At 37.9% G+C, this 133733-nt stretch overlaps 4 protein-coding genes across 4 annotated transcripts in view; 2 read left to right on the plus strand and 2 right to left on the minus strand.

Annotated features, from left to right (window-relative positions):
- The window catches only part of SLC9C2 (solute carrier family 9 member C2 (putative)), an 82392-nt gene extending 30736 nt beyond the window's left edge, over positions 1–51656 (minus strand). Inside the window, exons 1-16 of the mRNA XM_077756016.1 lie at positions 51364–51656; positions 49158–49258; positions 47064–47192; positions 42789–42954; positions 35097–35213; positions 33414–33575; positions 28657–28756; positions 26035–26178; positions 23357–23525; positions 15681–15762; positions 11646–11812; positions 10925–11035; positions 4101–4198; positions 2630–2749; positions 1280–1478; positions 369–557 (exon numbers count right to left, since the gene is read on the minus strand). Of these exons, the coding sequence (XP_077612142.1) occupies positions 369–557; positions 1280–1478; positions 2630–2749; positions 4101–4198; positions 10925–11035; positions 11646–11812; positions 15681–15762; positions 23357–23525; positions 26035–26178; positions 28657–28756; positions 33414–33575; positions 35097–35213; positions 42789–42954; positions 47064–47192; positions 49158–49258; positions 51364–51490 (2181 nt within the window). The 5' untranslated portion in view covers positions 51491–51656. The remainder of the gene's footprint in view (positions 1–368; positions 558–1279; positions 1479–2629; positions 2750–4100; positions 4199–10924; positions 11036–11645; positions 11813–15680; positions 15763–23356; positions 23526–26034; positions 26179–28656; positions 28757–33413; positions 33576–35096; positions 35214–42788; positions 42955–47063; positions 47193–49157; positions 49259–51363) is intronic.
- A 3638-nt stretch (positions 51657–55294) lies between these two features.
- On the minus strand, positions 55295–109173 carry ANKRD45 (ankyrin repeat domain 45). Its single transcript, XM_077756017.1, has 6 exons — positions 109107–109173; positions 102775–103144; positions 91361–91528; positions 64804–64898; positions 62558–62696; positions 55295–59558 (listed from the first exon to the last, which is right to left on the minus strand). Exons 2-6 carry the CDS (start codon positions 103127–103129, stop codon positions 59527–59529), a joined length of 789 nt encoding a protein of 262 aa, XP_077612143.1. The 5' UTR covers positions 103130–103144; positions 109107–109173; the 3' UTR covers positions 55295–59526.
- On the plus strand, positions 77152–78866 carry TEX50 (testis expressed 50). The gene is made up of 2 exons (XM_077756019.1): positions 77152–77584; positions 78556–78866. Exons 1-2 carry the CDS (start codon positions 77261–77263, stop codon positions 78766–78768), a joined length of 537 nt encoding a protein of 178 aa, XP_077612145.1. The 5' UTR covers positions 77152–77260; the 3' UTR covers positions 78769–78866.
- Positions 109174–131676: 22503 nt separating the features above from the next.
- LOC144224915 (THAP domain-containing protein 5-like) lies at positions 131677–133727 on the plus strand. Its single transcript, XM_077755997.1, is given in 4 exon segments — positions 131677–131915; positions 131918–131955; positions 132772–133123; positions 133126–133727. Coding segments are annotated over 4 exon segments (1182 nt in total). The 5' UTR covers positions 131677–131683; the 3' UTR covers positions 133686–133727.
- Positions 133728–133733: the final 6 nt, after the last annotated feature.

Raw genomic sequence — 133733 nt, forward strand, 5'->3', positions numbered from 1 at the left:
AGGCTGGGCAGGGAAAGCCTTCTCTGTGAGGGAAAAGAGTGAACCAAGCAGACACCTGTAGAGACAGCATTCCAGATAAAGAGAGCTCCTTCTCTGTATCCTTCAAAATAATGAGATTTCTTAACACATTTAACAAACTGTATAAAAAAACAACCCCAGGGGCACCTGGGTGGCTCAGACAGTTAAGCATCTGACTTTGGCTCAGGTCATGATCTCACAGTTTCTCAGAGCCTGGAGCCTGCTTCAGATTCTGTGCCTCCTTCTCTCTCTGCCCCTCCCCAACTCATGCTCTGTTTCTCTGTCTCAGTAATAAATAAACATAAAAATTTTTTTTTAGAAACCCAATATTTAGAAGTGTGACATTTTACCTTGGTGAGGGGAATAAACCTAATTATTCTTAAATATCCTATTACTACTGTAATCTGAATAAGAACAAAGTTGTCTGGTCTCAGTTTGACAAAGTATATACAAAAGATATCAATGATTCCAAGAAGCACGATAACAAAGTCCAAAGAATTCCAATATTGATGAAAATATTTCCTTTTCAAAAGTATTATCTATTTAGAAAACAAATAGAACGTATGTTATTTCGTAGCACCTATACAGTGATGTATACTGTGATAGATTTTTAAAATTAACAGTTAAATCCTTAGCTACAAATGAGTTACATTCGAAAAAGTTGAGTTTTAAGTTACTCACTTGGAATTTCAAAAGATTATTTTAAATCTCCAACATCAGGAATTATAATTTGATTCAAAATACATATAATTTATAATGAAGTTGAAATGTCAAAACCAAGCAATTAAAAAATAGCAGTAAACAGAGTCATTGCAATATTATTAACAATAAAGTATGAAAACCGTGATGCTGACAAAAGAGCTTGGAAGCATTTATCCTAACAAGTGGTTCTCCTCTTACAACAAGGACCTAGTAAACCAAGGTGGGTTTATCCCCTTATTTATTTTTCACATCATTACAGAGAGTACTTGACAGAAACAACTATTTGTATTTTCCATCTTGATATTTGTTTCTCTTGCAAATCCTTAGAATTCTCTCCACTTTTATGATACTTATCTTACCTGCTTCCAAGATCATGACTATTGTACTGATTTCCTTATTAAACTCAGAAAATTCAAAAAGATTACAAAAATTCCATGATCCTATCAACTATTACAGCAAATGGCTTCTAGTATCAAGTTATTTCAATATTTTAACAAAAACAGATTCAAAATATCTGAATTATTCTTCTTATTGGATACATTTCTATTTTCAACAGTACCTTCAGTGCTGATCGAACTATGTATAAAAATACAAAATAGTAGTTTACTAACATAAGTCCGGACACATTTAACTCTCTTGCCATTGGCCATAGATGCACTATCATGGGATAAATGTATATTAATGTTATAACATGGCCTGCATATTCAAATTCTTCTGAAAATACAATGTGATATACAAAAAGCAGAAATTTATTATTTCTGAAAAAAAGAGATAAAATACAATGTTAGATCACTTTAAAAATATAACAGTTAAGATCTGAAGTTCAACATTTGTTATCACAAATTATTGACATTAATTTGAAGAAGAGTATACAAGCATAAAATAAATAAGCAAAAACCTAAAGCATACTTTCTATACACAATAATCATAATAGAAAAAGATAAAAATATAGCTCTTACTAATCTATATCGGAATGGGGCGAATTTTTTTTAAATCAAAGCTAATAGTACATAGGAAACAAGGCAAAGATGCAGACATCAAAAGCAAGACACAAATTTAGAGAAAAACATCAGCATCATTTAAAATTAAGAACAGGAAAAAATATTCTATCCAATAATTACCATGCTGTATTTTTTTTTTTTTTTACTTTTTCAATCCATCCTAAGTAGAGCCTAACAAAAATAGGTTATCTGGATATATGCAAGACCCTAGGGTTTTAATTTCTTGTATTTCTCTTTAAACTTAATAAATGGAAAAAAAACCTTTTTTAATTATTAGAATTTGTTATGAAATGTATGTCAATGCCTACTTGAAATTTAGAAGCATTAATGTTTCAGGCATTTCTCATTTTGACATCTTTTGTTAGTAGAAAAGCCTGTCTTCCTGCTCTAAAAAGTATGTAACTTCACAACTTATAAAGGGAAGAGTTTATACAAGTTCAGTGAAATCTGTATCTTGTGATATTTTGGGAAATTGGTTATAGGTATTATTAAGACCATGTTGTGTTTTTCTAGTCATGGACATCAACCCCACAGCTCAGATGAAATTGAGAGAAAGTTATAGGCCATGCGTTTGTTCTTTCCCTCCTCTGCCCAGAATACCAGAAGGAACTGAAAGGAGTCCGGTTTGTAATATGACCTTAAGATATGGCAGTTAACCCTTAGAGAGTCCAAATATGACCATTCTTTTCTTCTTCTTCCTACCCACTCTGTAAACAGAAGTATCAGCAAAGTTGCCACAACAGAGTAAGGAAAGAGAAGCAAGTACTCTGCTCCATTACCACTCAATCAGTAAGAGTTGACCATATTAGTTGATTTTTCTTAATAAGGAAAATCAATGTAACCGATGCTGACAATGTATAAAAGGTCATATTTTGAAGTATATTGCTATTAAGGTTTATAATACTTACTCATATAGAATAATAAGTGCCTTATCTTTATGATATTCCAAGAAAGTTAACATGTTTTTAAACTTTATAAGCCAACTTCTAGCTCTTGCATAAGTTGAAACATCATAAATACTCATGAATCTAACAAAGAAAAATATACATATATGTTATAATAAAAGTCAAGTGCTAGGTGTACCTGGGTAGCTCAGTTGATTGAGAACCCAACTCTTGATTTTGGCTCAGGTCATGATCTCATGGTTTGTAAGTTCTAGCACTGCGTGGGGCTCTGGGCTGACAGTGTGGAGCCTGTTGGGATTCTCTCTCTCCCCCTCTCTCTTGCCCTCCCCTGCTCGTGCTTTTCCTCTCTCTCAAAATAAAGAAATAAACTTAAAAAAAATTTTTTAATTTGAGCCTCTGTATCCATCCACCTAGCCACTCATGGCCATGGTGCAGGAAACTCCTCCTGCCTCTGTTCCTGGAATCATTCTTGACTTGAGGTAGAACATAATTAAAGCTTCTCCAGACTAGTTCTTTGGGATCTAGAATCAGGACATGACAAAGGATCCCCTTTGTCATGCCTTGCCTAGCTCAGGCCTCCCCAAGGCCCTGAAGGCCCTACTCTTTCAAAACTTTAGGAACTTGAGATCTCCCAGATAGATTACCAGACTGCTGAAATGTTGGCTTTCCCCCAGACAGAAGTTCTTATCATTGTTGCCCTCACCAGCTTTGTCTTAGATCATCCATTAGCTAAGTTTTGCCAGAACTCTGACCATATATTGACACATCTCTCAGACACTTGAGTTTTTCCCATCAGATTTAACTGCATCTCTCAGCACCATCAGTGGGGTCAGTTCCTTCAAGGCCTCATCCACCTGAGGGAGCAGCCTATTGACAGTGTCCAGGCTTCCCTCCCTATCCTATCCAGTAACTTAGTAAATATGATGGAAAGGTGAGATAATTATAAATAGTATCTGAAACTACCTAAGTTCCTTTTATGACTCCCCTAGTCTCTTTTCTAATTACATTGTAGTCAGATCTTCCTCCTGAATCTCCTAATGTCACGAATCTCCTAATGTCACCAAAGTTATGAAACTTCAGGGTGGGGAAAATTAAACAAGTAAAATAAGTGGACGGATAGATAGATGGATGGACAGATAGACAGGTGAGGTAAATAGGTTGATCAATCTGGACATTTAACTCTCGGTTTTTAAAAATTTATTTTCCAGGGTACCTGGGTGGTTCAGTCGGTTAAGTGTCCAACTTCGGCTCAGGTCATGGTTCGTGGGTTCGAGCCCTGTGTCAGCTCTGTGCTGACAGCCAGCTCAGAGCCTGGAGCCTGTTTTGGATTCTCTGTCTCCCTCTCTCTCTGACCTTCCCCTGCTCACTCTCTCTCTCTCTCTCTCTCAGAAATAAATTTTAAAAAAACATTAAAAAATTTATTTTCCATATACCAATTTGATTTTGGAAATAACAATTTAAGAAGTATACTTACTTTCCTTGGATGGGGCAATAGCTTTTCGTTGCACCGATTAATATCCGGGCTGCCTCTACACTGAGGGTTCCATCGTTACACTGTTTTTCAAAGCTTCTCTAAATATTTAATTTTAAATAAGTATTACAAAGGACCAAAACATAAATGTAATACACTCTACTTGACCTTTACATAGCCCTCACTATTATTATTAAATTCATCATAGAAAAGTATACTTTTACCAAAAAACTCCTGCAGCAGGAAATAAATTCCATTCAATTCAAATAGTTACTGAATATTCTTTTTTTTTTTTTTTGCAAAGTACTATCCTGGGTGTAAGAAAAGATACAAAGTTTCCTAGCTTCAGAAACTCAAAATCTACACAACTGAAAGAGTTTTCCTCAGTTATATAAATAGTGTCATACTGTCATCTTTCTGTAGCAGGACAGTGAAAGTATTAATTCAAAGGTTAACTAATCATCTCAACCTCTTAAGGAACTACCAAGAGAGAAAAGTAAATTGTGTTCCTTTTTCCACTTTTTTGCCAGGTTTATTGCGATATAATTGACATACAATACTGTGTAGGTTTAAGGTGTACAATGTGTACAAGGTGTACAATGTAATGATTTGATATATGCATACATATTGCAAAAAATGTATGTGCCATAATAAGATTAGATAACATATCCATCCCTCAGATAATTACAACTTGTGTGTGTGTGACTGTGCATGATGTCAGATCCACTCTCTCAGCAACTTTCAAGTATGTAATACGGATTTGTATAGTCACCACACTGTATATTAGAGCCCCAGAACTTATTCATCTTATAACTGAAAGTCTGTACACTTGAATATCTCCTTCATTTCCCCCACCTCCTAGCCCTGGAAACCACCACTTCACTCTGTTTCTGAGTTTGGATTTTTTTTTTTAGATTCACATACGAGTAAAATCATAAAGTATTTGTCTTTCTCTGTCTGTCTTATTTTACATAGCATAATGTCCTCAAGGTCCATTCAGGTATTCACAAATGGCAGGATTTCTTTCTGTTTTATGGTTGAATAATATTCCATTATATACAAATAAACATTTATCTATAGATAATAGATAGATAAACATTTTCTTTATTTATCCATCTGTGGACACTTAGGCTGTTTCCATGTCTTGGCTATTGTAAATAATACTGAAAGAAACATGGGAGTCCAGAGAGCTCTTTGAGATCCTATTATCATTTCCTTCTGACATATACCCAGAGTGAGGTTGCTGGGATATATGGGAGTTATGAATAGCTAAAATCAAAAGTACAGTGAGGTTGCTTATCTTAAAAAAAAAAACAAACCCTCTTAGTTTCATTGATTTTTCTATTGTCTTTCTAGTCTCCATTTCATTTATTTCTGCTTAAGTTTCTTCTACTAACTTTATTAAAATGGGCCCAAGAACAAATTCTTCTTTTTCCTAATTTCTTGATGTGTAAAGTTAGGTTATTTGAGATCTTTCTTTTTCCTTAATGTAGGCTATCACTATAAATTTCCCTCTTAAAACTGCTTTTGCTGTACCCTATAAGTTTTGATATATTGTGTTTTCATCTTCATTTGTCTCAAGATATTTTCTGATTTCCCTTTTGATTTCTTCTTTGACCCCACTGTTTTTTTAGGAGTGTGTGGTCTAATTTCCATGTTTTTGTGAAGTTTTCCATTTTCTTCCTGTTACTGATTTCTAGTTTTATACAATTTATGCTATTTTATACCATTTAGTTCTAGTTTTATATCATCTTTATAATGATATAAAGAAAAGATACTTGATATAATTTCAATCTTCTTAGATTTGGTAAGCCTTGCTTTGTGACCCAACATATGATCTATCCTGGAGAAATTTCCCAAACAAATTTGAGGATGGAAACTTTTTTTTTTATATGCAGTCCCTGTTAACATTCTGTGGAGCAAAGCAAATGGTTTTTGGAACTCACTTAGGAAAATGCTGTAGGACCTGAGGAACCATTGCAGGGTTTAAGCAGGAAGGTGGTATAGTCCTGTTTGTCTTTTAGATAAGTCACTATGATTTGGCCGTGGAAATATTGGGGGCAGAGAGACCAGTTGAAGCTTATTATTCAGGCAATAAGTTATAATTTCCTAAATTAATAAACACAAGAATGGAAAGAGGCATAGTTGACAGATATTTAGAAGGTAAGATTGATAGAGCTTGGAGAGACAGAGAGAAAGAGGACTGACCTGAGTGATCACATCAGGTAATGAGCCCATTCACTGAGACTAGGAATATAAGACCCAGTTTGAGATGAGTTCAATGTGGACTTAGGTGCCAGCGATATGTCTAAGAAATGTCTAGCCACAGGTGAATTTAGGAGTCTAAAGAGATGGTAGTGAGAGTTTTGGAAAGAAGAATATAGATTTGAGGAGCATCCTTGGATAGTATTAAAGCTATGAGCATAACTAAGAACAAAGAAGGAGAGATTATAAGGTAAGAATGATGGACAGAGTTGTTCTGAGGAAAACATTAAAGAGATAAAAAGAAAGAGAGGAGCTCATGAAAGAGACCAAAAAGGAAAATCAAAAACAGGGAGGAATGCCAGAGGGCATTCTCAGGAAAGCCATTAAAAGACAACATGGAGTGGGCTACTACGTGGGATTGTTGGCTTAAACAAGTAAATGTGGTAGGTCATTATAACAACAGCCCCAATGTATCCATGGCTTCCTGTGTCCATGCCCCTTTGCAACTGACACTACTGCTTCTCCTAAGAGATGGAGTCCACTTCTTCACTCATTGACTCTGGCTAGCTTTGTGATTTGCTTTAACTAACAGAATGGGAGTAAAAATGATGTTATTCAAATTCCAGAACATGGGATTTAGAGACCTTGCTGTTTCTTCTCTCACCTTGTTGGGACCCAGAAACTACCATGCTGGTGAAGAAGCCCAGTCCACTCTACTGCAAGATAGAAGGCCATATGGAAGACACCCAAAGTGCTCTGAAAGAAAACCAGCATCAACTGCTAAATCTGTGATGAGACCATTCACAACCCCAATGAACTATGAGATTACCACAGACACATGAGTGCTCCCAGCCAAGACCAATGACAGAATCATCCAGACTTCCAATCCAGAGAACTGTGAGAAATAATAAATCATTGTTTTAAGCCAGTAAATTTGGGGGTGTTTTGATATACCTCAAAGGCGAGCCAAAACAGAAATCAGTACCAATTATTCAAAGCCTCCATAACAAAGGGCTAAAACATGTGACATTAGCTTTGGGACTTAGGGGTGAGTAGAGTGACAGACAAGTGCAAAAACTGGTATTGGAGGTGGGAGGGACGTAGCTGTGCTACAAAGAGTCACCACAATTGGCTATACTGTCATCTGAGGCCACTTAGAAGGTGGAAAATGTGCTCAATTAACTTATGAATCTGGCTGCTAAGAATATTTCTAGGTTTCTAATATTCTAGAAATATTAAAACTGTCAACTTTTTAAATTTTTAAATTTTTTTTATTATTTGAGAGAGAGAGAAAGAGTGAGTGGAGGAGAGAGACCAAGGAAGAGAGAAAGAATCTTAAGCTGGCTGGACACTCAGTGCAGAGCCTGATGCAGGGCTCGATCCCACAACACTGGGATCATGACCTGAGCCAAAATCAAGAGTCAGACATTCAACACACTGAGACACTTAGGCACCCCTAAAACTATCAACTTTTAAAGCTACTTATGATAAAGTATGGGAAGAGCAAGAGAAACCAAAGAGAAGAAATTAACAAAAAGACTCCCTGATTTACCAGGTTGAAAACTAAACTTATTACTCATCTGCAGTCTCTCCAGCTGGCAAAAGATCTAAAATAAAGATCAAATCTAGTGTGCTGACAGTAAAATGTAGCCTCAAGTTCAAGATCAAATCAAGGGTGTGCCAAAGACTCTTTTGTTAAGACCACTGAAAGACTAAAGCTGGTTCTCAGTCTATCCTCTCAAGCAGACTAAAGGCTTTCTCTGACTCTTATGATATATGGCCTATCTGAAAAGGAATTGCAAAGTGGAGTGGACTATAATCAGACTGATTGAAAATACACAAGTTTTTAAGGAGATTGTACCAGGTTGGATAAAAGAGACAGAAACTATTCCAAACGAATAGAAGCCTCCCAAGTTTCTACTGACAGAAATCAGGCTGAGAAGCCCAGTCAGCTACAAACATAGATTATTTCCTATGGAAATGTAAAGGATGAGGTGCACTGGTTCATATGCCCAGTGGGATTTCAGAATTTCCATGGACCAGTGATTAATCAGTACTTCCTGTTCTTCCCCTTCTTGATCAGAAGTGTCTGTTGATCAGCACTAAATGGTGGGGAGTGGGAGGGGACAAATAATGTGTTTCTTAGTTCCTAGGTCTCCAGATCAAGAGGAATCGTTCCTAGAGCAAATGCAGATCATGAGACACAGTCTATTACCATAATAAGATGAAGCTTGGTGTGGAGGGTGCAGGGGGGGGTGGGTCTTAGAAAAGAATGAGTGCATTTTGTTTGTAGGAGGTATATAAATATTTGTGGCCAGTGAGCACATTGTGGTACATTAAATATGGTTATACCCTAAAAAATTTTTTTCCTTTTCTTCTCTTTTTCTTTTTCTTATAATTATATGAGAAGATGGATGTTAGCTAAACCTATTGTGATAATCTTTTCAGAATATATGTAAATCAAACCATCACAACTCTATGCATTAAACTTATACAGCAATGTATGTCAATTATTACTCAATAAAACTGGATGGGGGAAACATCCAAGAAAAAACAGATAAAAATATGGTCACAATTCTTTGCATCTCCTGCCATTGAGAGGTTGAGTCTATGGCCCCAACTCTTTTAAATTAACATTTATTTACAAGTCTGGTAATAGGGTACTAACTCTGGCTGTATGCCTCAGTTTACTTTTATGTAGCCTCTTAATTCTTCAGCTCACATGATAATCTCAGGGTGGTATTCAAAGTAGAAAGTGGAAGCTGTAAATCTTCTCAAAGCCTAGGCTCCAGAACATTCCCAAAGTCACTTCTAACACATTGGTCAAAACAGGTCACAAGAATGCCCAAATTCAATGAGGTGGGGGAGTTGGGGGAGGGATATAGGCACCACCTCTTCATAGGAGGCTCTATAAAAAAATTATGACCATACTCTACTGGTCTGGGTAAGAAACTTTCAAACTCTGGAAATATTTTAAATTAAGTTTAGAAATGTTTAAAAGAAGGAAAATATAGTATTAATATTTTTGTATTAAGAAGTATGGGGGCGCCTGGGTGGCTCAGTCTGTTAAGTGTCCGACTTCGGCTCAGGTCATGATCTCACTGTTCATGGGTTCTAGCCCCACGCTGGGCTCTGTGCTGACAGCTAGCTCAGAGCCTGGAGACTGCTTTGGATTCTGTGTCTCCCTCTCTCTCTGATCCTCCCCTGCTCATGCTATCTCTCTCTCTCTCAGAAGTAATTTTTTTTAAAAAAAGAAGTATGTTCTTCAACAGATAAAAATAAGAGAAGAAGGAATTTATAGATTAAAAGATACTCAAAGGACTTATCCATTAATTACAATGCGGAAACTGTATTGGAATTCAATTTAAAAATATAAACTGTGAAAATACTCATTGATCAGATTAATGAGACAGTTGAAAATTTGACCATTGACTCAATGTTTGATGTTATTATTAATTTCTAGGTACAATATTAATATTTTACTATATTTTTTAAAAGACTTTAAAATTTAGAGATACTTACCAAAATATATACGGATAAAATAATATGATATCTGGGATTTGTTTCCAAGTGATACGAAAGGTAGGGTAGAGAATGAGGTTGTAGATGGGGCAAGGTTGGTCATGTTGGTTTTTATGGTTGGGTCATGGGTACATAGGGATTCATTACAGTATTATATCTACTTCTGTATATGTTAGAAGTTCCTCATAATAATAAGTTTTAAAATAAAAAAGATAGGCTTGGCTTAATAAATATATGAGCATGTTTTTGTGTCCTTGTTTGTAATAGAAATAAAATGTGTCCAATTGGAATGTAACCTCAACTTAAGATGTGCAAGTTGATAAGTTGATTTTACCTAGTAGTCTTCCTTATTTTTAATATAAATAATATATACCATAATAATACATACATTTAAAAATAGAATCTTCTTTATATTAAACCATTTAAAACTTAAATCTTAAATACTTTAAGAGAATTTTTGGCTCATTAGATATATTTTAATTTACTAAATTTATGAGTTAAATAACCACTTAAGAGAATGTTATATAAAAGACACTCAAGTACATTAAATTTATAAGAGCAGTATCAAATATTTGAAGATATTTAGTTAAATAGGTATGTAAATAGCACCAAACATTATTCGAAATCCCCTCAAAAGCGAACTGCCAAAAATTACAAGACATAGAACAGAATAACAAAATTTGTGACTTGAACTTAAAGCCTAGGACATTTATTGTTATTTTTAACTTCCGTAAATCAAACAAATTTTAACAACTAATATGCTATCAAAACTGAAAAAAATAGGGGCACCTGGGTGGCTGTCAGTTAAGCATCCAACTTCGGCTCAGGTCCTGATCTCACAGTTTGTAAGTTCAAACCCCGTGTCGGGTTCTGTGCTGACAGCTCAGAGCCTGGAGCCTGCTTTGGATGCTGTGTCTCCCTCTCTCTCTGCCCCTCCCCCACTCACACTCCGTCTATATCTCTCAAAAATGAATAAATGTTAAAAAAAATTTTTAACTGAAAAAATATTTTTTTCTAGTCACCTGAAAGCCCTAAGTAAGAATTGAAAGCATTGCAAGAATTAAAATAAACATAAAGTGGATTATGTGAACTGTACCAACCATTTGTATTATAGCCACATGCAGTCTGGCTTCTTCTATTAAAACTTCTTCTGTTGGGGATTCCTCCTTTTTGTTATCATGTGAAACATGGGAGAACTGAACAGTATCAGACTAAGTTTAAAAACATAAAGAGATAAAGTTAAAAATAAGCTAAAATAAGCAGCTAAAATAAGCACTTCACTCAGCAAAGATTCCGATAACTCAAATCAGAACTGCTAAAATGGAGGGCTATGTATCACAGGGTATACTCTCCCCATGAGAAATGTTGCTTTTAATTGTGGTAAAGTAATTATGCATTCGGGGAGATTTACAAGTCAGATTCTCCCCCAAACCTGTCTTTGCTTGACTGCTCTCTGAAGCAACCTGTGCTTTCTGCTTTTTATAGTAATTGAGGACAGATGGCTCAGCTCCTCAAGCGGTCAGAAACATCAGCTTTAGCAGAGGCCGTACACAGTTTGCCAGGCAGCCAGTGTGTAAAAACACCTGTTCTCCCGTATTGGCAAATAAAGCTAAATTACCAAGACCTTCTTTTTAGAGAGAATTCAAAGAAGTTTTTCACCCAGATATAAAAGCTAGTAAATATACACCCCTCTCCACAGTTTTCTGATATTTTATTAGCAGAATCAAGTTTTTTTTTTATAATAAACTAAATCAAGAGAGGAAGACCCAGGAGAGAAAGGAGGACTTTTTTTTTTTCTTTTTTGGCCAGGTATCAACTCACAGGAATGATGTATTCAATCTTTGTTTTCTCTTCTACTAAGGTCCAATTAACATTTGTCAACATTTTTTCTGTTTTAAATAGTGTTATTGTGTTCTGTATTATCTCCTGAATGTGCTTGATGGCATTTTGCATGGCCATTTGCCTTGGGAGGGAAATAGCACACAAACCTGTGAGGAAGAAAAGCAAGGATCTTAATATAAGACAGCAAAGACTCCAAGAGGCAAAACCCTGCAAGATGTAGTGAAATCTTGCCGGCGTGGTCAATCACCTGGACAGTCAAACCAGAGTGTGCTTAAATAAAGCAAGGACCACATTTGGTCCAAAATTTTCCAGAAAATTACTCAACTCTCTGTTTCTCCTGGCTGTATAACTCCACTTTGACTCAATTGCTAAGAAATGCTCTATCCGTTCCCTCTCATTCCCTTTAGCTAGAGACGTGACTTGCTACTTCAGGGCACCCAACCAGTGTTTCTCAAAGTATAGAAAACTACTTTTGTCTTCTACAGGTGGGAAGGCTGCCTATTAAACTGTGCAAATTCCCAGGCTCCAACCCACACCTAGAGAATCAGATTGGAAATTGCATTTTAACAAGTTCTCTAGCTGATTCTTTTATAAAATTTAAAAAATTTAAAATATAGAGGTCACTACAACAGAGATCCCTCAAATTTAATACAGCTGTTTCCTGGCCAGAAAATCCACATGTCTCAAAACTTGTAGCCATTTGTATTTTCTTGAGGTATGAAATTGAAGGTACAGCTATGAGGCCCACTCACCAAAAAGAAGCATTTAATTCATAAATTCATAAAAAGAATTCATAAAAATTCATAAAAAGAATTCATTTAATGAATGAGCTTTGCCTGCCCACTTGGAATTCCATTTCAGTAAAACTGTTCTTTTTTTATAAGCACATATGAAATGTTCCATAAAGAATTAAAATGAGTCCTAAATGTTTAGTTAACTTTACTGCATTCTTTATGGGACACTGTATGTACTGACAGTATTTGAAATTTCTGGTATCCCAAAGGTCTGGAGGCATATCCCTCTTGATTCACTATGGCCCAGAGCAAAGATGCATTTGTCCGTAGGCTGAAGTTAGAAGTTGTCAGTTTTGGATTCAAAACTCTATGGCTGAGACCATACAGGAAGAATTTTTTTTTTTTTCATTTGCCTAATTACATTCCTATGATGGAGCAACAACTACTTTCCGGTTGCTCTGGGGAAACGTGAGTATATGTGGACCACTTGGTGGCACTAATACTTTTGAATGAATTCTCTGTGTGTGTTTAAGATGATCTGTGTTTAAAATGTGTTTAAGAGTGTGAGGAGGGAACCTGCTGAAGCCTTTGACTAGACAAAAGTAGTTGGTTTGAAACTCTTACTGATAAAACTCAATTCTGTCAAGCGTTAACTGTGTGCCTCACAGTACTTCTAGAAAGGATGAGCATAGATATTACAAGGAGAAAGTATTTACCATATACTTTTGTTTTATAATGAAAATTCTGAAGCTTAACTACTACAATAAACATTTTTGTGAGGCACCTGGGAGAGTCTTTAAGTTGGTTAAGAATCTGACTCTTGATTTCAGCTCAGGTCATGATCTCATGGTTGTGAGATCGAGCCCTGCATTGGGCTCTGCACTGAGACAGAAGCCTGCTTAAGATTCTCTCTCTCCCTTTCTCTCCTACCCCACTTGCATGCATGTATGCTCGCGCTCTCTCTCTCTATCTTTCTCTCTCTCTCAAAATAAATAAATATTTTTAAATTGTAAGGGAAGAAAAAGAGGAGAAAAAAATATTACCATGACAGTAAAACCCCTTGTTAATCTTGCCTTTGAGTATCAGAGTAGGAGGAATCACAAGAAAAGAAGTATGGGAGAAATCCAGATGTGATATCCTAAGCAAAGAAAATGCAGTGGGTCTGGATCCCTGAGAGTCAAAAGAAATTGGCGAGAAGGGAGGTGTGAGAAAGCCTTCAAAGATCAAATTAACCTCAGTCATGCTCCATCATAGGCTTTTGCTGACGAAGCATATATCTCCACTGAGAACAAGAACAAATCCATAACTAGGGGGAAAGAAGAGCTACCAAAAATCTGCCCCATTTACTAGCCCAGTTCACACATTGGAGCCCTTGGCTTTGAGGGGGGCTGCACAGGAAGTTCTGCTATAGTGCTGGTGGGGCGCTGTTTTAGGAATGGCAAGACTGTGCTTAAGACACAAGCTAAGAGGTAAAGTCTCTCATGGGCACAATAGGGTAAATTCACCAGGCTATTGCCCTGTTTAGAAGAATTCTCCTTCAATATCGTCCTTCCATTGACCTCTCATTAGTTCCAAGCTCATTAGTTCCATAGCTTTCCAAGATACCTTCCAATGACTAGCTTTGTTTATCAAGGAAATTGGTATTTAGAGGTGATTACTCTGAATAATGATCACAATTATTTCAGACATAGAAAGAAATCATCCTCTTTATTAATGAATTAATTGATTTTCTGCTTGATCCACATGCTCTTGTGAGTGCAGTGTATCTCCAGTAAGTCTGATCAATTTTAGATACCCTGAAAGGATCATCCTTTGCACTCACTTAGCTGAGGACCAGGCCATGGGATACTAAGTGATACTAAGGCCCTATTTGAAGACTTTGTGTAATCCCATCCAGCCTTCTCCTTCCCTACTTGACTGTACTGCCACCAACCATCTTATCCTAGATTTCTCTATTGACTATGTGTCTGTCTATTTGTGATTTTATCAAATTTATGCACTTTATTATCAATGGCCTCAAATGTCTTCTGGAAATAGGCAACTGTAGCAGAGCCTGCTGATTATCCCCCAATATCCATTTGCTTTTCTTTTTTTTACAACCTTAAAACCTTCTTTTTTTTTTCTTTACATTTATCAGGCCATGCATTCATAGGGAATGGGTTCCAGCAGCTCAGGCTCCTTTCCACTAGTTCTCAGAAAGTGTGCTTCTTTGGGTGGGACAAGCTGGCTCTTCAGTTGACCCCAACTGGATTTCTTCTTCTTTCAATCATTTTCTTATACACTCTTCAAGAAGCTATCTCGGCTCTTTAAGTGCTTAATATGTTCAATACATACATTAATTCTCTTGGCAAGAATCTTGCCCTTAACTTGTTTGTTTATAACAATGCCAACAGTATGCTGGGTAACATTGTAGACTCTTCCAGTTTTTCGACGGTAACACTTGTGGGGCATTCCTTTTCGAACAGTTTCCATTCCTTATATCTACAACATCACCTTTCTTGTAGATTTGCAAAGGAACAACTCCATTTTCTAAAAGGCCTAGAGAACATAGAGAGGGTGCCTCTCTGCTTTTCCTTTGTGTTGGTCATTTTGACGAATTGCTGGAAGATGTTGGTTCCAGCCAAAGGACTCCCAATATCCATTTCCCCCTTCTTCCTTTACCATAGAATCTCAAGTCTTGGCTGAGCACATGGCCAGCCACAGCTCCACCATTATCCCTACAATATCCCAGGTAGGGATAATATTTTATAGCTTCTCTTAACCATGTGTGACCACATGACCAAATTATGGTCAATGGGATGTGAGTGGTGATGATATATACAATTTCTGGATTGTACCCTTAAAAGGAAGCTGCTGACCTTCCCTTTTCACCCATCTCCCCATTTTCTCTCTCTAGTTGGTTGGATTGAATATATAGTGGTTATGAGTCAGCTTCTACCCTGCAGACAAGGGCAACATTCCAGGGAGAGGAGGAACAACAAAATAGAAGGATGCTGATCTCTGGACAACCTTGGGAAGCAGAATCATCCCAGTGTCTTAGACAATTTGATAGAGAGGAAAAGAAAGTCCTCTATCTTGTTTAAGCCACTGTGAATGTGGTTTCTGTTACTCTGGCTAAACCAATATTCCAATTAATACAGCATCTATAAATAATCGAATGGGAATGAATGATTTCATAATCAATTCCTTGAGCTCCTTAAGAAAGGTCCCCATGATTCTCAACAATAATCTATTTGCATTATTCTCTCCAGTTAATTAATGAAAGATAAATATACCTTACCTAATGTCCTGGCTGAACGAGTCATCATGTATGAATTTATTCCCATAGTCATTAGTGATATTACCTGTACATACAATATAAACTAAAAAACAAAATACATAAGTAGTTAGAGTGAGAGAGAGAGAGCGAGAGAGAGAGAGAGAGAGAGAAAGAAAGAAAGAAAGAAAGAAAGAAAGAAAGAAAAAGTTCTCCAAAGGGAATCATTGTTCAATTAACCACCAGCAAAATTCTATCTTAATCCACATTTTTAAATCCTGCTTTGGATAGATAATTTGGATAGATAATAGAAATTAAGGCGGAAGGGTTGTTTTGTGGACACTGCTTGAATATAATATACTGGAGCAGAAATTAGTTTTCAATGTGAATGAGAAAACATTTTGTAATTTCTGGAAGGGATAAGAACACTGATCAAAGAGTCTCCACTGTTGCTGCTTTCAGCAGCAGCCATGCAAAGCCAGGAGGATGGTAGGCATCACAGGCACCACTATGGAGCCTGCAGGGTTGGGGAGAAACCCCAGCAATAGCAGGCAGTAGTGACCACAGTGAGGATGGGAAAGTGTGTCTGCCACCAGCATTTACTATGGCTGCTCAGGAGGCTCGGGGCCGGCAGGAACTGTCATGGGGTCTGGAGAGACACCTCACAGGAGCCGAAACACAACCACATTTTCAGGTCTTGGCTCTGCCATTTTAATTAGCCATGTAATTTGGGGTCCATTGACTTAATCACTCTGAGATTCAGTGTCCTTCACTAGAAAATGGAGTCAACAACAGTATGTCCTCTGGAGAGTGTTTCCCAAACTTGACTGATAACACTAAGCACTGAAAGTGCTTCTAAAAGATATCAACTTCCAGGTTTCTTCCCTGCAGATTCTGATTGTATAGGTCTGGGGTGGCACGTAAGGGATTCATGTAACATCGAGTGGATTTGAGAAACACTATAAGCAATACTCAAATGCTAGTTAGCATTTTGTTGACTTGGTTTTAGCCTAATTCCTTGCACAAAAGAAAATTGAAGGAGCTCATGTTGCTGATGATACTTTTCCTTTGGGGCACGAAAGGACCCAAGGTCTGCAAAATTACAGGTTTGTTTGAACTCCAAATTAATTACCAGATGATGGCCATAGATATAAAGTACAAATCCTCAGGAAAGATGGTGAGGAATATAGTAGTCCATTTTGAAAAAGCACTTCTGGGAGTTAGAACACCTGAGTTCTTTCCCTAACATTCTATTTTATTTGTTTTGATTTCTCTACATGCAAGATGAGGAGGGTGATAACTGATCCTTCAAAGAAGATATTTTTAAAATATTGTACTTCTGGAACAGGAGAAAAATGACAAAGAAGAGAAAATCCTGAGCTGGAAATTAGCCAATATCAAGAAACTCCGTATATTTACCTGAAGATTCAAGTTCCTTAGGAGGTGGACAGGTATTCTTAATTCACATTATTCAAGTGTATTTTTCCCTCCCAGAAGCAGGGTTGGAATTCATCTGACTGGGAGGTGGTGGGGGTATCCTGGGGATTGCTAGCAACTTCTAGTAACTTCTCCAGCTAACTCACACAGTACTATTACAAATAACAAGGGGCCCTAACACTCTCAGCAGATGTACTGGGGTCTTTGGATCTTTCCTGGAGTCTCACTACCATAGATACTACCACCACCATATTGTCCAGAAATCTATCCTCAACTGGAAATTGAGGTTCCACAAATCTGGAGAACTTGCCCAAGGTCACCCAGCCTGCGACTGGGGGGTGAGGGTGGGGGCAGGATTCAATCTCAAGTTCATCTGACTTCCACACCTTTAAACCATTACTTGACTATTGGTTCCTTTCATACTATCAACATAAATAAACTTTCCTCTGAAATTTCCTTTCTTCTTAAAAGAATGCATTTTTCAAATCTAATTTTAATTTTTAAAAATTTTTAAAAATATTTATTTTTTGAGCAAATCAGAGAACTCTAGATGCTGGCGAGGATGTGGAGAAATGGGCACCCTCCTACACTGTTGNGAGTGGTGAGATCATGACCTGAGCCGAAGTCAGATGTTTAACTGACTGAGCCACCCAGGCTCCCCATCAAATCTAATTTTTAAAGTGGTTAACTTTAGGGGTGCCTGGGTGGCTCAGTTGGTTAAGTGTCCAACTTCAGCTCAGGTCATGATCTCATGGTTCGTGGGTTCAGGCCCCACATCAGGCTCTGTGCTGACAGCTCAGAGCCTGGAGCTTGCTTCAGATTCTGTGTCTCCTCTCTCTCTGCCCCTCTCCCAATGATGCTCTGTCTCTGTCCCAAAAATAAAATAAAACATTTTTTAAAATTGTTTTAATGGTTAACTTTAGGAGAAGGGAGAGTTGATGGTGGAGGAGAAGGAGGACCCCAGGCTTGTCTCATCCCATGAACATACTAGATAACTATCAAATCATTGTAAGACTCCAGAAATCAACCTGAAGACTGACAGAACAAACTCTACAACTAAAGCTCTGGAGAGAAGAAGCCATATCGAGGAAGGTAGGAAGTATGGAGATGTGGTTTGGGGGAGAAATGGATCACAAGTGCTATGAAGAGGAGGGAGCCCTGATCACAGAGAAAGGAGAGGGAGAGAGAGAGAATGGAGCACACGGGGGAATGCACAGGAGAACACTTCCCCAAAGTCATTGGGTGGGAAAACATGAGGGGCTAGTTTTTGTGAGTTCTTACAATGAGTGGGGCTTGAAGAATGGACTTTGAAAGATCAATGACTGAGATAGAGCCCTGAGGGTGTTGCCCTACTCCCAGAAAAAAGGCAGGTAAACTAACTGGGGCAGATGATGTGGAAACAGTGATCTGAAAAATGCTTGGAGTAGGCAGTGGGGAGATTATTCACTCCTCTCAGAGTGCTTCCCTGAGAGGCAGATACCGTGGAGATGCCTCTCTGAGGACAAAGGAGCTGGTTGGAGCCATTTCCCTTCCCTGTCCCTCATCTTAAACACAAAGCCACCTGCAGAAAGCAAAGTAGCACCCACAGGGCTGCCTACCTGTTTACCCCAAGTCCCACACCTATGCATTCTGGTAGGACTGCCCTTCTTGATCAAGCTTGCCTCAGTACCAGCTTAGTCAGCCCCTTCCCCAGAAGACCAGCAGAAACCCCTGCCCACACCATGTCTCCTAATCAGAGAGTTCTACAGGGCTTCGGTTCTAGTGGAAGTAGTATCAGGTCTTACTTAACAAGCAGACCAGAGCACATCTAGTTAAAACTCACCACACTCTGATCAAGGACCAAAGAGTGCCCAGTGCAGGCAAGGAGAGCCTCTGCAGACAGCTGGCCTGAAGGACCGAGCAGCCAAAACACAACAGCAGAGCTCATGAACATACACCAGAGATACTCCCTGAAGCAACAGGCCCTGGACACTATATGACTTCTTCTTCATAAAGCCACTACTCTCAGGAGCAGGAAACTGGCTTTTCTAACACAGAGAAGGCAGAAACTTAAAACAGATATAAGTAACATGCCTGATTGAAAATTTAAAGCAATAATCACAATACTCAAGGGGGCTTGAGAAAAGAATGGAAGACTTCAGGGAGACCCTTACCACAGAGATAAAAGAGTTAAAAAAGAAACTGTCAGAAATGAAAAACATAATAACTGAGATTGGAAACAGGCTTGATGCAATGAACACAAAGCTGGAAGAAGCAGAGAAATGAGTAAGTGATAAAGAAGACAAAATAATGGGAAATAAGGAAGCTGAACAGAAGAGAGAAAAATTTATGGAACGTGAAAATAGACTTAGGGAACTCAGTGACTCCATCAAATGTAATAATAGTCGTATTATAGGAGTCCCAGAAGAAGGGAGAAGGGGGGACAGAAAATAATACCTGAAAACTTCCCTAATCTGGGGAAGGAAACAAACATCCAGACCCAGTAGGCACAGAAAACTCATCAAAATCAACAAAAGCAGGACAACATCAAGTTACATTGCAATTAAATTTGTAAACTATATTGATAAAGACAAAAGAAGACAAAAGAAGTCCTTAACTTACAAGGAAAGACCCATGAAGCTAGCTACAGATTTCTCAACAGACACATGACAGGCCAGAAGGGAGTTACATCATAAACTCAAGCACTGAATGGGAAAAATCTTTAGCCAAGAATACTCTATGCAGGAAAGCTATCATTCAGAAAAGAAAAACAGATAAAGAGTTTCCTAGACAAAAAAAACTAAAGGCGTTCATGACCAGCCCTGCAAGAAACATTAAAGGGGATTCTTTGAGTAAAAAGGAAAGACCCAAAGTGACAAAGACAAGAAAGGATCAGAGAAAATCTCCAGAAACAATGACAAAACATGTAATAAAATGGCACTAAATACATATCTATCAATAATTACTCTGAATATAAATGGAGTAAATGCTCCAATCAAAAGACACAATAGTGTCTGGGTGACTCAGTCAGTTAAGCATCAGACTCTTGGTTGTGGCTCAGGACATAATCTTGCAGTCATGAATTTGAACCCCACATCAGACTCTGTAAGCTGGGCATGGAGCCTGCTTGGAATCTCTCTCTCCCTCTCTCACTGCCTCTCCCCTACTCATGCTCTCTGTCTCTTTCAAAATAAATAAACATTAAAAAACAAACAAACACAGTGTGTCAGAATGAATAAAAAAGACAAGATCCATCTATATACTGCCTATAAAAGACTCATTTTAGACCTAAAGAACACCTGCAGATTGAAAGTGAGGAGATGGAGAAACACTTATCATGCAAATGGGTGTCAAAAGAAAGCCAGAGTAGCAATACTTATATTGGAAAAACTAAACTTTAAAATGAAGACTGTAAGGAGGGATGGGCATGGAGGAGGACACTTGTGGGGATGAGCACTGAGTGTTATGTGGAAACTAATTTGACAATAAACTATTTGTAAAAAAATAAAATAAAATAAAATAAAATGAAGACTGTAACAAGAGATGAAAAGGGCACTATATCATAATAAAGGGGACAATTCAACAAGAAGACAATTGTACATATTTATGTACCCAACATGAAAGCACTCAAATATGTAAAATAATAATAAATATAAAGTAACTAATTGATAATAATGCAATAATAGTAGGGGACTTTAACAACCCCATTACAGATCATCTAAATAGAAAATCAACAAGGAAACAAGGGTTTTGGATGATACACTGGACCAGATGGACTTAACAGGTACATTCAGAACATTCCTTCCTAAAGCAGCAAAATACATATTCTTTTCAAGTGCATATGAGACATTTTCCAGAATAGCTCACATACCAGGTGACAAATCAGGCCTAACAAGTACAAAAAGATTGAGATCATACCATGCATATTCTCTGACCACAATGCTATAAAACTTGAAGTCAACCACTAGAAAAAAATGGAAAGAACATAAATACACAAAGGTTAAACAATATGCAACTAAGCAATGAATGAGTTATCCAGGAAATAAAAGAATAAATTTTAAAAACACAATTTCATTTCAAATGAAAATGAAACACAATGGTGCAAAACCTTTGGGATGGAGCACTGTTACTTAACATAGTACTGGAAGTCCTGCCCACAGCAATCAAACATAAAAAAATAAAAGGCATCCAATCATCAAGGAAGAAGTCAAACTTTCACTATTTGCAGATGACATAATACTGTATATAGAAAACCCAAAAGGCTACACCAAAAATATTGCTAGAACTGATACATGAATTCAGTAAAGATGCAGGCTAAAAAAAAAAATCAATGTACATAAATCTGTTGCATTTCTATTCACCAATAACGAAGCAGCAGAAAGACAAATTAAGGAATCGATCCCATTTACAATTGTACCAAAAACCATAAGTTACCCATGAATAAACCTAGCCAAAGAGGTGAAAGACCTGTACCCTGAAAACCGTAAAACACTGATGTAAGAAATTGAAAAGGACACAAAGAAATGGATATAAAATCCATGTTTATAGATCATAAGAACCAATACTGTTAAAACATCTATACTACCTAAAGCCATCTACACATTTAATGCGATCCCTAGCAAAATACCACCAGCATTTTTCCACAGAGCTACAACAAGTAATTCTTAAATTTTTATGGAACCACAAAAGACCCTTAATAGCCAAAGCAGCACTGAAAAAGAAAAGCAAAGCTGTAGGCATCACAATTCAGATTTCAAGTTATATTACAAAGCTGTAGTGACCAAACACTGTGGTACTGGCAGAAAAATAGATACATAGATCAATGGAATAGAATAGAAAACCCAGACGTGAACCCACAACTGTATGATCAATTAATCTTTGACAAGGCAGGAAAGAATATTCAATGGGAAAAAGACAGTCTCTTCAACAAATGATGTTGGGAAAACTGGACAGCAACATGCAAAAGAATGAAACTGGACCACTTTCTTACTCCATACACAAACATAAATTCAAAATGAGTTAAATACCTAAATGTGAAAAATGAAAATGATAAAATCCTAGAGAGAACACAGGCAGTAAACTCTTTGACATCAGGCTTGGGAACTTATTTCTAGATGTGTCTCCTAACACAAGGGAAACAAAAGCAAAAATAAACTATTGGGACTTCATCAAAATAAAAAAAAAAACAAAAAACTTCTGCACAGTAAAGGAAAAAATCAGGCAAACTATAGAATGAGAGATGATATTTGCAAATGATATATCTGATAAAGGGTTAGTATCCAAAATGTATAAGAACTTATAAAATGCAACACCTAAAAAACAAATAATTCAATTAACAAATGGGCAGAAGACACGAATAGACACTTTTCCAAAGAAAACCTACTGATGGCCATCAGACACATGAAAAGATGCTCAACACCACTCATCATCAGGGAAATACAAATCAGAACTACAATTAGATATCACCTCACACCTGTCAGAATGGCTAAAATCACCAACCCAAGAAACAACAGGTGTTGGAGAGGCTGTGGAGAAAAGGGAACCCTCTTGCATTCTTGGTGGGAATATATACAGGTTCCTCAAAATATTAAAAATAGAACTACCCTATGATCCAACAATTGTACTACTGGATATTTACCCAAAGAATACAAAAATACTAATTCAAACTATATATGTACCCTGATATTTTTAGCAGCATTATGTACACTAGTCAAACTACGGAAATTGCCCAAATATCCACTGACTGATGAATGGATAAAGAAAATGTGGTGTATATATATATATGTATATACAATAGAATATTATTCATCCATTAAAAAAAAAGAAATCTTGCCTTTTGCAAGGATGTGGATGGAGCTAGAGAGTATTATCTTAAACAAAATAAGCCAGTCAGAGAAAGACAAATACTATATGAGTACACTTGTATGTGGAATTTAAGAAAAAAAAAAAAAAACAAGCATGGAGAAAAGGAGAGACAGCGAGGAAAACCAAGAAACAGACTCTTACCTATAGAGAACAACTGATGTTACCAAAAAGGGGAGGGGGGATAGGTGAAATAGGTGATGAGGATTAAGGAGAGCACTTGTGATGAGCCCCAGGAATTGTATGGAAGTACTGAATCACTAAATTGTAGATCTGAAACTAATATTACATAGTTTGTTAACTAACTGGAATTTAAATTAAAAAAAAATTTAATGGTTAACTTTATTATTGGGTACTGTGACAAGTGCTACAAAATAAACAAAATGAATAAATATAAATAATTATGAGATGATTTTTCCTACCATTTGTGGTGATTCCATTTTTTGACTAGCCAGATTATGAATGTCAGGTGCCAAGAGTAAACTAAAAACTCCTTTAATTCCAGACCATGCTATAACAATTCCCCATCTCCAGTTATAGTCATAATTTGCTTGCATCAGAAGAGGGCTCACTAACACAATAGTAAGTAACCTGTGGAGAAAAAAAAATTTTTTTTAAATCACACCTTATGTATTAATGTTATTTGTGGTGGACACTACTAAAAACTAAATTTCATAGAAATTTTTTTCAGGAAAGAGAAAATAATTCAGTTTATTGATGTCATTCAACTTTTCTGGGAAGAAACAAATCTACTGTCTAAATTTTGCATAGGATACTCAAATCTCAAAAAACAGTGCTAGAAATTTTACATAAATATAAGAAACTATCATTAATACTTGGGCACTTTTTTGGATTTGGGTAGTATATTTCTGAGAGAAGTTTCTTCAAATAACATTGACAAGTTCATCTATTCCCTGGAAGACCATGACTAGATTAGAAATGAGGCCAAGAGGATACGCAGATGATGGCCAAAAAGTAAAATTATTGTAGGCAAATTAATAAACTTAGCTTAATCAAATTTCTCTTGAGCTTCCATGAGAATCATAAACACCACATAAATAATTTCAATCTGTGCCTATTTCTCTACATATCATTTTTCTTTTTCTTTTCTTTTTTTTTCAGAATAGTTGAATAACAATAGTTGACCGACTATTAACATAGTGATCCAACAACTCTATTCTTATGCTATGCTTACCATAAGTGTCTACAGATCATTTTTCTATAAGACTCTGTACCAAAAATTTAGAATCTGTCTTTAGGAGATCTGCACCAAAAGAATATCAGTACTATCCCTCAAATGAGATTTCAGCAGAAATAAAAGTGACATGTTCTTAGACTCAAAAAATATATTGTGTATCAGTTACTCAGAGGGGAATTTCATAAGACAGTTTAGAGGATGCCTATCACTGAGAAACAGAAAATCTGCAATTACCATCTATAATGTACGTAATGAATTTGGGCTAACTCCTCTACCTTGCATTTAAACCTTTTGCAAAGCAATTCTTACCAAACTTTTCAGCCCTACTAAATGATTTTTCTCTGAAATACCCTCTAGTCCTGCCAAAATGGAACAACTCATTCCGTTGCCTGATAACCAAAACCAGAAAAAGAGTGTCGCAAGGGCTCTGGAGTCGATCTATCAGGGTTAAAATTTAGGCTTCTTTCTCTAACCATGTAAAATTAAACAAGGTCTTTAACCTCTCTAAGCCTCAATTTTGTCACTTGTAAAGTAGAGACAATAAATAATAATAATTGTATTTGCCTCAGAGGATTATTCTGAAGATTCAATTACATGGGGCAACATTCATAGGGCTTACATGGGGCATTCATTCATAGAATGATGTTTTGAATGTGGTCAGCACTCAATACTTGTTAACAATAATTATGTCCAGGCCTTAGTTTGGCACATTCTCTAAAATGTTTTTCTCAACAAGTCTTTTCTGGAAAGCCCACCCATACTTTGAGGGCCCCTTGGATTGACTCCTTCCATTAAAGCCCCTCCTCTAGGGAGGCGGAACCATAAGTTCCCACAAGATCTCTGGTACTATAGCCATTTGACTTTGGGCAAGGTACTTGGCCTTTGTTGGCCAGTTTCTTCATCTATAAAATTCTCATTTCCTAGTGTTGTTATGAAATGAAATGAGATGCCATATGTGTAGCTGAGTCGAACAATGTACAAAAAACCAGTTATCTTTCTTCATGTTCTATGACCAGACTCAACTTGCACATGAGCCTCCAAGTTAGAAACATAAATTGCATAAACATCCTTCTGTGTGAGAGTGGCATGAGAAAGAAACATAAATTGCATACACATCCTTCTGTGTGAGAGTGGCATGCGGTGACCTGAGAGTCAGCAAAAGCAAGGTCCCTTGAGAACATCTTATAAAGTAAGCTCATTGGCCAGGCCTATCCTAAGTGGAAATGACAATGTTTTCAGAGACACTGTCATGAATTCTTATTGAAGACACAACTGCCAAGACAAGTGGCAAATGGCATTTGAGAGAAAACGTGCTCATGGGGATTGAGTTTAAACCCCAATCCTGCCCTTCAAGTTGGGTAACTCTAGGCAAGCTTTTAACCTCCCTGGGCTTCATCTGTGAAACGACACAGTAACACCTACTTCATAGGGTTCTATGAGTATTAATGGCATAATGTACATGGTAAGGGCTTAATAAATGGCTTTATCATAGCTATAGATGATAATAAATGAGGATGAAAGTCAACAAAAATGTTAGGAGTCATTAATCAGGTCCAGTGTTGCTCCACCATTAACAAAAATGTTGAAACGGTTTCCTGGATCTCATCTCCAGAGATGCAATTCAGTGCATTGAGATGACCCATGAATTTGCATCTCTATCAAATTCATGAGTTGTGCTGATGCCACTGTTCTTGCCCCTTCTCTTTTTCCAGATGAAACTTGGAAGAGTAAACAGACTTCCCCTAACTGCATAGCAAGCTATTGTCAAGACCTTGACAACAACACAGGTTTTCTGACTCCACATCCAGAGAGCTCTTGTTGCCCTCACCTGCTGCCTCCCAATTCTGATTCTGGGCTTAAGAACCTAAGTCCAATAAGCAAACTTTAAAATATAATTCTTACCTTACAAAATTCACTGTTGCAAATAAGATGAACATGAAAACGATAGTGTGAAATCCCCAAAAGTTGTTTTTTCCACATCCAATTACAATGCCAAAGAAAGTATATATTAAATGTTGGTATACAGTTGAAAACATTATTAGGAATCTAGGATAAATGGAAAATCAATCACATTTTAAGCCATGTGTTTTTTAGATAGTCATCTTTTCACATAAAAGCATGTATCACATGTCTATCATTCTTGTCTTGGCAGAGGTCCTTGCCTCCATCATTGTTACAGTCAATATTTAAGAGTATATTGTTGGAATTAAAATACCCCAGCTCCATATTCTCCAATTCCCTCGTCACACTAAATGCCCATGGACTGCCTCTCATAGGAGAATTGTAAGAGCAAGGGAGAAAATTACGGATCTCCACCCGCTCTGTTGGTGATGTGGCAGTTTTCCTGAGATTAGCCAGCATCATATCAGACTGTTGGGGCTGCCACAGCTAACCCCAGAACCACCTTGTTAACCTTGACTTTTTGATAGCTGACTGGATCACCTCAGTGCCCTCTGCAGGATTTCTCCATTCATGATTTTCCTGAAAGTCTCTTACCTTGAAAGTCTCTCCTGTCTGCTTTCTCATCCACTGAATTCCTAAAAATCTTGTAAGGTTAACTCTAATCCCATGTTCCTCATCCTAAGCACTCTCTTTGGAAGTGGTCCTCCTTTGAATTCCTACAGTGCCAATCAATCCTCTATATCACCATCGTTCAGAAGCAGACAAGTGACTTAGAATCACCCATATTGCTTTCCAAATAGCCACACATCTAGCCCCACTCCCAAAGAATCTTACTGAGTAGACCAGAACACAGCGGTTAAGGCACAGGGCTGTTCTGGTTCCATGCAGTAACATGTCTGCACCCAAGCCAGGTCTGACCTCTACAGGCAGATCTCAAGTTCCACTTGCTCTTGGGCCTTCCTCCATTGGGACTTTCCAATCTGGCAAACTAGGCAAGTGTGTCTGTTCCACAAACCAGTCTCCCTAGAGGTGGGTCTCAAGATCTACACTTGGAAAGAAGCATTAGGAAGCCTCATTTTGGCTGCAGATGGAAGCCATGTCCTCTGACACTGCATTTCCCCGAGTAGGCAGATGGTTGGACACTCTATCTGACTCCCAGCTCTTGATTCATTAGATTCAGAGCTCAGAGAAAAGAAGGGTATGTGGGGGACCTCTAACCCCAAAGCTTAGTTTTCTGAAATTCAGAAATGATGCAATAACTGAGGAGAATACTTTTTCAAGTGTCTCCATAACATATTAGAATCCCAATAAATATATAAAATTCTGCACACGTATAAGCTTCTTACAGCAACATGCCCACCACCTAACAACAAGTGCCTCCTGAGAAAAGACTTACTTACAAAGCCTCAAACCAAAGATACAGTAAACATTACAGGCCACAGTAAACATTAAGAAAGGACTGGTTTAATAGGTTCAAGAATAAACAATTAAATGAATAATAATGAGTGATTTATAATGACACTGACACAGCATGACTGAGTTCAGGAAAATGTCCAAATTCAGACAAAAAGTATATGTTCTGTGAATTATTGATTCCTAAGCTTCTGGATTCTAAAAACCAGTGAAGTGTCATTCACATCGACACAANAAAAAAAAGTACCATCTTCTATCACTGGGATTTCATAAAAGGAACATTTTAAACACAAAAAAGTAGACAGGCCATAATTTTGGAACAATAGATAGTCCTCTATGTTTAAAAAAAGAAAAAGAAGAATAATCTGGAGACCCTGGGTTGCTCAGTCAGTTAACTGTCTGACTTTGGCTCAGGTCATGATCTCATGGGTTTGTGCATTTTGAGTCCCACATCAGGCTCTGTGCTGACAGCCCAGAGCCTGGAGCCTGCTTCAGATTCTGTCTCCCTCTCTCTCTGCCACTCCCCTGCTCATGCTCTCTCTTTCTCTCTCTCTCTCAAAAGTAAACATTAAAAATTTTAAATTAAAATAAATAATCTTCATGGGAAAACTCAGAATTATGGCTTATTTTTCTTATTTTAAACATTTGCTTTCATTCTATCCACACTAGGCTATGACTTGGTATGAAATAACTCTAAAACAATCCTGTAATTTAGCACAGTCTCTCAGAGAGAGACTAATTCATTTATCTGAGAAGACAGCAAATGGCTTTTCCCTTTGTCCAGAGATATTCATGTGACACCTTGCATTACCAAATGTAAAAGGCAAGGAAGAGTTTTACAAGTGTTGTATCTTTCTGCTACTTTTCTTTCCCAGCTCTTCCCATAGTAGGACACTGTCTTTCATGTACTTTATGGGGGAAACAGAGGAACGAAGTATATTTTAAACTTTCCACAATCCAAAGTAAATTTTTATCAAAGAGTTATCTTCTGAGCTATGGATAAGTTATTCATAAAAGAATATCAATTGACATCAACAATTGTTGGTACTTTAAGTTCTTTCAAATATAACTGGTAATAATAAAACTAAAAATAAAATGATAGAAAAATGCTATGAAGTGTGTCTAAGAAGGCAGAACCACTTAAGCACTATACTTCTGTGATATCTATACCAGTATATATGTATACCAAGTATACAATAGGAGACTTACTTAGTAACTGTTAACTCCATCTTTGGTTTAAAGCTTAAGGAATCTAAATTCAGTCCTACGGTGACTAATGCAATCATTCCTGACATTCCCAAAAATTCCACTGGAGAGAAGAAAATGAATAAAATTAGTTGCATTCAAATCTGCACACTGAGGCACTTTAGCTTGAGAAGAATTGGTGAGAAACTGAAGAGTCGTGTTTTTTGGAAAGTTGCTTCAAGGGATTGGGCTAATCCTGTAGATCAGGGGTCAGCAAAATTTTTGTAAAGGATCACATAGTAAATATTTAGTTTCTGTGGGCCACACAGTCCCTGTTGCAACTACTCAATTCAGCTGTTGTAGTGCAGAAGCTGCCATACATAATATGTAAACAAATATGCCTGATAAATAATAGACAGAGAAATCCGAAGCACTTTGGAGCAAGGCCGACCTGATTTGCTCTGAGAATGTGACCTCTTTTTCCTTTGTTAGCATCCCTGCATCTATAAAATGGGTTTAAAAGAATAATGCCTCATAGGCATTATTGCTTTGAGGGTGCCTGACACCCTTTTAAATAAAAGATAACAACAACAAATATATGATAGTCACTATTATTATTCCACTGTTTTTATACATCCACTTTACTGCTTAGTAAATTAATACTGTTTATTTGAAGAGTATTTTATTATTCCTTTGGTTTACCTAATAACTTCAGTCCACTTTAGATTTCTTTTTTAAATTATTTTTAACATTTATTTATTTTTGAGAGAGACAGACAGAGAGAGAGAACAAGCAGGGGAGGGGCAGAGAGAGAGGGAGACGCAGAATCTGAAGCAGGCTCCAGGCTGTGAGTTGTCAGCACAGAGCCTGACGCAGGGCTCAAACCCACAAACCATAAGATCATGACCTGAGCCAAAGTCAGAGGCTCTACCAACTGAGCCACCCAGGTGCCCCTAGATTTCTTTTTACCTTCTTATCTAGCTGATATAATATGAATAACAAATGACAGTAAAACCGGTAGTGCTCGGAAGTGTGACAAAAGGGAAACTGTCTCTCAAAATCTTGGTTCCTCTTCCCTGTAATTAGTATTACTGGATTTTGTTTTATTTTATTTTTAAATGTTTATTTATTTATTTTGAGAGTGAGAGAGAGAACCTGAGCAGGGGAGGGGCACAGAGAGGGAGAGAGGGAGAATCCCAAGCAAGCTCTGTGCTGACAGCCCACGAGGGGCTAAATCCCATGAACTGTGAGATCATGACTTGAGCCAAAACCAAGAGTCGGATGCTTCACCAACTGAGGCAGCCAGGTACTCCGGTATTACTGGATTTTAAAGCTCATATTTCTCAGTAATAGACAGTAGAGACAACATCTGCTATAAGGAAACCAGTGAATGATGTTATTTAAAACTGATGTCATCTTATTTCATATAATCCCAATGATTTAGGATTACATGGTATGAAGGCATACATTAATATACGTATGTGTGCTTATATGTATTTTTTTTAAGGCTGAGGACACATACCAAAATGTATCCATGGTCTAATTTATAACAGGTTTATTGGTGATATTTTTGTCTTTTTTGACTTTTCATAATTTTTCCAAAACTCTACAATAAACATGCATTACTTTTATAATGAGATGACATTTTTACAAAATTACAAATGCTATTATATTCAATAGTATTTTAAATGTTCTGAAGGGGGGCAAAAGTCATGGACCATGTAATAAAGGAAGTAATTTTAATCAGCATGAACCCTGGTAGTTATAGTTTTTCTGACTCAATGCAAAAAAACCATCACAGAGAATAGATGTTATGGACAAGCCCCTCTCTCTGGTTTAGAAAAAGTGAAGCTTCCCCTAAAAGAGGAATCAAAGGGATTTTTCTCCCTTAAGCACCAGGATTCAAGATTGGATGTTTTCTAACTAAAATATATTCAAGTGATGATGGAAAGCCTTTGACATCTATAATCTAGACCAATGACAATAGCAAAGAGACACTGGAGAGTATCAGCACCGGCAAGAAGGAGATGCATTGGTTGTAGAGAGTTTTAAAACAACCAAATTAACTAAATGTTCAGTCTGCTTTTGTTATCTCCATTCCCCATAAATTCTGAATAACATCACTTGATATAATATTCCTCAGGCTTAGATTAAGCCCCTCTCTTGGTATACCTCTGGCTTATACTTTTATAAAACCTACCATGTTTCATGAAGTATACACTGACTCTTAAAGTGCCTTTTGTATCCTAAATTCAAACTTTCTTCCATGGACTGATATATGAATATTTCCAACCTGTCAACCAACAATGTTCCAGAAGCATGTGTCTTTTGTGAGGCAATGTCTGGGCCATTTGTTTTGTTTTGTTTTGTTTTGTTTCTTGGAAAAGAATGGATGTTTTTATACAAGTGATTTTTCAAGGTCCAGGTTTTATGCACTGAATATAATAGAGACAAAAATGGAAATTACTGTATGTGCTCAAAGAGGGTGACACTCTAACCTCAATCAGATGCTTCCTGGACTTAAGCCAGTTGACTGAGTGCTCATTAGTAAAGGGGGAAACAAAGAAAATTAGATAACGTGACAGAAATGTAACATTGGAGAATGTGTGAATTAGAATTTTATCTGTGTTTAGCAATGGAATTTCTGGCAATGGAACTTCTCGTGATACTATGTCTATCACTGATTTTTGCTGTCAGGAAATTATTAAATATAAAAGTAAAGGACTGCCCAAAGTGGTTTTTTAATCCCCGAAGCAGAGGAAAGTGCAATGGAAGAGGGAGAAGTTTTTGTTTCCTGCCACTGCTATAGCAAGAGTACCACAAACTATCTTAAACAGCATGAATTTATTGCCTCACCATTCTGGAGGCTAGAGGTCCAACATCAAGGCTCCTTCAGCAGTAGTTTCTTCAGAGACTGAAAGGGACAATCCAGTCCAGGCCTACCAAGCATGGACCAGAAGCACCTCCATCTTTTAGAAGGAAAGTGGAAGGGAACCAATGTTTGTTAGCTGCCTTAACTTGAGTCCAGTGGTGAGCCAGTAAATGTTTACAAGCAGCTCTCTGGAACTTAAACAAGTTTAAAAAGTCCCTGATAGACAGTGTCTGCCAATTTCCATGATGTAAATACTAGCAATATGACTAATGTCAACATGACGTCACCTGAACAGACTTGTGAAAGAGATGTGTACCATCAGCCCTTGCAAGTGGTAAGAGCTATCTCCAGCTTTTCAGCATGAGCAAGTCACATAATGTGGGTTATCTCATTAGTGCCGGCAGTACCCCTAGAAAATAGGTGTTTCTACATTATTTTTATAGATGAGGAAACAAACTAAAGCTTAGAGGTTAAGTAATATTCCAAGGTCAACAAGCTAATAAATTGTGAAGGTGGGGGTTGAATTCAAGTCTGCCTAACTCCAAAACTCTTCAAGGACTAGTATCAGTTTATTCAACCAACATGTGTTAAATTACTTTCAGGCATATAGGAAGCACTGGGCTTGGCTGGGAGAACACAGAAAAGATGATATATAAAAAGACAAAAAAGAGCCTTCACATCAAGGAACTTGTGATCTGGTGGAAGATGGAAATACTAATTTTTAAATTTTTTTCTCCAGATATTTAAGGTATCCATAAAAGTTTCACAGGGAGAAAAAAAAAAAAAAAAGAAATTAGAAATCTGAAGGAAATGACTCTCCTGAATTTTTACTTATTCAGGGAGATAAGCAAGTCCTAGGTGGCAATATACCTAGAGAGAAAGCAGCACTTTTAGGTAACTGGAGATGCCAAGAGTAATTAAGCTCTTGATACCTGAGGTCTTTCACAAGTGGAAGTTGCCCCACCAGGCAGGGTGAGAGCAGAATCAGGATTTGACGGTCTTGATGCAGTTGCTATGGCTCTTGGGGACTGGTTAGCTCAATCAGGCCAGTAAAACACTTGAATTGCCAATCTCACTGGATTAAACTAGCAAATGATTATTGCAGCACAGGTCTACCAGTGCTGGGCACTTTGACTCCTGTGATTATTCCACTCTCCTGCTTCTCTTCCAGATAGACATATACCTACCTGACTTCTCCCTCTACTCTCCTGCCTCCCAGCCTCTGGTGAGGGCCACCATCCTACAGCCCCCTCAGTTTGGAGCCCATGGAATGAAAGACAGTTGAGCTGAAAAGACCTTTGGATCATCTCTCCTGGCTCTCATTTTAGAGATGGGCTGCTAAGGGTCAGAGCAGGAATCAGCTCAGTGCTGATTCCCCTTCCAGGGGATGGCCAGTGACTAAATGTAAGGTCAAAGGGTGGAATTCAAAAAGAACAAGAGAGGAGTGCCTGGATGGCTCAGGCAGTTAAGTGTCTGACTCTTGATTTTGGCTCAGGACATGATCTGGTGGTTGGTGGGTTCGAGCCCTTTGTTGGGCTCTGTGCTGACCGTGAGTGCAGAACCTGCTTGGGATTCTCTCTCTCTCCTCTCTCTCTATGCACCTCTCTCGCTCACTCTCTCTCTAAAAATAAATAATAAACATTTTTTTATCATTAAAAAAGAGCAAGAGAGTAATTACATAAAGAAAGAATTCAAAGGGAAGGGACATGGGGTTGAAATTAAGGAGATGTTAAGAGAGACCAGGAAAGAGCTAGAAGTAGCAGAAGAATAACATAACAAGATGCACAGAGGGGCTACAACAGGGGAGGAAGCAGTTAGGAAGAGGCAACTGATTCAAGATCAATGAAAAACAAAAGTACATAAAATTCGCTTTGTGGACAGCATTTCTTTGTATTTGTCTCTGCCTTACCAATGTAGAAGGTCATGTACACCATTGAAATGCAAAGAATGACACTAGTTAGTGTATTGCTAAAGAGGTCAGTCAATATAAGCTGAATGATTCTTGCACATGAATATCCACATATTATGCTTCCAAAGATGTCCAATAAGAGGCTCATGATTACATGTAACTCTAGAAAAAGAAAATAAGATAGAACAGAAACTGAATTATAACTTTGGTTTCTTTCATTGATGGCATTTGGGTCTGTGTGCTTTGGTTTGCTTTTGAGATTTTGAATGGGGACCTTGTCCTTCAACAAGTGGGAGTTTCATGAAAGCCTGGCAAAACAGACAGTCTGGGGACATATTTCCCTAATGGTCTGTAGTTTGAAGTTTGTTTATCCAGGGACAGAAGACTCAAATGTCCTCAGCCTGTGACAAACTGGAGAGTGAATGAATGTCTGACTAAAAGACATCCAAATTCAAATTTTTTTTAGAAACTATGTTAGAGCCAAGAAAATCACATCCTGGGCCCCACCAGCCTGAAGTCCATTTGTGACCCCAGCCCAAAGGCATTTGGGAAATGGAGAAGAGAAATTTTCCATAGTCACCAGAACTGGGGGCAACAGTGGCAGTTAGTGAGCAGGTGTCTGGCAATGCCAAGGTCAGTCCTAAATAACAAAGGCTGTCCGACCCCAAATGCTCCCCACCGAGAAGCACTGCAAACCCCTCTTTATTAGCAATATTTCTTTCTCCTTTTAGCACCTCTCTCCTCCTAAAACTATCACATAAACAGGTCAGGAGGGAACCTTTTCCCTTTTCATAGTATGATTCCCTCCCTTCCTTTTAAACTAGCACCACATCTGAAAAACTAGCAAAGGAACATCCTCCTTATCCTAGTGACTTTGAACCACGTGAATCTGTTATCACTTCTAGGACCTGACTGTCCAGTATTGCCTGAAACATTCTGCCTTCACCCTCAGGCTCAAATCCAGGATCAAGACAATTATATTTTTTTTTTTTTTTTTTTTTTTTCTTAAGTAGGCCCCACACCCAATGTGGGACTTGAACTCATGACCTTGAGATCAAGAGTCAGATGCTCTACCCACTATGCCACCCAGGTGCCCCTAATCAATTCTTAATATCCACTCATTGAGGTCCAAATTAATCCAAGAAAGAAGTTACTTTGAGCCAGATGATTTGTGTGTGGTGGGGAGAGAAATTAAATCATTTTGTTACCATATTTTCCCCTTTACTGTCCAAGAAAACATATATATGGTAATATATTGAATTGGTCAATATAAATAAAATATATTTGGTCAATATAAATAAAATATATTTACAAGTAAAATATAGAGAATGCAGTAAAGTTAAGACATCTTGAATGTATTTTAATTTTGGTGTGAATTGAAATGCATCATAGAAGAATGATTTTAGAGAACATGCAGAGGAGGGGCACCTGGGGGGCTCAGTCGATTAAACGTCCAACTCTTGATTTTCAGCTCAGATCATGATCTCACTGTCTGTGAGATCAAGCCCCATGATGGGCTCTGTGCTGACAATGTGGAGCCTGCTTCAGATTCTCTCTCTCTCCTTCTCTCTCTGCCCCTCTCTCTCATGTACGCTTACCCTGTTGCTCAGATAACTAAATAAACACTTTTTAATAATGCACTCACATCCTAGAAAATATTTATAGGAAAATAAATGCTCCTACCTCTAAATATGGAAATGTGGAGTGGGTTGCTCCGAAAAATTCCAAAAAATATGGATGTGAAGCCACAAATTATCATTGATTCTCCTCTTATGATATCAGTGTACATTTTGGAAATGCCTGGAAAAGGAAATATGAAATATAGTTAATTTGGTACATGAAAAGGATGCTCTTGCACAGGAAACACAAAAATAGAAGAGAAGGAATGTGCTAGACAAAAAGAAAACAGCCATGACTGGGATGCATCTGTAAGACAATCACCATTTTTTAATTTCTCCACGTGCTTTTATGTCTCCAATGACAAGGGAACATGACAATAGCATTCTCTAAAGTGTCTATGGCCCCAAACCATGCTTGAGTTTTAGAATGAGACAAAATACTTCTCAACTCAACACAATAATTTAGCTTGAGTAAACATAGATCATTTGACTCCACAAAAATCACATTTTAGAAATATGTACAAAGGATGACCCAGTGATTCCACTTATAGATGTATGCTAAAGAGAATTGAAAACCTATGTCCATACAATTGTACATGAATGTTCATCGCAGCATTATTTTTTTAACTTGTAAATAAACATTTTATTGGGCAATATTTATGACATTTCCCTAATTAAATTGTTGGGTTTGCGATATTTATGTTACTTGATATTCNGCATTATTTTTAAGAGTCAATTGAATTCTTCAGCCACAGAAAAGAATGAAGTCCTGACTGATACACGTCACAACATGGATGAACCTTGAAAACATAAAAAGTGAGAGAAGACAAACACAAGAAACATGTGTTGTATGGTTTGACTTGTATGAAATGTCCAGAATAGGCAAATCTATAGACAGAAAATAGATTAGTGGTTGCCATGGGTTTGGAATGGGGGAATTAGATGTGACTGCTAATGGCCAGGAGATTTCTTTGATGGTGACAAAAATGCTCTGGGGCACCTGGGTGGTTCAGTCAGTTAGATGTCTGACTCTTGATTTCAGCTCAGGTCATGATCTCATGGTCATGAAATCATGCCCAGTGTGGAGCCTGCTTAAGATTCATTCTCTCTCTCTCTCTCTCCCCCTCCCTCCCTCACTCCCTCTGCCCCTCTCCCCTGCTCATGTGCTCTCTCTCAAAAAAAAAAGTTCTAAAATTAGATAGTGATGATGGTTGTATATCTCTGTAAATATATGATCGACCACTGAACTGTACAACTTTAGAAAGATGAATTTTATGGTATGTAGATTATATTTCAAAAAAAGTTTTTTTAAAATTTAAAAATTCAGCACAAAATCTTATTGGCACTTAGCATTCACAAGCTGTTAAATTTAATGGAAAATATTATCAAATTAATTGCTTGGTGATATACAACTTATGAGTAGGGTGATAGTGACTGGTACTTGCCCAACCAGTATCCATCCTCTGCTCTTGGTAACAAAACTTGTTTTATCCAGGGTGGCACTGCATCCAGTTAAATGACCACTTCCTCTCACATCCTGGACTTCAAAGAGTAGCCACTGAGATATAAGTGGAAGTTACCAAGTAACTGGGGAAATTTCTTGGAGGGAGAAGTGACTTGGTTGAAAAGAGCATCTCTCTGTCCTTTGCCCTTTTCCTCTTCTCCTTGCCTGAAATGTGGGCGTGATGACTGGAACTTTAGCAGCCAACTTGTGACCCTGAGAGTAGAAGCCACAAACAAAGAATGGAGGAGCAAATATATATAACCCAAAGTTGATTGCTATCATCGTTGCTTTAAATATTATATTTTAAAGAGATTTAAAAATAAGAAAAACATCAAGAGCACCTGGGTGGCTCATCAGTTAAGTGGCTGACTTGGCTCAGGTCATGATCTCGTGGTTTGTGAGTTTCGAGCCCCACTTCAGGCTCTTTGCTGACAACTCAGAGTCTGGAGCCTGCTTTGGATTCTGTGTCTCCCTCTCTCTCTTCCCCTCCCCCACTTATTCTCTGTCTCTCTCTCTCTCTCAAAAAAATGAATAAACATTAGAAAAAATGTTTTCTAATAAAAATAAGAAAAAAGTTATACTTCCCCATATGTTTACCAATTACAGAGCTTTCCATTCCTTTATGTAGATCCAAATCTCCATTTGATACCAGTTTCTTTCTGCCTGACTTCCTTTATCATCTTTTTATAGTGCGGGTCGGCTGGTGATAAATTATTTTAGCTTCAATATGTTTAAGAAGGTATTTTACCTTTGCTTTTCAAATATATTTCCACTGAGAATTCTAAGTTTTTATTTTAGTACTTTAAAAACATGGTTCTGGAGATTAGCCAAGATGGCGGAGAAGTAGGGAGTTCCATACTTCCCGCCTGCATCTCTCAAACAAAGAAGGGCTGAAGCCAAAGGACTCTGAATAGCAAGAGTCTGAGAGGAAAGGAGACAGAGTCCACTAAAAACATGATTCCACCATCTTTTTGCTTGCATTGTTTCTGAAAAGAGGTCATTATTATTTTTGTCCCTCTGTATATAATGTGTCTCTTTTTCCCTTCTGCCTGCCTTTAGGATATTTTTAGGAACTTGATTTTTACATGTGATAGTGTAGTGTTATGTTTCTTGGGTTCATGGTAGGTTGAGTTTCTTGAAATCCGTGGCTGTAAAATTTTCATCAAATTTAGAATTTTTCATCTATTCAATATTTTTTTGTTTGTCTCTCCTCTCTCTCCTGTCTTTTGGGGACTTGTATTTGAAGTTGTCCCATGGTTCACTGATGTTCTTTTCACTCAATTTAGTCTTTTTCTCCATGTGTTTTGCCTTGGATAGTATCTATTGCTGCATCTTCAAGTTCATTAATACTTTCTTTTATGGTGTCTAGTCTACTTCGGTCCAGTGGAATTTTTGCCTTAGATATTGTGTTTTTCATCTCTAGAAGTTTGGCTTAGGTCTTTTATATATCTACCAGTGGTATGATGAGAAACCACCTCTCCAAAATTAGAACAAAAACAAAAACACCTGATTTGCAACATTTGTTGATTCCATGTATAAACATTTCCACCACAGCCAATTTGAAATTACTGGTGGTTTAACAACTGGCTTGCAAAATTCATGATTATTTAAAGTGGCCTCTCAAAAAGTGATAGGAGTAAGTTTTATCCCAGCCTTAATCCTTCCTCTAATTTTTTTGAACGTATAGAATAGAGTTACAATAACTGTTTTAATGTTTTTGTCTACTAATTCTACCATCTGCCTCATGACTGCTTCTGTTTCTTATTATTTTGTAGTTTTTATGACTCATATTTTACTGCTCCTTTGCATGCCTGCCAATTTTTTATTACAGGTGACAGGAGTGTATATTTATTAGGTGCTGTACTTTTTTGTGTTCCTATAAATATTTTTGTTCTAGAATACAGTTATTACTTGGAAATAGCTTAACCTTTTGTAATTTGCTTTTAGGCTTTGCTATAGGGTACCAGAGCAGCCTTTAGTTTAAAGCAAAATTTCCCTGCCACTAAGACCTCTACTTGATGTCCCATGAATTACGATGTTTTTCCACTCTGGCTGTGGCAAACATGAGAGGGATTACTCCCTCTGCTTCTTCAAGAGTTTTCCTTCCCCAGATCCACAGGAATATACAAAAAGAGGGACACAGGGTCCATGATAAGTTTGTGGAGTTGGCATAACCCCCAAAGTTAAGAACATATGACACACAATAGTACATTATGCAGCCTAATATAATTACAAATTGATATAGAAAGGATTGCAAAACTACATATTTTCTAAAAGCATCTGTTTAATATAATCTATTGTATCAAAATTCAAAATGATCAAAGTGATATGTTTTTTCTAAATCCAAACAGAACTGGATCTGATTAAAATTCTAATTTTTTTCTTTTGGTGTTTTTGAAACACATAATAATTAATATGTATAGCTGGGGGATTATCATCATCATTATTATTATTTCTAGAATACTATATGTAATTTAGAAGAAAGAAAATCTCTGCTTTTCCATGTTTGATCTGAAGATACAAAACATCAGAATATTCAGATTCTATCCATCTTTCCCAAAGTCTCCTGAATGATAGGATATACAGGATTATACAGAATTACTAATTACTCAGTGTCTGACTGTGGATCAATATATTCAGCCTGTTTATTTCTGTTCTTCTTGCTTCATTATTGTAGCCAATATAGAAAGCAAATGGCAAGGTAGTCATAATCCTCTCATTGTTGGGGAAGGTCATCCAGAAGATATGACGGGTGATTGACCAGCTGACTTTCAGGACCTGGGTGATTAGAGGCTCCTTAGCCCCTCCCCAGCACTTGGAATGTGAGCTCCATTTGCCTTCCTGCTGCCAGAGGCTGATCCAAGGATACAGCTTTGAGATAGTGATGTGGTATTGAGAACCCCTGCACAGTGTACGTGACTGGACTCTGTTAAGGCCAGCACATGAATCTTAAGAAGTGGAGTGCAGGTGCAGGGATGTTTTCATCTTGTGCCGCCCAAGACAAGCCTTGTAGGTAAGTTTCTTTTGCTTATAAAAACTGTCCCCTACCAACATGCCTCTTTCTTCAGTCTCTCCCTTCCCTCCTCATATGGGCGTCAGTTTCAAATTGCACCTGGGAAGCTCCCAAGAGGCTTGCTAACCAATATTCAGTTTACTACTTGTTCCTAGCTTTGACTGTGACAGAAGCCACAAAAAATGCTGGTTAAACAGGTTAGAGCACATTTGATTTAGCTGCTCATGAAATCCTTTCATCCTTCCCTCAAATTTAGTGACCCAACCTGGAACAAGTTAAATACAAGGTCTGAAGGATGAAGCATTGAATTTGCCTTGTACTTGTGTTTAATGGCAAAATACCACAAGAATTACTCCCCCATAATGTGGAACTAATTTATAGTCACTAATTCACTGTAAAATGTGGAAAAGAAAGAATAAAACAAAAACCACCTACAGTTTCACAGCTCAGATACAACCTTCATGCTGAAGTCTTTTTGTAACCGTATGAACTTTTTACTCATTTGAGATCATACCAAAACTTTGTGTTTTATTCTTTTGCAAAGTCCTACTTCAAATTTGTTTTTTGTTTTTTTAATATTTCATGCTTTTATTTAAATTTTAGTTAACATATAGTGTAATATTAGTTTCAGGAGTAGAATTTAGTAATTCATTACTTACATACAACACCCAGTGCCCTCCTTAATACCTATCCCCAATTTGGCTCATCCCTCCACCGACCTATGCTCTAGCAACCATTAGTTTGTTCCCTACAGTTAAGAGTCTCTTATGGTTTGCCTCCCTCTAGTTCTTTCCCCTATGTTTTTCTGTTTTGTTTCTTGAATTCCACATGAGTATTTGTCTTTCTCTGACTGACTTATTTCACTTCGTATGATATACTCTCGCTCCATCCACATTGTTTCAAGTGGCAAGATTCTTTCTGGTGGCTGAATAATATTCCATGATATCTATATCTAACATCTTTATCTAGTTGGTAGACAGTTCGGTTCTTTCCATAATTTGGCTATTGTTGATAATGCTGCTATAAACACAAGGTGCATGTGCCCTTTCAGATTAATATCTTTATATCCTTTGGATAAATATCTAGTAGTGCAATTGCTGCATCATAGGGTGGTTCTATTTTAACTTTTTGAGGAAACTCCATACTGTTTTCCAGAGTGGCTGTACCAGTTTGCATTTTGTATTAACAGTATGAAACTGTTCCCATTTCTCTGCATCCTTTCCAATATCTGTTGTGCCCTGTGTTATCAATTTCCAGATTTGTTTTAAAGTAAAAATTGTTTGAACCCAATGTATTCTTTTCAAACAGGTAATGAATACACAAGTTCCTTTCCACTTGCATGTGAATATCCACTACTTTCCCAGCAGGTCAGGCCACCCAGACTGTGCAGGGTGACTATACATCAAAAGAAGCACTATCTGCATTGTAGGAACTAGTTTTGCATATTATGATAATTTTAGGCATATGGCAAAAAATATTTTTCCTTAAAAAATTACTATGACAATTAGAAGTAAACTGTTCTGAAGAAAGAACCACTTATCTAATTCACATATGTTGTCCATATGGTAATTCTGCCAACACCATAAATAAACAAGAGTGATATTTATTCCCCCCACCAAAATGACTCAAATTTGTCTTATTAGGAAAAATTATTAGATCTAGAACCCATATACCACCTTAAGCATTAATGACATAAAGAAAATAATTAACTAAAAGCCAAATACCCTCAATAGTTTTCTTTTTAAAAAATAGAAGACTTTGGGGGCACCTGGGTAGCCCAGTTGATTAAGCGTCCAACTCTTGATTTTGGCTCAGATCATGATCTCAAAGTTGTGAGATCAAACCCCATGTCAGGCTCTACGCTGAGTGTGGAAACTGGTTGGGATTCTCTCTCTCCCTTTCTCGGTCCTTACCCCATTCGTGCATGTGTGCTCGCTCTCTCTCTCCCTCACAAAAATAAAAAAATAAATTTTAAAAATAAAAAAGTAGAAGACTTTCTGTTATACTTCTTTTTTGAAAAAAAATAAATATAGAAACTGCAGTAAATAATTCAACTTTATAGTTTATTATAGCCACTTACAGTCAAGCATTTGAAAAAAGGGAACAGGGAAAAAAATGAAGTGAATGAAACAACTGGCCGATACAAACAGCTGAAACACAAAAACAGATGAGGGAAAAAATAGAGAGAAAAAAAACTGTACTTAGAAAGTAGAGAGAGAGAGAAAGAAAAGAGGACAGGATCAGACTCTGAGAAATATGACAATTTAGGGTATTCCCACCTTAAAAATCTATGTTCCCCCAAATGCAGGTATAAATGGGTGTAAAATTGGGAATATCACTTGCTGGATAGGTTGGAGGTTTCCAGTTCCAATCATAAGGCAATATATTTCCATTAAATATAACCAATACCTTAAAATTGGGTAGGAAAAATATTTCCTTGTCAAATACTGAAACCAGAGCATCTGACCATTTCATGTTTTTATTGCTGTGTTAATAAAACATGATGACAGGGGGATATTCCTGAGTGAAATCATCTTTTACCAAATAAAAGGAGAAGTATTGAGGGTCCCCAAACCCTGTTGGGAATAAGCTATTACTTTTTTTTTTTAAGTTTATTTATTTTGGGGAAGAGAGAGAGCATGTGAGAGGGAGAGGGGCAGGCTCACAATTCATAAGATCATGACCTGAGCCCAAACCAATAGTTGGATACTTAACTGACTGAGCCACCCAGGCGTCTCAGGAAAAAGCTATTACTGAACATGTTTGCCAAACTATGATCTTACTCATTTATTTTAAGCAAACTACGCACCCTTCCACTATCTGCTTAATGTTAGCTAGTCTGAAAGCGAGGCAGTTCTAACAAGAGGCAGTAAGGCCTCAGGGAAGTTTCACTGGGGTTAGGGCAGAGTTTCTACCTCAAGGCTTAGAATTCAGTGAAATGGAATATGAATCTAATTTTTATCACCTTCTAGAAAGGTTACTTTTCTTCTTGAAAAAAAAAATCCTTTGAGATTACAATTGGTGTATTTATACCAGATCTTGGATTGCCTTATTTGAATTGCACCATTCAAGTCAATCAACGTCCCATCTCCAAGAAAAATAACAATTTTTTTACTCTGCCAGATGCACAATTTGTGCAAAACAAACAAAAAGACCAAAACAAAACAAAAAACAAGACCCAAAGAAAATAATGTATCTTCATATTTTCAGTGTAAGAGAGAGGAATAAATGTGACATACCAATAGTTTTTAGTGAATTCACAGAATGAATAGGATCTGTAATGCCAAGGATCATGCTAAAGAGTAGGCAAGATTGCAAATTCCATGAATCCTTATTGAATTTCAGAACTACATATCCAATTATGATGAATGCCACAACAAAGCTTATTAATCCTGTCAAGAAGACCTGTGAAACCAATTCATAACACAGTATTAGGTTTAGCATATAAAGATGGCATGACTGCATTTCCTTAGATAAGAATCAGATTTTGGTTATGCATTTTGTACAGTTACAAATAACTTTAAAAGGTATTCAGGGTTACCTGACTCAAAGAAACCATCCCTTCCAAACAAAAGAGATTCTATCTTACTGTTACAAGAACGATTTACTAATCTTTCTTGTTGTCATTCTTGCTTAATAGTTCTGAACATCAAAATGTTCTTAAAATGGAATGCAAATGTTTCCTGCTTCTGTGTAAAACATTTTCTGGCTTCTTCAGTGTTGATCTGCAGGGCTCCAGGCAAAAAGAGAGGTAAAAACAAAAGGCCAAAACCACATGACTGCTGATTTGGCCCTCTTTTTGAAGGCTTTCTAGAAGCCTCATTCAACAAACTTTTATGCACCTTTCATTAAGCCACACTATTTTCTGAGGCTACACAGCTACCGCTTGCTGAGAAATACAATCTTTCACACTGGGCCCACCTCTATTCCGAGCAAAATCTAGTAAGTTTCTGTTAATGATAGAAAAAGAGAATGTGTATCAGATAGGCAATCAGCAGTGTCTGAGTCAAAAATAGAAACAGAATGTAAAACTCTTACACAAGAAGGAATTTAAGAATAAAGAAAACGGACTCAACTTGATTGAGAATGCTGAACGAGAAACAAAGGCTAGAAGCGTGGCAAATGCAGAGTACAAAACTATATGTGAGAAATAAATCCAAATCTATTTCTTTGTTTAATTCACATACAGTGAAATTCATTCTTTTGATGTGGAGTTATAGGTGTTTGGACAGATGCATACAGTCATGTGACCGTGACTACAATTAAGAAACAGAACAGATGCATCACATCAAAAAAAAAAAAAAAAATCCTTCAGCTCCTCCTTAGTACTCAGTTTCTTTCCCTGTCCCCAGTGCCTGGCAACAAATGATCTGCTCTCCAAACCTACTGTTTTGGCTTTGCTAGAAGGAAGGTCTATGAATGGGATTATACAATAGGTAGGCTTTTGAGTCTGGTTTCCCTCTCTTAGCATAAAGCATTTGAAATTCTTCTATGTTGTGCCTATTAATGCTCTGTTTCTTTTTCATTGCTGGGTGATATTCTATTGTAAGATGTATCACAACGTGTTCATTCATTCACTAGCTGAGGAACATTTGAGTTCTTTCTAGACTTTTCTGATTATGAATGAGGCTGCTACAAAGATTCACACAGAGCCTGTGTTAGGGTAAACATTAGCTTTCATTTCAGGTCAACAAATACACAGAAGTAGAATTGCTGGGTCATAAGACAAGTGTATGTTTAACTCTGTAAGAAACTCCCTAAATCTTTTCCAAAGTGGCTGTAGCATTTTGCATTTTTCATGCATTCTCACCAGCACTCACTATTATCAGGCTTGTTATTGTTTCTGCTGTTGCCATTCCAATAGGTATGTAGTGGTACTTCACTGTGGTTTTAATTTTTATTTCTCCAATGGTTTACAGTGTGGAGCATATTTCCAAACACTATTTTCCATTCAATCTTCCTTGGTGCCTCAAATCTGTTAAAATATTTTGCCCTTCTAAATCTATTTTTAGCCATAATAAATATTAAATGAGTTTTTAATTTTTTAAATATTTATTTATTATTGAGAGAGACAGAGTGCACGTGGGTAAGAGGCAGAGACAGTGGGAGACACAGAATCCAAAGCAGGCCTTAGGCTCTGAGCTATTAATCACAGAGCCTGACATGGGGCTCAAACCCATAAACTGTGAGATCATGACCTGAGCCAAAGTCAGACACCAACTGACTGAGTCACCTGGGTGCCCAGTAAAGCAGCAGAGATTCTCAACATGGATAAAATAACAAAATCTAAGTATATATTATTAAAAAAAAATCTAGACATAAGGACACCAAAATCTTATAAGTGGAAGGATGAGAAAATTATACCAGGAAAATATTAAACAAAAGAAAGCTGGTATAATTACAGTGATACCAGATGGAACTGACATAAGGCAAAGAGCATTATTTAGGATAAAAGGGTAACTAAATCATGTGGGGGGGGGAAATTAACGAGGACAATACTAATGCTTGTAGGCACTTAATAACAGCGTTTCTACTTATATAAAGTAAAAACTGGCAGAATTGCAAGGAGAAATTGATAAATCCATAGTTATAACGGAAGCTTGTTATATTAAATTGAAAAACAATACTGGCGAAGATATAGAAGACCAAACTTCATAGTAAACAAAATAATCTACTAAACAAATTTAGACCCCTACACTCAACAATTGGAGAATATATATTCTTGTAAAGCAAAGAACATTTTGGAAAAGTGATGTACCAGGCCACAAAGCAAATCTCCACAAACCATAAGGGTTGATATACAAAACATATTCTCTGGTCACAATGTGATAAAAGAAATAACAATAAAATACCATATTTGGAAATTTTAAAGTAACTTCTAAGTAATTAATGGGTTAAAAATAAATAATCCAATTAAAAATGAGCAGTGGACCTAAACAGACTTTTTTCCAAAAAAGACATACAGATATCTAACAGACACATGAAAAGATGCTCAACATAACAAATCACCAGGGAAATGCAAATTGAAACCACAATGAGCTATCACCTCATACCTGTCAGAAGGGCAAGTACCAAAAAGACAAGAAATGACAAGTGTTGACAAGGATGTAGAAAAGAGGAAACTCTCTTGTGCTGTTGGTAAATTGGTACAGCCACTGTGGAAACCAGTATGGAGATTCCTCAGAAAACTAAAACTAGAAGTACCATAAGATCCAGGAATTCCACTTCTGGGTATTTATCCAAATAAAACAAAACACTAAGTCAAAAAGATAGATGCATCCCTGCTTATTGTAGCATTATTTACAAGAGCCAAGATATGCAAGCAACCTAAGTGTCCATGGATAGATGAGTTGGATAAAGAAGATGTGGCATTTATATATAGATAGAGCCATTAAAAAATGAAATTTTGCCATTTGCAATAACATGGATGCACCTATAATGCTAAGTGAAATTAGTCAGTCAGAAAAAGACAAATACCATATGACTTCATTTATGTGTGGAATCTAAAAAACAAAATAATACACAAAAAAACACCATAAATAGACTCGTTAATACAGAGAACAAACTGAGCGTTTCCAGAGGGGTAGAGGATGGGCAAAATAGCAGAAGGGGCCTAAAAGGTACAACTTTCAGTTTTAAAATAAATAAGTTACAGGGATAAAAGTATAGCATAGAGAAGATAGTCACTAATATTGTAATAACTTTGTATAATGACAGATGGTAACTACACTCATCATGGTGAGCATTCATATGTATATGATTGTTAAATCACTTTGAAATACACTTGAAATTAACATAATATTGCATGTCACTATATTTCAATAACAAATAATAAACAAGCAAAATTCTTCCACACATGAGGAAAAAATAATCAACAGGTCCAAGAAAAAAGTACAGTAAAAATTTTAGGTAGGTTTGGGATGATCATGAAAACACTAAAAATCAAAACACGTGGGTGAAGCTGTAAGAGTAGTTATAGAAAAATTTAAGACCTTAAAATGTACAAAATACAAAAAACAGGAAAGCTAAAAATCAATAAACTAATATCTACCTCAAGATGTTAGGAAAAGTACGGAATAAAACCAAAGAAAATAAAATGTTCTTCGAAAGAAAAAATAAAATCGTGGTGGCAAGCATGATTAAGAAAAAAGAGAGAAGCCACAAATAAAACAATCTTAGCAGTGAAAATGGGCAAACCTATAGATAGAGTGGAGATGAAGAATCCAGATTCTGTCATTTATCAGCCTTGTCTGTGACCTCTTAGCCGCGATTTGTTGATATATAAAATGGAAATGGTATTTACTCAGTGCCTTATCACAGTGATCACCCAGCAAATATGGATTCCTTCTCCTTTCCCTTCAATTCCCTTTAATTAGTGGTTCCACAGAAGGAACCACAAATTCAACTAAAAATGTAAGATTTGTGAATTATTAGTCTTCTTTGTAGACAAACATATTTTCTGCTAACATAAATAAGCAAGACTGACCATGATTTGTTTTAAAATGAGTTCTTACCTGCCAAAACACATTCTTGAGTATATAAAAGTCCACATCCAAAGCAGCCATAAATATAATTATAGGTGAAAAATAACAATAAAGTGAAAAGCTTGGTGTTCTCAGAAGAGGGTAGACAATTTCGTGCACCTAAACTAACAAAGATAAAAAAGAAATTAGTTGGCCGCCATTTTGAGGTGTCAGAAATTAGAATTAGGTAATTTGAGGTATTAGAAATTGATGCTATATCAAGGCCAGTTCTGAGGGTCTTACAGATTTCTTGATCTGATGTCCAGATGAGTTATACGTACAGTCCACTATTCACCAGAGAATTGTGTGTATTTGGGCTACACAAACATTGCTTGTGGTAAATACTGTAAGCATTGTTTTAAAAAATGAAACTAGTGCCACTAGTGATCCCTGAGATAATTTTAGGTGTTCACAGGTAAGAATTTTTTATGTGACTGTTAGATATTTATTCTAATCGGCACTGAGACAGAAAAGAGAACCTTGCACAGATTCTTGTAATTTCACAAACATTTGTTTAGGATTTTAAAGTCCTTCAGTGAGGGGAACCTGGGTGGCTCATTGGTTAGGCATCTGGCTCTTGATCTCAGTTCAGGTGATGATCTCATGGTTCATGAGATTGAGCCCCTCATTGGACTCTGTGCTGGCAGTGCAGAGCCTGCCTGCGATTCTTTCTCTCTCTCTCCCTCTGTCCCTCCCCTGCTCACTTGCACTCTCTCACTCTCACTCCCTCTCAAAAGTAAACATTAAAAAAAAGAAATGCTCCAGGCACCTGGGTGGATCATTCAGTTAAGTGTGAGACGGACTTCAGCTCAGGTCATGATTTCAAGTTTGTGAGAGTTTGAGCCCCACTATGGGCTCTGTGCTGACAGCTCAGAGCCTGGAGCCTGCTTCAGATTCTGTGTCTCCCTCTCTCTCTGCAATGCTCATGCTCTCTCTCAAAAATGAATAAACATTTAAAAAATTAAAAGAAATGCTCTTGCCTTAAAAAAACAATAAAGTCCTTTAGTGAGTCAAGTAGAGAAAAATAGTACATAGATAATAGCACATATTGTATATATAAGGCATAAATCATGAAGGTTGTACACAGATGAATGGAAGAGATAGCAACAATGATTAAAAAGCTGTAAATATTCCCTCCTAAAAAGCTTCTGGCTCAACTAATAGTTTAATTTTCATTGCTTAACCTCTGTGCCTCAGTTTTCTCATCTATAAAATAGGATACAGTACCTACTTCTACTGGGTTTCTGTGAAGACAAATGAATTAACTCAAGAATTGATGATAAGTTGAGCACAGCGTAACACATAAGTCAAATCACTATGTTGTACACCTGAAACTAATGTAACATTGTGTGTCAAGCATACTCAAACAAATTTTTAAAATTAAACAGCTTTCATTGGAAAAAAAGAAATAGTAATAGTTAATAAATTAATAAGCACAAAGCACTTAAAAGAGACCCTGGCACATAGCAAACACTCAAATGATGTTAGTAGTAATGGTGGTGTTTCAGAAGAGTGACAAGAGGCTTTTACGATCCTATAGAGGGTCTCCATTTTTAAAAAATAAAAGAATGAGTGGAGACAAATTGTTATTGATCTCACTGCTAGGCACTTGAAGTTGAGTTAATAAATTAATAAAATTTTTCTTGTATCAGTATTATATATTATATGACACATTTTTCATTTAATCTGGCAGTCAGAAAAGAGTAACCATGCTTCATTATGACAGTCACAGCTGCCTTTTATAACTAGAACCTCCACGCATATTGAAGATTATGCCATAGATGAAACCAGATTACAGAGGGGGGAGGGAATAGGAGTAAGGCTCCAAAGGCAGATGATGAAGAACCCAAGAATGCAGTTGAATTTTCCTTACTTCCATACTAGCATTTTATCTTATGCTTCTCTAACAGGTCTCTTTTACTATATGGTTTTTCATTTTCAAAATTTCTAATACCAGATGAATTCTTTCCAGTAACTGTTCACATTTTCCAAAAAAAAATTCCATATATTCAGGGATAGGGTTGAGAGTAGACCTTGGTTTTGGTCTCTGTCTTTTCATTTACTGATTTATTGTACATACATTACCTGAACAAAACTGTGAGCCAGTTCTCCTATTATAAATCCTGACAGAGAAAGAATTATCAAGACAGTGACTTCAGAATTCCTTAGACAGGTCTTCAAAAATCCTGAAGAAATACATGTATGCATTATTTAGACATAATGTATAATTTCAAGACAATTTAATATATCCTTTCTCCAGGTATGTAATTTTAAACTTCCTGAGTGTCAAGGTGCCTGGGTAGCTCAGTTGGCTGAGTGTCCAACTTTGGCTCGGGTCATGATCTTGCAGTTCATGAGTTTGAGCCCCATGTTGGGCTCTGTGCTAACAGCTGAGAGCCTGGAGCCTGCTTTGGATTCGGTGCCTCCCTCTCTCTCTGCCCTTCCCTTGCTCATGCTCTGTGTGTGTGTCTCTCTCAAAAATAAATAAATATTAAAAATATTTTTTAAATAAATAAATTTCCTGAGTATCATATCATTATAAATAAATAATTGATAGCTGTTACAAATGCTGTCTCTTAAGATACACAGAATGAAGCACCTCTCACAGGTAAATTGGGAAAATACTGAAAGTCCAGTACTTGCCCACGTATTGGCCCATTATGATCACTGTACAGGTATCTTACCTGTGGGTCTGATGATGAGAAGTTATGGAAAGCCAAACTTCATATCGACATAGTACACCTTTTATTAGTAATTACTCATCATAAACTGCTATAGTTTTCCTGAAACCAGAAATACTTTTAACTGAGCTCTGACTATGGAGAAAACTTCTCTCACCACACAAGTACCAAAAGACATGTGTTATTCTCTGCCTACACATATTATCTTGCCTTGAAACTCTCTCCTCTGTCCAAGGTTATTCAGTTCATTCTCTCCAGAAGGAATATATAGGCCATAATCCAATTAATTTATGCCTGGGGCAAGATTCATTGGCATCCCAGATTCTGCATTCACTGCCTTCCAACTACAGGTCATGGCAAACTGGTAGACATTACTCAAATACTTACTTTGTATACGCCTAGATAAAGAAATGTTTCTCGAACAATTTCTGCAGTGCCCTTTACTGTTAAAGCATTTGTCCCTATGTTTCATCAAGGATCTGGAGCTGGTAAAATTCTTGGTCACCAACACCTCTTAGTACGACAGGAGACCAGTGTCATTAATGTGTGTTTTAAAGACTGATCCCAGAAAAGGCGATTTTGCTCGCTGATACGATAGATAAAATTGAAGAAGGTTTTATGAATGTTTGCTTCATTATTTCTTTATACTCTTCCTAATTCCAGAAAGGATTTTAAAGCAGCTGACCTTTTTTCTCAAAGAAAAAAATGTTAAAGGAGACTAGTAACTTTTCTCCAATCACTAGTGTTGAATTGTGGAATAAAGTATCTGTGTTTTTGAATTTGGTATTTTATCTGCATGAATATCATTAACCACACCTATTGAATTCTTAAAAAAATTTTTTTAAGTTAATTTGTTTTGAGAAAGGGAAAGAGTGTGTGCATGTGTCGGGAAGGGGCAGAGAAAGAAGGAGAATCCCAAGCAGGCTTCGAACTGTCAGCGTGGAGGCTCAAAATCACGACCGGTGAGATCATGACCTGAGCTGAAATCAAGAGGCGGACGCTTAATGGACTGAGCCACCCAGGTGCCCCATACTTATTGAATTCTTAATTATCATTTAAGAGGCTCTTCCTTGTGAAGTCTCTCCTATTTGCCCACTAGGAGGTGGGTTGGATGGCATCTTCCCTGAAGCAAAATCACTTCAAAATCCATAATAGAATGGACAGAAGTGATGACATCAAGTACACAAATTGTGAAACACATATGTGTGTCCTATTTGTCCCAATCGCCCTCCCCTCATTGTAGATTTGTTGGTCAGGTTAAACCTGGCAGGTAGGCAGCAGGAGGCTCTCCTACACGTTACAAAAGATTCCGGACCACAACTTTACAGTTAAACTAAACACACTGCATTGTAATCATTGTTTGTCTGTCTCCCTCATGAGAGGACTGTCTAATTCCCTCTCTGCCTACCATTCTGCTGTGTTCAGCAAATGCCACTGAAGGAAGGGACATAGTATAGATGCTATTTATAATTCAAAGAAACTAGACTGTTAGCATTCACTCACATCTTATAGTTTCATTGGACTTCTTTTGATGGAAGTTGTGATCACTGTCTACACTAAGAAAGGTTCAGAGGACAGAGGAAAGATGAGGCTTAGAAACAACCACCTACCTCCCAAGACAATTGTGGAGCACACAAGCAATGTGAAATGCCCATTTACAACAGTGTAGCCAGCTGCTCTGCCGCAGAGTAATTCAGGTCTGTTAACTTCTCTTTGCATCCAGAAGGAAGAGTTCATTTTTGACACTGCTTTTTCAGTCCTAATTTGATGAATTCACGTGTGAGTTACTACTTTCACTACCAGACTAACCTGCTATAACATGCAAAAAGAAGAAAATGAGACTTGCCAGGTTCCAGCACATCCACATTCTTTCTAAGATTGTACCACACTCAGGTCTGAGCACATTTCCTCTTGCCACAGGGCACACATTGATACCATCTGTTCTACCTGTTGCTCTCTCTAAGAACATTTTATAGGAACACGAACAGCAGTGTATCTCTTCCTCACACTTCTACATGGGCATGGGGGAGTGACTCCGTTGATTTCTGCACTTAACCATCGTATGATCTAGTGATGTGTTTGCCTTCCACATTGGACAGTGAGGTTCTCAAGGGCCAGGCCTAAATATTATTTTTCCTCAAGGCTGTGCACACAGTACATGACACATAATAGGCTCTCTATAATATCTGATGAACTGAACTATTTGAGGGGGAACTCTTCCTCTGTGGGTATAAATCATTCTGGAATTCCCCTTTACCATTTCAATTCCATGTCCCCTTTCTCCTCTCCTGGGCCCTTACAAATCCAAAATGGGAAACGTGGTCAACATTGATTCACACCAATAAGGTTGGGATGGGAGGTGTTAATAACCTAAAAACAAAGGAAAAGACTAAATTTGAGGTTTTATCATATGGTGCCTTTAAGTGAATTAGAAAAAGCCCCCCTTCTTGATAACAGGGCACATAGCTTGTGCAGGGATTTCAACCCAGTACCAACCCTCAGCTGGTGTCCTTGTGTAGAACATAGCCTGCACAAATCTATGTTGTGGTCCTGAGAAGGACTCATTCCATTTTATTTTTCCTTGCAGTTAACCTTAACCTAAAAATCCCAGAGGTTTCTGAAGTATCCTCAATAATATTTAGAGTTACTTTTTGGTTTTTGTTTTGCACCTGTCTACAAGCCATGATTCTGATGTGAAGCAGAAATAAGATTCAAAATGCTACATCTTCAAATCACTTCATGTGTCCCTCAAATAGCCCTCCAGGTCCTTGGCACTCTCACATCCTGCTATCCCCACCTGTCAGTACAGCATCGCTCTCAAATCAAGTTCTTCTCCAAACTACCAAGACCAGAGATACCACCTTCCAAGACTAAGCCGGTTCAGAGTTGAAATCAAGATGAAGGCTTTTGAAAATCACAAATAATGCTCAGCTCTGCGTCTGTTTGCCAAGGACAGTACTGCCAACTGATACACACTGAAAGCCATTTCCATGCCTAATTCCCATTGGTTGCTTGCCAACTTACTTTCATTCTGATTGGCTACATACATCATCCCCACTCCCAACCCAGAAGCAGCTAAGTGGTCCAGTTCCAGGGAAGCTTGCACTTCCTAATGCTCATGCCGTGTCAATGCCCACAACTGTTTTAACTGATTTTCTTTGCCTGACATGGTCATTCACCATGTAGACAGAACTTCCTCCTATATGTTTTTAAATATATATTCTTGTTTTTCTTTCTCCAGCCCCAGTTCTCTTTAACATTGCCTGGTGTCCCTTCTGACTTCTTCATTTATCCTTTTCCATGTTCTCTTTTTCTACCTCTCCTTCCTTTTCAATGGGAATTTCTCACTTTGGGTACTTAATTTGAAGGAACAATATTACTTTTTATAGGAGGACAAATGTATCCCAAGTTCTGCAATGCCAAACTTAATAGATTTTTTTGCCTCAAATCTAATCACCAAAAACAAATACAGTGTAAACTTAAATAAACATTATTCATCGATTTGTAGTTTATTTTCAAGGAAGTTATTTTGAGGCAATGAAATTCTACTCTCTCATTCCTATGTTATCCCAATCTAATCCTCTTCCCCAGGGCACCAAGGATTCCCACAGCAGTGAGATTACTAAATCTGTCATCAATTTTCTCATCATTACAGTATCCAAGAACCTTTGACAAATGAAAGTCTCAATTTCTACTTGAAACTTTGAAGAGTTTTAGTCAACAGCTCTATGTCTGGCCCTGATTGCAGCAACCACCATTGGTACCTATAAACCATTCTCCAAAATATTTGCATTTTGTTGCTGTCTGGTATGGTTCTTTTAAACCACTCAGCCCATAAATTCCAAGGACCATGTTTTGTTTTGTTTTTTAAATAACTGTCTTAATTACAGGGTCTCTTGAGAGATCCATTCCTTTCTCTTTCCCATGCCCTTACTTAAGTCTCCTAGTTACCAAGTTCACTACCCTTTCTCCCATTTTCATCTTTATGTTATCTATACCACTGGTCACCTTGAATTCTCTCAACTGCTTCATATAATTTTGAGTAACATCCCTCCACCATCTATCTATCTATCTATCTATCTATCTATCTATCTATCTATCATCTATCTTTCATCTGTCTATCTTCTGCTGTTCTCTCAGGCTCACTTGTTTCACCTAGATCCTACAGTTAAGTCTCATGAAGCTTTATATTTCAAAATTCAGATTCTCCATGGATTTTAGAAAAATCCTCATACCTCAAGAATACTTGGACAAAATTTATAGTCAGCTCTAGATTACACATAGTTCCGCTAGAGATTGCACATAACTAAAATACAGAGATGATCAAATTTTTTTACATTACAATCTTTCCTATACAGCTTTAAAGAAAAGCAATAATAGGGATGCCTGGGTGGCTCTATCAAGTGTCCGATTTCAGCTCAGGTCATGATCTTACAGCAGTGAGATGGAGCCCACACCAGGCACTGCACTGACAGCACAGAGCCTGCTTGAGATTCTCTCTCTCCCTCTCTGTGCCTCCCATGTTTGTGTACATGCCCATTTGCTTGGTCTCTCTCTCTCTTTCAAAATAATTTTTTAATTCAAAAAAGAAAAATAAAAAAAGAAAAGCAATAATCCATCTGTACTTCACCATTTTTGTAGAGCCAGCTGAGTAGACTGTGATAGCCTTAGGAGTTGAGGGCTGAGAGGCTGCCCAGTATGTTTCCCTCAACCCCATATTCTGATAATAGATTATATTATCTGACTGAGACAAGGTTGATTAGTCAGTTTCTCATCCCCCTAATACAATGATTGGTTCAGGGATGAGCGTGGGACTCAGACAGGACCATTTAGATGGTTCCTTAGCTTGGTATGTATCTATGTTGAGAGAGAGAGAGCTGTTGTCTTTGCACTTGGTTTATAGCTATGACAGTGATTGCCTAGAGCAGCTAGAGGTCATCTTCCCAGATGCACTGAGAAACCACAGCTCAAGTCCAAGCAGTTCCAGGAGGCGCCACCTTAGACATCTCTGAGGTCTTGTGACCTCACAGTCCCACCTGAGATTTTATCTTTTTTCAGAATCCATTTCTTAGTTTGAGACCTTTTGCCATATAGAAAGGCTGGGAATGAGAAACAATTTTATTTTCAAACCCAGTGAGTACTGGCTCCATTATATTTCTTTTAAATTTCATTTGAAAACCGAACTGGTCCTTTTTGGTCCATCTCTTCTCTCACATTGTAGCAGAAGCTACTTGAACACTATCTGGAAAAATCCTTAGCAGGATCATTGAGTTCATTACTTAGATAACAGTGTGGTCAAACTTACCACCATCATATAACAAGGGCCTCTCTTCTCCAGCTTCTAATTAACATTTTCCTCCCTTTCCTATAAACTCCCACTAATAACCTCCTAAGACCTGCAGACTTTCACTAACACTCTCCTCTAGGTCCTCTGAGGTCCCAAAAAGGCAACACCACATATTTTAGGGTTTGTTACATCAATTTGTCACTTCCACAGTCTAAAACTTGTATACATTGCTGCATAACAAAGAGACACAAAACTTAGTTGGTTAAAACAACAACAATCATTTATTTAGCTGAAATCTACAATTTTGGCAGGACTCAACAGAGAAGGGTGTCTCTGCTCCATACTGCATTGGCTGTGGTGGCTTGATTGGAGGATCTGCTTCCAAGATGGCTCACTCATATGGCTGGCAATTTGGCAGTGACTGTTGGCTGGAGCTTAGACAGGGCTATGGGTTAGGACCTCAATTTCTGTCCATATGAGTCTTTCCACACAGACTGGTTTCCAAAACTGAGCATCGCTAAAGAACTGGCTGGAAACTGCATCACCTTTTACGATCTATGGAAATCACATTGTTTTACTTCCACCCTAAGCATAGGCCTGCTCAGATTCAAAATGAGAGAGTAGAGACCCACCTCTCTATGTGAGGAATGTCATGATTACGTTGTAAGGAGAGCATGTAGGACAGGAGATGGGGCCAGCTTGGAAAATACAGTGTGTCACATATTAGATAAAAAATCAGAGTGCATTGTCATCCCTTTATATTTCAGGTCATCATATCAACCTTAATAGCATTCTGCCTGCTTCAGCTCAGCCTAGAGCAGTTGTTACCAAAGGCTGCACTATAGACCAGTGGTGATTCATGACAAAAGTTCCATCATACATGGAAAAATGAGAAAATATAAAAGCTTAATTTATTCAATTTAAAGGACAGAACCTAACAATGAAATCATGCCTTCCCTTCTTTTCTGGTGTTAAAATATCTTTTCTTTTATTAAATAATAGTGATAGCAGATAGTAATTGTTTTCTTAATGATGTCATATTAATCTCCTCCATTTTTTCACATTTATCCAATAAAACTACAGAAGTCTCAGGAACCACTGTCTAGAGTTTATCATAGCACTGGATTTAGCTTTTGCTTCACTCCTTTCCAAATAACTTATTTTACTAGTATGCACACTGAAATTGTAATTACTCTATGAGTGTTCAGAAGAAGTCCTGCACCTACCTGTGTAGCAGTTCAAACTCAAAGCATTTGGGCATTTTAACTCTCCTATGAATAAATGTATAATTCAATGCAACAACAGATCATAAGAAGTACTATACCTCTCTAAACTCAGATGTTCACATCAATGGGATCTTTGACATGAGATCCAGGAATACCTTGGTAATCACCGGGTTCACATGCCTAGAAAGTAGTACAGCATCAGGACTCATTTTTAGAAAGGCAAATAAGCTCTATAAATGAATGAAGACTAGTGACCTCTATGAATAGCACCAAAAGAGAATTCATTCAACTGTTATTTACTAACTTACTATCTTATGGGCTCTTGAGGTATGAAGAAAAACATGACAAAGCCCCTACCCTCAAAAAGCTCACAATTCACATGGGAAAAAAAATATGGGAACAATTAAATAGAATATATATGTGGCTGTTAGCACGACAGATATCCAGAGAAGGAGGGATTAGTTCTTCCTTACACTGGGGATAGAGAAGGTCATAGGGTAAAGAATTATAGACTGCTTGCCAAAGGTCAGAATAGGCTTTTTTTTTTCAGCTTTATTGAGGCATAACTGACATATAAACTTGTAAGATAGGACTGACTTCTGAGAAGTTTCCATTGCTGGAGGCAAGATGAAGATTAGGAGTTGGTGTCTTATTCAGGCTGCTGTAGCAAAAGACCCTAGCTGGCCACTTTATAAACAACAAACATTTATTTTCTACAGTTCTGGAGGCTGGGAAGTCCAACATTATGGTACCAGATGATTCAGTGTCTGGTGAGAGCCTACCTCCTACATGGCTCATTTTGCTGTAACCTCATATGGGTGCTAAGGACAAGAAAACCGTCTGGCGGTCATTTATAAGAACCTAATCTCATTCACAAGGGCTCTGTCCTCATGACCTAATCACCTCTGAAAGGTTCCACTGCCTAAAAATATAATTTTGAGCATTAGATTTTAACATGTGAATTTTCGGGGCTGGGCGGGGGGAGGATGTGGCATACAATACATTCAGACCATAGCAGCTGGTGAAGGAGTTAGAAGACCAGTAAAGGAACCACAATGACATAAGGGTGCCAGTCAAGGAGTTTTAAGAAGAAGGCGTTACTACATACATCAGAAGCTTCAAGCATTTGGAAGATAAGGGCTAAAAGGCGAATGAAGGAGACAGGGGTTTATTTTATATGCAGGGCTTCCAGAACTGTCTCAGTTGTATCTACGAATCTTTGAAGTAAGATTCAGGAATCGTCCCCCTAATCACCAGGACCACATGCCTGGAAAGTACGTGACATTCAAGATCAAGGGTCAGAAAATACAGCAGAAACAATAAAAATGGCAACTAGCCTTGTCCCAAATTACTACAGTGCTTAAAGGTAATGGACCTCTCACAAAATAGGTAGTAAGAGAGCGGAGCCCACGCAGACAGACCTCCTTCCTGTAGACCCCCGCAAACAGTCACTGGGTCTCCCAGAGGGGAGTGAGAGTTATTGCCGTATTCTTGTGCGTAAGGCAACTGAAATGGAATTGCTTATGCATGAAAAAGATCTCAAAACTTAAAAGTCTGTGACACAAATTTAAAAGTGTTATCTCAGGGCACCTGGGTGGCTCAGTTGGTTGGGCGGCTGACTTTGGCTCAGGTCATGATCTCACAGTCCATGTGTTCTGTACTGACAACTAGCTCAGAGCCTGGAGCCTGTTTCAGATTCTGTATCTCTCTCTCTCTCTCTGACCCTTCCCTGCTCACACTGTCTCTCGCTCTCTCAGAAATAAATAAAACATTAAAAAAAATTTTTTTAAGTGTTATCTTAAAACTGCACTTGAGAAAGTGTCAACTGATGAGCAATTACTGAATTGCTTTTTTCTTTTCCATCCCCTCTATAATGAAAACCTAGCTTTCAGGGTAGGACAAAAAAGAAGAGGTCTTAAGAACAACACATAAATGTGGGTTGCTTTTTTAACATGTTGTTTCCATAAAAACTTTCAGGAAAATCAGAGTGGTAGAAGGTTTGGGGGTTTTTAGATAAACTAAAAAAAATAAGAATTTGAAATCACTAATATGAAACCCAAACCAATACTGATACTTAAAACATAAAAGACATAGAACAGAAGGAAAGATAGCACGGAGTCCAGTTAAAATATCTATATTGCCAAACCTAGTGAATAAGCGAAATCTAACCATACGTGTGTGGAGAGAGAAAGGAAGAGGAAGGTAAAGAAATGAGTAGGTTTTACTAAAAGACTAAATCCTACCCCACAGGTAAATTTTAATTTGGACATAAAAAGTAATAGTTGTAGGGGTGCCTGGGTGGCTCAGTTGGTTAAGCATCTGACTTCATACTCTCCCAGTTTGTGAGTTCGAGCCCCATGTTGGGCTCTGTGCTGACACTCAGAGCCTGGAGCCTACTTCAAATTCTGTGTCTCCCTCTCTCTGCCCCTCTCCCACTTGCACTCTGCCTATCTCTTTCTCTCTGTCAAAAATAAATAAACATTTAAAAAAAAACCCTGAAAATAAAAAAAGTAATAGTTGTATAAGAAGAGGACTCTGAAGGGCACCTTGGTGGCTCAGTCAGTTAAGTGTCCGACCCTTGATTTCAGCTCAGGTCATGGTCTCACAGTTGGTGGGATTGAGCCTTGTGTAGGGCACGGAGCCTGCTTGGGATTGGGGTTCTCTCTCTCCCTCTCTCTCTGTCACTCTCCTCCCCTGCTTGTGTGCTCTCTCTCTCAAAATAAATAAATAAACCCTATAATAAAAAGAAGAAGACGACGACCCTGAGCCAAACCATTCTTAATCTTTCCTCGCTCAATGATGTCTTCCTATAGCTTTTCTTTCGAAAGAGGGAGAACAAATTTTTTTTCTGGAAATAGCTTTTTAATATCTTTTTAATAGAGTTCCTCAGTTGAATGTAAATTTCCTGCCTCAATTACACAGAAAATTTTTAGATACTCTGTATAGCCCTTAGAGCTTCCAGAGAGCTTTTGTGAGTGATTCGCACCCACATGCTGTCTGGAAGCAGCATGTGGAATTCACACAGAGCTGCACTTGGAGCAGAGGCAAGACCGGAGCATCTGCACTTATGCATGCTGAATAGGACAAAACAAAAAAAGGGTGATTCATACTTAAACATTTTTATAAAGCCCTACATCTATTTTCTTAACTTCAACTGGTATGAATAAGTTTGCTTTTATAAATACTAGAAGGAAGTGTGGCCTTTTATAAAATATATATTCAGTAGAAGGTAAGATCTTGACTTCTTTTCTGACCATGGCTTAGACTACAGATTTGGCACTTTTCACTTGACCTGAAAGGAAGCAGATTTTAAAATTACATTTAATTAATATAAATTGTAATATAAAACAAAAATGAAGCCCATTTTTAAAATAATTGCCATGAAATAAATATGTCCCAGTCCAAACCAGTCATTAATTAAGCCTTGGTGTTGGTATATCAATTCAAGTATTCTCCTCTCTTTTTTTTTTAATTTAAAGGTATAAGATCACATTTCTCATATAATCGGTATTACTGTTCCTAATTCTGCCATCGAATAGAATAACTGAATAAACCGCTTAACCTCAACAGTCTTCACTTTCCTCCTTGTAACACGAGGAGTTCATTTGAGAGGTCCCATCAAGACTTAACACTTCCATCATGTGAAGGTATAAGATACTGAGGTGCTTGGAGGGGATATAGAAGATCGGGGGTGGGGGTGGGGAGAGCTGATTCTTCCTAAGTGATGAGAAGGAAGGAGGGAGAGGTGATGCCCAGGCTAATGGCAGTGGTAGAACAGGGGGAAAGGGTGAGAACCAGATTGTACCACAATGACTCAGGCCTTAGTCATCTCACTGCTGGACTATAGTGGTTTCACTCTCTCCAGTCTCTCCTTCACCCATTTTATAAGGAAAGCCATATTATTCTCTCCTACTTAATCCTTCTCTGCTTCCCCCAAAGCATTTAATGACAGCCCTCTGCCCTGGATAAAGACCAAATTTCTAAGCTTATAAATTCAGTACTTTTAATGAAATGAGCATAAGTTAACTTTCCAACCTTATTTTTCACTGTTCCTCACAGACTCAACTACAATTAGCCAGATAGATCCTGGCCACTTCCCCATTCCCACCTTTGAGCCTTTCGTCATCTTATTGTGCCTTCATTCCAGAACTCCCCTCATATTCCATCCTGGCTACCCGTCCTTTCAGGCGATTCCTCTTTCTTCATGATACTTCCTCCTAATAGTTAGGCTTCTCGGAACATACAAAGCACTGAGTTTATCTTTTCTGGTTTGTATGTTTACTCACCAACTGGGTGGTGGGCTCCTTAAGGACAAGGACAGTGTAAAGCATCTGTCTCCCTTCAGGGGACCTAAGAATGTGCTATCTATGCCTGTGCTCAATAGATGTCTGGTAAAGATGGCAAAGGATATTCTGCCATACTACCTAGATTAGATTGTCTTAACATTTAAAAAACCATAGTCCCTTTTGATTAAAAAAAAAAAATCTTACATACTCAATATCCACATTCAAAAGAATGAGTTCACATCATACACAAAAAAATAACTCAAAATGGACCATAGAACTAAATGAAAAAAGATAAAATTACAAAAGTCTTACAAAAAAACCTGTAAGAGTGAGTCTTGGTGATCTTGGGTTAGGCAATGTTTGTTAGATATGACACTGAACGCACAGGCAGCAAAAGGGAAAATAGGGTAAACTAGACTTCAAACTTAAAGGCTTGAGGCTTTTGCCTCAAAGGACACAATTATGAAAATAAAAAGATAACATACAGAATGGGAGAAAATATTGGCAAATCATATATCAGATAAGGGAACTGAATTCAAAATACATAATGAACTCCTACAAGTCAACAAGAAAGACAACCCAATTTAAAAATGGGCAAAGGAGTGGTGACTGGGTGGCTCAGTCAGTTAAGCATCCGACTTCAGCTCAGGTCATGATCTCATGACTTGTGAGTTCAAGCCCCATGTTGGGCTCTGTACTGACAGCTCAGAGCCTGGAGCCTACTTCAGATTCTTTGTCTCCCCCTCTCTCTGCTCCTTCTCCTGCTTGTGCTCTGTCTTTCTCTCTCTCAAAAAATAAAAAATAAAATAATTTTTTTAAACAGGCAAAGGATTAAAATAGACACATCCCCAAAGAAAATATACAAATAGCCAGTAAGCACATGAAAAGATGTTTAACATGATGAATAATTAAGGAAATGTAAATCAGATCTACAGTAAGATATTACTTCACACCCACTAGGATGGCTAAAGTTCTTTTTAAAAGACAATAATAAATGTTGATAATGATGTGGAAATTGGAATCTTCATGTACACTGTTTATTGGAAATGTTCTGCAGTTCCTCAAATGATCAGGCACAGAGTTACCATATGGCCCAGCAATTCTCCCAAGAAAAATGAAAACATGCAGTCACACAAATTTGTACATAAAAGTTCACAGAAGCACTACTTACAAGAGTCAAAAGCATGAAAACTCAACTAATGAATGGGTATGTTTGAATCCATACAAGAATATTATTCAGAACAAAGAGGAATACGGAAGTATGTTACAACATGTATGGACCTTGAAAACATGAGAAATGAAAGCAGCCAGACACAAAATGGCACAGATTGTATGATTCTATCCATGAAATGTCCACAACAGGCAAATCTTTAGAAATACAAAAGATAAATGGTTGTAGGAGTCTTGTGGGAGGGAGGGTTGGGGGTGATTGCCAATGGGTATGGTATTTCTTTTTGGGTTGTTTATGTTCTAAAATTAGATGGCGGTGATGATTATATAACTGAATATATTGAAAATCCCTGGATTGTATATTTTTAAATGGTGAATTTTATACTGTAAGAATTAAATCTCAATAAAACTGATATTTAAAAAATTCTTAGGTATGCCTGCCACCAAGTGCAGCTTCCCCATTGACAGGAGACTGTACCCACAATAAGCTTTTCAAAGCACAGTTATAATACTGAAAGTGCTTTCCAAATTTTGCCATTCTACCTCCTAGAAGGATATGCTTTTCTAATTTAAAATCAAAGGCACAATAAATTATATAAAATTAATAAATAATGGTAACAATATTAAGATTAATATTAGACATTCTCTACAGAAATAATTGTTATTATCAATATTGAAACTAATAGTAAATCTAGGGAGTTGTATCACACTTGTATCATGAGCTTGTAAAAGGTTAATGAAGATTGTTAAAATCAGAAGATTGTTAATCTCAGAAATAACACTGAACTAATATTCATCTTTTCTGACATTCAAACCATTTTTATCCCAAACTTACGTGGTGTTGCCATTTTTGTGAAGATAGGAGTCACAATATCTTCCAATTGTTGTTTCTGCTCTAAAAGCTCGCTAATGGTGGCTTCCAAATGGGTTTCCAACCACTCATTTTTAATACGGCATGCACTGAGGATGGTATTCTACAGATAGAAACAGAGAATTTACTTTCCACTTGTTTATTGAAAAATAAAACTCTATAGGATCTCTGAACTAGCACTGTGCAATAGAACTTTCTGTGATGGTAGACATGCTCTATCTGCATCATCCAATAGTCACCATTTGACATTTACATCCATTGAGTACTAGAAAAGGGACAGGTGTGACTGAGGAACTCTATTTAATTTTAATTAATACTAACTTAAAATAGCTACATTTGTCTAGTGGCTGCTATATTGGACAGTGCAGCTCTAACATTAGTGGAATGTTGCTTAAAATAAAACTCGTAGTTTACAGTCCTGAAGCTGTGGGTCAGTGTACACCCTCTCCCTAATTATTTTCATTGAGCCCTGTGATAAAAAGATGTGTTTGCAAAGGTTGGAGAAGAATAGATGGATGTTATGAACTGGATGCAACTCAACAGGCATATTATTCTCCCTCGGAGGGTTCAGAGGAGAGGAAGTACCAGAAATGCAAGAAGAGCTCCACCTTGCTGAAAATGTCTCAATTTGCATCAAAGCTATCTCAGCACACACACAGCAACCTGAGAGTGTCTGATTTGAGTTTATTGTTCTATGATTCATAATAAGAGAAAAGAATGCATTTCTTGCATGTCCTGTTCCTATTATTAAATAAATAGTAGTGTATGCAGACATATGTGGAATCAAATGCATTTGGAAGGATGTCCATAAGCAAATTAAGGATAAATATGTAGTTTAAAAAAATTTAATATGTATAGTGTAACTCCAATCATATAAAAAAACAAAATCTTATAAAACTATATGTGTGAATACATATGTTTATATAACTGAAATGGTGAAATTTGTATGGTGAAATTAACAGGAGATTGTTAATGGAACCCCAGGGCAGTAAGACTGGAAATGGAAGAAAGAAAGCTATTAAGTTTGCTTTAGGCATTTCAATTTTATTCTAGTTATTACTATATGTACATAATATTTTCTAGTTCAAATAATCAAACATTTAAAAATTGAAATTTAAAAAAGTTTTTATAGTAACTAGTTGAACAGAGTACTGTCTGTGCCCAGAAATTTTTCTTTCCTAGATTTAATAGCTGCAATAGCTATCCTAACAGAATTTTGTCTATATTTTGTTGGTTTCATAAGAGATTTTGTAAAGTGTTTTACAAACCATAAGTGAAATGTGTAACTTATCATGTTCTCAGGCTTGGGGATGTCTTAACACTTTTAGCAATAGCTAATTCTTTTTCATCAGAATTAGAAGTCACAGGGAATTCACAGAACATCCTGCACAGAAATACAAGAGATAATTTAAAATCAAACCACATTTCGAGTACCTGGAGCATATCTTACATCCAAAGCAATAAATTAGTCCACATGTAATGCTTAGTATATGGTAAATGTGGCAAGCTGGCTTTATAATTAGCTGTCTTTATATTTTTGTCTTTTTTTACCATCATGTAAAATATGATGCATTTAATGAATATGTAATGTAGATATACATAGATACTGAAATATGATGTATATATAGGTTTTAAAGCAAAACTTAATGAAATAAATATCAGTGGACCTCATTATTGAACAGAATAACCAGAACATTGCCGGAACTATTAACACTATTTTCTGTGCTTCTCTCCTAATTCATCCTCTTGCCCTCCTCCAATGGATAATCACAATCTGTGCTTATAATTTTTCTTTTCTTTTTTAATAGTTTTACTCCACAGGTAGGTATCTCTAGACAATATAGTTTCATTTTGCTTGGTTTTGAGCTTTATGAAAATCTCTACAGTCTTTGGTGATTTTTTTTCAACTTCAACAATACGTTTCAAAAATGTATCTATGTTTTTGGGTATAATACTCAGTACATGCATCTCTATGTCACTCTTAAATATTATTTCACTTAATTTTTATCATTCTATCTCTTATCAGTAGTTTACTAAGGGAGGGGGGAAGGAAGGAATCAGGGTAGGTAAGAGGGAAGGAGGAAGGGAGGGAGGGAGAAAGACAGCAGTAAGGACCACCACCTACCTCTACAGCATTAGTATAAGAAACTAAAGATATAAGGCAAAAATCTCAAAAGACATCTGAACAAACAGTAGTCACAACGCAGTACCTTGTCTTCCTTCAAGAGCTTCCCTTGTCCCTTTTCTGTGTCTGTAACAGCTGCAGAGATCTTTGCAATATACTTTTTCAGAGCCAGCCTTGCATCTGAAGAAATAGGACAATAAATAGCACAATAATAAGACAAAGACTAAAAATATCCTCAACTATTTACACTATACTATTATACATCCAGAGTTTATAAAGACTGCATGTAGGAGATTTGTTGAGGTTACTTTCGTTGAATTTCAAGATAGGTAATACTCAACTAGCCCAGGGCTTTGGGACACACTGTGTTCCTAAAATCATAGCTAAAATTTTGAAGACAAATAAATATGTGACACTTAATCCCAATGAGATCGTGTGCCATTAAAATATCTCCTTAAAACATCTACTCTGGAGGGGCACATGGGTGGCTCAGTTGGTTGAGTATCCAACTCTTGATTTTGGCTCAGGTCATGATCCCAGGGCCATGGGATCAAGCCCCTTGTCATGCTCCACACTAAGCATGGAGCCTGCTTAAGATTCTCTCTCTTTCCGTCTCTCCCCCTTTCCCTCACTCTCTCCCTCAATTAAAAAATAAATAAATAAATAAAAATAATCTACTCTGGAGAAAGGAACAAAAACTCATTTCCAATAGAAAAACTGTTACTTGCTTTACCCTTTATGATCCTTCAAAATAAATTCCAAAATATTTTTTTAAGAAAGCTTTCTTTTAAAAGAAATTTTTTAAGAAATATCTTCTTTTAAAAGAAAAATATTTAAAATAATTCCATTCACTATAGCACCCACAGTAATGTCATCACAAAATCTGCAAGACTTGTTCGAATAAAATTACATTTGAGAGAAATAAAAAATTCAAATAAATGAAAAGGCTTACCATATTCCTAGATGGAACTGAATATTGCAAATTGTAAGTAAGCTCTAAATTAATTTGAAGGTTGATGTATTTGTTCCCTGTGGCTGCTATAACAAATTGCCACAAATTTTGGTGGCTTAAGACAACAAAAATTTGGGGCGCCTGGGTGGCGCCCCAGTTCTAGAGGCCAGAAGACTGAAATTGGTATCAATGGACTAAAGTCAAGCTGTTGGCAAGGCTGAATCCTTCAGAGGGCCTTAAGGGGAAAACCCATTTTCTTGCCTGTTTCAACTGCTAGTGGTGGCCTGTATCCTTGACTGGTAGGGGGCTCCTTCTTCTATCTTCAAACGACAATAGGTCTCACCTGGATAATCCATAATAATCTCCCTGTCTCAAGATCCTTAACTGAAGGATCTACAAAATCCCTTTTGCCATATGAAGTAACATTCATAGGATCCAGGGATAATGACCTAGATATCTTAGGTAGCCACTTTTAACTCATCACAGCCTGCCCTAAAGTTCACATCTATCCCACATGCAAAATACAATTACTCCATCCCAACATCCAAAAGTCTCAACCCATGACAACTTCAACCCATGTCCAAATGCTCATTCAAAATATCATCAGTTCAAAAGTCTCAAATTTCATCATCTAAATCATTTAAACAAGCTATGGGTGAAACTTTGGTGTTATCCATCATCTTAGATGACGTAGATTCCTCTCCATCTACAGACTTGTGAAACTAGAAAATAAGTTCTCTACTTCCAAAATATAATGGTAACAGTTGTAGACACTGCCTTTCATAAAAGGAGAAAGTGGAAGGAAAACAGGAGTCACCAGTCCCAGGTGATTTTAGGATCCCACAAGGCATTTCCTATTTGGTGTCAAGACCTAGGATGAATTCTCTGTGCCACAAGGCTCCATCCTCTTGGCCTGTGGCTCCAGCCCGAGTCATCCTTTTTGAGGACAGGTAGCATGTGTTTACAGATGAATAATCTCATCAGTCCATTTCCTGTCTGTAGGGTTTGGGGAATCCAGTAGCCTTTTTCCTTTTTGTTTTCTCTATGTCCCTTTGTTCAAACTGACAACATAATATTCTCAAAAATGTTGTGAGTCTCCTTGCAGGTCACAGAGACTCATTCCATTAAACAAGAGGCTCCTCCACAGGTCTTCATTGGATAATTTCATTTCATTTCTGACTTCTGCCAAAATGGCTGAGGGGAGCCATGAGTAATACACTCAATCTTCTCAGCACCCACAAAACACTGTCCAGCCACATCCTTGCTTTTTCTAGAAAGCATGCTTTCTTAAAAGTGGGTCTTCTCATTTTAGCACTTTTGCTACCTGGATAGGCTGAGAATTTCCCAAATAATCAAGTCCTCTTTCCTTTTCAACATAACAGTTGTTTTTCCTCAATTTATCATTCCCCTCTCACATTTTACTACAAGCAACAAGAAGAAACCAGGCCATGCCTTCAACACTTTGCTTGGAAATATCTTCAGCTACATATCCAAGTTCCCCACTTACAGGTTTTGCTTTCCATATATGGACAGGACACAATTCTGTCAAGCTTTCAGCCATGGTGCCCTTCCTCCAGTATCCAATAACATGCTCATTTCCTTCTGAGCCCTCTCCATCAGCAACTCTAATGTGTTTCTACCAATAATCTGCTGAAGGCAACCTAGGTTTTTCCTATTCTGCACCTCAAAACTCCTCCATCTACTTATTACCCAAGTCCAAAGCCACTTCTACATTTTTGAGTACTTGTTACAGCTGTGCCTCACTTCCAGGCACCAAAATCTGTATTGGTTCCCTATGGCTGTTCTAACAAATTATCACAGACTTGATGGCTTAAAACACTAATTTATTCTATTACAGTTCCAGATGCCAGAAGTCTGAAATTGGTATCACTGGACTAAAGTCAGGCATGGGCAGGGTTGATTCCTTCTGGAGGCCTGAGGGAAAAACTTATTCCTTGCCTTTTTCACCTTCTAGCAATTCTATTTCCCTCAGATTGTGGCTCCTTCCAACACCTTCAAACTGCATCCACCAATCTCCGCTTCTAGCATCACTTCACCTTTTCCTCTTCATGTCAAACATCTACTTCCCTCTTATAAGGACACTTGTGATTATATTTAGGGTCCATCAGGAGAATCCCAGATAATGTCTCAATCTCAAAACCCTTAATCATATCTGCAAAGTCCATTTTGCCCTATAATATTCATAGCTTCCAGTGATTAGGACCAGGATATCTTTTGGGGCCATTACCCAGTCTACCATGATCAGTATACAATCTCATGAAACTCCACATATGAGTTTTTGAGAGACTTTTAAAAATCACTGTACACAAGAAAATGGCAGCAGAGTAGGACGACCCTAGGCTCACCTCATCCCACAAACCCAACTAGACAACTGTCAAATCATCCCAAATACTCCAGAAATGAACCTGAAGACTAACAGAACAAATTCCACAACTAAAGGGTGAGAGGAGGCCATATTGAAGAAGAAGGAGGAGGAGGAGGAGCAGGAGGAGGAGGAGGCAGAGACTTAGACAAAATGCCAAGACAAAGGAATTCATCCCAAATGAAAGAACAAGATAAGATCACAGCCAGCGATCTAATCAAAACGATACAAGTAACATGCCTGACCGAGAACTTAAAGCAACAGTCATAAGGATATTCATAGGGCTGAAGAAAAGAATGGAAGACCTCAGGGAGACCATTACCACAGAGATAAGAATTAAAAAGAATCAGTCAGAGGGGTGCTTGGCTGGCTCAGTCAGTTAAGCATCAGATTCTTGGTTTCAGCTCAGGTCATGATCTCATGAATTCAAGTCCTGCATNAAACAATAAATAAATAAACTCTAAAAAATTTTTTAAATGAATCAGTCAGAAATGAAAAATGCAATAATTGAGATTGAAAACAGGCTTGATACAATGAACACAGCTGGAAGAAGCAGAGAAATGTAAGTGATATAGACGATAAAATAATGAAAAATAAGGAAGCTGAACAAAAGAAAGAAAGGAGAATTAAGGAACATGACAAAAATTAGGGAACTCAGTGACTCTATCAAAAGTAATAACATTCATATTATAGGAGTCTCAGAAGAAGAAGAGAGAAAAGAGGACAGAAAGTTTATTTGAAGAAAGAATACCTGAAAACTTCCCTAATTTGGGGAAGGAAACAAACCTCCAGGAGGCACAGATAATTCCCATCAAAATCAACAAAAGCAGGCCAACATCAAGACATATTGTAATTAAATTTGCAAAATACAATGATAAATAAAAATCTTAAATGTAGCAAGACAAAAGAAGTCTTTACCTTACAACTGAAGATCCATAAGGCTAGCTGCAGATTTATCAAAAGTAACATGGCAGGCCAGAAGGGAATCACATAATGTATTCAAGTGCTGAATGGGGAAAAAATCTGCAACCAAGAATACTCTCTCCAGAAGGCTATCATTCAGAATAGAAAAAGAGATACAAGTTTCCCACACAAACAAAAACTAAGAGATCGTGACCACTAAACCAGCCCTGCTCCTTAAAGGGGACTCTGAGAAAACAAGTCCAAAGGTGACAAAGAAAGGAACAGAGAAAACATCCAGAAACAATGACAAAACAAGTTAAAAGAAAACTGGCACTAAATACGTATCTATCAATAATTAGTCTGAATGTAAATGGACTAAATGCTCCAATCAAAACACTGTCAAAATGAATAAAAAAAAAACAAACAAGATCCATCTATATACTGCCTGCAAGAGACTCATTTTATTTTACTTTTTTTAGTTTATTGTCAAGTTGGTTGCCATATAACACCCAGTGCTCATCCCAATAAGTGCCCTCCCTCATTCCCATCACCCCCTTTCCCCTTACCCCCACCCCCATCAGCCCTCAGTTTGTTCTCAGCATTCAAGAGTCTCTCATGGTTTGCCTCCCTCCCTCTCCCCAACAATTTTTCTCCTTCTTCTCCCTCATGGTCCTCCATTAGCTTCCTCCTAATCCACCTATATGTGCAAACATATGGTATCTGTCCTTCTCTGCCTGACTTATTTCGCTCAGCATAACACCCTCAAGGTCCATCCATGTTGCTACACATGGCCAGATTTCATTCTTTCTCATTGCCATGTAGTATTCCATTGTATAAATATACCACATCTTCTTGATCCATTCGTCAGTTGATAGACACTTAGGTTCTTTCCATGTTTTGGCTATTGTTGAAAGTGCGGCTATGAACATTGGGGTACATGTGTCCCTATGCATCAGCACTCCTGTATCCCTTGGGTAAATTCCTAGCAGTGATATTGCTGGGTCATAGGATAGCTCTACTGTTAATTTTTTTGAGAAACCTCCATACTGTTTTCCAGAGGGGATGCACCAGTTTACATTCCCACCAACAGTGTAGGAGGCTGCCGATTTCTCCACATCCTTGCCAGCATCCAGAGTCTCCTGATTTGTTCATTTTAGCCAAAAAGACTCATTTTAGACCTAAAGATACCTGGAAATAGAAAGTGAAGTGATAAAGAAACATTTATTATACAAATGAATGTCAAAAGAAAGCTGGAGTAGCAATACTTTTATTGGTCAAACTGACTTTAAAATGAAGACTGTAACAAGAAATGAAGAAGGGTACTATATCATAATAAAGAGAATATTCCAACAAGAAGATCTAACAATTATAAATATCCATGCACCCAACATGAGAGCACCCAATACATAAAACAATTAATAACATATAGGTACTAATTGATAATAATACAATAATAGTAGGAGACTTTAACACCCCACTGACATTAATAGACAGAGCATCTAAACTGAAAATCAACAAGGAAACAACAGCTTTGGAAGATACACTGTACCACATGACCTTAGGAGGTATATTTAGAACATTTCATCCTAAAACACAAAATACACATTCTTTTCAAGTACACACGGGACAGTCTCCAGAATAGACCATATACTACGTCACAAACCAAGCTTCAACAAGCACAAAAAGACTGAGATCATACCATGCATATTTTCTTGCCACAATACTATGAAACTTGAAGTCAACCACAAGAAAAAATTGGAAAGTCTACAAATATGTGGAGGTTAAACAAACATGCTACTAAACAATGAATACATCAACCAGGAGATCAAAGATGAAATAAAAAATACATGGAAACAAATGAAAGTGAAAACACAATAGTCCAAAACCTTTGGGATGGAGCAAAAGTGGTCCTTAGAGGGAATTATATAGCAATACAGGCCTATCTTAAAAAGCAAGGAAAATCTCAAATAAACAACCCAACTTTACACCTAAAGGAGCTAGAAAAAGAACAACAAATGAAACCTAAAGCCAGCAGAAGGAAGAAAATAATAAAGATTAGAGTTGAAATAAATGATAAAGAAACTAAAAAAAACAAAAACAAAAACAAAACAAAACAGTAGAAAAGATCGATGAAACTAGAGGCTGGGACTTTGACAAAATTAATACAACTGATAAACCTCTAGCCAGACTTATCAAACTGAAAAGAGAAAGGACCCAAATAAATAAAATCACAAACAAGAGAGGAGAAACAACAACTAACACCACAAAAATATAAACAATTATATTTCATATATATTATGAAAATCTATATGCCAACAAATGGGACAACCTGAAAGGAACTGGTATATTTCTAGAAACATACAGATTATCAAAACTGCAACAAGAAGTAGAAAAGTGGAACAGACTGATAACCAATTGAATTGGATTCATTTCAAGAAATTGAATCCAAAATAAAAAGTCTCCCAACAAACAAAAGTCCAGGGCCAGATGGCTTCACAGGAGAATTCAACCAAACATTTCAAGAAGAGTTAATGCCTATTCTTCTCAAAGTATTTCAAAGAAATAGAAATGGAAGGAAAACTTCCAAATTCATTCTATGAGGCCAGCATTACCCTGATACCAAAACCAGATAAAGTCTCCACTACAAAAGAGAACAACAGGTCAATACCCCTGATGAACATGGACACAAAAATTCTCAATAGAACTAGCAAATGGAATCCAAAATACATTAAAAGAATCATTCACCAGGATCAAGTGGGATTTATTTCTTAGCTGCAAGAGTGGTTCAATATTTGTAAATCAATCAACGTGATACACATTATTAAGAGAAAAGAACCATATGACTGTTTCAATAGATGCAGAAAAAGCGTTTGACAAAGTAAAACATCCATTCATGATAAAAAACGCTCAAAAGTAGAGTTAAAGGGAACATAACTCAACATAATAAAAGCCATAAATGAAAAATTCACAGCTAATATCATCTTCAATGGGGAAAACTGAGAGCTTTTCCTCTATAGTCAGGAACAAGACAGGGATGTCCACTTTGGCCACTGTTATTTAACATAGTACTGGAAGTCCTATCCAAACAGTCAAATACAAAGAAATAAAAGGCATTCAAATTGGCAAGGAAGAAGTCAAACTTTCACTATTTGCAGATGACATGGCACTGTATAAAGAAAACAAAAAATTGCTAGAACTGATTCACAAATTCAGTAAATTCGCAGGATACAAAATCAGCACACAGAAATTTGTTGCATTTCTATACACCAATAATGAAGCAGCAGAAAGACAAATTAAGAAATCAATCCTATTTACAACTGCAGCAAAACCCATAATATTCCTATGAATAAACCTAACCAAAGAGGTGAAAAGACATTCCATGCTCAAGGATTCAAAGAACAAATATTGTTAAAATGTCTATACTACCACAAACCAGCAAAGAAAAGCAAAGCTGGAGCATCACAATTCTGGACTTCAAGTTATATCAAAAAAACTGTAGTGATTCAAAACACTATGATACTGGCACAAAAATAGACACAGAATAGAAAACCCAGAAATCAACCTACGACTATGTGGTCAATTAACCTTCGAAAAAGCAGGAAAGAATATCCAGTGGGAAAAAGACAGTCTCTTCAACAAATAGTGTGGGGAAACTGGACAGCAACATGTGAAAGAATAAAACTGAACCACTTTCTTACATTCTACACAAAAATAAATTCAAAATGGATGGAAGACTTAAATGAGAAACTTAAAGCCATTAAAACCCTAAAGAACAGAGGTAGTAACCTCTTTGACACCAGCCACACTAATTTCTTTCTAGATATGTCTCTGTGGGCAAGGGAAACAAAAGCAAAAATAAAATACTGGACTAAATAAAGAAATAAATAAACTATTGGGATTTCATCAAAACAAAAGGCTTATGCACAGGAAAGGAAACAATCAACAAAACTAAAAGGCAAACTAAAGAATGGAGGCAATATTTGCAAATATCTGATAAAGTGTTAGTATCTAAAATACACAGAACTTAGGACATCCAGATGGCCAACAGACACATGAAACGATGCTCAGCATCCCTCATCATCAGGGAAATACAAATCAAAACCACACTGAGATACCACTTCACACCAGCCAGCGTGGCTAAAATGAGCAAATCAGAGAACTCTAGATGCTGGCGAGAATGTGGAGAAACGGGCACCCTCCTACACTGTTGGTGGGAATGTAAACTGGTGCAGCCCCTCTGGAAAACAGTGTCAAAAAAAAAAAAAAAGTCAAAAATAGAACTACCCAGGATCCAGCAATTGCACTGTTAGGTATTTACCCAAAGAATTCAAAGCTACCAATCCAAAGATATACATGCATCCCGAGATTTATAGCAGCATTATCTACAATGTGGTAACAGCCCAAGTGTCCATCCACTGACAAATGGATAAAGATGGTGGTGGTGGTGGTGGTGGTGGGTGTGTGTGTGTGTGACAATGGAATATTACTCAGCCATAAAAAAGAATGAAATCTTGCCATTTGCAAAGACATGGATGGGGCTAGAGAGTATTATGCTAAGCAAAATAAGTCAGTCAGAGAAAGACAAATACCAAATGATTTCACTCATATGTGGAATTTAAGAAACAAAACAAAGGAGCAAAGGAGAAAAAAAGAAACACACCAAGAAACAGAATCTTGGAACACTTGGGTGGCTCAGTCATTTAAGCAGTCAACTTCGGCTCAGGTCATGATCTTGCAGTTCAGGAGTTTGCATCCACCTGGAGCCTGCTTCAGATTCTGTGTCTCCCTCTCTCTCTCTCTCTCTGCCCTTCCCCCACATGTACTCCCGCTCTCACTCTCTCTCTCTCGCTCTCTCTCTCTCAAAAGTAAAAAATAAAAATAAACATAAAAAAAGAAACAGTCTTACCTATAGAGAACAAACTGATGGTTACCAGAGGGGTGGGGGTGGGGGACAGGTGAAATAGGTGATGGGGAATGAGGAGTGCACTTGTTATGAGCACTGGGTAATGTATAGAAGTGTTGGATCACTAAATTGTACACCTGAAACTAATATTACACTGTATGTTAATTAACTGGAATTGAAATTAAAAACTTACAAATAACTCACTGTAATGCTCAACTGTGTCATCTGTAGTACCTAACAATTTTCTCAGCCTCATTCATCTATCTATAAAGTGAATATAATAAAAGAAGTTAAACTCAGACCTACATCTGGAACAGTATTCATATATAGGGATCAGTTAACTGGCATTCTTGCTTCCAGCACCTCAGAGATTCAAATTCATCATTCACATTGCAAGCAAAATTAATTCCCTAAACTGGAATCTAAGGTTTAGATTTTGGCTCCACTAATTGGTAATCTGGAGTCAGTGGTGGTTCCAGAATTCCCATAGAGGATGGAGCTTAGGAGAGGCATTAGTTGGAAGGTGGGATTGAAGGACTTGTTGTGAAACTGCATTTCTACAATAAGCGTGTTGATTTTACTGAAAGCACACGTGTATTTTGGTGGCTTGCTAGAGAAAGGAATTTATCGCAAGCATCCTCTTAATGCCACCATACTTATGTAGTGAATGCAGCCTGTTATAGAAAAATATCACAGATTGGGTAGATTATAAAAACAGAAATTCATTCCTCACAGTTCTGGAGACCGAGAAATCCAAAATCAAGCCACCAACATGGTTTGCAGTCTGATGAGAGCCCTCTTCCTTCATAGCTGGCACCTTCTCACTATGTCTTCACATGGGAAGGGCCTAGGGAACTCTGTGGGAACTCTGATAAGGACACTAATCTTATTCATGAAGGGTCCACCCTCATGTCCTAAGCACCTCCCAAAGGCCCTACCTCCTAATACAATCACGCTGGGCATTAGTATTCAACATATGAATTGGAGGTGGAGGAGGACATAGACAATCAGACCACAGTAATACCGTAACCCCTCTATGCTTCATGGAAGTATTAGGGTACAGTCCTCAGGGGATTGTCATAACGACTAAACAAAATCTAGCATAGCACATGGAAGTATCTTGGCACAGTGCCTGGAACACAGTAAGCTATTTTTAGGTCACTCCTCTCCTCAAAATTCTATAAAGGACTCCCTACTGACTGCTGCATAGGATACAGGGCCCTCCAACATTGATCTAGTCACAAACTACCTTTCCAGTTTTATCCCCTCTAACATTCATCCAGAGAATCTATCCATTGTTTACAGAGTCACATCCCCAGATGTCAACATGGCTCAGGTCTTTGCTCAGACATTAGCTTATCAAGAGGCCTTTCCTGATGGCCCCCTATAAAGGAACATAGTCACTCATTCACTTGCTGGCAACTTCAAAACCCCTTTACCACTCTACTTTTCTCAGTGGCACTCCACAGATACATATAGACAGATATATTTTCTGGGTCTCCTTATTAGAAGGTAAACTTAATGAACACAAATTATGTTTTGTGCCAAGCTGCGTATATATTCTCAGGTCCTAAAACAGCACTTAGCATATAAGGTACTCAATAAATATTTGTTATATGAATGTTGACATAGAATTCCCTTATTATGTTTCCTCAATCTAAGATGCCCTTCTTCATTGTCATCTATCAAAATTCTACTCATTCTTCAAAGCTTACTCAAATATTCTTCTGTGAAACTTCTGATTCCCCCAAGTATAACCCATTGCTCTCTCAATGATTACATGATTATAATTTGAAGTAGCTCTCATTTCAGTGTGTCTTATCATTTTTACTATCTTAGTTTTGGCGTCTACCCCTAGATTGTAAGTTCTTCAAAGGCAGGGTCTGTGTCTCATCTCTTTATCATATGCCATGCTAAATTCCCCATCCCCAACCCACTATCTGACAGTACCACATTGCCACCAAAGGGACATGGTTTAAACAGGAGAGGGACTTAATATTTGCTTAGCTGTGTGAAGGGAAGGGCATTCCAGAGTGGAAAAAAAGAAGCAGATGCTAAATTGTGTGAAATGATATGGCTATAGCAACTTTTAAAGTAGATATAAAACTGTAATACTAAAAGAAGGCTTGGAAGATATAGGTAAATTATTTCCATGAAAATCTATTAATATGACTAATAGCAATAAATAGAATTTGTTAGCAAGCAAAATATTAGTAAAGTCTTCATGTTTCAGAAAAGTTGAAGAAGTTCAAAACATTCCGGCAAAAAGCAAGAAAAAATATCCCTAAGAAACCCAGTAGGGACCCCTGGCTGGCTCAGTCAGTGGAGCACAAAACTAATTCTTGATCTCAGGATTCTGAGTTTGAGCTCCACATTGGGTGTAGAGATTACTTAAAAACAGAGTCTTATAAAAAAGAAGAAAGAAAGAAAGAAAGAAAGAAAGAAAGAAAGAAAGAAAGAAAGAAAGAAAGAAAGAAAGAAAAGAAAAAAGAAAGGAAGGAAGGAAGGAAAGAAAGAAAAAAGAAAGAAAAGAAAGAAAGAAAAAGAAAGAAAGAAAAGAAAGAAAAAAGAAAAAGAAAGAAAAAGAAAAAGAAAGAAAAAAGAAAAAGAAAAAAGAAAGAAAAAGAAAGAAGAAAAGCAAGAAAGAAAAAGAAAGAAGAAAGAAAGAAAGAAAAAAAGATAGAAAAAAGAAGAAAGAAAAAGAAAGAACGAAAGAAGAAAGAAGAAAGAAGAAAGAAAGAAAAAGAAAGAAAAAGAAAGAACGAAAGAAGAAAGAAAAGAAAGAAAGAAAGAAAAAAAGATAGAAAAAAGAAGAAAAAGAAAGAACGAAAGAAGAAAGAAGAAAGAAAAAGAAAGAAAGAAAGAAAGAAAAAGAAAGAACGAAAGAAGAAAGAAAAGAAAGAAAGGAAAGAAAGAAAAAGGAAAGAAAAAGAAAGAAAAAAGAAAAAGAAAGAAAGAAAAAGAAAGAAAAAAGAAAAAGAAAGAATGAAAGAAGAAAGAAAAGAAAGAAAGAAAGGAAAGAAAGAAAAAGAAAGGAAAGAAAAAGAAAGAAAAAAGAAAAAGAAAGAAAGAAAGAAAAAGAAAGAAAAAAGAAAAAGAAAGAAAGAAAGAAAGGAAAAGAAAGAAAGAAAAAGGAAGAAAGAAAGAAAGAAAGAGAAAGAAAGAAAGAAACCCAGTAATGTTCCATGTGACATCTTTTAGTTCCAGTGTGGGTTCTTTATGACATCACTGAATTTATCCCTCAGTCACTATGACTGATGTTATAATGATCATCAGTGTATACTGTGCAGACTAGAATCTTAATGCTTTGAGTGGAGCACCATATTAACCTCTCCTCAGAGCAATTCTACTCTGTGACCAATTTTTGGCTATAGATTTTTTTCCCCACCCGATTGAGAAAGATGTCCATTCAAGGTCTATCCCTGTCTTTTTCTCTGTTGTTTATCTGCTTCCTTAGGGAGAGCTTCTGCATTTGTGATGGAACTACCTGGACAAAGGTTGGATGGGAGATTTTTCCAGAAGAAATGCATTATCTGAAACTTAAACCTTCTCCATCTCACTGTCTACCTTACCCTCTGGACAAGCTATGCTGCAATTTTGCTAATGTGAATATACTGCAGACTTCCTTTCACTTCATTTATATTTTAGCACAAGCTCTCTTTTTAATCCTGTCTGTTTTATCTGTGCATTACCTGTGGATGAAATGGAAAAAACACCAAAAACAGGTGAATTAGTGATGAAAATAATAATAGTTATAAAATGTCAAAGCCTTTAAAACATAAGATTATCAGCTTCTTTGAAGGAAAGTACAATGTCTATTCTCTCTGTAACATCACCCTGCCCCCACTTCTCACCCCACAACATGTAACACAATGTCTTGCATGTACTAGGGGCTGGACAAAAGTGTACTGAATTAGAAAGTCCTTAAAATACTGTAGTTCAATCTCTCTCTTTCAAGTTACAAAATACATCAAGAAAGTGGTGAGCTAGAATGGATAGGAAATGAAATGAGAATGGATAGGAAATGAAATGAGTAGAATGGACAGGAAATGAAACTGGGCCCATAGGTAAGTCATTTGCTCTTTCTCAGCTGCCTCATCCATAAGATAAAGCATCTGGATAAGAGATCTGTTAAGTCCTTTCCAGATCTATCTAAGAAAGCTAAGTCTGTAAAAGTGCACATGTATTTTTTTTCCTTTTTTATATCGACCATAAACCTATTTCTAATGTTAAGATAACTTGCTGGGAAATGGCACTCTTAAACCGATTTTCCACTTTGCCAATAGTACCATATTTTGAGGCAATTTTCAAATTTTGAGGCCAACTGACCTTCACAACTATTAGATATTTATAAAATGCCTATGATTTGATTGGATTATACATTGAGACTGTTCAATAAAAGAAAATATTTTGCAGATATTCATATAATAGCATTCTTTCAGCAGAATGCTCTAACCATAAAAAGCTCATATTAAATGCTTGCTGATTGTGATAATGATCGCTATAATCTAATGTGGGAGCAAACAGAAAAGAGCATTTCTTCTGCACTTATTCCTTTTTTCTATAGTAACCTTTCTATTGTATAGATAAATAATGTATAGTATTTGGGGTTTAAGTGTATCTATCCAGAAAACAAACATAATTTGAACTACACTAAGAAAATAATCTATAATATTATCTGTCTTTCTCCCTTTAGCTGAAGAAACCACCCTCCTCAGAAACATTTGGTAAAAATCTAGAAGATCATTGCATGTATGACATTGATCAAATACTCTGCCGGCTGGCGGCCGCAACATCAATGATGACCAAGTACCTGAATCAGGTGACCTGTCATCCTCCAGCTAAGAGAGTCAAACACCGGAAACTAAAGAAGAAGAAGAATGAGGGAGGAGGAGCCAGAGGATACTAGATCTATCCATACGCAAACATATCTCAGTCCAGTATGGAGATTACACAAGAAAATCTGTTGAGACAACTCATTCAAGGATAAATATGGTTCTTTGAGAGCCTTTGTAATTTTTGTCACTTACTTTACCAAGACTTTCCAAACAAGTATAGGTTTGAAAAGTACTTCTATTCAGCTAAAAGACACCCATACTTATTATAGTGCTGAGAAAAAAATTACATACTATCACTTCTTCATGGTTAAGTTTTTTTTTTTCTTTTTAGTGTGTTAGATTACTAATCATTAACCAATATATAGAATAGAATCTTTAACTGTTAGGAATTTACTCAAGAGATACAGGAGTGCTGATGAATAGGGGCACATGTAGCCCAATGTTCAAAGCAGCCCTTTCAGCAATAGCCAAATCATGGAAAGAGCTGAAATGTCCATCAACTGACGAATGGATCAAGAAGATGTCATTTAGTTGACCATACATTTGTGGGTCCAATTCTGAGTTCTCTATTCTGTTCCATTGGTCTATGTGTCTGTCACCTGCTGGGATGAGTACTGGGTGTTATAAGTGATGAATCACTGGGTTCTACTCCTGAAGCCAAGACCATACTGTATGTTAACTAACTTGAGAATAAATTTTTAAAAATTAAAAAAATAGATTAATTTTTTTAAGTATAAATTTCTACATTTTCACTGTGACAAATGAAGTAAGTATCAACATTTTTTAAATTTCTGGCTTTGGTTGATAAGATCACTCGATTTTTAAAAAGTATTCTTGACTTTTATTGATCAACTACCTCAATTTTTATAAGTATGGTCACCATATGTTCCATACAAATTAGAAAACTTGCCTGAGACTAGGACAGAAGATTTTATTTAAAACCTATTGAAAAACCCCAGAAAAACATGCCAGCTCTATAACATTCTTCCCATCAGTATAAGGGAGGAAAAAAACTTTCAGAAAACAATTCTTGAGACAGTAAAATGTAATTCTATAGTCTTTACAAGGAACAGGATGGTGCCTGCTTTGGATCATTGTGGATTATTAAATGTTTACTTATGATTCCAGTTTCCAGACTGTCCTTACTTCCACTCTCCCATACCACAACCCTACTCCTACATCTCCAAAAATGATTCTTCCATCCCTTCAGACTTCTGACCTGTCAACCAATTCCCTCTAAGAGAACAGGTATACAAATTCTTTTAATGAGGACTCTTGAACACTTGAAAAGTCTCAAAACCTCGAAAACCCAAAGAAATTTCTAACAGTGGAATTTTCAACAGTATAAAGGAGACTCTTTTTAAGGTAGGTATTAGAGTACATAACTGGGCTTTAACAAAATGCCTGGAGGCCAGCAAAAGGGGAATTATGGCCAGCTGTGGGGTGGGGGGCAGTTAGAGAGCACTGCAAAACAAAGCTACAAGAAGCTGGATCAAACCAGACAGGCCCAAGACAGAGAAGGCTGGAAACCCTAACCAGGTAAGGGTATAAATGTGCGAAACCCTGCTCCCAAGAAATTTCCTCCCCAAGTACTTAATATTCCATCCCCTAGTTAACAACTGTCAGTAAAAGATAGTGACCCAAAACTGGAGTGCGCAGCTCTCCCTTGAGCTCACCCCCTCTCACATCTCAAGAACGTACTCTCACTTTATTTTTTTTATAGTTTATTGTCAAGTTGGTTTCCATATAACACTCACTGCTCATCCCAACAAGTGCCCTCCTCCATGCCTAGCACCCATTTCGCTCTTTCCCCCACCCCCTATCAACCCTTATCTTGTTCGCTATATTTAAGAGTCTCTTATGTTTTGCCTCCTCCCTCTCAACTATTTTCTTCCCCTTCCCCACCCCCATGGTCTTCTGTTAAGTTTCTCCTATTCCACATGAGTGAAAACATATGGTATCTATCTTTCTCTGCCTGACTTATTTCACTCAACATAACACCCTCAAGTTCCATCCATGTTGCTACACATGGCCAGATTTCATTCCATTGTATAGATAAACTACATTTTCTTGATCCATTCGTCAGTTGATGGACACTCTAGGCTCTTTCCATGTTTTGGCTATTGTTGAGAGTGCTGCTATGAACATTGGGGTCCATGTGCCCCTATGCATCAGCACTCCTGTATCCCTTGGGTAAATTCCTAGCAGTGCTATTGCTGGGTCATAGGGGAGTTCTAGTGTTAATTTTTTGAGGAAGCTCCACACTGTTTTCCAGAGGGGCTGCACCAGTTTGCATTCCCACCAACAGTGTAGGAGGGTGCCCATTTCTCCACAGCCACGCCAGCATCTATAGTCTCCTGATTTGTTCATTTTAGTAACTGACTGGCATGAGGTGATATTTCAATGTGGTTTTGATTTGTATTTCCCTGATAATGAGTGATGTTGAGCATCGTTTCATGTGTCTGCTGGCCAATGGATGTCCTCTTTAGAGAAGTGTCTGTTCATGTCTTCTGCCCATGTCTTCACTGGATTGATTGTTTTTCAAGTGTAGAGTTTGTTGAGTTGCTTATAGATTTTGGATACTAGCCCTTTATCTGATATGTCATTTGCAACTATCTTTTCCCATTCCATTGGTTGCTTATTAGTTTTATTGATTGTTTCCCTTGCCGTGCAGAAGCTTTTTATCTTGATGAGGTCCCAATAGTTCCTTTTTGCTCTGGCTTCCCTTGCCTTTGGAGATGTGCCAAGTAAGAAATTGCTCAGGCTGAGGTCAAGAAGATTGATTCCTACTTTCTCCTCTAGGGTTTTGATGGTTTCCTGTCTCACATCCAGGTCCTTTATCCATTTTGAGTTTATTTTTGTATGTGGTTTAAGAAAGTGGTCTAGTTTCATTCTTCTATATGTTGCTGTCCAGTTCTCCCAGCACCATCTATTAAAGAGGCTGTCTTTTTTCCACTGTACTCTTTCCCGCTTTGTCAAAGATTAATTGACTATACNATTGTTTTTCAAGTGTAGAGTTTGTTGAGTTGCTTATAGATTTTGGATACTAGCCCTTTATCTGATATGTCATTTGCAACTATCTTTTCCCATTCCATTGGTTGCTTATTAGTTTTATTGATTGTTTCCCTTGCCGTGCAGAAGCTTTTTATCTTGATGAGGTCCCAATAGTTCCTTTTTGCTCTGGCTTCCCTTGCCTTTGGAGATGTGCCAAGTAAGAAATTGCTCAGGCTGAGGTCAAGAAGATTGATTCCTACTTTCTCCTCTAGGGTTTTGATGGTTTCCTGTCTCACATCCAGGTCCTTTATCCATTTTGAGTTTATTTTTGTATGTGGTTTAAGAAAGTGGTCTAGTTTCATTCTTCTATATGTTGCTGTCCAGTTCTCCCAGCACCATCTATTAAAGAGGCTGTCTTTTTTCCACTGTACTCTTTCCCGCTTTGTCAAAGATTAATTGACTATACATTTGTGCACCCAATTCTGGGTTCTCTATTCTGTTCCATCGGTCTATGTGTCTGTTTTTGTGCCAATACCTTACTGTCTTGATGATTACAGCTTTGTAGTAGAGGCTGAAGCCTGGGATTGTGATGCCTCCCATTTTGGCTTTCTTCTTCAATATTACTTTGGCTATTTTCAGTCTTTTGTGGTTCCATACAAATTGTAAGATTGTTTGTTCTAGCTTTGGAAATAATGCTGGTGCAATTTTGATTGGAACTGTATTGAATGTGTAGATTGCTTTCGGTAGTAATGACATTTTAACAATATTTATTCTTCCGATCCATGAGAATAGAATGTTTTTCCATTTCTTTGTGTCTTCTTCAATTTGCTTCATAAGTTTTCTATAGTTTTCATACAGATCTCTCATATCTTTGCTTAGGCTTATTCCTAGGTATCTTATGTTTTCGTGCAATTCACAATATGCAATTGTGAATGCAATCAGTTTCTTGATTTCTCTTTCTGTTGCTTCATTACTGGTGTATAAAAATGCAACCAATTTCTGTACGTTGATTTTGTACCCCGCGACTTTGCTGAATTCATGGATCAATTCTAGTAGGCTTCTGGTGGAGTTTGTGGGGTTTTCCATGTAGAGTCACATGTCATCTACAAAAAGTGAATGTTTGACTTCATCTTTGCCAATTCTGATGCCTTTTATTTCCTTTTGTTGTCTGACTGCTGATGCTAGGACTTCCAGCACTACGTGAAACAACAGTGGTGAGACTGGATATCCCTGTCGTGTTCCTGATTTCAGGGGGAAAGCTCTCAGTTTTTCCCCACTGAGGATGATATTAACTGTCCTTTTCATAAAGGACATAACTGGGCTTTTCATAAATGGCTTTTATGTTTAAGTAAGTTCCTTCTATCCCGACTTTCTCGAGGGTTTTTATTAAGAAAGGATGCTGGATTTTGTCAAATGCTTTTTCTGCATCTATTAACAGGATCATATGCTTTTAATCATTTCTTTTGTTAATGAGATGTATCACATTGATTCATTTGCTAATATTGAACCAGCCCTGTAATCCAGGAATGAACTCCACTTGATCATGGTGTATAATTCTTTTTATATGCTGTTGAATTCAATTTGCTAGTAGCTTGTTGAGGATTTTTGCATCCGTATTCATCAGAGATATTGGCCTATAGTTCTCTTTTTTGCTGGGTCTCTGTCTGGTTTGGGAATTAAAGTGATGCTGGCTTCGTAGAATGAGTCCAGAAGTTTTCCTTCCATTTCTATTTTTTGGAATAGTTGGAGAAGAATGGGTATTAACTCTGATTTAAGTGTCTGGTAGAATTCCCCAGGGAAGCCATCTGGCCCAAGGCTCTTATTCGTTGGGAGATTTTTGATAACTGATTCAACTTCTTTATTAGTTATGGGTCTGTTCAGATTTTCTATCTCTTCCTGTTTGAATTTTGGTAGTGTGTGTGTTTAGGAATTAGTCCATTTCTTCTAGGTTTTCCAGTTTGTTGGCATATAATTTTTCATACTATTCCCTGATAATTGCTTGTATTTCTGAGGGATTGGCTGTAATAAATCTATTTTCATTCATGATCTTGTATATTTGGGTGACCTCTCTTTTCTTTTTGAGAAGCCTGACGAGAGGTTTGTCAACTTTATTTTTTCAAAAAACCAACTCTTGGTTTCATTTATCTGTTCAACTTCTTTTGGATTCTATATTGTTTATTTCTGCACTGATTGCACTGATTTTTATTATTTCTCTTTTTCTGCTGGATTTGTGGTGTTTTGCTGCTCTGCTTCTAGTTCCTTTAGGGGCGCTGTTAGATTTTGTATTTCCGCTTTTTCTAATTTCTTGAAATAGGCCTGGATTGCAATGTATTTTCCTCTTAGGACTGCCTTTGCTTCATCCTGAAGAGTTAGGATTGTTGTGTTTTCATTTTCATTTGTTTCCATATATTTTTAAATTTCTTTTCTAATTGCCTGGTTGGCCCATTCGTACTTTAGTAGGGTGTTCTTTAACCTCCATGTTTTTGGAGGTTTTCCAGACTTCTTCCTGTGGTTGGTTACAAGTTTCATAGCACTGTGATCTGAAAGTGTGCATGGTATGATCTCAATTCTTTTATATTTATTAAGGGCTGCTTTATGACCCAGTATGTGATCTATCTTGGAGAATGTACCATGTGCACTTGAGAAGAAGGTAAATTCCATAGCTTCAGGACGTAGAGTCTTAAATATATCTGTCAAGTCCATCTGGTCCAATGTGTCATTCAGGTCAATTGTTTCTTTAGAGATTACCTGTCTAATTGATCTATCCATTGTTTGTAAGTGGAGTATTAATGTCCCCTGCTATTAGCACATTCTTATCCATAAGCTTGCTTATGTTTGTGATTGTTTTATGTATTTGGGTGCTTTCAAATTGGGTGCATAGACATTTATAATTGTTCTTCCTGATGGATAGACCCTGTAATTATTATATATTGCCCTTCTTCATCTCTTGTTACTCCTTTAACTTTAAAGTCCAGTTTGTCCGATATAAGTATGGCTTCTCCAGCTTTCTTTTGAGTCCAGTAGCATGATAGATATTTCTCCACCACCTCACTTTCAATCTGAAGGTGTCCTCCGGTCTAAAATGAGTCTCTTGTAGACAGTAAATAGATGGATCTTGTTTTCTTATCCATTCTGATGCCCTATGTCTTTTTTTTTCTAGGAGAGAGAGACAGCGTGAGCAGGGGAGGGTCAGAGAGAGAGGGAGATACAGACTCTGAAATAGGCTCCAGGCTCTGAGCTGGCAGTCAGCACAGAGCCCGACGCGGGGCCCAAACCCACGAACCGCGAGATCATGACCTAAGCGAAAGTTGGACGCTTAACCGACTAAGCCACCCAGGCGCCCCATGCCCTGTGTCTTTTGATTGGGGCATTTAGTCCATTTACATTCAGTGTTATTATTGAAAAATATTGGTTTAGAGACATTGTGTTCTCTGCAGGATTCATGCTTATAGTGGTGTCTCTGGTACTTTGTGTTCCTTGCAACATTTCCCTCATAGAGTCTTCCTCTTGTAGGATTTCTTGTACGGCTGGTTTAGTGATGATGCATTCCTTCAATTTTTATTTGTTTGGGAAAAACTTTATCTCTCCTTCTATTCTGAATGACAGGCTTGCTGGATACAAGATTCTTGGCTGCATATTTTTCCTGTTCATCACATTGAAGATTTCCTGCCATTCCTTTCTGGTCTGCCAAGTTTCAGTAGATAAGTGTCTCCCTTTGTATGTTAGGGCCCTTTTATCCCTAGCTGCTTTCAGAATTCTCTCTTTATCCTTATACTCTGCCAGTTTCACTATGGTATTTTGAGCAGAAGATCGATTCAAGTTACATCTGAGGGGAGTTCTCTGTGCATCTTGGATTTCAATGTCTATTTTCTTTCCCAGATTGGGGAAGTTCTTGGCTATTATTTGTTCAAGTGCCCCTTCAGCTCCTTTCTCTCTCTTCTTCTTCTTCTGGAATTCCTATGATTATGGATAGTGTCCCATTTGATTGCATCACTCAGTTTTCAAATTCTCTATTTGTGCTCCTGGATCAATTTATCTCTCTTTTTCTTGGCTTCCTCTTTTTCTATAATTGTATGTTCTAATTCACCTATTCTCTCTGCCTCTTCATCCATGCAGTGGCCGCCTCCATTTTATTATGCATCTCATTTATAGCATTTTTTAATTCATCACAACTTATTTAAGGTCCAAAATCTTTGTAGCAATGGTGTCTCTGCTGTCTTTGATGCCTTTTTCAAGCCCAGCAATTAATTTTATGACTATTGTTCTAAATTCTTGCTCAGTTATGTTGCTTATATCTGTTTTGACCAATTCTTTAGCTATCACTTCTTCCTGGAATTTCTTTTGAGGAGAGTTCTTCCATTTTGGCTAGCTTTCTGTCTCTTGCAAGTTTTAAAAGCTTGTTATGCACTCTGCACCTGTGATTACTGCTATACTAAAGGATGCTCATAGACTGTCCAGGGCCTGTCCATTCAGGAAGTGTTCTTTTAATGGTGTCCCTTGGTCTCTTTTGTTGTGACNTATTTAAGGTCCAAAATCTTTGTAGCAATGGTGTCTCTGCTGTCTTTGATGCCTTTTTCAAGCCCAGCAATTAATTTTATGACTATTGTTCTAAATTCTTGCTCAGTTATGTTGCTTATATCTGTTTTGACCAATTCTTTAGCTATCACTTCTTCCTGGAATTTCTTTTGAGGAGAGTTCTTCCATTTTGGCTAGCTTTCTGTCTCTTGCAAGTTTTAAAAGCTTGTTATGCACTCTGCACCTGTGATTACTGCTATACTAAAGGATGCTCATAGACTGTCCAGGGCCTGTCCATTCAGGAAGTGTTCTTTTAATGGTGTCCCTTGGTCTCTTTTGTTGTGACTTTGGTTATTTTATTTCCCTACTCGTAGTAATATTTGGGACTCCCCATCATGTGTAGTTGGTTTGTTTCTTGAGGTAGCCTTGGAAAGGAAAAGAGACAAGCAAGGGGGGGGGGGAGGCACAAAAAGCATAAAACCAGAAATCCCATCTATAGATAAAGAGCAGGGTGGAGGCACTGTTGATGGAAGAGCATATACAATGAGAGAAATTACAGGGGTGGGGAGAAAGAGAAATTGAACACTGACCAGGAAGAGAGACTAAAAAGATTAATTCAGAAAGAGAAAAAGGAGAATATGGGACATGAGGAGAAAGGAAACAAAGATAATGTTACCCAGAGAAACTATATAGTCTGATTATTTCAGAGAGAGAAAAGGAAGGTAACGAAGGAGGTGTAGAACACCCATCAAGAGAATGGATTAAATATGCCTGTTAAAGCAAACCTATAACCAGAATAACCAGTCCAGAGGAGGGGAGAGATAAGAATGAGATAAGAAAGAATATACCTGAATAGCAAGAATTGATCTAGAGTTAATCACGGCAATGCATCAGTGCGGGTCTTGGGGGAGGGGCTGTTTCCGCAGCCTCTATAGTCTCTGGTAACAAAAGCAGCACCCCAGCACAGATGGGCGTGGTTTGGTGTAGGCGGGTCTCACCTCCACTGTGGGTCCCCCAGGGCTGCTCCCTGAGGCCCTGCCTTGGTGGGTTTGGGGAGAAAAATGGCAACCCCCAGTCCCTTCTCAAATCAGGTGTTCCAAATCACTCCTTTGGGTCCAATCTCACTGTGCCATGGGCACAGCCAAGGTGGGCTGTGTTCTATGTCCCACACCCAGCCACGTTTCAAGCTCTTACTCTGCATTAATGATACCACCCAAAATGTAATCCGGCAAGCCAGGGCACTTCCTAGCAGGGGTCCAAGTAGGGGACTGAGCAGGGGACTGGTTCCTCCTGATGACGACTGCATCCCTTGCATACCTTCTATCCCAGAGGGAATTTCTGGGACTGGGGCACCCAGTCCAAGGAAAGCTCCACAGTTAGAGATAGGATCTCTCTCCAAAAGCCCTGCAGTTAGAGATGGGATGACAGGATCCTAGNTCTTCTCCAGGTACAGTTCTACAATTCCCCAGCCACTCTTTCTCTTCCCTTTGTCTCTCTGCAGAAGGGGCTCCCTCCCCTCTGTGCCTCCATGTCCCAGCCCATTTTTATATTCCTCAGTTTGCAATCATGCACTTACGAGGCTATCTTCTTAGTGGATTCCATCTCTTTTCCTCCCAGACTCTTGCGGTTCAGAGTCCTTTGGCTTCAGCCCTTCCTTGATTGAGAGATGCAGGCGGGAAGTACGGAACTCCCTACTTCTCCGCCTTCTTGTCTCCTCAAGAATGTACCCTCACGTTAATGAACTTTCCTCCTTGCATCCCTTGATGGTTGTGTCTGGTCTGTCTTTGAAATTTTTCTTGGGAGGACACCAAGAGCCTTCGAGGACATCCTTGGATGGGCTGGGCAGAGGCCTCAAGCCCCAGTGCAGGGGGTGGGGTTTTTTTCCCAGACCATCTGACAATATAAGGAATCTCTCACCCCTAAAACCTCTCCAGGTGACCCCTACTCTAATCACTTGAACAAGAAATAGCAGTGGTTTAAATTCTCATTAAGTCTGAAGCAAACAATGTTAAATGTTTTGCTGAGTAGTTTGTGTTTCTGGCATTCCATAGCTACATTCCCATGAAGCTCCACTCCTTACAATTCCATCACTGATCAGAAAACAGAATGCAAGTTTATAGTATTATAGTCTTCTTTTATCTTAATTATTAGGAAATATTAGGTATAATTCCCCCAAGAATGTAAGGACCCAAAATAAAGAGATTGGTATGAGGAAGAAGAAAAACAATGGAAGTTCACACTCAAAAACCCCAAACTGTTTCTTTTCAGAAAAGTTACAGTAAAATTTGTCCCTGGTTTGTGTTTTTTTAAAACTCATGGATCATTTTTCAAAAATGGATTTTAAATTATACAACATGAATTTCACCTACAATAGCTATTCATGGGGAATCAATTAAATTCTTTGCTATTTGTTTTCTTTTTACTTATAGATCTAACCATGAAATTGAAAGTGTTCATAAACATTGTCCCTAGAAAACATTAGCACAAGTAGACAATGATCTATAATATAATCCAGTGGGGCGCCTGGGTGGCTCAATCGGTTAAGCATCCGACTTTGGCTCAGGTCATGATCTCACAGTCCGTGGGTTAGAGCCCAGTGTCGGGCTCTGTGCTAACAGCTCAGTGCCTGGAGCCTGCTTCAGATTCTGTGTCTCCCTCTCTCTGCCCCTCCCCCACTCACACTCTGTCTCTGTCTCTCTCTCTCTCTTGAAATAAAATAAAGACATAAAAACTTTTTTTAAGTCCACAAAGCATAACATCTTTTTCTTCCCAAATGTGCTACCTTGTCTCAATTCTTTATTACTATTCTCTCAGCTCTCCCTCTCATTTTACTGATAAGTAAGTTCCTTATTGCCATCAGAAGTATCTTCCTAAATATCACTTTCATCTTCCTTTTCTACATAAAAACTTTCAATGGCTCCCAGTAGTTACAGAAATGAAATGAAAACATCTTAGCCTGACATTTAAAGGTACAATCTGGCTGTAACAATAGCAGCAACGTTTTAAAAAAAATTTTTTTAATGTTTTTATTTTTTGAGACAGAGAGAGAGATAGAGCACAAGTAGGGGAGGGTCAGAGAAACACACAAAATCCAAAGCAGGTAGGACTCACACCCACGAACAGTGAGATCATGACCTGAGCCAAAGTTGGTTGCTTAACTGACTGAGCCACCCAGGTGCCCCAATAGCAGCTACATTTTTCAAGTGCTGATCACACACCAGGCTTTGTGCTAAGTGCTTTATATCATCTCATTTCATTCCTCACAACAACCCCAAGAGGTAGAAACTATTATTGGCTCCCTTTACTGGAAAAGAAAACTAAAGTGTAAAGAATTTACGTACCTTGTCCAAGATCACATAGGTTCAAATGGAAACACCAGTATTTAAACTCAGGCAATTTGATTCAAAAGCACATGTACTTATTTTTTTACAGTTCTACCTGTGCTGTAGCCCACCTTTGCAAATTACGACTTATTATTCTGGTAATGCAATCTCATCACTGTTTCCACAAATGCCACTTCCATTCCCAGCCTACAGATTTTGCTCATACTCTGTCTCCTCCTATTGGATTAAAATCCTACCCATTCTCTAAAACTCCAACATGCTCAGACTTCATGTTCTTTGACAACCCCATAGCATGTACCACCTGTTCTGCTGATTTTCACCCTTACTCCTAGTCTTTCTGATGTTGTTATTTATGTCTATAGCTTATCATCCCCCACCTAACAAACATCCAGAGAGAAGGAACAACCAGTTGTACCTACAACAATGCTATGCTCATAGTGGGCATTTAATAAATGCTTGCTGAAAGCACAAATGCAGATAACTATGCAAAATAAATGCCATGAACTTCACAAGTACTGAGTTTTTTTAACCAGTGTGTGTACTTACACAGGTATTATCTCTAGAAATCTCTAAGCTATGTTTTACAGGGTTGTGAAAATGAATTAAGCAAAATATCACTAAAGTTCAAAATAGCACACAGCTTTTTGATATCTGATTGAAGAAGTAACATTCATGCAGAAAAGTGCAAAAATTATAAATGTGTTCACATATGAACACACCATGTAACTAGCAACCAGATTAAGAAAAAAACACTACATCCTAGAAGTCTCCTTCATGCTAGACAGGTAACTGCTATTCTAACTTCTAACACTATAGATTGATTTTGCCTGGAAAATCATTTTAAGTTATTATAACTTTCTACCTGGGAAAGCAAATATATGACTCAAATATGCCATTAAAAAAAAAAGTTAAGGAATGGTCCACTCTACNAGTCAACTAGCTTTCAATATGCACAGTTTCTATTAAGTACAATGTTGGAGGCCAATAGCAAAATGGCAAACAAAAAAAGAAACAAGAGGGAGATTTCACACATTATCACCACCAGTGACTTGTGATTATATCTACAAATAAAACATGGTGACAAAAGGTGAAAATGCTAATCATCTCTTGCTCTGTTGAGGGTATAACCTTTTACTCCTAGGGAAAAAAATCTATCACTCAGTCTGTTTGCTACTGTCATCAGCTAGATCCCAAGACCTGACCTTTATTGTCCACCTGCTTGTACTCACCAACCCCTGTTGCACATTTTCCCTTAAGCTGCTTTCCAGCTTACGTCTCAACCCAGGCAAATGGAAACAGAAATACCCCCCCACCCCCACCCCCGTCATAGCAACTGCCCTGAAAGATGGCCAGCAGGCCCAGACCATGCAGAGTAGCTTAAGCATAACCCTTGACTCATGCTTGTGCAGATGGACCATAGAGTGACCTCTAAAATGACCAACAACTACCTTCACCTCATTATAATACTAAAATCTCCACCCAGGGAGTGGCACGAGCCTCATTTACATAATATACAATGTATGTATAGACCTGTTTCCTTAAGGTGCATGTGGGATCCTGATGTCCACCTCTACAAATAATGACAAGGATCCCCTTCTTAAATATTTATCTCAACCCTAAATAAACAGAACCCATCCACCCTTGCTTGGGGAGTCACAGCTTTGGACATTAATTCCCTGTGATCTCCTAATTTGCTGCAAATAAAGTTTCCTTTGTGCAACAACTCTCCTGGTATGGTTTCTATCTGTGACTCACCAAGGAACAAACTGACGTTGGTTCAGTTACACTACTACCTTGTGGGCTTCCTTACCTGCCCAGTCCAGGAATTCAACACACTTGGTCTGGGAATACCGGGCAGCAACATCTCGAGCTCTTTCTTCCCGGAAGTTCAGAGCTTGTATATCAACATCCAATTCCACGAGTGCTTTCAAGGTTTCCAAACGACCCCAGGCTGCAGCACAGTGTAAGAGTGTGTAACCTACCAAGTAGAATGAAGATGGTCAGGTCAAGTAGACTACATTGTTTTAGGCTATTTTATTCAACAGAAGATCACAATGGCAATCAAGTACTGAACAATTACTGCAGGCCAGGCACTATTTTAAGTACTTTATATATAGTAAACTCATTTAGTTCATAAAAATCCTATGAGGTCAGAACTTTTATAATTCCCACTTTATAGATAAGGAAACCGAGGTCCAGAAATTTGCCTGAGGAACACAGCCAGTAAATGATAGATGCAAGAGACTAACACAGGGAGACTGAAGTTTGAGCTTTTCAACATTTCTAAGGAAGACAGCCACATCCCTAGAAGTAATCTATTTTGGAACACAATTAGACCCATGACTATTAGTCTAAGGGATTCCAACAAACTCTAATTGTTAATATTATTGTTATTTTAAAAATTTTAAATCCAAGTTAGTTAACATACAGTGTAATATGATTTCAGGAATAGAATTTAGTGATTGATCACTTACATGTAATAACCAGTGCTCATCTGAACAAGTGCCCTCCTTAAAGCCTCTTGCCCATTTAGCCCATCCCCCCCACCCAATACCCCTCCAGCAACTCTCAGTTTGTTCTCTGTATTCCAGAGTCCCTTATGGAAAAGGGACTTAGTCGGTTAAGCATCCAACTTTGGCTCAAGTCATGATCTCCAGTCCATGAGTTCGAGCCGAGTCAGGCTCTGTGCTGACAGCTCAGAGCCTGGAGCCTACTTCGTATTCTGTGTCTCCCTCTCTCTCTGCTTCTCACCTGCTCATGTTCTGTATCTCTCTCTCTCAAAAATAAACATTAAAAAAAATTTTTAAGATTCCCTTATGGTTTGTCTCCCTGTTTTTATATTATTTTTGCTTCCCTTCCTTTATGTTCATCTATTTTGTATCTTAAATTCCATACATGAGTGAAATCATATATCTTTCTCTGACTGACTTATTTCACTTCGCATAATACACTCTAGTTCCACCCGTGTTGTTGCAAATGGCAAGATTTCATTCTTTTTGTAGCCAAGTAATATTCTAGTATGTGTACACATACATACCACATCTTCTTTATGCACTCATCAGCCGAAGGACATTTGGTCTCCTTCCATACGTTGGCTATTGTCAATAGTGCTGTTATAGACATTGGGATGTATGTGCCCCTTTGAAATAGCACACCTGTATCCCTTGGATAAATACTTAGTAGTGCAATTGCTAAGTCATTATTNTTCTCACCTGCTCATGTTCTGTATCTCTCTCTCTCAAAAATAAACATTAAAAAAAATTTTTAAGATTCCCTTATGGTTTGTCTCCCTGTTTTTATATTATTTTTGCTTCCCTTCCTTTATGTTCATCTATTTTGTATCTTAAATTCCATACATGAGTGAAATCATATATCTTTCTCTGACTGACTTATTTCACTTCGCATAATACACTCTAGTTCCACCCGTGTTGTTGCAAATGGCAAGATTTCATTCTTTTTGTAGCCAAGTAATATTCTAGTATGTGTACACATACATACCACATCTTCTTTATGCACTCATCAGCCGAAGGACATTTGGTCTCCTTCCATACGTTGGCTATTGTCAATAGTGCTGTTATAGACATTGGGATGTATGTGCCCCTTTGAAATAGCACACCTGTATCCCTTGGATAAATACTTAGTAGTGCAATTGCTAAGTCATTATTTTTAATAAAAAAATAAGTCTATTTTTAATTTTTGAGGAACCTCCATATTGTTTTCTAGAGTGGCTGCACCAGTTTGCATTCCTACCAGCAGTGCAAAAGGGTTACTCTTTCTCCACATCCTCACCAACATCTGTCGTTGCCTGAGTTGTTAATTTTAGCCATTCTGACAGGTGTGAGGTGGTATCTCATTGTGGTCTTGATTTGTGTTTTCCCTGATGATGAGTGATGTGAAGCATCTTTTCATGTGTCTGTTAGCCATCTGGATGTCTTCTTTGAAAAAGTGTCTATTCATGTCTTTTGCCCATCTGTTCACTGGATTGGTTTCTTTTTTTTTGGGGGAGGGTGTTGAGTTTGATAAATTGTTTACAGATTTTGGATATTAACCCCTTATCTGATATGTCATATCATATACCCTTTATCTGAAAGTCAGGTGCCTTTTAGTTTTTCTATTGTTTCCTTCGCTGTGCAGAAGTTTTTTTTATCTTGATGAGGTTCCAATAGTTCATTTCTGCTTTTGTTTCCCTTCTCTCCAGAGACATGTTAAATAAGAAGCTGCTGTAGCTGAGGTCAGAGAGGTTGTTGTCTGATTTCTCCTCTAGGGTTTTGATGGCTTCCTGTCCTACATTTTAGGTCTTTCATCCATTTTGAATTTATTTTTGTGTATGCTGTGAGAAAGTGGTCCAGGTTCATTCTTCTACATGTCATGGTCCAGTTTTCCCAACACCATTTGCTGAAGAGACTGTATTTTTTTCCATTGGATATTCTTTCCTGCTTTGTCAGATGGCTCTATATTTGTGGGTCCATTTCTGGGTTCTCTATTCTATTCCATTGATCTATGTATCTGTTTTTGTGCCAATACCATACTGTCTTGATGATTACAGCTTTGTAATACAGCTTAAAGTCGGGAATTGCATTGCCTCCAGTTTTCGTTTTCTTTGTCAGGATTGCTTTGGCTATTTGGAGTCTTTTCTGATTCCATACAAATTTTAGGACTGTTTGTTCTAGCTCTGTGAAGAATGCTGGTGTTATTTTGAGAGTGGTTGTATGCTAGCATTATTGTTAATACAATCATACAAATTATGACATCTATGTGTGCCTTTGGTTTGGAAATTAATCATTTGAATTAAAACTGAAATCACGACCCATTAAATTAGAAAGTTGCTTTTTAGACTAACTGAGGCAACTACTAGGGGGTGAAAAACAGGGAGGCATCATTAAAATTTTTCACACTGGCTTAAAAAAATCAAGTCAAAAGTTCATGGTTTCAGCCTACCCACAGGATGTATTTATGACTCATTTAACTAGCCAAAGAGGCATGCACTACTACTACAAGAAGAATTGAGCCACAGAATGAATAGATGTATTGAATGTATTAAGTACTGGGCAGTTTATGTACTACTACTTCATTTAATGCCTTCACTAACTTTATGAAGTCAGTATTGTTAGCCCCATTAAAAGATGCAGAGGAAAGTGAAGGTCAGAGAGGCTATACCTTGCCCAAGCCCACACTGGTAGTAAGCAACCAAAGCAAGATTGAAACCCAGGTCTGTTGTCAAATAAAGTGTTTATAAGTAGTAGGAAACAACACCTATGCATTTGTCACTGAGTACAGCAAGGAAAGAGAGACTAATGATTCCTCTACTTCCTTCCAGAAATGTCTCCTTGGCTCCCCACTTGCCATATTCCCACAATCCCACTTCTGCTTTACATCAAGTTGTGAACTACCATTGTCTTAAGGATATCATAACTAGAACAGCTAATAAAGAAATCAAAGTAAGATGAAGTGACCAGCCAAAATTGGAATTACCTCCCCTCTTTAGCCCAACTTTTTTTATATAGTATCACAACAAGTGAGAAGTTTCAAAAACCAAGAGATTGAGATTGGCCCAAGAATTTCATTGTGCCTTTATCTTCTACAAAATGGGGGGGGGGGGGNTCCATCCTTGTTCTTGCCTTCTGCCTGAAGTCTTCAATGAGCTGAAAAGTCCAGGGCCCCTGATTTGCTGGGGGGCAGGGAGGACACTATCTACAGACAAGACAATGCTAACATGAGCAAGGGGCCATTCCAACTGAGAAGTTCTAGCTCCTTCTACTGCTTTTCTCAAGGCTGATGTTACAGGCCACTGGTAACATCTATTTTTTTTCCTATTTAATATACATAATTTAAAAATAAGAAAAAAAATTCTAAATAGAAAGAGGCTTTTAACAAAAAATGTGCATGTTTTTAAAACACCTTTACATGTTTTTCCCCTTGTTGAAGATGGCCTGTTTTTTAATTTTTTTTTAATGTCTTTATTTTGAGAGACAGAGACAGAGAGCAAGCGGGGGAGGGGCAGAGAGAGAAGGAGACACAGACTCTAAAGCAGGCTCCAGGCTCTGAGCTGTCAGCACAGAGCCTGACACGGGGCTCGAACCTACGGACCGCAAGATCATGACCTGAGCCGAAGTCAGACGCTTAACCAACTGAGCCACCCAGGCGCCCCAAAGATGGCTTGTTTTTTAGAAAGAAATACACAGAATACTTGAAGTACATTAACGCAATTGCCTTTCCAGAAGAAGAAAATTATTTAAATAAGATAATTTCAAAAGCAACCAGATGAGAAAGAGATTTTCCTAACATCCTCCCATAACGTTGTCAATGAACACTGGATCCCAAGAGAGAGATACAGAAGGCCACATGTTAGAAATCCCAGTAGCAAGAAAGGTACCATAAGTGGAACTGGAAAGGATTAGGATTAATTCTAAGAGAAAAATAATCTCTTTGTGAAAGACTACTAGTTACTAAATAGAGAAGGAGTCAGCAAAGGAGGTAGTTCATAGCAGCTAAAGATCAGACAAGAAAAGGAATCTCTTCCTCTATAAAGGCACTGTTATCCACTCACTACAGTACTATAAGGTAGGCACTAACATTGTTCTCGCTTATAGATAAGAAAACAAAAGAACAGAGAAAATAAGTACTTTTCTCTGGGCTGTTATAAAGGTTTTTTTTTTAATGTCTATTTATTTATTTTTGAGAGAGAGAGTGAGCGGGAAGGAGCAGAGAGACAGGGGGACAGAGGACCCAAAGCAGGCTCTGTCAGAAACTGTGAGATCATTCATGACCTGACCTGAAGTCAGACATTCAACCAACTGAGCCACCCAGGTACCCCCAGGGTTGCTATAAATTAATGAAGGTATATGGTAAGGTCAAAGTCCAAGAATGGGGATGACGAGTCAAAAACAAAATAGGCCATGAAGAAAAATACTCACCTATCTAGAATATTTCTCAAAACCTGCCTACCACCAACACTACCAGACTTTTTGAATTTCCCAAATCATATTGTTGCCTTTTTTAAAAAAATTTTTAATGTTTTATTTATTTTTGAGAGAAAGATAGAGACAGAATGAGCAGGGGAGGGTCAGAGAGAGAGGGAGACACAGAATCTGAAGACAGGCTCCAGGCTCTGAGCTAGCTGTCAGCACAGAGCCCGATGCGGTGAGATCCCATGAACCGTGAGATCATGACCTGAGCCAAAGCTGGATGCTTAACCAACTGAACCACCCAGGTGCCCCCCAAATCAAATTGTTTCATGCCTCTACAACTTTTCATATGCTGGGGTTTTTTTCTACCTGAAATAGTAATTACAGTAATGGAATAAAATAATAGTATAACTTTAATACTTACTACTTTTTAAAAATAGTTTATTGTCAAGTTGGTTTCCATACAACACACAGTGCTCATCCCCGAAAGTACCCTCCTCCATGTCCATCACCCCCATTCCACTACCCCCCCCCACACCCATGAGTCCTCAGTTTGTTCTCAGCATTCAAGAGTCTCTCATGGTTTGCCCTCACTCCCTCTCCCCCACTATTTCCTGCCTTCTTCTCCCCCACAGTCCTCCGTTAAATGTTCCTCCTAATCCACCATATGTGCAAACATATGGTATCTGTCTTTCTCTGCCTGACTTATTTTGCTCAGCATAACACCCTCAAGGTCCATCCATGTTGCTACACATGGCCAGATTTCATTCTTTCTCATTGCCATGTAGTATTCCATTGTATAGATAAACCACATCTTCTTGATCCATTCATCTGTTGATGGACACTTAGGCTCTTTCCATGTTTTGGCTCTTGTTGAGAGTGCTGCTGTGAACATTGGGGCACATGTGCCCCTATGCATCAGCACTCTTGTATCCCTTGGGTAAATTCCTAGCATGCTGGTATCTTATAAAAGGAGTTCGGAATTCATTTCTTTAATTAATGAAACTAATACATTTTAAATATGAAAATGTATAAGCATAAGATATCAAACAAAAGCATATGTATGAAATAGAAATGTTAAGGTATATTTTCACTCTATTAGCAATATAAAATCATATAAAACCAAAACATTAAGGATAAAAATACTATAAAAATAAAGAAATGTAATTAATCATGAAAATTTCAATTGAAAAATTATTCAATTTTTCGAAATGTGTCAATAGTAACACCAAGATATTTTGTACAAATTTTTTTTAGTTGTTGAAGTTTTTCTCATTCAACAGTAGTTGGAATTGGTTATAAACTAAAACCAAGTATTTTCCTTCAAATTATTTTACCTTTAATTTGAAGAGAGAGATCTCTAAACAGCTTTTTGCTCTTTTGCAAACACTGCAATCTTTTTATTAAGAGTAAGCTGTAACTTTTTTTCCCCAGGGAAAATATTGTTGGTTCATATTTGTCTTTTTTAATTTCTTCATGTACAGAAAGAGATTCTATTTCAGTTTTCTGATCAGTTTCAAAACGATGGATGAGATTCACATTTACTTATTTGGGAAGTTTTGGGACTCAAATTATTCTTACAACAGAAATTTTTGCAAAACCACAATATCAACCACCTAAATTTGTAGACTTTTTGTATACATTTAGCAATTAAATTATTAATATTGCTCTCAATACATAAGTGACTCAGATGTCATTTTTTTAAAAATACCAAATAATACTATTATACCTATAAAAAGACCACTATTTCAGTTACCTAAAATAGTGGGTAAGTATTCCAGAACATGAGCAATATTGTAATACTAAAATTTGATATTGCAATTACTACACTGCCTGCCATGCTCTATCCCTCATCTCTCCTTTCTCTGGTAAACTCTTTGTCATTCTTCAGGATTCCATAGAAATATTGCCTCCTGAAACCTTCCCTGACCGTGCCCAATACTTCCAGGTAAAGTTGACCTATCTCTCCTCTAAGCGATCTCATACTTAATCACACCATATAGTGATTACTTATTTACATATCTGTTTTCTGCTAAACTGTGAACTTGTCCAAGGCTGAATTCATTCATCTTTCTATAACCTGAGCCCTCAGCACAAGGCCTGCTGTTCCTCCACCCTTAATAAATGTTTGATTTTATGTGGAGAGAAATTTTTAAACAGTAATTCATTCTGGTCATGCCTGCTTGAGTACAGTCAGGTTTAGTGACAAAAGCCTGGCCAGAACCAGAGGAAGTTCCACAATCAATAAACAACAAACTACAGAGATCCGTCTTTGGCTCAATAAGAAAACAAGGCATTTCCCAAAAGACCAGAAGTCAGGAGGATGTAACCACAAAAGACCTCAATAGCCAAAGCAACCTTATTTAAAAAAAAAAAAAAAAAAAAAAAAAAGCAAACCTAGATGCATCACAATTCTGGACTTCAATATGGCAGTGACACAAAAATAGACACATAGATCCATGGAACCGAATAGAAAGCCCAGAAATGAACCCATAACAGTAGCCAAATTCAAAATGGATAAAAGATCTAAATGTGAGATAGGAAACCATCAAAATCCTAGAGGAGAAGACAGGCAGTAACCTCTTCAATATCAGCTGCAGCAACTTCTTTCTAGTTGTTGTCTCTGGAGACAAGGAAAGCAAAAGCAAAAATAAACTATTGGGCTTCATCAAAATAAAAAGTCTGCACAGGGAAAAAAACAATCAACAAAACTAAAAGGCAACCTATGGAATGGGGGAAGATATTTGCTAATGACATATCTGATAAAGGGTTAGTATCCAAAATATATACACAAACTGCTGTAGCTGCTCTGGAAAGCAGTATGGAGGTTCTTCAAAAAGTTAAAAATAGTACTACCCTAGGATCCAGCAATTGCACTACTAGGTATTTATCCAAAAAATACTAAAATGCTAATTCTAAGTGATAACATGCACCCCAATGTTTATAGCAGCATTATCTACAATAGCCAAACTATAGAAATAGCCCAAGTGTCCACTGACTGATGAACACGTAAAGAAGATGTGGTATGTATGTATGTATGTGTATGTGTACATACATACACAATGAAATATTACTCAGCCATCAAAAATAATGAAGTCTTACCATTTGCAATGACATGGGTGGAATTAGGGAGTATTACACGAAGTGAAATAAGTCAGTTAGAAAAAGATAAATACCATATGACTTCATTCATATGTGGAATTTTAAAAACAAAACAAACTAACAAAGGGGAGAGAAAAAGAGAGAGGGAGGCAAACCAAGAAGGAGAGAACAAACTAATGGTTACCAGAGTGGGGTGGAATGGGTGAAATAGGTGAAATGGGTGATGGGGATTAGGGAGTGCACTTGCTGAGATGAGTACTGGGTGATGTAGGAAAGTGTTGAATCATTATACTTCACATCTGAAACTAATATTACACTGCATGTTAACTAACTGGAATTTAAATAAAAACTTAAAAAAAATAACTAGCTTCCTAGTTCTTTCCTTAGATGAAACTTATTATCACAGAGACAACTGGGGGGCCCATCTCTGTTCATATAGATGCTAGTGTGGATACTTTCCAGTTCTAAGAACATGGCATCTATTATGATCCAAACTGCAGCAATGAAGATCTGGATCATGATGTTCCAGTGGTTGGCTATGGCTTCAAAGAAGCAAAATTGGATAACAATAAATGCTAGATTATCAAGAACAGCTAGGGTACAGACTAGGGCATGGATGGCTACAAAATGATGGCCAAAGACCAGGATAACCACTGTGGAACTGCCTCTGTGGTCACCTTTCCTATTGTGTGAGATGATGGTGATAAAGAAGCCCTTGATTAGGAAGAGGATAGGCCAAAGAAGAATTTTATCTTAACACCGAGCAGATTTTATTGTGTGGGATAAAGCAGTTGAGCCACTGAAGATTCAAGTGTGATTTGATTCTGTGACATTTTACATTGGCAAATGTTCCTCTCTCTCTCTCTCATTAGCACTGTAAACAGCTTTGTATGAATTTGTCTGTTAACTTGTGAATGTTCATGCTTGAAAACAATGTATGAAATCAGCAAAACTAAAAGGCAACGATGGGATGGGAGAAGATATTTGCAAATGACATATCAGATACAGGGTTAATATCCAAAATCTGTAAAGAGTTTATCAAACTCAACATCCAAAAAACAAATAATCCAGGGAACAAATGGGCAAAAGACATGAACAGGCACTTCTCCAAAGAAGACATCCAGATGGCCGACAGACACATAAGAAGATGCTCCACATCACTCATCATCAGGGAAATACAAATCAAGACCACAATGAGATATCACCTCACGCCCATCAGAATGGCTAAAATTAACAACTCAGGCAACACAGATGTTGGCGAGAATGCGGACAAAGAGGGACCCTTTTGTGCTGCTGGTGAGAATGCAGACTGGTGCAGCCACTCTGGAAAATAGTATGAAGGTTCCTGAAAAAATTAAAAATAGAACTATCCTATGATCCATCAATTGCACTACTAGGTATTTATCCAAAAGATGCAGATGTGCTGTTTCAAAGGGGCACATGCACCCCTAACGTTTATAGGAGTGCTATTGACAATAGCCAAAGTATAGAAAGAGCCCAAATGTCCATCAACTGATGAATGGATAGAGATGTGGTATATATGTACAATGGAACATTACTCAGCAATCAAAAAGATGAATCTTGGCATTTGCAACATGGATGGAACTAGAGTATATTATGGTAAGCGAAATTAGTCAGAGAAAGACAAATATATAACTTCACCACAAATCAACAAGAGAGAATTTAGCAGAAGTTAGACAGCCTGTGTTTGTGGTTAATAGCTTGGGTAACATATGTTTCAATGTACCCAAAACCAACTTTGGTTTTGTTCATTCTCTCTACTGTTTCTTTATTTTCAGTGTCATTACTTCTACTTTTTCCTACTTGTCTACTTTCTTTGGATTATTATTCAGTTGTTCTTTTATTCTAACTCTTTGAGTGAAATGCCTTGCTTATGGTTTTAATGTTTCTTATATTCTATTACATGTATTAAACCAGAATTTAAATTTTAGTTTTATTCCACAGGTTCTGACATTGAGTGATCCTCTTGTCACCTAAATATTTCATAATTTCTAGTACATCTTCTATAACCAATGTATAATTTAAAGAGTGCTTTTGTTTCCAAAATTACAAGGGATTTCCAGTTATCTTTTTGTTACTGCTTTCTAATCTCATTTGTGATTAGAGAACAGAGCACACTGTAGATTCTTTGATATTTGTTGATACTTTATTTATGGACTTAATTGTGATCAATTTTTTAAAATGTTCCATGGGAGCATTAAGAAAATACATATTCATGGGGTGCCTGGGTGGCTCAGTCAGTTAAGTGTCTGACTTCAGCTTAGATCATGATCTCACACTTTGTGAGTTCGAGCCCCGTATATCAGGCTCTGTGCTGACAGCTCAGAGCCTGGAGTCTGCTTCGGATTCTGTGTCTCCCTCTCTCTGCCCCTCCTCCTCTCACATTGTCTGTCTGTCTGTCTGTCTCTCTCTCTCTCTCTCAAAAATAAATAAATATTTTTTAAAATTTGGCAGGGGGACACCTGGGTGGCTCAATTGGTTAAGTGTCTGACTTTGGCTCAGGTCATGATCTCGTAGTTCAGGAGTTTGAGCCCCGTGTCAGTCTCTGTGCTGACAGTTTGTAGCTTAGAGCCTGCTTCAGATTCTGTGACTCCCTCTCTCTGCCCATCCCCTGCTCACACTCTGTCTCTCTATCTCTCTCAAAATAAATATTTTTTTAAAATTTTTAATGTTTTTAAATGCATAGTCCCTATTTGCTGGAAGTCATTGCTATTTTTAATATTCTTCAATGACCATATTTGCAATCTGAAAAAAAAGTGACTGAATACAAAGAGCTAATTAGATCATGACTACAAAACTAAAAAATCTTCAAAGATGTGGTAATATTACTAAGCACCTACTATATATCAACTTAGTATTGCCAACTACTGTGATATTTATATTTACTACCTTTTTTAATCCACACAACATCCTACAAGAAGAATACAATTATTATCCCCATTTTGCAGATGAAGAAACAGAAGCACAAAAAGAACAGGTAACTTGCTCAAATCACACTGCTAATTAAGAGTGAAGTCTATGTACTTAACTACTATGCTATATCATCATGTATACACATACCCATATATTTATATGCATATATACGTATGTAAAATATAAGCTGGCACATCAAATTTATTCAACTTTAAATATATATGGTACAGAGCATCTTTAGGTAGTCATAAGTAATACTGATGAGAGAAAAAAGACAAAATACCTCTGGTGGTTTTTTCGTTTAGATTCACACCATATTTTGCCAAAGCTCTAATCACATCACTTTGCCCAGCCATGCAAGCTGCATACAACAAATTTCTCCCAATGATGTCTTCTTCCAAGAGTAGCTGCATGGCCTGTTCATGATGGGGGTTCTCAGGATCTTCAAAAATCTTCTTCAGACCTTCAATATCCCCTGTGAGAGCAGGTGGTAAGAGAGGATTAAGGGTGCCTGTTCCCTCTGGCTCTTTCGCTTCTCCTTCATCATCACTGTCATCTTCTGCTTCATCTTCTTCTTGCTGTGAGAAAAATATTGATCTTTCTGAACTCTCTGACTCTGGAGGTCCGTCTGGCTCCATGAACTACAAAAATACCTGAGGCAAAAAAAAAAAAAAAGTAATACAAATCCTCACAGATCAATATTTGTTTCTTTCTTTCTTTAGTCAACTGATAATATAGATAGGATGAAAGCACTTAATTGGCTGAAAATAATTATAACAGTAAATTCAACAGGAACAGAAGAAGAAAGAGATAAACTTGGGCTAGATTCATATGGAAAATTATATATACTATATACAATATAATATATTAAATAATATATATGTTTTTAGACAGGACACCCACTTCTTGGTCTAAATTAGCTGTGCAAGCTAATGGCTGTGTACATGCTTGCATCCAGTGAGAAGGAATTACGCTTTCCCAGATGTTTCATACTACATCACTACTTACATCTTACTTACTTACATATATACAATGGAGTATTAGCAATCAAAAAGAGTGAAATCTTGCCATTTGCAACTAGGTGAATGGAACTAGTGTACTGTGCTAAGTGAAATTAATCAGAGAAAGACAAATATCATGACTTCACTCATATATGGACTTTAAGATACAAAGCAGATGAACATAGGGAGGGGAAGCAAGGGCAGAGAGAGAGGGAGACACAAAATCTGAAGCAGGCTCCAGGCTCTGAGCTGTCAGCACCCAATGTGGGGCTCGAACTCACAAACTGGGAGAACATGACCTGAGCTGAAGTCAGACACTCAACCAACTGAGCTACCCAGGTGCCCCTAGTATATATAACTTTTATTTGTATTATATAGTATATATTAGCTTATGATATCTTGTTTAAATTTTCCATATGTAAATATATACGTTTATTTCCATATATAATATATATATTATACATATATACATATGTTACATGTATATTATATATATATATAACTTCTATTAATAACTTATTATTCAGTAGTAATGGATACTTTGTCCTGGGAACATTGGATTATAAGGGTGTTCTTGCATATATGTTATTAACCAAAATACTATTTATCCTTACTACATGTAATATACTGATGTCTTATTTCCCTTATAGTTTTTAAGGCTGGGTGTCACCCGCCAAATTGATTTCATGACCCACTAATGGGGTACAAGCTGCACTGTGAAAAAGCATTAGTTTTGAATAACCTCTACGGAACTATACTAGGAAATCAACAAGAGAGAATTTAGCAGAAGTTAGACAGCATGTGTCTGCGGTTAATAGCTTGGGTGACATATGTTTCAATATACCCAGGGCAGTTCCAGCTCCATCTGTTCTCCTGCTGTAATTTTTAATAGCATCCTCTATTACTGTCAAAGGTATCTATTCCTCTTACACAATAAGTTGTTCTGTCACCCTATTAATAACATTGTGATCTTCTGGAACATATCTGCTATAGATATCCAGATTCAAACCTTAGAGAACAGAGGCGAAATGTGTTTAAAACACCTTTCCTCACTGGCCTAGTAGGGGCCCAGATATGAGACCTTGAAGATACTGAGAAAATCCTATTTATAGCTCTATTCCTGCTACCAGGCCTATAATACTTTATTTTTTTCTCCTCCATTCCTACTAGCCAAATCCTATTTAGGGCAAGCTATAAACCTGCTTTCTTCCTTAAACTTTCCTTGAGTCCTTTCTAGAATGCACAGGGGTCTCTGCCTCCTCTGACCTTCAAAGGCCATTATATATTTAGTCTGTACCCTACAACTTACCAAATATTGTATTATATTATTTTGTTTGTTTCAAGTATAGAAGAGATCTACTTAATTAGGCTATAAACTGAGTAGGTACAAGAATCGAGCCTTATATTTCTCTTGTGTCACTTTTAGACTTGTCACAATTCTTGACATGTATGTGTGCAATGACTCTTAACGTCAAGCTTGCAATTCTCATTGCTTTTCTTCACAGTCAACAACAATGGGTTTTGGAGTCAGAAAGACTTAAGCTCACAATCCACTCCTGCAATTTATTAGCTGCATAATACTGGGTGATTTACCTAAACTCTTGTAGGAATAACACCAGACCTGGTTTATATGATTGTTCTGTTAGAATATATTAGATGATGCATATGCCAAGCACGTGGTGAGTATTCAGTTAGCAAAACTTATCATCATCATGATATCACCATTCCCCCAGCAAAAGCATTCACAAAGCAAAAACAAAGATGGTAATGCTATTATTTCTTCTTTTTCATTAATACACAGTTGTCCTATGTAAGGTGTGAGTAAATGGGGCTACTCTACCACCACCAAACACTTGATTATAGACAGATTATTCTGCATCTAGAGATCAGTCTGGTCTCAAGTTAATTCAGAGATTTGTACATAAACTAGATCAAATCTGGAAATATGATTCAGGCCAGAATATTCAAAGCTTCGCTTGATAAACCCTTGAATGGAGCTTAATTTCCAAGTCAGCCCACAATAAACATGATTAAGGGAACAGTTCTCAAATTCCTTTACACTCTTAAAAATGAAGAACTCCCCAAATTTTTATGTGGGTTATATCTACCAATATTTACCATATTAGAAACTAAAACTTAAGAAATCTTTAAAATATTTATTATTAGTTCACCTTAAAACAATTATATGTTAACATACAAAATATGGCTTATGGAAAATAAGTATATTTAACAAGGAAAAGTTAATGAGAAGAGTGGTATTATTTTATATTTTTGCAAATCTCTTTAATGTCTGGCTTAATAGAAAAGCCACGGGTTCAAATGTCTGCCTCTACATTCTCTGTCATAACATGTGATGTTGTGATATCACAGGTCATGTAGCCTCCAGAACACCACTGTAATGTAAGTGAACAAGTAATGTGAAGAATTCATATGAAGATAGCTTTACTGGTAATATCCCTGAAAAACGTCTTAAGGATCCCCAGGGAATCCTGACCATACTTTGAGAACCAGTGGACTAGGCCTAAGTCCTAGGACTTAAGCCACTCTGGTCTATAGTCAAACCCTCAAGATTATTCTAGTCTAAATCTAGACTAAACTGAGATCAGCCTTTCTGAAATAAAAGGATGAAGTGAAGTCTTCCAGGGCTTTTGAAAGACATCTAATCAGGAGCATAAAAGTAAACTCTCCTGTCATACATTTGTCTATTGATGATTGTGTCCATCATATTGTCTTTTGAAGACAGAGCAAAGAATTTCTATTTTTTTAATGTTTTATCTATTTCTGAGAGAGAGAGAGAGAGAGAGAGAGAGAGAGAGAGAGAGAGAGCGTGAGCAGGGGAGGGTCAGAGAGAGAGGGAGATAGAGAAACTGAAACAGGCTCTAGGCTCTGAGCTGTCAGCACAAAGCCCGATGCAGGGCTCGAACTCACAGACTGCAAGGTCATGACCTGAACTGAAGTCNGGCTTTTGAAAGACATCTAATCAGGAGCATAAAAGTAAACTCTCCTGTCATACATTTGTCTATTGATGATTGTGTCCATCATATTGTCTTTTGAAGACAGAGCAAAGAATTCTATTTTTTTTAATGTTTTATCTATTTCTGAGAGAGAGAGAGAGAGAGAGAGAGAGAGCGTGAGCAGGGAAGGGTCAGAGAGAGAGGGAGATACAGAACCTGAAACAGGCTCCAGGCTCTGAGCTAGCTGTCAGCACAGACGTGGGGCTGACGTGGGGCTCGAACCCACGAACCGTGAGATCATGACCTAAGCCAAAGTCTAATGCTTAACCGACTGAGCCACCCAGGCACCCCAAGAATTCTATTTTTTATGATTTTTTTCTTCTTATAACATTGAAGTCTTATTAATATAAGTACTAATAGCATGATCACAATAATATAGCTTTTCCTTTCTTCCTTTTATCAATATTCTATATATTGAAATATTTAACTCCACTTCCTCACTAATATTTTTGTTTTAGAAAATACTTATTTTTCATGAGAAATATGTAATTTAGATCTAACATATAATGGGTTTATATTTTTTATTGTTAAAAGAATTGATAAACATATTTTTAATTCTGTTTTAATTTCTAATCTTTTTATATTTTCAGTGCTTACTGCAGGGCTAGATATAACCCATATAAAGGAAAGCTCTTTGGGATCATCTTAATTTTTTAAGATGAAATGACTTCAGTTGACTTATGACAAATAGTCTCACAAAGAATGATGGACCCCTCTCTTGATGTATTATGGAATTTATAAGGAGTTACTCAACGATTACCTGTAGACTAAAAATATGTTATGGACATTGACAAATTTTCAGGGCCTTTTAATTCATACTGTAATGTGAATGTTATAATTTTTTTAAATTCACATACAAGTTAGTTAGCATATAGTACAATAATGATTTCAGGAGATTCCTTAAGCCCCTTAACCATTTATACCATCAACCCCTCCCACAACCCCTCCCGGAACCCTTTGTTTGTTCTCCATATTTTGTCTCTATGTTTTGTCCCCCTCCCTGTTTTTACATTATTTTGCTTCCCTTCCCTTATGTTCATCTGTTTTGTATTTTAAAGTCTCATATGAGTGAACTCATGATATTTGTCTTTCTCTAATTTCGCTTAGCACAATACCCTCTGGTTCTGTCCACGTAGTTGCAAATGGCGAGATTTCATTCTTTTTGATTGCCAAGTAATACTCCATTGTATATATTTTTACCACATTTTCTTTAGCTATTCATCCATCAGTGGACATTTGGGTTCATTCCAAACTTTGGCTATTTTTCATAATGCTGCTATAAACACTGGGATGCATGTGCACCTTCAAAACAGCATACCTGTATCCTATGGATAAATACCTAGTAGTGCAATTGCTAGGTCATAGGGTAGTTCAATTTTAATTTTTTGAGGAACCTCCATACTGTTTTCCAGAGTGGCTGCACCAGTTTGCATTCACATGGAATCAATGTATTTTTTTTTTAAAGTTCATTCATTTATTTTGAGAGATAGAGAACACGGGGGAGGTGTAGAGAGGGAGCGAGAGAGAATCCCAAGCACAAGGTTTCTCTGCACAGTCAGCACAGAGGCCCTAAGCAGGCCTCCGTCACACTAACCATATCATGACTTGAGCAGAAATCAAGGGTCAGACACTCAACCGACTAAGCCATCCAAGCATCCCAGGATCAGTAATTATTTTAAAAGTAAGGGGCGCCTCATTTCTGTGAGTCAGAGGTACCCTGCTTTAGTCTTTATTTTGGCATTTATTAATTACGTGACTTTTCTCAACTCCCTCTCCTTATTTGTGAAATGAGAATAGCACCTGCTCTGCTTTACTTAATTAGCGCTGGGAAACAAGTCTATAACTCTTCCTTTTAACTATAAAGTGTGAACTCTTTTCAGGCTGCTAAGGCACTAATAATAGAAAACCACGTAGGCCATGGTCTCACCCAATAGGCCATTCCCAGGAAGCCACAAGTAAGTAAACAGCTTAGAGTGAGATAAGGGATATAATGGAGATAAACAGAGCTTTGAGGGTAAAGAGGCTGGACAGCTAAATTACACTCGGGAGAGTCACGAGGTTCAAAAAAGGTTTCCCAGAAGTGGTGACCCCTCACCATGGAAGAGTAGGAGTCTCAAAATGAGGAGAAAAGGGCAAACCAGGGAAGGAGAAGCATAAACAAAGGGCAAGGAGGCACATAAACTTGAGTTATGACAGATGAATAGATCTTAAGGGCCTTTTAAGCTACTTGAATTTTTTCTTCAAAAAACGTGGTCCCTCCAGAATTTTAAGTCCCAGCTCAAGGAGAAGACCCCAAAGGGCAGCCCTGGGCCCCGGGGGTTAAACAAAGGAAGGCCTGAAGAAGAGGAAACAGAGTGGCGGCCACACGGCGCGTCCCAGGAGGTNTGAATCACTGAGGGACCCACCGAGATCCCCGAGGCTGTCCGCGGGGCGAGGGCCGCTAGGGAACGCCCTGGCAGAGGCAAACCCTAAGGACGCCGCGGCTGAAGCCCCCTCCCCTCCCGCTCCTGCCCCAGCTGCAGTACGCAGAGACGCCCATTCGTCGCCCGGTTCCCACCCCGAGCGCCCACCGGGGCCCTCCGCGCGGGACCCCGACTCACCGCTCCCCAGGTCCCGGGCTTCCGCGGTTACCATGGCGACGGCGCACCCGTGCGCGGTAGCGCCGCCCCGAGCGCTGCGGTTCCGGGGGCGCGGCGAGGGTCAAGGTCGCAGGTGGCTTGTGGTGAGAGCGGGGTAGAAAACCGGTAGGAATTCAGGCAAGTGAGGTAAATGCTACTTTCGGACGGTGGCGTGTGGCTTTTTCTTTATTTGCTAAAATTTTCTATAATATGGTCTATATTTATTTTACAACTTAAAAAAATAAAATTTAAAAATAAGGCGTTCACAGTGTTTGCCTGGGCGCGTCTTACATCTTCTGTTTGGCCTTTGAACTGCAGAATTTATAAAAAATATGAGGATGCTTTCTGAAAACTACGAAAGATCTTAATTATAACGGAAAACTTGCTTAATTTTCCAGTCGTGGGGGGTGGTCTCTGTCTTAGGGTTTGAGGTCATTGTCACATTGACTTTCCTGAGAACTCACAATTGCCAAGTATGTGTATGAGGACCTTGGAAAATTATGTATAATTTGGTTGAGGAATTTAAGATCCAAAACAGACAACTTTTTAAAAGCAGATATGAGAAGAGCTGGAACAGGGGCATCAAAAGAAGCCAGCAGAGAAGGGCCAAGCTTACCCAGAAACTGTAAATGTCCATATTAATCACAGAGCGAAGACCTCAAAGTCTCGGTACTGACGACGACTAGTGAAGAAAAACATTTGGTTCTTTACTATTTTTACCAGAAAATCATTAAGGAGGAGATAATATTTTAGAGGAGCTCCCAACATTTGAGCTGAAGGCTAAATAGCCTATTTTAAAATAAATATTTGACCTAAGACCCAGGCAAACTATCGCTATTATAGACCTGAACTCCTGGAATAAAGAATAAACTTGAAAAAATGTTTAACTATTAAGTATTGACTTTTTCTTATTCAAAGTAGTTATAATAGTTAAAATATTAAAGTTCAACATTATAGACAGGAACAGTAGTCTAGAAGCTTTGTCATCTGCTTGCTGGCTCCTGCCATCACTATGCAGCACATTTGCTCTACTTAAGCATTCATTTCCTTCTGAAGTTGTTGGAGAAACAAGACCTATTTAGGTACACAGTATGTTATATGTATATACTATGTTTTTCATAGTCTGGTTGGAAGGTTTTTTGGTTGGAGTTTTTTTAAATATCTGGATGGAAGATAACTTCTGATGAATGATCGTGCATGCTTCTGTTTTTAATTAATCTTCATTGGGTGTGAAGAATTCCCAAATACGACTCTTGATGTAAAGTCTTAAATGGATTTAGATACTGAAAGTTAAATGGAAGTCTTAAAGATTATTTTAGTGCTCTGAATGCTAGAAAGGATGGAAAGACTCTAAGTAGGTCTGGGAAACCTAATAACAAAGGGTCTTGTTCTCTACTTAACTCCATGTCAGAAAACAACTGCATGATTCATTTAGGCAAACCAGGTTAGAAACAGCCTTATGAAGGATACAGATACAGCAGAAAGATTTCCATGATCCCCTCTGACCCCTATCCCCAGCCCCCCAGGTTCAGCGTAAGCATATTAAAAAGAGCCATTGGTCTGAAGGGGCTAAATGGATGTGCAAGAGACAAATCTTAGCAACAATCTGTGGGTGCTAACAATGGAAGTGTAGCTAAGACAGTGAAGTTCTGGTGTACAAAAGGCTGAAGGAGAAGAGGAGTTAAGCAGTATTCAAGCCCCCTGGAAATTAGGTCAGCTCCAGAAAATTATAGTAGGGAGAGAGGTTTCCAAAATGATTAAGATTAGTTTTTTTCTGCCCTAAGAGAATGGGCGTCCTGAATAGAAATTGTGCTAATTCTTATTGTATTTCTTGAATTCCACAGTTTATAGATTAGGAATCATGTTCTTTATACAATGTTAATTTCTGATGAAATACCAGGATAGAATAACTACTTGAAAATTACTCCAAGGTAACTTAATGTGCTGTATTAATAATTATATTTTATTGATTGATGGCATATCCCATGCTAAGTACTATGCTAAGTGATTCATATACATCATCACTAATTCCTATAGCAACTCTTAGGTGATATTTTTGTTCTTGAAACTGACACTCAGCAAAGTTGAGTCACCTACCTAAAACAATACAGCTAGGAAAGGGCTGAACCAGGATTTGAACGTAGGGCAGCCTGGTTTAAATCACCACAGGATTGCCACTGGTTAGCTATAAACTAATTGAATATTAGAGGATGCCTGTCCAAAATGGTAATTTGATTTCAAAATGATCTATTTTGAGCCGTTATTTCACCCATAATTAGATACTAATGCCATTCCTGGAGTGTAACTGAAGAACTACTTCTGCATATCACTCATCTCCACAGTTGAGAAGTAGAACATCCATTGTTTTTGCCTGTTCAGCCTTCCACCTCTGGTTATAGCGCTGATTTTCTAGGAGGGAACTCCCTTGATACACTCTCTGGCCATGTGGTTGGGGGTACTAACCCCACTGCAGATTGAGTCCTGACCAAGCAGTGTTTCTTACATTCCTGGTTATAATGATCCGGTCAGGAAAAAAAACATAGAACACAAATCATTGCAATCAAGCTAATCCTGAATTTTTGCCAGAGCTGTAAGTAAATAAGCATTCTTTTTTTTTTTTTTCAGCAGGGGTTGATGAGGTCATCCTGAGTTGCCACTGGCCATCTTGCCATCATGTGGGGAGAGTTTGACAGAGCAATGGAGGAGCCAAGGAGTGAACAAGAAATTGGAACCTGATGCCATCACTTGAGCCCTGGTGGTAGACGTTCCTGAAGCCATTTTTTATTTTCTTTTTTTAGTTATTACAGTCAACTACTTTTTTCAGAGTCATCCAAAAAAGATTATATTTCTATTACTTGTAACATCAGTGCCCCATAATGTGGAAGGGGGAAAATATAGTATGGCTTTATTTTAGAAACACCCCATCCCTTGGGGTAAATACAAGAAATTTGAGAAGGATAAAATTGCAGTTAGGTGTTTCACTTATGGATAAATATTATTGGATAGAGGATCAATGTTAACCTGGAGGCAGGTTTCTAGCAGGATGCTCTGGTGTTCTACCACCCTCTCCATCTCAACATCTTTGTGTCAGTGACTTAACTATAGCCCTATAAGGCATACTTATGAGATGACCCAAGGCTCAGAATGGCAAGTAATATGATAAAGATGGCAGAATAAAAATCTAAAATCAAAAGATAAACAGAAATTTAAAAGGCAAAGGAGTAGGAAAAGGCATTCCAAAAGAAATTTCTAAAGAGTCACGGAGCCACAAAATTAATAGCAAAATAAATTCATAAGTTATTGAAACAGGCAGAGAATGTGTGGTTGGGAGAGAGGTGAGAGATGGAGCTAAAGGGGTCGGAAGAGGTCAGATGGCAATGTGGAGAACAGTTTGGAGGAAGACAAGACACAAAGAGAAGCCAGGAATGACTCCCAAGTTTCTATTTTGGGTGACCAGATGGCTAGGGGTCTTCTAATTTAGAGGTATTTTGATGTTTCTAGGGTTAGAATCAGGGTGAAGTGTTCAGTCTTAGACAAGCAGAGACAAGTGTTATGTCTCTAAACAACATACATTTGTATCTAAAGCTCAATAGATAAGACTGGGATATAAATTTGGGAGTCATTGGCATATAAATGTTACCTAAAACCTTCAAAGAGGATAGAATCATCCCAGGTGAGTGAATAGAAGAATAGAGGGCTCAGGGCAAGCCCTGGGACAGCTACATTGAGTAGAAACAGGAAGATAGGGAGAGAATGATCAGAGAATGAACAGACCCAGGTGAGTGTGGCAACACAGAAGCCAAGGAAATCATTTCAAAAAAGACTGAAGAAATGACAATGGAATTTGGCAGTTAGGGATAACCTTGATGGGATCAGTTTTAGTGAAGGGTATTAGGCAAAATCAAGATTGCAGGGGACTGAAGAGTGAATGAGGGAGATCAGGAAGTATAACCACTATGAATAGAATATTCTAGCTTTGAAGGAGGTAGAATAAAAAGCTTTTTAAGAAAACTAATTGCAGGAAATATCTTTATTTTTAATGTAAGATAATTTTGGTATTTGTCAGATATAACATCAGGGTAATTGATGTCACAACTATATTTGGAAACAAAGTGGTGGCAATGACTATCTGCTATTCTTTTGAGAAGTTTGAAAAAGATGTAGAGGGAAGAAATTGCTCAGAAGTTAAAGGAATACAAAGTATCAAAGGAGATGTCACCGCAGGGAGAGGATCACAGGAAGCCTAAGTGTATCTATAGTGTGACAGCAAGGAACTAGTAGAAAGAACATTAGGGGAAGAGGTGGCTGATGAAGTAAGATCCTAAAAGAAATTGGAGGGTAAAGGGCTAAAGGATCTATGGAATTATGACCTCAAATAGGAAGAACTTCAGTAGCTTTTCTAATTTTTTAAAAGGCAGAATGGTTTCATTTATTTTTAAAAGTTCACAAAACTTGTAAATTTAAACTATAGTATTTACTGCATATTTAGGGGCTAAAATAAAAAGTAAAGCACTGATGTGGCTTTTAAATGTTTTAAATGTTTATTTATTTATTTTGAGAGAGACAGAGAAATAGAGTGGAAGCCAGGGAAGGGTAGAGAGAGAGCCAGGGAGAGAGAAAGAATCCTAAGCAGGCTCTGTGCCTTTAGCACAGAGCCCAGAGCAGAACCTGACACTGAACCCATTGCTGGGCTCCAATTCATGAACCGTGAGATTGTGGCCTGAGCCAAAATCAAGAGTCAGACTGAGCCATCCAGGTGCCCCTAAAACAGTTGTTTTTTTTTTTTTTAAGTGAAAAAAGTAACAGTGGCTCGGATACGGATCATTTTTCATCCTATAGAATTTATAGTTGAAGAAAACCAAGCTTGATGACCTTGGACTAAGTATGCTTAAACTGAGGGAGGAGAGTTGAGGGGGTAGGGGATGAGAATAGCATGAAGATTTGGCATCACAATCAAAAAATTATGGTGGCATTGAGGTGATTGAGATTGGAGACCATGAATTTGAAGTGACCCCAACCTGCACAGTCTAGTGATTTTCTCCAGCAATGCTCAGACACCCAGTTTGGTCTGAAGTTGGTATAACAGAAGGGTAGAGGTACATGTAGATGAAAAGTCCTGGGGAGAAAATTAACTCTTTCTTGTCCAGAGAAAAGTTGGCCCTTTTTCCTCAGCTTCTGGAAGGTAATTTCTAAACCCTTGGAATGCCAGGCCTCTCTTTGTTTACCTGGAGCCCTTGAGCCATAATACAATGGCCTATGATAACAATGTGACATGTGAGGCCTTGGGCGGTGCGGCATCAGCTCAACTTACGCATGAGGTGGAGACTACCCACTTCTACAACTCTTATAGATGGTTCTTCCACTCTGACCCTCCTGCTCATTATAATAATTGTATCTACCTGACCTGTGATTATTAGGTTATGTCCTCTAGCCCCTATTGTGTGTATGGTGGAAGTGGGGCCATCCTGACATCCTTACTACAATTAGGAAGCCCAGATTTTAGGGTTTTTTTGTTTTTTTTTTTTAATTTAAATCCTAGTTAACATATAGTGTAATAATGATTTGAGGAGTAGAATTTAGTGATTAACCACTTACATATAATACCCAGTGCTCATCCCAACAAGTGCTCTCTTTAATGCCCATCAGCCATTTTGCCCATCCCCCTGCCCAATACCTGTCCATGAACCCTCAGTTTGTTCTCTATATTTAAGAGTCTCTTATGGTTTGCCTCCCTCTGTTTTTATCCTATTTTTCCTTCCCTTTCCCTATGTTCATCTGTTTTGTTTCTTAAATTCACATGAGTGATGCCTTATATTTGTCTTTCTCTGACTTATTTTGCTTGACATAATACATTCTAGTTCCGTCCATGTTGTTGCAAATGGCAAGATTTCATTCTTTTTGATCACTGAGTAATATTCCAGTGTGTGTGTGTGTGTGTTTGTGTGTGTGTGTGTGTGTGTGTGTGTGTGTACCACGTCTTCTTTATCCATTTGTAAGTCGATGGCCATTGGGGCTCTTTCCATAATTTGGCTGTTGTCAGTAGTGCTGCTATAAACATTGGGGTGCATGTGCCCTTTCAGATCAGCATTTTTTAATCCTTTGGATGAATTCTTAGTAGCACAATTAATTTTTTGAGGAAACTCCACCCTGTTTTCCAGAGTGGCTGCACCAGTTTGCATTCCCACTAACAGTGCAAAGGAGTTCCCCTTTCTCCACGTCCTCATCAACATCTGTTGTTTCCTGAGTTGTTCATTCTAGCCATTCTGACAGGTGTGAGATGGTATGTCATTGTGGTCTTGACTTGTATTTCCCGGATAATGAGTGATGTGGAGCATCTTTTCATGTGTCTGTTGTCCATCTGGATGCCTTCTTTGGAAAAGTGTCCAGTCATGCCTTCTGCCCATTTCTTCACTAGATTATCAGTTTTTTAAGTGTTGCGTTTGATAATTTATTTATAGATTTTGGATATTAACCCTTTATCTGATATGTCACTTGCAAATATCTTCTCCCATTTCATAAGTTGACTTTTAGTTTTGCTGATTATTTCCTTTGCTGTACAGAAGCTTTTTATATTGATGAAATCCCAATAGTTCATTTTTGCTTGTCTCTGGAGACATGTCAAGTAGGAAGTTTCTGCAGCCAAGGTCAAAGAGGTTGTTGCCTGTTTTCTGTGTAGGATTTTGATAGTTTCCTGTCTCATATTTAAGTCTTTCATCCATTTTGAATATAATTTTGTGTATGGTGTAAGTGGTCTAGGTTCATTCTTCTGCATGTCACTGTCCAGTTTTCCAACACCATTCACTGCAAAGACTTTATTCCATTGGATATTCTTTCCTGCTTTGTCAAAGATTAGTTGGCCATAAGTTTGTGGGTCCATTTCTGGGTTCTCCATTCTGTTCCATTGATCTAAGTGTCTATTTTTGTGCCAGTACTATACTGTCTTGATGACTGCAGCTTTGTTGTACAGCTTAAAGTCCAGAATTATATTGCCTCTAGCTTTGGTTTACTTTTTCTTTTCTTTTTTTTTTTAATGTTTTATTTATTTCTAGGAGAGAGAGAGAGAGACAGCGTGAGCAGGGGAGGGTCAGAGAGAGAGAGAGTCACAGACTCTGAAACTGAGCTGGCTCCAGGCTCCAGGCTCTGAGCTGGCAGTCAGCACAGAGCCCGACGCGGGGCTCGAACCCACGAACCACGAGATCATGACCTAAGCGAAAGTCGGACGCTTAACCGACTAAGCCACCCAGACGCCCTTACTTTTTCTTTTTTTAATGTTCATTTATTTTTGAGACAGAGAGAGAGAGAGACCATGCCAGTGGGGGAGGAGCAGAGAGAGGGGGAGACACAGAATTCGAAGCAGGCTCCAGTCTCTGAGCTGTGAGCACGGAACCTGAGGTGGGGCTTGAACCCATGGACTGAAAGATTATGACCTGAGCCGAAGTTGGACTCTCATGGATTCAGCCACCCACAGGCCCCTTGATTTTCTTTTTCAACATTACTTTGGCTATTCGGGGTCTTTTCTGGTTCCATACAAATTTCAAGATTGTTCTAGCTCTGTAAAGAATGCTGTTTGATAAGAATTGCACTGAATGTGTAGATGCTTTCGATAATGTAGACATTTTAACAATATTTGTTCTTCCAATCCATGAGCATGGAATGTTTTTCCATTTCTTTGTGTCTTCTTCAACTTCTTTCATAAGCTTTCTATAGTTTTCAGTGTACAGATCTTTTATCTCTTTGGTTAGGTTTACTCCTCATTATTTTATGGGTTTTGGTGGAATTGTAAATGGAATGGATTCCTTGATGTCTCTTTCTGTTGCTTCATTATTGGAATATAGAAATGCAATCGTTTCTGTATGTTGATTTTATATCCTGCCACTTTGCTGAATTCACATATCAGTTCTAGCAGTTTTTTGGTGGAGTCTTTCGGGTTTTCCCTGTAGAGTATCATGACATCTGTGAAGAGTGAAAGTTTGACTTCTTCGTTGCCAGCTTATTTGTCTTTTGTTTCTGTTTGTTGTCTGATTGCTAAGGTTAGGACTTCCAGTACTATGTTGAACAACAGTGATGAGAGTGAACATCCCTGTCACTGAATTTTTTAATCTTATTCTACTGCCTTCCATAGCAGTTCTGGCATCTTTCCTTCATTTAGTAAGGGTCATCACTTTTGGTGCTTATGAAGCCATTCTACAGCATATTTGCACCATCTCCTGAGATCCTTGCCAGGTTGTTAAATCCTATATCCCAAGAGAGTGCTTCAAAATTAATTAAATTCCCTTATTCAACTTTGTATTCTGTCTCCCTAGATCCAGTACCCTCAGAATTCAGTCCCATGTATACTCACCTAGAGCCCCTGGGACATAGTTCCTTTTACTGTGTCATGTGGATTCTCTTGGGATTCTGAGCTCCTTGGGGTATCCATAGTCCTTTTCCTGCATTATCAGGCTACCATATCCCTAGCAGGTTACTTAGTGCCTTGATTCTACTTACTAGTCTAGTGGTAAGCCTAGACAAGGGAGAATAGGGCCGATCCTGAAAGGGTTCATGTTGTCCTACAGCAAGGAAGGAATACTAGCTCTAGGGAAAAGGCAGCCACTTCTTTGGCACAAAGGGTTCAGGGATCTTTGCAAATTAAATATTTTTGGGGTACACGAACCGAGATGTCCTCATCTGTCAATCTCCCACTCTTTCCCAACTAGCACCTTGTCCTTAGTTTAGCAGACTTGCTGATCTTGAGAGTTCAGTCTTCTTTGAGGCTCTACTGCTCTTCCAATTAGGTCCTGGAACTGGTCCTTGGCTTTTCCTGTCCTCCATTTGCAGAAGATAAGAACCTCTATATTTGTTACCTAGGAAATGCTTTGACTTTCATGCATAGTTTTTAATAGCTCATCAATTACTCTATATTTCATTAGATAGGATCGGATGAGCTTAGCAACAGCCCACTCGTGTTTCTTCTGTATATTTCTGACACCTGACATATTGCACCTGTAAAAATGTTTCCTCCCCCTAAAATACACAGTTTGCTGATAGTGAAAGTTTTAACAATTGCACTGCAGTTGTGTTAGGATCTACTTATACTCTTTCTACCACAAAAATGATACAGCCTGTCTGCTAGCCTGGCAGCAGATGATCCCACACCAAAACTCCCGTCTTCCTGTCTGCTGCTTTTTTTTTTTTTAATATTTTTATTTATTTCTAGGGGAGAGAGAGAGAGAGAGACAGCATGAGCAGGGAATGGTCAGAGAGAGAGGGAGACACAGACTCTGAAATAGGCTCCAGGCTCTGAGCTGGCTGTCAGCACAGAGCCCGATGCGGGGCTCGAACCCACGAACCGTGAGATCATGACCCAAGCGAAAGTCAGACGCTTAACCGACTAAGCCACCCCACGCTCCTCGGGAAGCATATTCTGAGATGGAGTTTAAAGTGAAGGAAATTTATTACAAACTGCTCTTGGAATCAAGACTGGAAATAAAGATAAGGAAATAGGTCAGAGAGAGAATTTGGGCTACAGTGCAGTCTGAACAAAGGCCTTTGCAGATCCTCTGGCAATCTCTGGAGTTAGGATGGCCCTTCAGACTTGTCCCAAGATGGGGCAAGGGAGCTATGCTTTTGTACCCCTGTGTCAACCTGTCACTGGCTAAGGCTATCGCAGGACGACAGCGAGACCTTGGGCAGGCAGCTCTCTTCTACCAGAGTGCTTCCCAGAAAAGGCTGACAGCTGAGATCTGTCAGCAGCACTTCTAGTGACTGGTAGATTACGTCCTTCATTTCTGAAGGATGTCTGGCTGGCATGTTACAGGATTCACCATATGCCACCAATTTGACATGTAGTTCCACTCATTTGTTTTTCAGTATTCAGGCGTTGATTTTTTTTCTTTTTGATTAAATATGCTTTTAAAATTACTGAAGACATTGAGGCACTTGGGTGGCTCAGTCGTTTCAGCATCCAACTCTCGATTTCAGCTCAGGTCATTGAGCCCCGCATTGGGCTCAGTGCTGATATCACAGAGCCTGATGGGGATTCTCTCTCTCCTTCTCTCTTTCTGCCCATACTCTGCTCACTCTGTCTCTCTCTCTCTCTCTCAAAGGAAATAAACTTTAAAAAATTACTGAATTATTTGTTTTCGGGTGTTGAGTTTGGTTAAGTTCTTCAAAGATTTTGAATACTAGCCTTTTATCCGATATGACATTTGCAAATATCTTTTCCCATTCCATCAGTTGCCTTTTAGTTTTGTTAATTGTTTCCTTCGCAGTGCAGAAGCTTTTTATCTTGATGAGGTCCCAGTGGTGCTGATTCATAGGGGCACATGTACGCCAATTATTATAGCAGTGCTTTCAACAATAGCCAAATTATGGAAAGAGCCTAAATGTCCATCAACTGATGAATGGCTAAAGATGTGGTTTATATATACAATGGAATATTACTTGGCAATGAGAAAGAATGAAATCCTGCCATTTGCAGCAATGTGGATAGAACTGGAGGGTATTATGCTGAGTAAAATAAGTCAGTCAGAGAAAGGCAGATATATGTTTTCACTCATATGTAGAACTTTTGAGAAACTTAACAGAAGACCATGGGGGAAGGGAAGGGGAAAAAATAGTTACAAACAGAGAGGGAGGGAGGCAAACCATAAGAGACTCTTAAATACAGAGAACAAATAGGGCTGATGGGGGCGAGGGAGAGGGGAAAATGGGTGATCGGCATTGAGGAGGGCACTTGTTGGAATGAGCACTGGGTGTAACAATATGTAAACAATGAATCACAAGAATCTACCCCAAAAACCAAGAGCAGACTATACATACTGTATGTTAGCCAACTTGACAATAAATTATATTTTTAAAAATTACTGAAGACATTTAAATAAAATGCCTTAAATTTTATTGAAATGAAAATAGAAGTTATCCAAGTTAGTGAAGCCAAATTTTATTTAAATAGAAGTAGATTTTGCTTAAATTAATTTTTAGTTATTAAGAACATTTAATAAAATATAAAATCCAGTACTTTCAGAGAAGTCTGACTTCTATCCCTAACCTTTCTGTTACCTCCTTTTCCTCTAGCCAACCATTTTTATTCTGTATATCTTTCCATTGTTCTTTTAAAAATATAAGTAAATACACATATGCCTATATGCACTCATACATTATATTTCCACCCTTTTTCCTTAATCAAAGTTAGCATGCTATACACAATATTCACTTTGTTTTTGTCACTTAATAATATATCCTGAAGAAGTGCCATCAAAGTATACAGAGATGTGCCTCATTTCTTTTTATAGCTGCATAATGCTCATTATGTGGATCTCCCATTGTTAATTCAATCAGTCCCCTATTGAGAGGCTCTGAGGTCGTTTCCATTCTTTTGCTGTTACACAGAATCCTGCAGTTAATAACCTTATGCATAACTTTTTGGGGGTTTTTTGCAAGTGTTTCCTTAGGACTGCTGGATCAGAGGGTAAATGCAAATGCAGTTTTGCTAAATGTTGCCTAATCCTTCTCCACAAAAGTTTTATCATTTAGTATGCATACCAGCCATGAATGAGGATGCCTCCTTCCCCATAGTCATGGCTGCAAAACAGGTTGTCCAGTTTTAGATTTTTGCCTACCTGATAGATCTTAACATAGCTATAATTTGCATTTATCTTATTATGAGCAAGACCAAACATATTTTCAAATGTTTAGGGGCCATTTCTTTTCCTGGAGACTGCCTGTTCATGTATTTTGCCCAATTATATGTTTTTTTCTCCACTTTTAGGAGCTATGTATATACTACATTATGAATCCTTTGTGATATATATTGCAAATATTTTTCCTAATTATTACTTTTTTACTTCACTTGTAATATCTTTCCCATGAAAAAATTTTAAGTGCAAATTTATACATCATTTTGCTTCTATTTTTTTATTTTTGGGTTTTTTTTTCATCTTTTTGCTTCTAGATTTTGAGTTATAGGGAAGTTTTTATCCACTCCTTTTTTTTTTTAAAGAGAGAGAGCATGCACAAGTAGGGGAGAGGGGAAGAGGGAGAAAGAGAGAGAATCTTGAGCAGGCCCCACACTCAGCACGGAACTCAACATGGGACTCAGTCCCATAACCCTGAGATTATGACCTGAGTTGAAATCAAGAATCAGATGCTCAACAAACTGACCCACCCAGATACCCCAAGTTTTTCTCCATTGTTAATAACTTCATCAATGTTTTTTTCTTGTTCTATTTTTATGCTTTAATTATTTGCATTTAGACTTCTAGTAATTTTGTTGTTGTGAGATGTAAAGTCCCAACCTCTTCACCCCAACTTGCGACAACTCTGAAGGGCCTTCCCAGCTTCAGGGCTTCCCACTGTCTTCAGAGGTCTTTGCTGAGATTGCAATGGAGTCCAATTCCTTATATGGAATGGATCCAATTTTGTCTTTTCCCATAGCTGCATCGGTATCATTTAAGCCACAGTATTTACATTCCCCACTGTTATGAAATATCACCTTTATTACATACTAAATTCCTATAAGTTCTTGGATCTATTTCTGGATTTTCTACCCTGCTCCGCTTGTCTGTCTGTTGATACACAAAAACCACAGTTTTAATTATAGAGGTTTTAGAATATGCTTCAGTAATATCTGTTAGGGTTAATGGAACAGAATAGAAAACCCAGAAATGGAATGCAAACTCGTACAGCCACTCTGGAAAACAGAATGGAGGTTTTCCAAAAAGTTAAACATGGAACTACCCTATAATCCAGCAATGGCACTACTAGATATTCACCCAGAGGATACAAAAATACAGAATCAAAGGGGCACATGCACCCTAATGTTTATAGCAGCTTATCAACGATAGCCAAACTATGGAAAGAGCCCAGTGACCATCAACTGATGAATAAAGATGTTAGATAGATAGATAGATAGATAGATAGATAGATCTAGATAACATGCATACATACACACACATGCACACACACACACAATGGAATATTACTCAGCCATCAAAAAGAATGAAACCTTGCCATTTGCAATGATGTAGATGGAGCTAGAATTTATTATGCTAAGCGAAATAAGTCAGAGAAAGACAAATACCACATGATTTCACTCATGTGTAATTTAGGAAGCACAGAGAAGGGCATATGGGTGGCTCAGCTGGTTAAGTGTCCACCTTCAGCTCAGGTCATGATCTCATGGTTAATGAGTTTGAGCTCCGCCTCAGCTTCTGTGCTGACAGCTTAGAGCCTGAAGCCTGCTGCACATTCTCTCCTCTCTCTCTCTCTCTCTGTCTCAAAAATAAATAAATGTTAGAAGAGAAAGAGAGAGGGCAGCAATAAAGAACAAACAGGGCTTATGGAAGGAGGTGAATGGGAGATGGGCAAAATGGGTGATGTATATACTTGTATATCACTATACAAGTATATAGTACTTGTTATGATGAGTACTGGGTGGTATATATAAGTGATAAATCATTAAGTTCTACTCCTGAAACCAGTATTACACTATATGTTAACTAACTAGAATTAAAATAAAAAATTGGAAAAATAGGGGCACCTGGGTGGCTCAGTTGGTTGAATGCCTGACTCTTGATTTTGGTTCAAGTCATGATCTCATGGTTTGTGGGTTCAAGCCCCTTATTGGGCTCTGCACTAATAGCACAGAACCTTCTTGGGATTCTCCCTTTCTCACTCTCTCTCTCTGTCCTCCCCCCCAAAAAAAAATAAATAAAAACTTTAAAAATTTTTTGGAAAAAATATATATCTGTTATAGTTAGCCCTCCCCTTTTCTGCTTCTATCTTTAGGCTATTTCTGTGTATTTTCATTTGTCTGTTCTTCCATATGAACTTTATAATCAACTTATCTAGCTGTCAAAACTCTGATGTTGATTTGCTTGGATTGCACTAAATGTATAAATTAACTTATGGAGCACTTGTTACCTTTGTGAAATTGAGTCCTCTTATCCAGTGACATGGACTGTCTTTCTATCTGCTCAGGCCTACTTTTGTTTCTTTCAGGAGTGTCTTATAGTTTTCCTCATATAGGTTTCATATAACTAATAGCTCTTGACTGAGAGTTGTAAAGAATTCAGATTCCATCTTATAGATGAGAAAACTGAGGACCAGAATGATCAAGTGATCACTTGAGATCACAGAGTTAACACTGGGACTTGGCTCCCATCATAGTGCTTTCCTCTATGCCACCATATCATCCTATAGATGCATTTAGGGAACTAGGAAAATGCTCTGTCATTATCCTATTCCTGTTTGCTCTCCTGCTCTGTTCTTGAATTTTCCAAAGCACTTTCCAGTTCACCAGATTTGTCTCGCGCTACTCTCTCACGTGCACTCCTGCCAAGCTGCCCTTGCCCTTCTGGCTTTAGTGTCTTTGCCTAGAACACACCTCCCTCCCTTTTATCTCTGCCATGTAGTAACCCCCATCATCCTTCATGTCCCAGCCTAAGTGTCATTCCCTCAGAAAAATCTGTATTGCTACATAAAAAGTTATCCCCCCCAAAACAAACACTTATTATCTCACAACTTTTGTACGTCAGGAATCCAGACATGGCTTATCTGGAGGCTTCTGCCTCAAGGTCTCTCATGAAGTTGCTGTCAAGCTATAGGCAAAGTCTACAATCTCATCTGAAGTCTCAATCAGGAAAGGATTTTCTTCCAAGCTCACTCATGTTGCTGATGGCAAGATTCAGTTCTTTATGGGCTATTGGGTTGAGGGCTTCAGTTACTTGTTTGTCCTGAGGGAAGTCAGCTGCCATATTGTGAGGTGTCCTTTGGGGAGGTTCTCATGACAAGTAACTGATAGAGACTTCTGGCTAACAGTCAGCAAGAGAGAGATGAAATTTACAGCAGAAGCCATAGTCCTTTTGTAAATTAATCTTGGAAGCAACATTTCATCACTTTTACCATGTTCTATTTGTTAGTTGTTAGGTGCAGCCTACACTCAAACAAGGGAATTTCACAAGAGCATGAACACCATGGGACAGGGAACATTGGGGGTTATTATGGACTGAATTGTGTTCCCCATTCCTACAGTTCATAGGGTGAAGCTCTAAATCTTATTGTGACTGTATTTGGAGATAGGGACTATAAGAAGGTAAATAAAACTGGGGGGTCTGTGTGGCTCAGTCGGTTAAGCATCTGACTTCAGCTCAGGTCATGATCTCATGGTTCATGGGTTCGAGCCCCACGTCTGGCTCTGTGCTGTCAGCTAGCTCAGAGCCTGGAGCCTGTTTTTGATTCTGTGTCTCCCTCTCTCTCTGACCCTCCCCTGCTCATGCTGTCTCTCTCTCTCAGAAATAAATAAAAATTAAAAAAAAAAGAAGGTAAATAAAATTAAATGAGATAATGAGGATAGAGCCCAAATCCAACAGAATTCATGTTCTTATAAGAAAAGATTCCAGGGGTGCCTGGGTGGCTCAGTCAGCTGAGCATCTGACTCAGCTGATATTGGCTCAGGTCATGATCCCAACATTGTGGGATCGATCCCCACATTGGGCTCCACACTGAGAATGGAGCCTGCTTGGGATTCTCTCTCTCCCTCTGCCCTTTTCCCCTGCTCAAGCTCACTCCTGCTTGTGTTCTCTCTCCTTCCCTCTAAAAAAAAAAGGGATGCCTGGGTGGCTCAGCCGGTTAAACGTCTGACTTCGGCTCCGGTCACAATCTCACAGTTCATGGGTTCGAGCCCCACATCAGGCTCTATGTTGACAGCTAGGAGCCTGGACCCTGCTTTGGATTCTGTGTCTCCCTCTCTCTCTCTGCTGCTCCCCAGCTCATGCTCTGTCGCTGTCTCTCTCAAAAACAAATAAGCATTAAAAAGAATTTTTTTAAAAAAGGAAAGAAAAAGAGAAGACTCCAGAGAGGAGCTGTCTCCCTCTTTCTTCCTTCTCCCCTACCTTCTCCCCACCCACTCTTTATCTCTTTCTCTCTCTGCCTTTTGAGGACACAGTGAGAAGGCAGCCATCTACAAGCCAGGAAGAAAACTCTCACCAGAAACCAAATTAGCTGGCACCTTGATCTTGGACTTCCCAGCCTCCAGAACTGTAAGAATTACATATCTGTTTTTTAAGCTACTAGTCTGTAGTACTTTGTATGGCAGCCTGAACTAAGACAGGTGCCATCTTAGAGGCTACCCACTACATCTTCCCATACCCTCTAGACCAGATCTGGGCTCCCTACTACATAACTTCTTTAGCATGCTGTAGGTCTCTTTCAGACAATTACCCCAACAGTAATTAAACTTCTGCAATTCATGGGTTAGTTTTTGAATGTCTGTCTCCTCAAGAATGAAAATTCCATAAAAAAAGGAAACCTATGGGTCTTGTTTACTGTTGAATCTCTGGCCCATGCACAGTGTTTTATACATGGCAAACAATGTACAATTTCTAACTGAAAGACTATCAGGTAAACTCGGCAACCCCTGGTGAACTGTTTGGCTGCTGCTACTGCCTCGTACCCAATCCAGATAAAATCTATTTTAAGGATATTTTCAACTAGAAATGCAGACTCCACATGGGCATAGTCTCACTGAGGGTGACAGAAATCCCCCAGTTGTTGAAAATTCCAGGTTATTGCATTCATATTTCTAAATGGAGTTCTCTAGGCCTTGACATATAAAGAAAAGGGTGATTTACACTGACTTGCTCCACTTTGAAAAGAAATAGAAGGACAAACCAGATTGTCATGGGTTGGAGAATGAATCACAGCTTTACAAAAGAATGAGGGGCTGCTCTTATCCTGAGTAAGGGTTTAAAAATTCAGTCAATGATGGGGCGCCTGGGTGGCTTAGTCGGTTAAGCGTCCGACTTTCGCTTGGGTCATGATCTCGCGGTTCGTGGGTTCGAGCCCTGCGTCGGGCTCTGTGCTGGCTGCCAGCTCGGAGCCTGGAGACTGTTTCAGTCTGTGACTCTCTCTCTCTCTGACCCTCCCCTGCTCACGCTGTCTCTCTCTCTCCTAGAAATAAATAAAAATATTAAAAAAAAAATTCAGTCAATGCTTAGCGCATTCCCTAACATTTTTAGATCTTCCTCAGTATAATTTTCTCATGTTATGGAATCAGCTAAGGATCACCTTTGAAGATATATTTTATAACAGGCAATTTATAGAAGAGAAACCTGAATGCCAGCTACATATATGAAAAGATGCCTTGACAGTACCAGTGCTCGGATAAAAGCACATCTAAAACCACAGTGAATTACCAATTTGTACCCATCAGATTGGCAAAACACATTTAAACTTGGGAAACACCAAGTGTCATGATAATGTAAACCAACAAGAACCCTCATATGCTGCTAGTGGGAGAGACAGCATAGCACTGTGGCTGAAAGCAGATTCTAGAGCCATTTTGCATGATCTCAAGTCCTTGCTCTGCCTCTTTGACTTAGCCTGACTTTGGGCAACTTAGTTAACATCTTGGTATCATCTGTAAAATTAAGATGATGGTGATAATAGAATAATAGTTCCTACCTTAAGAGGACTAGTGCGAGTATAATGAGTTAATATAAGAAAAACAGAACAATGTCTGGCATGTAGTTCATGTTATATAAGTATCTGCTAGTAGTAGCAGCAGCAGCAGTAAAAGTAGTAGTAGTTGTTGTCATAAAACAGAACAACCGCTTTAGAGAGCAAATGGGCTAATGCTAGTAAAGTTGAAGATATGCATAGCATACAAGCCAGCAAGTTTATTCATACTTCTTATCCTAGAGAAACCTACAGATGTACACAAGGAAACATATGCAAGAATTTACATTGTAGCCTTGTAATAGGGAAAACTGAAAATAGTCAAAATATCCAACTATAGGATAATAGATTTTTTAAAAATTTGTGGCATAATCATGCAATGGAATACTAGCAGTGAAAATAAATAAGAGTGCTGGATGGGAAGCTTTAACATGCATTACAATCCTGGAGAATTTTTTAGGACAAATCAGGCCTCATCCCCAGTTTCTGATTCAGGAGGTCAGCAGTAGGGCTCAAAAATCTGAATTTCCTGAGGTGCCTGGGTGGCTCAGTTGGCTAAGCAGCCAACTTTTGGTACCAGCTCAGGTCAGGATCTCACAGTTCATAAGTTCGAGCCCTGCATCGGACTCCATGCTGACAGTGTGGAACCTGCTTGGGATTCTCTCTTCCTCTCTATCTCTCCGCCCCTCCCTTGCTTTCCCTCTTTCTTTCTCAAAATAAATAACTAAATAAATTTTAAAAATTTTGCATTTCCTAAGTGATGCTGATACTGCTCGTCTAGGACTACACTTTATGAATTACTAAATTGGACATTCATTGATTAGCATGGATAAATCTTAACAAAGAGAATGTCCAGTAATAAAAGCAAGTTGCAGAACACATACACTTTGATAGCATTTATGTAAAGTTTAAAACCATATGCACACACACTGCACATGTATATATAGTCAAAATAAATACAAAGAAAATGCATAGGAATGGTAAGGCAACAACCAACTTTGGAATGATACTGACTTTGTGATGAGAGGAGATAAGACATCAAGGAAGGATATATAGGATGTTTCAATTGTATTTATAACATTTTATTTCTTGAACTCAATGGTGGGTATAGTGTTTATTATAATATTCTCTATACATTTTTATATTTGAAGTGAGTTTCTTGGGGTTGCCTGGCTGGTTCAGTCGGTAGAGTATGTGACTCTTGATATCATGGTTGTGAGTTCAAGCCCCACGTGGGATGTAGAGCTTACTTAATAAAAATTTTTTTAATAATAAAATAAAATTAAGTCTCTTGTAGACAAGATACAGTTGAATCTTTCTTTTTTCAACCCAATCTGATCATCTCTACCTTTTAATTGGAGTGTTTAGTCTATTTATATTTACCGTGACTATTGATATGGTAGGGTTTTTACTCCACCATCTTGCTATTGGTGTTTTGTAATTTTGTCCCAGTTATTCCTCATTCTCTTTTTCCTTTTTTGTTTTACCTTCTTTTAAATAAATTTAGTATGTTATTTCATTTTATCTTTTTTGCCATATTTGTTATATCATTTTGTTTTGCTGGAGTCTTTTGTAGTTGTTTTATGGTTTATAGTATACTTCTTTACTAGAGTCCACCGTGAAATAAAGTTAAAACACTTTCATGTCTATATGAGAACCTTACAGGCAGATAGTCTTTCCTTTGTCTTGCCTGATTCTCCTTTGCAGTATATTCAGTAAACTTCTATCTGCATTATTCTGCATTCTTTCACTGCCTGTGCCACTGGCCTCCAATCCCACGTTTGGTTGCCCTCATGGGGAACCTCTGCTGCCTCAGGAATTTCCTCAGATTCTCCAGGGAATTTCTTGGGACTTTCCCTTGGTAGACCAACTCTAATACTCCTAGGGGAACTGAAAACCTCTGGCCAAGGTCATTCCCCAGTGAGGATCTAAAGCCCCAAGGGGAGCCAGCCAGACCACTGTTGCCTGAAAGGGTGAGGGATTTCCCCTCTGGCCCTTTGAAAGGATCCTTCTCTCCCTCTCCTTCCTCTTTTCAGACCTTTGGCAGTCTAACCCTAGTACTCTTCAGATAACTGAAGATCTCTGACCAGGGTGGCTCTTGGTCTGAAGGTCTGATGGAGAACGGGTCAGACTGTGCCTGTGAGGGCCGAGAACCCCTTTCCTCTCTTCTCCTATTCTGTCCTTCTGAGGCCTCCATTCCTAACATGGGACACACCTGGCTGCAGAAGCTTGGCCAGGTCAGATCCCCTTACCTTATGGACTTGGTTAGGATCCTTTCCTGATGCTGGCTGCCTCTCAGCCAGCTTCTTTTTGAGCCCCCTCCCCCCACCGCCTTTTTCCCCTTTGTTCCCACGGATCCAGCCACCATCTTTTTTTTTTTTTTTTTTANTTGAGAGTCCAGCCACCATCTTGATCTACAGGCAAAATATGTTTCTACACATCTTAGTGAATCCAAAAATTCCATATACAATGATGATTCAACAAGGATTCCAGCCCATACCATTAGAGGATCCCCTCCCCCTAAATCCCAAGGACCTGACCACCAAGGAATTTCTTTCAAATCACCTATCAGCACATTAATAAAATACCATTCTCTGGTCTGTAACTGCACAGAATCCCTGATGGACTGACAAGTTTACGTAGGGGCAGCATTCTCTCCCATCCAGCATGAAGCAGATACTGAAGATAAAACTTCCACCCAAATGCCAAAGATTTCTCATTGTCAATCTGTCAGGGGAAGATGTAGAGGCTGCTTTTAGGAAACAGGTTTGAGCAAAGGAAACCTGAGTAAGGTAAAAGGGCCCACACTTGACTGAATGCAAACAGGCTCATTGGGTGACACACATCAAAATATCCATAAGCCCTAGCTGACTAATGGGCCACTTACAACTGGGCACAGTTACCAAAAAAGGGAAATTCCATATATTCTCATGCCTCCTCACTTCCCCCCCACACACTTAACTATACCTCTCAACCACTGCCTCCTGACAGACAGTTGTTGTCCTGCCTGCTGTTTCCTTGCAGTGTATTCAATAAACTTCTTTCTCCTTAAAAGAAAGAAAGAAAGAAAGAAAGAAAGAAAGAAAGAAAGAAAGAAAGAAAGAAAGAAAGGAAGGAAGGAAGGAAGGAAGGAAGGAAGGAAGGAAGGAAGAAGATTACAATATACTTCCATTTTCAGCCTCCTAGCCTTTATGCTATTGTTGTCATTCGTTTCACTTCTGCATGTATTATAAACCCAATGAAACATTGTTACTATTTTTGCTTTAAACAGTTATTCATCTCAAAAAAGATTAAATATGAGAAAATACTCTTTTATATTTACTCACATATTACCATTTCTGGTAGTTTTTGTTCCTTTATGTATGTAGGTCCAGATTAACACAAGGTATAATTTTCTTTCTGTGTGTAAGATTTTCTTTGGTACATGTGGGTGGCTAGTAGGTAAAGCATCCAACTCTTGATTTCAGCTCAGGTCATGATCCACGCTAGACGTTGAGTCTGCTTAAGATTCTCTACCTCCCCCTCTGCCCCTCCCCCGCTTGTGCTTTCTCTCTTAAAATAAAATAAAACACCATTAATTCCTTTAAAATTTGTTATAGTGTATATCTGTTAGTGATGAGTTCCTTCAGCTTTTGTATGTCTCAGAAAAATCTTTATTTTGCCTTTAGTTTTGTAAATATATTTTTGCTAGTTATAGAATTCTTTTTTTAATGATAATTATTTTATTATTTTTACATTTGCCCAGTGCTTTTATTTTTTTTTCTTAAATGGTTTATTGTCAACTTGGTTTCTATATAACACCCAGTGCTCATCCCAACAAGTGCCCTCCTCCATGCCCATCACCTCCCTTCCACTCTCCCCCACCCCCATCAGCCCTCAGTTTGTTCTCAGCATTCAAGAGTCTCTTATGGTTTGCCTACCTCCCTCTCTCCAACTATTTTTCCCCTTCTTCTCTCTCATGGTCCTCCATTAAGTTCCTCCTAATCCACCTATACATGCAAACATATGGTATCTGTCCTTCTCTGCCTGACTTATTTCACTCAGCATAACACCCTCAGGTTCTATCCACGTTGCTACACATGGCCAGATTTCATTCTTTCTCATTGCCATATAGTATTCCATTGTATAGATGAACCACACCTTCTTGATCCATTCATCAGTTGATGGACACTAAGACTCTTTCCATGATTTGGCTATTGTTGAAAGTGCTGCTGTGAACATTGGGGTCCATGTGCCCCTGTTCACAGCACTCCTGTGTCCCCTGAGTAAATTCCTAGCAGTGCTATTGCTGGGTCATACGGGAGTTCTATTGTAAATTTTTTGAGGAACCTCCACACTGGTTTCCAGAGGGGCTGCACCAGTTTACATTCCCACCAACGGTGTAGGAGGGTGCCCATTTCTCCACATCCTCACCAGCATCTAGAGTCCTCTGATTTGCTCATTTTAGCCACTCTGACCAGTGTGAGGTGGGATCTCAGTGTGGTTTTGATTTGTATTTCCCTGATGATGAGGGACGCTGAGCATCGTTTCATGTGTCTGTTGGCCATGTGGATGTCCTCTTTAGAGAAGTGTCTGTTCATATCTTCTGCCCATGTCTTCACTGGAATGTTTGTTTTTCAGGTGTGGAGTTTGGTGAGTTGCTTATAGATTTTAGATACTAACCCTTTACCTGATATGTCATTTGCAACCATCTTTTCCCATTCCATCGGTTACCTATTAGTTTTATTGATTGGTTCCTTTGCTGTGCAGAAACTCTTTATCTTGATGAAGTCCCAATAGTTCATTTTTGCTCTGGTTTCCTTTGCCTTTGGAGTTGGGTCAAGTAAGAAATTGCTGCGGATGAGGTCAAGAAGGTTGTTTCCTGCTTTCTCTTCTAGGATTTTGATGGTTTCCTGTCTCACGTTCAGGTCCTTTATCCATTTTGAGTTTATTTTTGTGTATGGTGTGAGAAAATGATCTAGTTTCATTCTTCTGGATGTTGCTGTCCAGTTCTCCCAGCACCATCTGTTAAAGAGGCTGTCTTTGGACGCAGGCGCGGTGGCCTCAAACAGCAGCCCCACTTTGGCAAGGAGGGTCCACCAGTGCCCCTCATTGGCCTGGGCCTCCTGGGCCGCACTGGAGCGATGCCTCGCTATTGCGCAGCGATTTGCTGTAAGAACCTTCGGGGACGAAACAGTAAGGACCGGAAGCTGAGTTTTTATCCGTTTCCTCTACATGACAAAGAAAGACTTGAAAAATGGTTAAAGAATATGAAACGAGATTCATGGGTTCCCAGTAAATACCAGTTCCTGTGTAATGACCATTTTACTCCTGACTCTCTTGACATCAGATGGGGTATTCGATATTTGAAACAAACTGAATTCCAACAGTATTTTCTTTGCCTGAAGACAATCAGGTATTGGAGACAGAACATAGGGGTGAGGGGGTAGGTTGGTAATGAGGTTAAGGGAGGGAGAGGGAAAGATAACTACTGCGGAAACAGATATTTGAGAAAAAGGAAGACTAATTTATGCTTTTACTAAAAGTATGATAATTTAAAAAAAAATTAAACCATTGTGAAGTGTACCTTAAGAACCAAAGATAACACATGAATAAATCATTAAGTTATTAACATAAGATACTGATCTAAGATTTTGTTATTCTTTGAATGATCTGAAATATTTCCATCATATATTAAATATGCTTAATACTTTTTAAAAAACATTTTGAAGTATATTTGAGTTGTTACATGCTTAGAACATTTTTTTAATTGCATAAATTCACTTGGCCAATTTATAATTAAATATTCAGCACTGACTAATAAGAGAATAAGGTTAGTGAGGACATCTTTAGAATTTGAAAATATTATTTTCTAGGAAAAAGACCCTTTCAAAAAAAAAATCTCAGAAGGAAAAATTAGATGATGAGAAAGAAGTATGCCTAAAAGCCAAGTCATAAGAATCATTTGCATCGAGATGACATGATACTCTACATCGAAAACCCGACAGACTCCACCAGAAGCCTACTAGAACTGATTCAAGAATTCAGCGAAGTTGCAGGGTACAAAATNTTAAAAAACATTTTGAAGTATATTTGAGTTGTTACATGCTTAGAACATTTTTTTAATTGCATAAATTCACTTGGCCAATTTATAATTAAATATTCAGCACTGACTAACAAGAGAATAAGGTTAGTGAGGACATCTTTAGAATTTGAAAATATTATTTTCTAGGAAAAAGACCCTTCTAAAAAAAAATCTCAGAAGAAAAAATTAGATGATGAGAAAGAAGTATGCTTAAAAGCCAAGTCACAAGAATCATTTGCATCGAATGAGCTAAAGAAAAATACAGTTAATCCAGATATTCTCCCTGAACACACAGGATTACTTAATTCACCTACATTGGTGAAGCCACCAGCTGCAAAAACAGAAGGTATACAGAATAACGTATTAACTCTTAATCTGATTAAACAAGATATTGGAAAACCGGCATCTACCTTGGAAACATCAGTTACCCAAGACATAGGTATAGGTGGTTTTCACACATCTTTTGAGAATCTCAATTCTACAACTATTACTTTGACAACTCAAATTCAGAAGATATTCAGCCATCTTTGGAAACCCAAGAAGTGCTTGAAATAACGACAAATCATCTTGCTAATCCAAACTTTACAAATAATTCCATGGAAATTAAGTCAGCACAGGAAAGTCCATTCTTACTCAGCACAATTACTCAAACAGTTGAAGAATTAAATACAAATAAAGAATCTGTTATTGCCATTTTTGTACCCACAGAAAATTCCAAGCCTACAATTAATTCTTTTGTACCTGCTCAAAAAGAAACTGTGGAAATGGAAGATCTAGACGTTGAAGACTCCTTATATAAGGATGTAGACTATGAGACAGAAGTTTTACAAATTGAACATTCTTACTGCAGACAAGATCTAAATAAGGAACATCTCTGGCAGAAAGTCTCTAAACTACATTCAAAGATAACTCTTCTTGAGCTACAAGAACAACAAACTCTTGGAAGATTGAAGTCTTTGGAAGCTCTTATACGGCAGCTAAAACAAGAAAACTGGCTATCTGAAGAAAATGTCAAGATTATAGAAAACCATTTCACAACATACGAAGTTACCATGATATAGAGGGTTAAGAGGTTTTAAAGCTGTGACTTTTGTATAAGCTTTTTGCAG

The sequence above is a fragment of the Crocuta crocuta genome, unplaced genomic scaffold (assembly GCF_008692635.1).
Source record: "Crocuta crocuta isolate KB4526 unplaced genomic scaffold, BGI_CrCroc_1.0 scaffold122, whole genome shotgun sequence".
NCBI lineage: Eukaryota > Metazoa > Chordata > Mammalia > Carnivora > Hyaenidae > Crocuta > Crocuta crocuta.

Excerpts from the sequence above, each read along its gene's own strand:
- TEX50 (XM_077756019.1), top strand. The coding sequence starts at position 77,261 with ATGTCCATTCAAGGTCTATCCCTGTCTTTTTCTCTGTTGTTTATCTGC. Across the intron at positions 77,585-78,555 it reads GGAAAAAACACCAAAAACAG|CTGAAGAAACCACCCTCCTC; the intron begins GTGAATTAGTGA and ends TTCTCCCTTTAG.
- ANKRD45 (XM_077756017.1), bottom strand. The coding sequence starts at position 103,129 with ATGGAGCCAGACGGACCTCCAGAGTCAGAGAGTTCAGAAAGATCAATA. Across the intron at positions 64,899-91,360 it reads TGAATTCCTGGACTGGGCAG|ATGCAAGGCTGGCTCTGAAA; the intron begins GTAAGGAAGCCC and ends CTATTTCTTCAG. Across the intron at positions 59,559-62,557 it reads CACAAAAATGGCAACACCAC|GTCAAGTGAAAAGTGCCAAA; the intron begins GTAAGTTTGGGA and ends GCTTCCTTTCAG.